Source organism: Oryx dammah, unplaced genomic scaffold (genome assembly GCF_014754425.2).
Source record: "Oryx dammah isolate SB20612 unplaced genomic scaffold, SCBI_Odam_1.1 HiC_scaffold_29, whole genome shotgun sequence".
Classification (NCBI taxonomy): Eukaryota; Metazoa; Chordata; class Mammalia; order Artiodactyla; family Bovidae; genus Oryx; species Oryx dammah.
Genome location: NW_024070213.1, coordinates 115401252 through 115541015, shown reverse-complemented (window position 1 = coordinate 115541015; position 139764 = coordinate 115401252). Strand labels below are relative to the sequence as shown.

The following is a 139764-nucleotide window of genomic DNA, read 5'->3' as shown; positions in this document are numbered from 1 at the left end:
TTTTAAATGCCTACAGTGTGCCAGGCACTATGATAGTCACTGGGCATACAAAAATAAATAAGAAACAGCCTCTGATGTCAGGAGGCTTATGGGATAGTGAGTAGACAAGCTCCTGAACATTTAATTATGGTGCCTTCAGTTCAGTTCCGTTCAGTCACTCAGTCGTGTCCAACTCTTTGCCACCCCATGAATCACAGCACACCAGGCCTCCCTGTCCATCAACAACTCCCAGAGTTCATTCAAACTCATGTCCATCGAGTCAGTGATGCCATCCAGCCATCTCATCCTCTGTTGTCCCCTTCTCCTGCCCCCAATCCTGCCCAGCATCAGAGTCTTTTCCAAAGAGTCAGTTCTTCACATCAGGTGGCCAAAGTATTGGAGTTTCAGCTTCAACATCAGTCCTTCCAATGAACACCCAGGACTGGTCTCCTTCAGGATGGACTGGTTGGATCTCCTTGCAGTCCAAGGGACTCGCAAGAGTCTTCTCCAACACCACAGTTCAAAAGCATAAATTCTTCGGCACTCAGCTTTCTTCACAGTCCAACTCTCACATCCATACATAACCACTGGAAAAACTATAGCCTTGACTAGGTGGACCTTTGTTGGCAAAGTAATGTCTCTGCTTTTGAATATGCTATCTAGGTTGGTCATAACTTTTCTTCTAAGGAGTAAGCGTCTTTTAATTTCATGGTTGCAATCACCATCTACAGTGATTTTGGAGCCCCCCAAAATAAAGTCTGACACTGTTTCCACTGTGTCCCGATCTACTTGCCATGAAGTGATGGGACCAGAGGCCATGATCTTTGTTTTCTGAATGTTGAGCTTTAAGCCTACTTTTTCACTCTCCTCTTTCACTTTCATCAAGAGGCTTTTTAGTTCCTCTTCACTTTCTACCATAAGGGTGGTGTCATCTGCATATCTGAGGTTATTGATATTTTTCCCGGCAATCTTGATTCCAGCTTGTGCTTCTTCCAGCCTAGCGTTTCTCATGATGTACTCCGCATATAAGTTAAATAAGCAGGGTGACAATATACAGCCTTGATGTACTCCTTTTCCTATTTGGAACCAGTTCCAGCCCAGTTTTTCTCATGATGTACTCCACATAGAAGTTAAATAAGCAGGGTGACAATATACAGCCTTGATGTACTCCTTTTCCTATTTGGAACCAGTTCCAGCCCAGTGTTTCTCATGATGTACTCTGCATATAAGTTAAGTAAGCAGGGTGACAATATACAGCCTTGACATACTCCTTTTCCTATTTAGTCTGTTGTTCCATGTCCAGTTCTAACTGTTGTTTCCTGACCTGCATATAGGTTTCTTAAGAGGCAGGTCAAGTGGTCTGGTATTCCCATCTCTTTCAAAATTTTCCACAGTTTATTGTAATCCACACAGTCAAAGGCTTTGGCATGGTCAATAAAGCAGAAATAGATGTTTTTCTGGAACTCTCTTGCTTTTTCCATGATCCAGCGGATGCTGGCAATTTGATCTCTGGTTCCTCTGCCTTTTCTAAAACCAGCTTGAACATCTGGAAGTTCACGGATCATGTATTGCTAAAGCCTGGCTTGGAGAATTGTGAGCATTACTTTACTAGCGTGTGAGGTGAGTGCAATTGTGCGGTAGTTTGAGCATTCTTTGGCATTACCTTTCTTTGGGATTGGAATGAAAACTGACTTTTCCAGTCCTGTGGCAACTGCTGAGTTTTCCAAATTTGCTAGCATATTGAGTGCAGCACTTTCACAGCATCATCTTTCAGGATTTGAAACAGCTCAACTGGAATTCCATCACCTCCACTAGCTTTTTCATAGCAATACTTTCTAAGGCCCACTTGACTTCACATTCCAGGGTGTCTGGCTCTAGATGACTGATCACATCATCGTGATTATCTGGGTCATGAATAATACAGTTCTTCTGTGTATTCTTGCCACCTCTTCTTAATATCTTCTGCTTCTGTTAGGTCCATACCTTATATAACCACAAAATTAAGAATGCAAACAGAGCACCGCGGGAGCACGGAGAGGAGGTACTGGATCCATTCCTTGATTCTTGATCCCCCTTCCTACACCTTAAAGCTGGTAGTGGTGGGTCATATCACTCCGATCTTGTTTTCCTCATCACATCTCCTTTTCTGCTTCCTGTTTCCACTTCTAAGAATTGTTGTGGTTACAGTTTTAAGAATTTAAGAAGTTTTTAAGAATTGTGTTTACAGGGCTCCCCTGGTGGCTCAGACAGTAAAGAATCCACCTGCAATGCGGGACACCTGGGTTTGATTCCTGGGTTGGGAAGATGCCCTGGAGAAGGGCAGGCAACCCACTCCAGTATTCTTGCCGAGGAAATCCCATGGACAGAGGAGCCTACGGTCTGTTCGGTCACAAAGAGGTGGACACAACTGAGTAACTGAGTGACTAAGCACAGCACAGTGGTTACACGGGGCCTCCCTGGATAATTCAGAATAATCTCATTATTTTAAGGTCAGATGTTCAGCAACCTTAGTTCCATCTGCAACTTTAATTCCCTTGTCATGTAACCTAAGATATTCACAGGATCCAGAAATTAGGATATAGACATCTTGGAGGTTGGGAACAGGGAGAGGTTGGACATTATTCTGCCTTCCACAACAGCCTATGAATCAATGAGGAAATCTCACAAGGAAAAAAAAAATTTATATTTATATATATTATTATATATTTATTATATATATATAAATATATATATTTAATATATATATTTATATATATATTTAATGCAGCTTCCCTGGTAGCTCAGCTGGTAAAGAATCTGCCTGCAATGTGGAAGATGTGGGTTCAATCCCTGAGTTGGGAAGATCCCCTGGAGGAGGGCATGGCAACCCACCCCAGTATTCTTGCCTGGAGAATCCCATGGACAGAGGAGCCTGGCAGGCTACAGTCCATGAGGTCGCAAAAGAGACAGACACACCTGAGCGACTAAGCACAGCACAGCATATATTTTAACAGAGTGAAAGTGAAAATATATGGTGTTAAAATTTGTGAATGTGGCTATAATAAATACTTAGAAAAGAATAAAGAGATTTTTCTGGTGGTCCAGTGGTTAAGAATCCACCTTGCAGTACAGGGAACGTGAGTTCAATCCCTGGTCAGGGAGCTAGTAAGTTCCCACATGCCTTGGGACAAGAAAACTCGAGCTCCTCAACTAGAGAAGTCCATATACCGCAAAGAAGACCTAGCACAACCAAAATTCTGAAAAAGAAAGAAAATAAATAAATAAAGATCTTAAATCAGTAATCTAAGCTTCTACCGTAAGAAACTGGAGAAAAATGAGCAAATTAAGCAGAAGGCAGGAAATAACAAAGATTAGAATTCAGTAAAATTAAGAAGTGAAAAATGTGAGAAAATAAATGAAATCAAGACTGATTCTTAGAAAGATAAATAAATAATTAATATATTTCTTGCCAGACTGACCAAGAAAAAAAAAAAAAAACAGATATACAATAACCAGTATCAGGAATAAAAGAAGAGAGATCACTATGTATCCATTAACACTAAAAAGATATTAAGGAGATACTGTGGACAATTTACATTAAAGCCAGAGGTAGCCTGAGGAGAGTTTGCAACAGTAGTAAAAGAGGATGGGAAGAAGCTGAATCCAGAAAAGCAAAGAAACTGACAGGTAGCCCCAGATGAACTTGATGCCTATGATTTTGTATTAATGCACAAAGTCTAGGTGGCTCAGAAAATTTTCCTAGAAGTTGAAGGTTGGTGTTCTATGATGACGCAGTGGAAATACTGAGTTGGCCAAAAAGTTCTTTCATGTTTTTTGTAAGATGTCATGGAAGACTCGAACGAACTTCTTTGCCAACCCCAAATAAGGATATAAGAGAACCAAGAATGCTGGTCAGAGAGAATCTAGATGCTCAAAGAGAAGTCCAAACATAATGGAGGAGTCTGGGGATATGAGGGACCTAGAAGTAGGGGGATGAAGAGACCAAGACCAGGCTAACAGAGAGACGGCCTAGGGGATGAGGGTGAGTTTTTCTCCAGTACAGCTTCTCTTCCCTCCTCAGCAGTTGTTCTTTGCCCTCTCTCATGGAATTCTACCCTTCACCCACATGATTGGAATTTAATCTAAAAGATTTAAGAGAGAGACCTCTATGCAAATGGAGGTTGGGGTTGGCAGCAGACAGAGGTTCAAGGAGTTAGAGGTTTGTGCAAATGCAAAAAATATATATATTGAAAAGGAAGGCCTGAGAGAGTTGGTCTTTGGGAGATTTGGTCAAGTTTTCTTTGTATCTCTCACGTTCCAGACATTAATCTGGTCACAAAAGATAATGGAGAGCAAGGCAGACAGGTATTTACTACCATAGAGCTTACAGCTTAAGTACTGATAGGTAAATGGGCAATTGTGATATTCAATGATACACACTAGGAAGCATTTAGAAATGGTATGGAGGAATGATAAAATTTTAAATGAGACCATACAAAGCAGGAATGAATGGCCAAGAGGAGAAAACACTCAAACAAGTAGTACTGAGTGCTATAATCCTCAGTATACATCTGTACTACTTACAAACTCCCTATTAGACAGTCCAAAGCAATCAAAAAGCTCTCCAAATTCAACAACACAAATCTCCCATAAGAACTCTCAGCCAAATTATTTCACCAGGACAAAACAATTTCTCTAAAAGGCTTTTCTATCTCTACACTGATTTATTTCTCAAGATAGAATAGTCATTCAGGCCTAGTTCAAGTGGACAAATCTCTAGAATTTCCAGTTCCATTTAACTACTGATATTTAGTTTTAAAAAGTGAGACTGACTCAAACTGCTACCATTCTAACTGAACCTTTTCAGTTAGATACCTTCGTACACATTGCTAGAACATAGTTCTATTGCCAAGTATGTTGAACATGAATTTCCATTTGATACAATGTCATGCTCTGTTTGGAGAAGGCAATGGCACCCCACTCCAGTACTCTTGCCTGGAAAATCCCACGGACAGAGAAGCCTGGTGGGCTGCAGTCCATAGGGTCGATAAGAGTTGGACATGACTGAGCGACTTCACTTTCACGTTTCATTTTCATGCGTTGGAGAAGGAAATGGCAACCCACTCCAGTGTTCTTGCCTGGAGAATCCCAGGGACGGGGGAGCTGGTGGGCTGCCGTCTATGGGGTCGCACACAGTCGGACACGACTGAAGCAACTTAGCAGCAGCAGCAGCAGCATGCTCTGTTTATTTCAAAATACATGTAGAATTTATAAATGGAAAAATAAAAAGCACATTACTTTTAAATTGTTTGGCTTCTTTGTTTGCTCTCCCTTTTTCACTACTGAGATTATATATTTTTACTATAAATTGATAAGTTCTGAGAATCTGCAAGTTTTGGTTTAAATTCCTTCTTTGACAGGAATATGTAAAATTTCTTGACACTTTTACTCACCTTTGGCATCTGAGGGATAAATGGCTTAGAAACTGTTTCTTCTCCCTCCCCTAGCCCGTATGTCCCTTGGAATTTTCTTGTTTTCTACAACTCAGGAGAAAATTGAGTTCAAAAATCAGTCTTGACAGTACTCGGCCAAGCTGGTAAATCTCACTGAGCTGCTAGTGCCCTCTTGTGCCCAGAGCTTACAATTATAGCTCAGTTTCTGTTTGCTAGGAAGAGGCATGTGAATTGCTGCTTCACATGCGTAACTATGGCCTCTAAAAGCTAGAAAGAACCGTAGAGAAATGAGATGAGGACCTACTGGAAGCTAGAGGCACATGGGCTGCACAGGAGAGAGTGGATGCAAGAGCAAGGAACAGACTCTCACTAAAAGAAGAAGAAAGTGTGAATGCCGAGTTGGCCACTACACCTTATGGTAGTTTTCTGTGTTGCCTGCCACACATACAAGTGCTATGAAGGCAAAAATGCTTGCCTGGCATTCAACAAAGGTTGTTTAATGACTGAGCAAGGAGAGAAACAAAAGTGTTTAATTCACAGAAATTTCGAGGTAGATGATAGCTATTTTTCTTTGTATGATTAATTATTCTTTGTTGTTTTTGTTTAGTCGCTAAGTCCTGTCCGACTCTTTGTGAACCTATGGACTGTAGCCTGCCAGGCCCCTCTGTCCATGGGATTTCCCAGGCAAGAATACTAGAGTGAGTTGCCATTTCCTTCTCCAGAGGATCTTCCTGACCCAGGCATTGAACTGGTATCTCCTGCATGGTAGGTAGATTCTTTACTGCTGAGCCATCAGGTAAGCCCTGATTATTCTTAACAGATTCTTAAAATGAAAAAAATTTTGGCAGTTTTATTTAACAGATCCCCATACGTCCAAGAGCATTTCCCAACCTCAATATTTTATAGGCTTAGCTTTTTCTATTCACTTGTTTTAATTAGTAAATATGAATTAAGCACTACATGCCAGGATCTGGAGATAAAAAATGTGATAAACACAATTCTAGCCCCTAGAGGAGAGGACATCAGACGGTTATATTGAAAATCCCTATCTTGCTGCCACGCTCCAAATTTCAGCTCCCTCAGCTCTGGCAGCTGCAGGAATAATATCTCTACTTTGTTTCCTCCATTTCCTTTATTTTCTAATTGTATTCCTGTTTTCTCTCCACTTTATCTCCTCATACGCAACTTATTCTTTGTCAAATGATTGCACAATAAACTCAGATTTTTTGCACTTGTAGAAATTCAGCTATACAGAAACATGCATCTATACCAGAATTTCTATCATCGGTTATAAAGGTATGTTTGAATTCCCTTTTTGTCCCTAAGGAGAAACCCCATTAGAATAAGAATGTAGTCCCTGTAACACTTCCTTAAAGGAAAATATGTTCATGGAGGATTATAAATACCTTGGGTATATAAGATGATTCTACATGAAGAAATGGAGCTGAGAAAACACTTAAATGATTATTTTAAAGACAATAGATAATAGTGGCAACATTGGAAAGAGTTTTCTGAACTCTTGAGTTTCTCTCTTTTCTTTTTCTTTCTTTTCTTTTTTTTTTTTGGCCACAGGGCATTTGGGAACTCGGTTTGCTGACCAGGGATTGAAGCCTTGCCCCCTGCACTGGAAGCACACAGTCTTAACCACTGGATCACTAGGGAAGTCCCGAGTTTCTCATCCTTTTACTGCTTGTTCAGCAATGCTGTGTTTGCCTCAATAATATTAATACACCCAGCGTTCATGTATGTGCTTGTGCTCAGTTGCGTCCGACTGTTTGTGACCCCGAGGACTGTAGCCCACCGGGCTCCTCCGTCCATGGAATTTTCTGGGCAAGGGTACTGGAGTGGGTTGCCATTTCCTGCTCCAGAGGACCTTCCAGACCCAGGGATTGAGCCTGCCCCTCCTACACTGGCAGGTGGATTCTCTATGACGAGCGCCACCTAGGAAGTCCCTGATACACCCAGGAGATTTCTAATTATGACAGGCCACAAAAGTGTATAGACTTTATTAGGCTAAAGCAGGGTTGCTCGACCTTTGGCATTATTATAATTATCCGGCCAATTAACCTTGGCAGGATCATTCTTCACTGGGACAGGCAAGGGGAGCTGTGCTGTGCGTTTGAGAAGGTTTAGTCTCATTTCTGGCCTCTTCTCACTAAATACCAGTAGTGAAAATATCACCAGATGTTGCCAATGTCCCCTGGAGAGCATAATTACCTCTGGTTGAGAACTGCTGAACTACGTCCACCATTTTTAGTTCGTTCCTGAGCATTACAAGTTTAATTCAACCCCTACCATTCTACTGAAACTGTTAAACCAAGATCTCTAATTGCTACCTTGGAGCTAGTGACTGAGAGAGCACACATACACACACGCACAGAAACCAGTAGACATTTGCAGGTCCTTATTTAACTTGAATTCTCCAAAGCATTTAAAGATTCTTTCTTTCTTAAGACATTCTCTTCTCCTTAACATTGATTCCTAGTTTGCCTTTTACTCGTTTGGCTATCCCTTGAGGCTCCTCTTTGTTGTTGTTCAGTTGCTGAGTAATGTCCGACTCTTTGCGACCCCATGGACTGTAGCCCGCCAGGCTCTTCTGTCCATGGGATTCTCCGGGCAAGAATATTGGAGTGGGCTGCTATTTCCTTCTCCAGGGGATCTTTCTGACCCAGGGTTCAAACCTGTGTCTCCTGAACTGCAGGCTGATTTTTTACCACTGAGCCACCTGGGAAGCCCTTTGCCCACCCCTTAAAAGTCAATACTTTCAGGACTTTCCCAGTGGTCCAGTGGTTCAGAATCTTCCTGCCAATGCAGGGGACATGGGTTCAACCCCTCGTCCAGGAAGATTCCACGTGCAACTAAGCCCTATGTGCCACACCTGCTTAAGTCTGTGTGCCGCGAAGCTCATGCTCTGTACCATGAGAAGCCACTGCAATGAGAGGCCTGAGTACCGAAACTAGAGAGTAACCTCCATTCGTTGCAACTAGAGACAGCTCGTGCGCAGCAATGAAGACCCAGTGCAGCCAAAAATAAGTCTGATTTCAGGGTTTGGTCCTAGGCCCTGGGGCTGCTGATTTTCACACACTCCCCCTGCAGGATCTCAATCATTCCGGTGGTCAATTTCCCTGTTTGTATTGATGACTCTCTCATCCTTGCCTCAGGCCCAGATCTCTCTCCTATGCTAGCAGGTAGGGGTATTTCTATTTGGGAACTTCTCAAGCCTTCAAAATAAAAATGCCCCAAACCAAAATATGACATTTTTTTCTTCTAGTATGTTCCTTATTTCAGTGAAAGGCATCACCATTTTCCAATTGCCTAAGCCAGAAATACAAGACTTCAATTGCTTCTTGTCTCTCTCACTTTGCTTAACCTTGTCTCCTAAAATCAGTGCTGTATAAACTTTAGTATGAATAAGAATCACAAGGAGGATTTGTTAAAACTCAGATTCCCCCAGAAATTCTGATTTAATGGGGGTTGGGGGTGGGAGTGAGCAATGGTTTAGCATGCTCTGGGCTTCCCTGATACCTCAGTTGGTAAAGAATCGGCCTGCAATGCAGGAGAGCTGGATTTGATCCCTGGGTTGGGAAGATCCCCTGGAGAAGGGATAGGCTACCCACTCCAGTACTCTTGGGCTTCCCTTGTGGCTTAGCTGGTAAAGAATTTGCCTGCAATGCAGGAGAGCTGGATTTGATCCCTGGGTTGGGAAGATCCCCTGGAGAAGGGATAGGCTACGCATTCCAGTATTCTTGGGCTTCCCTTGGGGCTCAGCTGGTAAAGAATTCGCCTGAAATGCAAGAGAGCTGGATTTGATGCCTGGTTTGGGAAGATCCCCTGGAGAAGGGAAAGGCTACCCACTCCAGTATTCTGGCCTGGAGGATTCCATGGACTGTACAGTCCATGGGGTCGCAAAAGTGGGGACTGAAAATCTGAGAATCTGCGTTTCTAACAGCCTTCCAGATGACCCTGATGGTCTGTAGACTACATTTTGTATCACATTGTCCTAAAGAACTTCTCACTGTTTTTTATGATAAAGCCCCAGATTTTTAGCATGAAGGTCCAGGTTCTATATGATTTTATTTAGTTCTTTACATTCCTTTCTCACCATGCTCATCTGATTCCTGGTACTTGTTTAATGGCATGCTGTGTCTTGAAATCTGAATATGTATTTCATTCCTTCGCTGATTCTTACTCCTCTCTCAGTATTCAGATTACTCATTTATTCTACAGAGAGTAGTACAAAGTTTTTGCCCACAAACAAGAAATTTTATTTTTCTAAAATTGAACTTGTTTGACTTCTAGATAATAGAAATGGAATATCACTATTAGTAATCTTAGTCAATTCAGAATGTCCTTCACATTCTGCCTGCGTTGCCTGGGTTGTATCAGTATTTGAGGGGACCTATTTTTACCAAATTCATTGATTGGGCCAATACTGGGGACCTAGCCCAGATTGAGACCCATTGTCTCAGCTTTTTTCCACTCAGATTTGTAGTCAGATTTCACTGTGGCTCAGGTCATGAACTCATTATTGCCAAATTCAGATTTAAATTGAAGAAGTAGGGAAAGCCACTAGGCTATTAAGGTATGGCCTAAATCAAATCCCTTACAATTATACCGGGATTGACAAATAGATTCAAGTGACAAATAGATTCAAAGAATTAGATCTGATAGAGTGCCTGAAGAACTATGGATGGAGATTCGTAACACTGTACAGGAGGTGGATCAAAACCATCCCCAAGAAAAAGAAATGCAAAAAGGTAAAAGGGTTGTCTGAGAAGGCTTTACAAATACCTGAGAAGAGAAGCTAAAGGCAAAGAAGAAAAGGAAAGATGTACCCATCTGAATGCAGAGTTCCAAAGAATAGCAAGGAGAGATAAGAAAGCATTCCTAAGTGATAAGTTCAAAGAAATAGAGGAAAATAATAAAATGGGAAAGATTAGAGATGTCTTCAAGAAAATTAGAGATACCAAGGGAACTTTCCATGCAAAGATGGGCACAATAAAGAACAGAAACGGTATGGACCTAACAGAAGAAGAAGATATTAAGAAGATGTGGTAAGAATACACAGAAGAACTATACAAAAAGATCTGAATAACCCAGATAACCACAATGGTTTGATCACTCACCTAGAGCCAGACATCCTGGAGTGCAAAGTCAAGGGGCCTTAGGAAGCATCACTATATTCTAGGGGGCGGGGGAAAAAAAAAAAAAAAGGAAGCATCACTATGAACAAAGCTAGTGGAGGTGATGAAATTTCAGCTGAGTTATTTCAAATCCTAAAAGATGATGCTGTGTAAGTGCTGCACTCAATATGCCAGCAAATTTGGAAAACTCAGCAGTGGCCACAGGACTGGAAAAGGTCAGTTTTCTTTCCAATCCCAAAGAAAGGTAACACCAAAGAATGCTCAAACTACCACAGTTGTACTCATCTCACACACTAGTAAAGTAATGCTCAAAATTCTCCAAGCCAGGCTTCAGTGATACGTGAACCGTGAACTTCCTGATGTTCAAGCTGGTTTTAGAAAAGGCAGAGGAACCAGAGCTCAAATTGCCAACATCTGTTGGATCATGGAAAAAGCAAGAGAATTCCAGAAAAACATCTACTTCTGCTTCATTGACTACATTAAAGTCTTTGGCTGTGTGAATCACAGCAAAGTGTGAAAAATTCTTAGAGATGGGAATATCAGACCACCCAACCTGCCTCCTGTGAAACTTCTATGCATGTCAAGAAGCAACAGTTAGAATCGGACATGGAGCAACAGACGGTTCCAAATAGGGAAAGGTGTGTCAAGGCTGTATATTGTCATCCTGTTTATTTAACTTATTTGCAGGGTACATCATGTGAAGTTCTAGGCTGGATGAAGCACAAGCTGGAACCAAGATTGCAGGGAGATATATATCAATAACCTCAGATACGCAGATGACACCACCCTTATGGCAGAAAGCGAAGAGGAACTGAAGAGCCTCTGGATGAAAGTGAAAGAGGAGAGTGAAAAAGCTGGCTTAAAGCTCAACATTCAGAAAACGAAGATCATGACATCCATCACTTCATTGCAAATTGTTGGGGAAACAATGGAAACAGTGACAGACTTTATTTTCTTGGGCTCCAAAATCAAAGCAGATGGTGACTGCAGCCATGAAATTAAGCACTTGCTCCTTGGAAGAAAATCTTTGACAAACCTGGACAGCATGTTCAAAAGCAGAAACATTACTTTGTCAACAAAGGTCCATATAGTCAAAGCTATGGTTTTTCCAGTAGTCATGTGAGAGTTGGACCATAAAGAAGGCTGAGTGCCAAAGAATTGATGCTTTTGAACTGTGGTAGAGAAGACTCTTGAGAGTCCCTTGGACTGCCAGGAGATCCAACCAGTCCATCCTAAAGATCAGTCCTGAATATTCATTGGAAGGACTGATGCTGAAGCTGATACTCTGATACTTTGGCTAACTTATGCAAAGAACTGACTCATTTGAAAAGACCCTGATGCTGGGTAAGATTGAAGGTGGGAGAAGGGGACGACAGAGGATGAGATGGTTGGATGGCATCACCGACTCAATGGACATGAGTTTGAGCAAGTTCCAGGAGTTGGTGCTGGACAGGGAGGCCTGGTGTGCTGTAGTCCATGGGGTTGCAAAGAGTTGGACTCGACTGAGTGACTGAACAACAACAAGCCCAAGCTTACAGCCACTGTCTTGGCTTCTTTTTCTGCTCGGGTTTGCATAGCCAACAAAGAAACTGATGCTGAAATACAGAAAGTCTGTGCATAGCAACAAAGACCCAGTCTAGCCAAAATAAAAAAACTGATGCTGAGACTGGAGCAGCAGAAGCTTTATGCTATTGCCAAAGAATGGAGAAGCAGGAACTTAGTTTGCAAATCAACTTCTCAACCCAATGTGGGCAGAGATACCATCTGTACAGGAGAGTCGAGGTAAAAGGGAGTGTATTGGAAAGAGAGGGAGGAATATTCATGACTTATCCGAGAACACAGGTGCGGTTGGAATCTGGAACTGGTGCAACACTCCTTTTCAGTCTTTGTTTGGACTTTTCTGGTTGTTATGACAATTGTCAACTGTCATGGTGCTGGTGGGTGTGTCATTTAGCGTGCTATTACAGTGAGTGTATAATGAAGATCAAAGTCTACCAGAAGTCAAATCTTCTGTCATTGGTTGCAACCAATCCTTGTTTTTCTTTTTGTAGGCTCCTCCTGAAATTTAGGTAAGAGTAATTGGTTTCCATTCAAGGGAGGGGCAGGGTATGGTTCTGGGGCAACAGCTTCGGTAACACTATGAACTCTGGAGATGCTGGGCATCAGGGTCTCAGTTATCATCAGCCAGACATGCAGCCATTTGTCATCCGTCCACATTCTCATAGCCACTTGGCCCTCAAGTGCTGCTGTGTCCTTGTCTTAGCCACAGGGTATCTTCAATAGGGTGACCAACCACTCCAGTTGGTCCAGGAATAAGGGGTTTCCCAGGATGTGGGACTCTTGGTGCTTAAATCAGGAGAATCTGGGGCAAACTGGGATGACCAATCACCCTGTCTCCAAGTCCAGTTCTTTGTCAATTTTTCTCTGTAGCTCATAGAAACATTTGAAGACACTCTTAACACTGGCATTAAGGAAACTGTAAGTCTATTTCAGGCTTTCTGTCTAGACACTGGATACAACCACCTCTATTCTACAGGTCCTGGTCCATCCTAGACACAGGTGAACTTTAAAAAGCTTGTTACCTTCTTGGCTTTTTTTAGGAAGGGAGAAATTTGTTTCCTTTGCTCTTGGATTTCCCAAAACTCTTTGGGATGCTATCCTTATGAATATATTGAGCCACAAATACTAATCATACCACAGTGGATTATATAAATTAGGTATTTGTCTTCTTCAAAAAGAAGTCCAGAGATAGGAAATTCAAGATCAGAATGCTTATTCAAGACTCTTTCTACTTACTGCTCTGCAATTTTTAGTATATGATTTTGAGTCTCATAGGTGTAGTATAACTATTATAACTCAAAGACTATTAATTCAAGTGTTTCTCTTTTATATCTATAGTAGAGGAAGGCAAGACAGAAGGGGTTGGGATATTTGAGAAACATCGGTATCTGCCACAGGAATACTCACCAATGTCTAACTCCCTTGCTTTTCCTCTAATTGTCCTTGACTAATAATTACTAATCAAGCCATTACTCTGGGCTTCCCTGGTAGCTCAGCTAGTAAAGAATCCACCTGTAATGCAGGAGACCCTGGTTTGATTCCTTGGTTAGGGAGATCTCCTGGAGAAGGGGTAGGCTATCCTCTCCAATATTCCTGGCTTTCCCTGGTGACTCAGGTAGTAAAGAATCTGCCTGCAGTGTGGGAGACCTGGGTTCAGTCCCTGGGTTGGGAAGATCCCGTGGAGGAGGACATGGCAACCCATTCTAGTATTCTTTTTTTTCCCCATTCCAGTACTCTTGCCTGGACAATCCCCATGGACAGAGGAGTTGGTGGGCTGGAATCCATGGGGTTGCAAATAGTTGGACACAACTGAGCAACAAACGCAAGCAGTTACTCTAATTGCTTATATATTCTACTAAAAAAAAATCTCTTTAAATAACAGTGGCTTGGTCTTCTGAAAATCAAAATCTAAAAATGAAAATCAGAGTTCCCTGGTGATACGGTAGATAAGAATCCACCCATAATGCAGGGCATACATGCCTATGCTTTACAAGAGAGGCCACTACAATGAGAAGCCCTCACACCACAAAGAGTAGACCCCACCCACTGCAACTAGAGAAAGCCTGCATGCAGCACTGAAAACTCAACACAGCCAAAAATAATCAAATAAGTAAGTGATTTTTAAAATTAAAATCTTTGTTGTACTATGTTCTGCTGTCTCTATCTTTCCTTGGTACATAGGATGCCTCATGGCTCATGGAAATACTAGGGGGAAATTCCCACAGATTAAAGTATCACAATTTTATCCTACCTCAATTCATGCAGCGAATGTTTATTGAGTGACTGTTATGTTCTGGGCACAGTGCTAGGCCCTAGAGACTCAGTGGTGTGCCAATCATCAAGGTATCTGTTCTCATGGAGCTTATAAACATGGATACAAATAAACGTTAGGAGTGTGACAAAAGTACTGAAGCTGAGCAGTGTGGTCCTCTTGGGTGCAGATCCTTTCTGTGTCCCCTGTTTCTTGTTTGCAGGAAAAAAGGCTTCAGCCTCCTAGACCTTCTTTGAGTTCCAAAGCAGATTCAAACAGTTACTGATGAGAGAAGTGAGGGAACGCAGAAGAAAAACGCAGCAGTCAATCAAAAAAAAAAAAAAAAAATGCCGGATGGTCAGGGTCCTGGTTCCTCATATATATTACACACACACACACACACACACACACGCTGCTAAGTCGCTTCAGTCGTGTCTGACTCTGTGTGACCCCGTAGACGGCAGCCCACCAGGTTCCCCCGTCCCTGGGATTCTCCAGGCAAGAACACTGGAGTGGGTTGCCATTTCCTTCTCCAATGCATGAAAGTGAAACGTGAAAGTGAAGTCGCTCAGTCCTGTCCGACTCTTAGCAACCCCATGGACCGTAGCCTACCAGGCTCTGCCGTCCATGGAATTTTCCAGGCAAGAGTACTGGAGTGGGGTGCCATACATGTAGATAATATCTTTGAGTTCTTTTGCCAGAACTAAGGGCCTCCCAGGTGGCGCTACTGGTAAAGAACCAGGAACTAAGGCTCCCACCCAGGTGGAGGAGGGCAACTTTCGGCTCAGGACAAGATTCCTGGAGTAGTGCCCTGTTACCTCGTCAACCAATCAGAAGAAAGTCACACATCCTGCAGCCCTTACTCCAAATTTGCCTATAAACACTTCCCTGAAAACCACTGGGGAGTTTGGGGGTTTTTGACCATGAGTCAACCATTCTCCTCGCTCAGCCCTGCAATAAATCTTTCTCTGCTCCAAACGAGAACCTGGAGGCAGATGAGGACTAGGCCTGCAAGATCAGAATGGAAGCACTTGAGACCCTCCTACCATAATGATAGGAAGAGAAGATGGTATGAGATGAAGGTGGAAAGTCAGGCAACATCCTGATCACGTGGGGACTTTATAGGTCATGGTAAAGAATCTGAGTCTGTTTATTTTTAAGTTTTATTTTTCAGTCAAGGGCGGTTTTTGTTTATTTTTGTGTTCGTATTTTTGCTGCACTGGGTCTCTGCTGCTGCACGTGGGCTCTCTCCAGTTGCGGCGAGCGGGGCTACTCTCCAGTTGCAGTATGAGGACTTCTCATCGCAGTGGCTCCTCTTGTGGAGCACAGGCTCTAGGGGGACGGGATGTGCTAGTCGTAGCACGTGCGCTCTCGAGCACAGACTGCAGTGCGGCACACAGGTTTAGTTGCACGGGCCTGTGGAGTCTCCCCAGACCAGGCACTGAACCCTTGTCCCCTGATCTGGCAGGTGGACTCTTCCTCACTGTGCCCTTAGGGAAGTCTCAGTTTACTGTTTAAATTACTCCGGCAGCTATTTGAAGAATATATTGCAGTGGGTAACAGGGCAAAAAGCAGTGGCAGGGAGGGGCTTCCTTGGTGGCTCAGTGCTAAAGAAACTACCTGCCAATGCAGGAGCTATGGGTTCGATCCCTGGGTTGGGAAGATCCCCTGGAGAAGGAAATGTCAACCCACTCCAGTATTCCTGCTTGGGAAATCTCATGGACAGAGGAGGCTGGCATGCTACAGTCCATGAGGTCGAACACACTAAACAACAACAACCAGAAGCAGGGAGACGTGTTAGAGGGCTATTGTAGTAGTCACACACACACACAAAGAGTTGATTATCGGTTTCACCAGGATGGTAGAGATGCAGAATTGATGAATGCAAGATCTGTTTCACACAGGGAGCCCAGCCACATGCTCTAAGATGACCTAGAGGGGTGGGGTAGGGAGGAAGGCTCTAGAGGGAGCCTATATATATATAGGCTGATTCACGTTGTTGCATGGCAGAAACCAATACAACATTATAAAGAAATTATCCTCCAATTAAAAAAAAAAGAAGCAAAAAATCTGTTTTTCGAGGTATAGTGGATGGATGTGAAGATTAAGAGAAAACAGAAAGATATTAGCTAGCTTTCAGCTGTAGTAAATAAAATTATTTACCAAGACAGGAAAAACCAGGGAAGAAACAACTTTTGGAGAGAAATTGAGGGATCTATTTTAAACATATGGTGTTTGAGATGTCTATTTGACATCTGAGTGACGATGTTAAATGGGAGTTGCCTATATACATGGCAAGCGCACGAGGGAGTGATCAGGAGTGATAGATGTACATGAAGAGTAATGAATATGCAGCAGATATTTCAAGCCCAAGGACTGGGTGAGGTCACTAGAGAGAGAGTTTTATTGACGAGAACTGAGTCTGGAAGCCCACTAACACTTGGAGACTGGCACAGAGACTCAGACACACTGAAGCGACAGAGCGTGCACCCACGTGTAGGTGGAGAAGCAAGCAAAAGGATGGAAAAGATGCCGCTAATAAGGTAGGGGGAAACTGGAAGACTGTGATAACCTGGAAGACACCGGGGGCACAAATGCCACAAAAAAGAGAGTGGCCAGCTGAGTCAAAGTTCTGAGATACTGAGAAAACAGAGGATAAAGGGTGTGCCCATTTGATCTGACTTATCTGTGGAACAGCTGGGTTAGTTGATGTTCCTATGGTTCCATAGCTCCATGTACTTGTCCTATAGAGCACTTACCAAAGTTTACTGTAACTGTTTCAGTTATCTGTGGTTCCCATTAGGCTGTAAACTCCATGAGGGCAGAAGTCATGTCTTACTGGATTACATTTGTAGCACAAAATCTGATAATGTCCAAACAAGGTAACATTTCCAGGCACACGGTACGGTATTCAAACCTGATATCTTCGAAGGGCCATGACCAACCTGCCCCAATTTACATCTATATTTCCCTACTCTGTGCTCAAAATTGTGCCAAACTGACTTATTGCAATCTGTGAACATTCCTTAAACCTCACTGTAAGCTAAAACTGGCAAATTATTTTAATTTTAGACAAATTATTTCACAATAAAGTTTTCATTGTTTTTCAGTGATGAATACAAACTACTGTGTTTAGATTCCAAGATGATTAAGCTATTAAATGATATGGGATCCATATTATTTGAACAGTGGTTGAAACGATTGGCTATACTGAAAAGAGAAGGCTTAAAGGAAGATCATACAGCTTTCTTCACATGTATTAATATAAGATGTTTCACAGAGAATAGATACATGTTGTGTAGGTTGAATGAGGAACAATTTATTGTAGGCAGTGAGAGGTAAATTTCAATTCAATATTAAAAATTCAGAATGTACAATGGAATCAGTCCCTTGAAAATGAAGTCTCTTCCAAATTCTGGAACAACTCATGAATATCCAAAGACTCTGAGAGCAGGAATGTGGAGAGAAGTAGAGAATACATCCTTAGAGGCAAGGATGAGGATATTTTATAAAAACATAAGGTTTCTTTATTGGCTGATTCTAAATAAATTGAAGCAGTATTATCTTTCTCCAATCCATTTTTCAAATTATAGCCAGAGAGATCCTTTAAACATCAAATCTGATTATATCAACCTCTTTAATTAAAACCCTTCATTTGCTGAAAGGTCCTTTCAGTATTGATTCTTGGCGTCCGTACTAGTCTCATCTGAAGTTCTCTGCATTCTTATCTTACTTGGTTTTCATCTCTATCTCAAGGCTGTAGGTCATGCTATTCTTTCTGCTTGCAGAGCTCACCTCCCTTAACACAGATTACACCTTTCCAATGGTAGCAGCTTTCCCTGGTAGGCTAAACCAGTTGGGTCCCCATTATCTGTGGTGTGCTCAGTCGTGTCCAACTCTTTGCAGCCCACCAGGTTGCTCTGCCCATGGAATTTTCCAGGCAAGAATACTGGAGTGGGGTGCCAGTTCATACTCCAGGGTATCTTCCCCACCCAGGGATCTAACCGGCATTTCTAGCCTCTCCCGCACTGGCAGGCAGTTTCTTTACCACTAGCGCCACCTGGAAACCCCCTGGGTCCCCATATACATTTGCAAATACTCACAACTGCTTTATAAAGATTAAACCATTCAATTGAATAATGACTGTTTCTGCTTTTCCTGCTAAACAGTAAGTTCTTAATGACAAGGCATTGTATCTTATTCAACACAGTCCCTGGCATATGGGCGGCACCTTCAAATATTTATATTGAATCAATGAATGGATTATTTGGTTTGAAGTGGAAGATGAGTCTCAGGAAAAAGAATGTTTGATGACATCAGGTTTCTGGTTGCAAACTTTTAGAAACACTGGTATGGTATCTCGGAAGAACTTATTTCATGAAAGAAAGGGGAGGCACAGGAGGAAATCATCAAATCAGACAGGTTTGTCAAGGCGGAGTCAACATGGAATGTCAGTTTCATGGAGGAAAAAGCTTCATGAAAGACAGGAAAAAATGGGAAACCAAGGCATAATGGCCTAAGAAGTATCATTTATTCATTCCTTCCCAAATATTTATAGAATACTAGTAATGTGTCTGGCACCTGGGGTCAAAAACTCAAGGGTGGGCAAGTTTCACACAGTTCTTGCCTTTAAGAAGTCTATAGCCTAATAAGACAAATACTGAACATAGTAATTTCCACGAAGTATGGTAAGCTGAGCTAGAAAAGATACACCGCGGGGGAGAGAGATGAAATGACAGGGGAAAAGATGGCTGGTCCGGGAAACCTTCTGGTTTAAGGTGAGACACTGAAATTTAAGGAGGAGTCCACAGGTGGTCTGGGGAACTGAAAGAAATTCAATAGTTAGGATTTGGGATCCCGCAGAGAAAGACTGTCAAGATACTGAGGGGGCACCTTGGCAAAATCGTTTTACCGGGACCTCCGGAAGGGTGAGGTCATTAGCCTCGTGAACATCCCTGGGCAAGAACGAGAATAGTGTGTACTTGAACATTTCCCCTGAGCTGGGCTCGCCTCAAATTCCTCATTCCTCACTGCACGCAGGCTCCCGCGAACTGTAGGGAGGTGGCGGCTCGCAGACAGCCGGCGGCCCGCAGACAGCCGAGCTCCGCCGGAGCTGACCCGCGGGGTCCTGCTCGGGCCCGCAGGCCCCGCCCACGCCCAGGCGCGCTCCGGGGCCCGCCCCCGCCGCGGCCGTCACGTGACCCGACGTGTGACGTAGGAGGAAGGAGACGCCATTAGAGGGAGGCGGAGAGCGGGCGCTCCTCGCCTCTCCCCAGGTTCCTGACGTGGTGCCCGGGGCCCTTCACTATCGGACTTTCCCCTCGGCGCTTGCAGGCCTCGCCCGGAGGCGGCAGTGGGGACGGCGCCCGGGGCGGGGGGCGCCGAGGCGGAGTGGCTGCGCGGGCCGCGGCTGTGAAGGTGCCGCGGCGGCTGTGGGGACCTCGGCGCGGCGCTCGGGCTCGGGCGGCGGGGACGCGACGGGATGGCTGCGGCCGGCGGCGGCGGGGCGGCGGCGGGCCGAGCCTACTCGTTCAAGGCGGTGCTGCTGGGGGAAGGCTGCGTGGGGAAGACGTCGCTGGTGCTGCGCTACTGCGAGAACAAGTTCAACGACAAGCACATCACCACCCTGCAGGTGCGGGCCGCGGGCGCGGGGGCGGCGTTCCGGGGGCCCTGCGCCGCCGCGCCGCGGGAGGCTTCGCCACCGCGTCCTTGCGTCGGGGCGCCCAGGTCCCAGGCCTGTCCCCTCCGCCTGCGCATTGCCTTTGCGGTCTCGCCCTGGCAACACGCGTCGTCGGGGCAGCCCGGAGACGGGACAGGCCCTCGGGAGAGAAGTGGAAGGGCCCTGAAAAGTCCCCGGGGTCCCCAGAGTGGCTGCGCATGTGGTGGGGTCCCCCTCGGGGGGCTAGTTTTTCCTCTCTGACTCGCTTCCGCTTGAGCCCTAGGTGCCTTCACCCTGCAGTCAGTCAACCGAGCGTCAGCCCTTTTTCTTTCTTTCGGAATTAGGAACTTAGCTGGCCGGTTTGATTTTGCGAACTAGGTGATGGTGTAACTTAAGCACTTACTGATGACTAAGTGTTTGGGCAACTTCCATTTTGTCCTGTCTTCGAACAAGGTGCCGATTAGCAAGACTCTTCGCTCTGGAGGGATTTGAGGGTTACGCAGTTCCATTGCAGCCTGCGTGGGTCTGACTTGTAGGTCACTTACATTCACCGATGCGGGTCGACCCATATTCACATGGAAACGTCATATGAATACTGGGCAACAGTTGGTCCTCAAGCTAACAGCTTTACTGCTGCTATTTATTTTCTTTACTTGTAAATGTAGGGCCAGCTTTCATTTGCAGATACATCATTGTTAGTCAGAAAAGTGTTAAAATATAATCTTTAATCGGGCGTGAAATCAGTTTGCACGTGTTAGAACAAAAATACCCAATGAGTCCGCCCTGATCAGTTTCATCAGAGGCAGTCAAGTCTAGTGGACTGATTGTCTTCACCTCTCTTCGTTTAACTAGCTATGTGATTTAGGGCAAGTGAATTAACCTATCTGTGCCCGTGTTTTTCTAGATCTGCTGAAATGGCCATAATAATAGTGTATAGTTCATACGGTTGTCAGGACAAATATACATAAACACGTGGGACCTGGCCCAGTGTAAGCTCGCCATCTTTATTATTACTACCCCACAATAGATCTTAATTAGTGATTGTGTAGTGTGTAAGTCCATGGACACTATTTGATAGAATGCAGTTTTCTAATTACTGTGACTTTAGATGTTTGATGCTATTATTAAACTACTGAGTCTACAATTTACAAAGATGCTCTGATCCCATGTTCTATTTTTACTCCTCTGTTTTTACTTCTTTATAAAGCATACGATCTGAAAAAGTGAATGTCAGGAACCTGGGTGGGTTTTTGTTTTTTTTTCCTTGCATTTTTGTACAAGGTCACTTAACACAATTTTAATAATTATGGTTGAGTGTTACTAGAGAGATAAAGGAAATTTGTAGGGTAAATACCTGTGATCAGTTGGAAATTTAAAAATTTACTAAGGTAAAGTAATAATAATAGCTAACATTTAGTGAGTTCTTACTGTGCTGAGTATTATACTTTTCTTCTATTCTTATAACAGCCTGTGAGGTGGATAGTTTTATTAGCCTCATTTTACAGATGCTGAAACAGGCATGATTAAGTTGAGTAACTTGTTGGTCGTCATATTGCTACCAAGTCTTGGTTCTCAAGCTGAAATTTGAATCCAGTTTAGATTTAAATTTTTGGAGCACTGTTTCTGGATGTTGGTAAACCACCCCTTAGTGATTTCTTTTGTGCTACAGATCTTAGAGAAAAGAGAAGACCATTTTAATTGAGCTCTTAATTTTTTAAAAAGATAATTTAGCCCTTCAGCCTAAAAATTACACTTACATTATACATTCCAAAAATATCCTCAACTTTTAAAATATCTGAGAGGAAACTTCTACAATCTACTTAGATCTCTAGTATCAAAAGCATAGCATATAACTCTATCACAAACATTATCTGGATTATGTTCTAGAATTGAGGCTTTTGCTGTGTACCAACATGGAAACAGCATTATATACAGCCTCCTTCTCTCGGATATCAGTTCATCTTTTTAAACACTCTTTTCAGAGAAATTTTATTTCAGTGAGACCCAGAGAGATTCTTGTATGCCTTTCATTCCAAATGGAAAGGCACTGATGCATCATAAGATGTGAGAGAGAGAATTCCCCTTTTTACTTAGCAAAAGGAATGACCTACTCCTTATCTTCGTAAAATACTTTGTGTTTTGCTTGCAAAGTACACTGTCAAACATTCCTGTTTTAAAGACTGAAAGGAACCTAAGATAGTTCATGGTTTACTATTTCAGTCTTTCGTTTAATATTTCAGTCAAGTGATTTTCTACTTCAGTCTGAACAGCTTGGAAGTGAGATGAACTGATACAGAAGGTGGAAAACAATGTACCCTGAGATAGCGTGTTTCATTTTTGGACAGATTAAAAGTGTGTTTCATTTTTGGACAGATTACTTTCCTGTTCGTTTTTGTGCGTCTAGAGACAAAATCTGTTTCCCTGCTCTCTGAATCTTAGTCATACATGGCATCCCTTCTGATAGTTGAAGATGGCTATACATCACCTTGAGTTTTGTCTTCTCTTGGTAAACAGTTCTGGTTCCTTTTACTAGATCTCCTCTAAGTCATATCATTATTTTGACATCTCTTCTGGATACTTGGTATTTAATCATTGCCTTCTTTTCTTAAAATTTGATAGCTTAAGCTGTAGAAATGACTCTTAGTGTGGTTTGAACTGTGCAAAGAAGTGTAGGCTATCACCTCCCCTGTGGAGAATCCTTTTCTAACTCTGAAGTTGAAAAGATCCTATGAGTTTTGGGGCTGCCACACTGGTTAATATTGGGCCTGCTGTCTTAGTTTTGTTTGTTGAAAGGAAGGAAGAGAGATGCAGGGAGAGAGTGACGAAGGAAGACTACATACCTCAAATTCATTTTACTTTCATTGTGTAGTTCCCTTCCTCGCCAACCTCCAATGTATTTGACCCATTAAATAGGGTTTAAACTTTGATAGGTTTGCTCCAGTGCTTAATGCCTGTTAATATACTTTTGAATTTTGATTCTGTAGCTCAAGAAACATTGATGGAGCTACTGTGGGTTAGGCACTAGATTGGGTCCTGGCCCTGCCCATAAAAATAAGGCATGATCTCTACGGCTGTAATTAGGCACCCATTTTAACTTTTCACCTGAAGATTTGGTAAGACTGTCTTCAGTGTTCTCATCACTCATTAATAGACTGAAAGAAAAGGGCAAGCCGGGGCCAAGCACAAAGCCCTTCACAAGTCTCTATAATCTAGTGACACAGGGCCAGAGGTGGGTTTCTCTTTAGACTTGCCTTCTAGTTCAGTCGCTCAGTCGTGTCCAACTCTGAGCGTTTGCGACCCCATGAATCACAGCATGCCAGGCCTCCGTGTCCATCACCAACTCCTGGAGTTCACCCAAACTCATGTCCATCGAGTCGGTTGCCATCCAGCCATCTCACCCTCTGTTGTCCCCTTCTCCTCCTGCCCCCAATCCCTCCCAGCATCAAGGTCTTTTCCAAGGAGTCAACTCTTCGTATGAGGTGGCCAAAGTATTGGAGTTTCAGCTTCAGCATCATTCCTTCCAAAGAACACCCAGGACTGATTTCCTTTAGGATGGACTGATTGGATCTCCTTGCAGTCCAAGGGACTCGCAAGAGTCTTCTCCAGCACCACAGTTGAAAAGCATCAATTCTTCGGTGCTGAGCTTTCTTCACAGTCCAACTCTCACATCCATACATGACCACTGGAAAAACCATAGCCTTGACTAGATGGACCTTTGTTGGCAAAGTAATGTCTCTGCTTTTAAGGGTGGGGCTTTTCCCAGACCAAACACAGGCCACAGCCTTCTTTCCTTGTGACTGCGCAACAGTCTAATGGAGTGTTAATACATACTAATGATGATGGAAACAGAAAACAAGACTGACTGCTATGGGCTACTGCCTAGTGGACATGAAACTTTCAATGAAAATGGCTATTCCAGCATTACAACTCTTTTTTTTTTTGCCCTTGCTACATCAGTCTTACTTGTAGGGGATATCATGAGATACTTTGTCAAATGCTTGCAGAAGACAAGATGCATTTTTTTTTTTCTGCAGTAGGAGACTATCTGATGTGGTAAAAAGGGACAGGACTTTGAAGTTAGTTTGAAGTTTTGGCTTCTACCTTTTAGCTATCATGATTTTGGCAGGGTATTCTCATGTTTGTAAGCTAGGTCTTTATCCATGAAATTGTAGAATCTCAACGATAAGATTTTTATATGGGTTAGAGAACCACAGTATGTGAACCTCCTGGCACAGTGTTGAATGAATGTTAGCTGTTGAGTGAGTTGTGTGTGTGTGCTCGGTCGTTCAGTCATGTCTGACTCTTTATGACCCCATGGGCTGTGGCACACAAGGGTCTTCTGCCCATGGAATTTTTAAGGCAAGAATACTGGAGTGGGTTGCCACTTTCCTTCTCTAGGGGATCTTCGCCACCCATGGATTGAACTTGTGTCTGTTGCAGCTCCTTCACTGGGACGCAGATTCTTTACCACTGGCAACACCTGGGGATGAGTAAATGGCGCTTAACTTCTGTGGGTTTCTTTCAGGGTGATGCAGACAGAAAGGCGACGCAGACAGAAAGGTGAGGCAGACAGAAAGGCGACGCAGACAGAAAGGTGATGGGATTAATTTGACATGAGTTATTTTGAGAACTCATGCAGTCTGAGGGACTGCTCGCTTTTATATTTTTATACATAGATACATATTTGTTCATTATCCATTCTGGAGTTTGTCTAGGCTTGACATTTCTGGAAGGTCACTTTTTTTATTTTTAAAAATTGTAACATTTGCTGTGCTTCGGTGTTTTTAGTACTGTTCCTTTTTTGCAGACCTCCTCCTCAGTTCAGTCGCTCAGTTGTGTATGACTCTTTGCGACCCCATGAATTGCAGCACGCCAGGCCTCCCTGTCCATCACCAACTTCCAGAGTTTACTCAAACTCATGTCCATCGAGTCAGTGATGCCATCCAGCCATCTCACCCTCTGTCGTCCTCTTTTCCTCCTGCCCCCAATCCCTCCCAGCAACAGGGTCTTTTCCAATGAGTCACTTCTTCACATGAGGAGGCCAAAGTATTGGAGTTTCAGCTTCAACATCAGTCCTTCCAATAAACACCCAGGACTGATCTCCTTTAGGATGGACTGGTTGGATCTCCTTGCAGTCCAAGGGACTCTCAAGAGTCTTCTCCAGCACCACAGTTCAAAAGCATCAGTTCTTCGGTGCTCAGCTTTCTTCACAGTCCAACTCTCACATCCATACATGACCACTGGAAAAACCACAGCCTTGACTAGGAGGACTTTTGTTGGCAAAGTAATATCTCTGCTTTTGAATATGCTATCTAGGTTGCTCATAACTTTCCTTCCAAGGAGTAAGCATCTTTTAATTTCATGGCTGCAGTCACCATCTGCGGTGATTTTGGAGCCCCCCAAAAATAAAGTGTGACACTGTTTCCCCATCTATTTGCCATGAAGTGATGGGACCAGATGTCATGATCTTCGTTTTCTGAATGTTGAGCTGTAAACCAACTTTTTCACTCTCCTCTTTCACTTTCATAAAGAGGCTTTTTAGTTCCTCTTCATTTTCTGCCATAAGGGGGGTGTCATCTGCATATCTGAGGTTATTGATATTTCTCCTGGCAATCTTGATTCCAGTTTGTGCTTCCAGCCCAGCGTTTCTCATGATGTATTCTGCATAGAAGTTAAATAAGCAGGGTGACAATATACAGCCTTGACGTACTCCCTTACCTATTTGGAACCAGTCTGTTGTTCCATGTCCAGGTCTAACTGTTGCTTCCTGACCTGCATATAGGTTTCTCAGGAGGCAGGTCAGGTAGTCTGGTATTCCCATCTCTTGAAGAATTTTCCAGTTTATTGTGATCCACACAAAGGCTTTGGCATAGAGGTCAAAGACCTCCTCCTAGGTTACTGATAATTATGAAGTAATGTTGTAGGTGAGCTCTCCGAGGACTCAAGATCCTTTAGCTGGCTTACCAAGAAAGCTTGAGCTTATATAAAGTCCCCAAGCTTCCTTCTGTGATTTCTTCATTGTTTTGGGCTGTGTTAAACTTGACACAGACAAGAAAGACAGTTGGGGTGAGGGACTTACTGCTTTGTCTCTGGAATTTAATTGTTGAACCTAAGCAGTTAAATTCAAGAATTGTTATTTCATACCTGTTCCATGTCATTGTGCCAGCTGGGGAAAGTAAAGATGAGAAAGATATTTTGACCATCTGTTAACTTTCTTCTTTCTTCTTAAATGGTTGTGTGATTTTGGTTGTCTTTGTTTCTCTCTGTACTTGTGCTCTTGGGTAGTCACTTCCTTTTCTTCAGCTGAAACTCTCTTTCTCCCTTATTGTAAGACTGCACTCTGACTTAAATGCCTTTTACCACTAGTCTCGTCTGTAAAAAGTAACATTTTTCATAAGCAGAACCATCCATCATCTTTCCTTGTAGAACTCTAACTGGAATTCCACCTGTCTGCCTCCTGAAGTCTAGGGAGGTGCCTGCCATTTGATTAGCAAAGCAGTGCTGTAAGTGAGAAAACGAACATGTAGGTTAGATTTCTGAGGTCCTGTGTATAGTGATAGTGTACTGTTTTTTTCTTAAGCTCAGTCAGCTACTTTTTAAAAAATTATTCATACACCTTAACCTCCACCTTAACCTCTGAATGCAACACTTGGCGTTCAGATTCTAGCAGTTAGCTTTATACTCAGCTAGGAATCTTAATTTCCTTGTTTATAAGATTAATGTTTCAAATGTCTGAAAGACCTTCTAAGGTAGTACTGGAAACCACTTAGAAGGTTCAGCCAATTTGTTTACAATATCTTTATAAAATACCATAGTAGAAATCTTTCCTTTTTCCCCTCAGTATTTTACTAGATATATGTGGGCTATGGAAGGGTGGATGATTTTTTTTTTTTAAGAAGAGTTTTTCTGAATTATTGCTTTGAATGTCTAACATATAGCTATTCTATATCTAACTTTTATTTTCTGCTGGTATGTTTTGAGCTAATCCTTAGAAGTGACTTTTTGACTCTTCAAAGTATTTACTTGGACTCTAAACTGATTATAATATCTCTTTATAGAAGCTAAAGATAAATGAGATATTCAAGCACCCAGCTTAGTTTTCTTTCTTTCTTTAAATTAAAAATATTTGATATATAGCATTTTATAAACTTAAGTTGTATATCATGTTGATTTGTTACCTTTATATGCTGTAACATGATTTTGACCTTGTAGAAATTCATCTTGTTTTTCTGGTAGCTCATTTTTATTGCCTTGCTACAGAGGACTCATTTTATGAGTTATCTGACTGAACCCTTTCATGTCCCTGGCTTCAGTTGAAAGTAGTCAGTGGATTCGCCCCGCCCCTCCCAGCCCCACTTACATAATCTTAGTCCCTGGTCTTAACCCCTGGAGGACCGGGGCAATGAAAGCACCAAGTCTTAACCCCTGGACTGCTAGGGAACTCCCAATAGATACTTTAAATCCTTAAGCTGGAAACAGTGTTTGTAACTGTAGCGAAAATAATGTAACTGGAAAGTCTATAAAATTTAGATAAAGACAGTTGAGTATTTGTCTACAGTTGTTACTGTACTGCACTAGGTATTTTGTTTTGCCAAAATAACAAGTGGTTTGGCCAACAACAAACATTAAAACTTCTATGAATCCAGTTATGGAAAGAGTTTCAATTGGCAAATGCAATTTATTCTTATTATATCTCACCTATAAGCATTTTTTAAAAATACAGATTAAAAAAATACCCACCGTGACTTCAAATAAAATGCTGGGTAAATAAGCATCAGTTGCGAATGACAGATGTCTAATAAGATTGATAAGTCTCTAATGCACCGAAAATGTGGAAGATGAAATCTTTGGAATTAGAAGAAATAGTGATGCTGTAACTCAGGGTTTTCAGGAGGTGCACTGGTGAAGAATCCACCTGCCAGTGCAGAAAGTGCAAGAGAGGTGGGTTTGATTTCGGGGTCTGGAAGAGCCCCTGGAGTAGGAAATGACAGCCTGCTCCAGTATTCTTGTTGGTGATAATTCTATAGACAGAGGACCCTGGCAGGCTGCAGTCCACAGGGTCGCAGAGTCGGACATGACCGAGCAGCTGAGCTCGCTGAATGCACGCACACACACAAACACATACACCTCAGGGTTTGCAGGATTAAAGTGAGAAATACACCATTGCTTTGATTCTCATTGTTTGTGGCTACCCTGAGAATATTTTGGGAGATGAGTTGGTGTCTAAGAGCACTTAGTCCGAGTGGAGGAAAGCCAGGTTAAGAACGTGATTGTGTTCTAGAATAGGCAGCTTTGTGCAGTGGGAAAAGCACCGTGGAGTCAGACAGCCTTCCGCCCACTGCGGTACCTGACTGAGTTGTCTGACCTTGGGTGAGTCACTGTATTTCTTTAAGTCTCGGATTCACACCTGTAAAATAGGGCTAATTGCCTACTTCACAGGGTTGTTATTAATACAAAGATAAAATGAGAAAGACGAAGCGTGGTGGCACATGGTATGTTATTTTTTTTTTCCTTCCCATATTCCTCGAAACCTTTGAATTGACATTGTTTATGCCACTCTCCCCTTCTCTTTCTCAATAGGGTTCTTTCACTGAGATGTTGCCAGGGCTTTATCCCTTAGGAAAGTGTGTGAAAAAAAAATTTTTTTTGGATATTCTGATAAATGCATATAAACAGTTTTCTTGAGTGTTGAGTGGGTTCATGGCTTTTATCTGATTCTGAAAGCAGTCCATGATTATACCTCCCTCCCATTTTTACTACCATGTAACAGAATTAAGAACCTCTGCCCCAGAGTATTACATGACCACGAATGGTATCTCAGTAGCTTGGCAAAATTAAGTATGCCTCATAGAGGTAGTTGCGGGGGGCGGGGGGAAGAGGTTTCAACCTTCTGATCATTTGCTGCTCTCTTGATGTCATGTAAAATCTTTCAGCTTTATTCTCACCTACCTATAATTGTTTTTAAAACAGAAGATGTTTGTTCTTTAAGAAAATATCTATGAAATATTAAGAATTTAGGATTTATATAAAATGAGATGATTTGTATTACAGAAGGACTCTTTCCATAGAGAGGGATTTAAGTTTTTTTGTTACGAAGGCAGAAAGAAAAGATTTAGCGAGTACCGTATTATAATGTGCTTTCCTGGTGCATCACATATTTGAGTTAAAATAATTTGGTTTATAAGGAAACTTTTCGAAACATATCTTTTACATAAATTGAGTTCTACCAGGCAGAGTGTAAATGAATTCATCTACAGTAACAACATTTGCAAGTCTGCTGTGGGCAGCACTGCGCTTCCCCCTGCCCCTCTGTTAGAGAAGTGTTCGTTCACCTCCCAGTCTGAGAGGCACCACAGCACAGTATGAGTCATGTCTGGAGCCAGACCGCCTAGACTGCAAATCCTACTCTGTCGCTTGTGACCTCGAACAAGATACTTAACATTCCTTTGTCTCTGTTTCCACTTTTATAATATTTGGATAATAACTATATCTAATCACAGAGTTTTACGAGAAGTGAATTAATATTGAAAAGTATTTAAAACACTGCCCATTTCATTGTAAGCACTGTGAAAGTGTTAAATAAATAAAAATATGTAATCTAGTTAAGAGAATACTTATACCCATGAAAAGATAACTTTTATGAGGTGGTATGTGCTGTATATTGTAAGATTAGGTTCCCTAAAGTTCTGCTGCATGGAGAAATCCAGTGTGGGCTGTATGGGTGGTATGAGACAGTTTAAAAATTCAAAGAAGATTATAGGTCTATGAACTGGTCTTGGAGAGATGCGATTAAGATAGAAAATAAAGAATAGGCCCAAGTTAGAGAGGAATTTTATGAACAAACAGGATTGGAGGAAATATATAGTATAGACTCTGAATACTGGAAGCTTTCTAGGAAGATAGGTGTGGACAAATGGTGGAGGTCCTTGGATACAAAGATAAGGGTTTGAGATTTTTATTTCTGTAATAGGGCTCCCTGACTTTCATAAAGGAGAAGCTTATGAATGACTTTGTAAAAAGTGCATTGCACAGTACTTGGTGAAAGATAAGCATTCACTAACTGTTAGCTGGTATTAGCAGTAGCACTAGAAATGACTGTGTAGTGTCTCACCATATTGATGGGGTACATTTGTATATTTTTTAAAGAATTGCCTAGTGATGGACACTTAGGTTATTTCTTTCCATTTTCTTTCTTTTTTAAAGAATCAATGCTCTGATGAGCACTCTTTCCATAAAATTGTTCTATACATACATGGTTCCTTAGGAGAGACTTAGCACTGTCTCTCAACTCACTGTGGTAAGTGATGGTAAGTTTCAGAAGGAATGGTAGAAAGGAAATGATGGAGCTTTCCCAGCTATAATTCACTCCCCACTGTGGAGAAATCCCCACAAAACTCTTGACAAAAGGCTTTTATGGTATTAGCTGCCAGCAGGATATAGTTCAAGTATACTAATGTAAAGTGATAACTATTAGAGAACTCAGCTGTGGATGTGGTAAGGGCTTTTTGTTTTTGTTTGTTTGCTTGTTTTTATTTTTAATAAAATATTCGGGGTTTGAGGAAGATAATGTGACATGTAGACTAGAGAACCAGAGTGTGAGGTGAGACCAAAGGTATTTATATTATGACTTAATATGAGACTGGTGGTCATAGAACTCCAGAGGGAATATGAAGACAAGACTTGATCAGTTTTTTGGATTATGGGATGACAGGGAAGGAAGACTATTCAATGATGATATTCCTGAGATGCTAAACCTCAGTGACTTGGAGAGTGTGATCAAAATACTAATGTTACAATGGAAAGCCAATTTTGGAGGGAAGATCAGTTTAACTTTAAATATGTTCAAAAGAAGAGAGAGGGGCATTTAAGTTTACTTCAAACATTTGTATAGGAGTCAGATTTTGAGTTTCTTTATATAACATTGATAGTGAAATAGGGCAGATGGTTGAGTTCTAATAAATTACACAACTGATAAGTGGCAAAGCTGAGATTCAAATCCAAAGTTCTGCTTCAAAGTTGATATTCTTAACCCTTAAGCTATGAGTGGGAAATATTCCTTCATTCATATTTATTGTATATAACATGTATTTGGTCTTCTCATTTTCTAAGTTATTTCCTTTGTTGTTTTGCCATTGAATTAAATATTATGCCCTTTTCTATATAACCTCTGTTTTATTTAATAAAATGAAGGTAGACATTCCTGGATTTGACCTCTGCTGTTTGTGATTCCTTTGTATCTGGATTCCTTAGTTAATCATTCAATCTAGTGGCCTTTTCTTAGTTTTTAGTTTTCCTTAGTATATATACAGTAGAAAGTCCTTCCTGAAATCTAGGTTCTTTCTCCTTCAGTAATATCAAGAATTCACCATCCTAGCCTTTTTATCTGTTTTACTTTCCATCTCTGCACTTTCTTTTGTATTGATACACTTAAATGTGATAATCTCTGCATAGCTTTGAACTTGGCTCTTTGTTCCTTTTTTAAACATGTCAACCGACTCAGGTTTCTGATTATATTCCCTCTTCAGTTAGTCTTGATTTTATCCTCTTCTTTTCTATCTTCATGCATTTAATTCAGGCCCTTTATGCCTTTCTTTCCAGCTTTAAAATAGCCTCCTGTCTTCCAAGTCTAGTCCTGTCTTTCTTCCTATCATAGTCATTCTCTTAAAAATACAGATTTTATATGTTCTCACTGCTTAAAAACCCTTCATTGATTGTTCATTGTTAACAGTATTATTTCCTAACATTTACTTCTTTGGATGAGTTAGGTGTTTCTTTAGGGAAAAAGAACTCAAATGAATTTGGGAAATACTTGTATAAATACAATTAGCCAGTCTTTTGGCGGACTCTTTAGTGTGCACTGTGAACACACAAAGGGGATACAGAGCAATACACTGCTGCTGCTGCTGCTGCTGAGTCTCTTTAGTCGTGTCCAACTCTGTGCGACCCCATAGACGGCAGCCCACCAGGCTCCGCTGTCCTTGGGATTCTCCAGGCAAGAACACTGGAGTGGGTTTGCCATTTCCTTCTCCAATGCATAAAAGTGAAAGTGAAGTCGCTCAGTCCTGTCTGACTCTTTGCAAGCCCATGGACTGCAGCCTACCAGGCTCCTCCGCCCATGGGGTTTTCCAGGCAAGATCACTGGAGTGGGGGTGCCATCACCTTCTCTGAGCAATACTCAGCCGTCCACAAATATACCTGACTGTATACGTTAAAAAGAAAAAGCAAAAACCTTGTCTAGAGTCTTGCTGCTGCTGCTGCTAAGTCACTTCAGTTGTGTTCGACTCTGTGTGACCCCATAGACGGCAGCCCACCAGGCTCCCCTGTCCCTGGGATTCTCCAGGCAAGAACACTGGAGTGGGTTGCCATTTCCTTCTCCAATGCATAAAAGTGAAAGTGAAATCACTCAGTCGTGTGCGACTCTTAGCGACCCCATGGATGGCAGCCCACCAGGCTCCTCCATCCATGGGATTTTCCAGGCAAGAGTACTGGAGTGGGGTGCCAGTCTTGAAGCAGCTTTTATTGCGACCCACAAGGTTAAGTCCATACCTTTAGAGTTGCAGGTTTTTTTGATTCAACCTTTTCCTAACTTTAGAGCTTCATCTCTGGCATACACCAGACCAACTTGGAGTTTCCTGTGGCATGGGGAGTTACATGTTTCAGGCTTCAGTGGTTTCACCTGTCTGTCAGGAAAAACCCTTACTACTCATAAAGAGGAGCTCATTACTTTCTTTCTGAAGCCTTCTGTGACTTATCCAGGCAAGCTTTACACTCCTTTCTCAGCATTTTCTTTATAGTGTACTTAGCAAGACCCTCCACTTTAACCATTATCTTTACATTTTAATATTTGCAGTGGAACTATAAGCTCTTTGAAAGCTGGAACTGTTTTCTTTCATTTCTGTGATAGTACCTGGTATAGTTATTAGCTTTAGTTTAAATAATTGAATTGCAAAATAATGGCAGAAAATTTTCCAGTAGTAATGGTACTCATACGGCTAAGTAAACACCAGTAAATATTTCTTTTATCTCATCTTAGTAGTCTTAGACTCTTTCTATAATGAGTAGGTTAGGTGGCATCAAATTAAATGCTAAGAAAATGTTTTAATGAGGGGAAAAAAACTAAGAAAACATTTAATTACCAGCTCTTGGGTACTTTTTATAACTTGTGTTCATAAAACATCTTTTTCTTAGAATAAAAATAATGTTCTGTTTTCAGTGGAAACAATGTTTAGTTATTAATAAAAACTCAATGATTACTTTTTCTCCCAGATAACTTGTTTCATATGATGTGATTCATTCATCTATATTTTTTAGGATAAGTTTTATGTGAAACATCATTTAATGTATATCTCTCTTTTTTTAGGCATCATTCTTAACAAAGAAGTTAAATATTGGTGGGAAGAGAGTAAATCTTGCTATATGGGTAAGTTAACGTTTTCAGCTGTATGAGTGAAGGCCTTTACCTGTTCTTCATACTCTAATAACTAATTGGCTTAAGAAATAAGAATTTGAATTTCTGGATTTTTATTGTTTTAGTTAACTCAGGGTTAGCCAAAATCTTTTTTTTTTAATTAAACATCTTTTTCCCCTAAAATCTGGCTAAGAATTTTATCTTGAATACACTTGTTATACATGAATAGTGCTGTCATAACTTTTCAACTGGAGAAGGTGAACTCAAGGGATTCCATTTCAGAGAAAGAGGTGGACAGGCTGTCTTGCCTTTATCCCCCCGTCTCCATGTCCTAACCTTCCAAGGGAGTGGCTGGTGGAGACCAGGGCAAGGACAGTGCACTAAGGCATCACCGCCAGGTGGCCCTGGTGCGCGTTCTTTCTCCTTGTCTCCTCTCTCTGTGGAGATCTTAAATTCAGGGCCAAGCCTGTTCTAGGTTATAAAGCCATTGTGGTCATTCCAGCCCTTTGGCAACTGAACTGGCTTTTTAGCAAGGGTGGGAAAGATTGCTGAGGAGGAGGGTTGGGGAGAGGAGAAGTAACCTTTACAAAACAGTAAAACATTAAATATTAATTATAACCTTACTTAAAAATTTTTATAGCTTGTTTATTTTAACAGTGTTTTGGGGTTATCTATAACTTTATACCCTAGTTTTTAATTAATCAGAAGCTCACTGTAGTTTAAATAATAGATATATTTTTTCTTCTGGTCTAACAAACGTTTGTTGCTTTATTTAGGATACAGCAGGTCAAGAGAGATTCCACGCATTGGGTCCAATTTACTACAGAGATTCAAATGGAGCTATTTTAGTTTATGATATAACAGATGAAGATTCTTTCCAGAAGGTATCTTGCTTACTTATGGGTGAATGACTTAATAGAGCAATAGTGATTGGTCAGGTCTGCATTAACATGTCTGTGATCAGCCTTGGCTTTAAAAGTATACTGCTGCTACTGCTAAGTCACTTCAGTCATGTCTGACTCTGTGCGACCCCATAGACGGCAGCCCACCAGGCTCCCTCGTCCCTGGGATTCTCCAGGCAAGAACACTGGAGTGGGTTGCCATTTCCTTCTCCAATACATGAAACTGAAAGTGAAAATCAAGTTGCTCAGTCGTCTCCGACTCTTAGCGACCTCATGGACTGCAGCCTACCAGGCTCCTCTGTCCATGGGATTTTCTAGTTTGTGCATAAATGATGACCAGTCATATTTTTTAATGGCATATTTAATTCATATTAACAATATGGGTATCATCTGTTAATAGTTTATTATATGGCTTTCTCAGATATTAGGAAAGGGAAATAATCTGAAGTAAAGCTTCAGAAAAATATAGACGCCTTTTTTTTCTCCTTATTAAAGAAAAATCACAAACTTTTTTTTCTGTACACACTGGGCACCTGAAAATTTGGTATGGCTGCACGGGTGGGTTCCATAATTATGGGGAGGTAAAAGGAACTAAATCAAGTTTAAGGTCTTTTCTCCTCACTAGGTATCCTGGAGTATTCAATACAGAGTTTAAAAGGAAAATCTACACAGTGTTTATTTTAGAGCACTTCCATTTTTATAAAGTTTTTGGGACCAAAAACGAGTGACCATTAAACTTACCTCTGAATTCTCATCACAGTTAGTATTGTGACAGTTTACTTACTTGATCTTTTGAAAGCCTTGCTGGGAATAAGAAAGGATATGTAACTCAAGGGGGTAATTCCAAGACGAAGCTTTTCTTGCCTTGAGTTACAGGTTTGTACTTCTTGAAATTACTTGCCCTTTTTGTTTTTTTGTTTTTATTTATTTCCTAGCATTTAATGGACGAAGCAGATATATAAGTTAGCCTTTGGATTATTAATGCCATGTTGAAAAAGTTAGGTCAAGGAGTAGAAAAATGAAAACAGGTAGCTTTCAGATTTAATGATATTTTACAATGTTTTATCTTTGGGATGCTGTTTGTTATCCCTTCTATCCCTTCTTGCCTTTTTTGCATGAAAAGAAATGGTTTAAGTATTTTATTGATTAAAAGAAAGTGGAGTCATTTAGGTTGAAAAGTGACCAGTTATCTATCTTGCTGCATAACAAAACACCCCAAATTTGATGGCTTAAAACAGCAACGTATTATTTCTCGTGGTTTTGAGGGTTGCCTGAGCTTCCCTGACAGTTGGTAAAGAATGTGCCTGCAATGCAGGAGACCCTGGTTCAATTCCTGGGTCGGGAAAATCCCCTGGAGAAGAGATAGGCTACCCACTCCAGTATTCTTGGGCTTCCCTTGTGACTCAGTTGGTAAGGAATCTACCTGCAATGCAGGAGACCTGGGTTCGATCCCTGGGTTGGTAAGATCCCCTGGAGAAGGGAAAGGCTACCCACTCCAGTATTCTGGCCTGAAGAATTCCACGGACTGTGTAGTCCATGGGGTTGCAAAGAGTCGGACAGGACTGAGTGATTTTTACTCTCTTTCTTTTCTGGACAAATCCTCTGCTCCATGTGGTGTCAGTGGAGTCACTCAGACAGCTGCATGAGCTGGGGGTTGGCTGGGGGGGGACCTGGATCCAAGAGGGCCTGGTTTTCCTCCGTGTGCCTTCTCAGTCCATTTGGTGTCTTGTTCTCCAGTACTCTGTCCACATGCTCTCATTATTCTGTATTCCAGCCAAACCTTATATGACAACCAGATCCCAAGAGAGAGCTGCCAGACCTTCCTAAGGCTTTAGTCTGGAATTGGCATGGCATTAGTGCTGCCACCTTCTCTTGGTCAAAGCAAGAGACTAGGTTAGAACAGAGTCAGAGAGAGAAGAAATAGACTCTTGGCAGAGAATTTCTGACCCTCTTTAACTCATCACAGAGTGTATGGGTTAATGAATAGAATACCTGTGGAGGCGAATCTGACCGCAGATGAATAACAATTAAAAGGAATATTGGTTAGATTCAGGGATTCCCTTGCAGTCGAGTGGTTACCCGTGGGTGCTAGCGATCTCTAGAGGCGCCCTTGGTTGTCACACCTGGCAGTGGCGCCGAGTCTGGTGGGTGGGAGGCCAGGGGCACCGCCCGGAGGCCAGGGGCACCGCCCGACAGCAGTCACTGCACAGGACGGGCCCCCCCCGCAGAGGGCTGCTGAGGCCCAAATACCAGAGACGCCGAGGGTGAAGAAACCTACCTCACACCAAAGAATAAAACTTATTTTCCTCTTTTTCTACTCCTGTACGTTTTGTTTTTCCTTTAAATGTGTGTCACAGAAGCTCCCGTGCCCTCTCTTTTGGAACCAACTGGGGTATAAAAGACTTAATTAAGCTCGTGTATGTGTGTGTTTTTTAGGTTTTTTTTTTTGGTCGCATCATGTGGCATGTGGGATCTTAGTTTCCTGACCAGGGATTGAACCCTGGCCCTGAGAGTAAAGCACTGAATTCTAGCCACTGGACCACTAGGGAATTCCCAAGCCCATATTTTCTTCAATCCAGTGTGATTCTATACAAGCATCTATTATCAGATGCTAGAGTTGACATACTTTTGCTCTGGTGAACAGCTTTGCTTAGATTTGTGGACGATTTATGAAAGATTGTAATTAGAGGTGCTTCTCTTTATACTTATATGTAGATGGAGAGAGAAATTGTTCTATTGGATATGTGTGTGTGTGTGTGTGTGTGTGTGTGTGATTTGCAATATAAATGATCCTATATAGTCACTCTAATCACACTAGGACCACAGCCTTGTCTAATTCAATGAAACCAAGCCATGCCCGCGGGGCAACCCAAGACGGGCAGGTCATGGTGGAGAGGTCTGACAGAATATGGTCCATTGGAGAAGGGAATGGCAAACCACTTCAGTATTCTTGCCTTGAGAACCCCATGAACAGTATGAAAAGGCAAAATGATAGGATACTGAAAGAGGAACTGCCCAGGTCAGTAGGTGCCCAGTAGGCTACTGGAGGTCAGTGGAGGAATAAATCCAGAAAGAATGAAAGGGATGGAGCCAAAGCAAAAACAATACCCAGCTGTGGACTCATTGGAAAAGACTCTGATGCTGGGAGGGATTGGGGGCAGGAGAAGAAGGGGACAACTGAGGATAAGATGGCTGGATGGCATCGCTGACTCGATGGACGCAAGTCTGAGTGAACTCTGGGAGTTGGTGATGGACAGGGAGGCCTGGCGTGCTGCGATTCATGGGGTCGCAAAGAGTCGGACACGACTGAGCGACTGAACTGAACTGAACTGATAGTGAATCATTCCTAATAACTAAATATGTGGACCATTAGACAGAATTTTGAGGTATTTTCACAGCATTGTATTTTGGGGTATTGTAATTGTAGTCATTGTAACAGGATTTGTTTTAATATTTACGCTTGTATACACAGGTTAAAAACTGGGTGAAAGAATTACGGAAAATGTTGGGAAATGAAATCTGTTTATGTATAGTAGGTAAGTGTCATTAATTTTTTAAAATGTCCTTTGTTTCTTTAATACTTTATTAAAAAATAGTAAGTAAATAATTTTCATTTTAAAGTTACATGAGAAAAGAATGGTATTTTAGTATTTAATATTTTAGAGTAATTTAGAATTTGGAAGGGATCTTTCAGGAGATTCAAACATCTGTAATTCAAGGAATGCCCTTGGGGAGCAGCTGGGAAACCTTGAACATGTAGGGCTTTGAGTCTCCCAGCCTTGCTTCAACTTGACCTTTAGTTTTTCATCATCAGATTATTTTAGAAAATAAAAGAGTTTGGCAACTACAGTATAATTAAAATCAGTGACTTAAGCTGTGTTTTTGTCATTTTGTTGTTGTTCAGTCGCTAAGCAACTTTACAACCCCATGGACTGCAGCACGCCAGTCTCTTCTGCTCCACTGTCTCCCAGAGTTTGCTCAAATTCATGTCCATTAAATGGGTGATGCTATCTAATTGTCTCATTCTCTGCCACTCCCTTCTTTTGCCTTCAGTCTTTCCCAGCATCAGGAGCTTTGCCAGTGAGTCGGCTTTTCACTCAGTTGGCCAAAGTATTGGAGTGTCAGCTTCAGCATCAGTCCTTCCAATGAATATTCAGGGTTGATTTCTTTCAGGATTGACTAGTTTGATCTTGCTATCCAAGGGACTCTCAAAAGTCTTGAAGAGCACAAGTCAAAAGCATCAATTGTTCAGCAATCTGCCTTCTTTATGTTCCAACTCACATCCATACCTGACTACTGGAAAAACCATAGCTTTGACTACATAGATCTTTGTCAGCAAATTGATGTCACTAGTTTTTAATACACTGTCTAGGTTTGTCTTTGCTTACCTTCCAAGGAACAAGTGTCTTTTTATTTTGTGGTGGCAGTCACTATCCACAGTGATTTTGGAGCCCAGCAAAAGAAAATCTGTCAGTGTTTCCACTTTTCCCCCATCTATTTGCCATGAAGTGATGGGGCCAGATGCTATGATCTTAGTTTTTTGAATGTTGAGTTTTAAACCAACTTTTTCACTCTTTTACACCCCAATCAAGAGGTTCTTTAGGTCCTCTTCACTTTGCCATTAGAGGGGTATCATCTGCATATCTAAGGTTGTTGATATTTCCCCCCAGCAATCTTGATTCCAGCTTGTGCTTCATTCAGCCTGGCATTTTGCATGATTTACTCTGCATATAAGTTAAAAGCAGGGTGACAGAATACAGCCTTGTCATACTCCTTTTCCAATTTGGAACCAGTCTACTGTTCCATGTCCAGCACTGTTGCTTCTTGACCTGCAGACAGGTTTCTCAGGAGACGGGTAAGGTGGTCTGGTAGTCCCATCTCTAAGAATTTTCCACAGTTTCTTGTGATCCACCCAGTCAAAAGCTTTAGCATAGTCAGTGAAGCAGATGTTTTTCTGGAACTTCTTGCTTTCTCCATCATTCAACAAATGTTGGCAGTTTGCTCTGGCTTCCTCTGCCTCTTCGAAACCCACCTTGCACACCTGGAAATTATCGGTTCATGTACTATTGAAGCCTGTCTTGAAGGATTTTGAGCATTACCTTACTAGCATGTGAAATGAGTGCAGTTGTGCAGTAGACATTCTTTGGCATTGCCTTTCTTTGGGATTGGAATGAAAACTGACCTTTTCCAGTCCTGTGGCCACTGCTGGATTTTCCAGATTTACAGACATACTGAGTGCAGCAGTTTAACAGCATCATCTATTAGGGTTTTAAATAGCTAAGCTGGAATTCCGTCACCTCCACTAGCTTTGCTCATAGTCATGCTTCTGAAAGCCCACTTGACTTAACACTCCAGGATGTCCAGTTCTAGTTATCTGGGTCATTAAGACCTTTTTGTACCGTTTTTGTGTGTATTCTTGCCACCTCTTCTTAGTCTCTTCTGCTTCTGTTAGGTCTTTACCATTTATGTCCTTTATCGTGCCCATTCTTTTATGAGATGTTTCCTTGATAGCTCCAGTTTTCTTGAAGCAATCTCTAGTCTTTCCTATTCTATTGTTTTCCTCTATTTCTTTGCATTGTTCATTTAAGAAGAGCTTCTTATCTCTTTGCTATTCTGTGGAACTCTGGGTTTATCTTTGGGTTTATCTTTCCCTTTCTTCCTTGCCTTTTGCTTCTTTTCTTTCCTCAGCTATTTGTAAATCCTCCTCAGACAACCGGTTTGCCTTCTTGCATTTCTTTTTCTTTGGGATGATTTTGGTTACTGGTTCCTGTACAGTGTTAGAAACCTACATCCATAGTTCTTCAGACATTCTGTCTACCAGATCTAATCCCTTGAATCTATTCTTGTTACATTTAACTATACATATTTTTGAGTCAAGGACTCCAAAGGTAACTTTTGACTCCAAAGATGAAAGTAGACCATGATTCACTAGAGTGGAGGAATATTCTTAATGGGTGAAGTAAAAGAACTCTAGAACTCCCTCTGTGGACTTCTGGCATTACTTTTTGGTTCTTTTTTTCTTTAGATTATTATCTCTAAGATTGCATATGCTTTTTAGCAGTCATGTCAGCTTAATTTGTCTTTGACATAGATTATAACAAAAATCAGAATTCCATTTTTATAAGTATTGCTCTTCTGTTAGGCTTTTCCTGTCTTCCTGCATAACTGTTATATAAACCTAAGTGTAAGAATTTCAACTTGCCATCTGTTTCTGAATGTTTATGTTTGACATATTTATAATCTACTAGCTTTTTCGTGTGTAAATTAGATAACCTTCTCGGTCCTTATCTAAACCACTGATAATATTTAAATCAGGAATAGAGAACTCCATACTTTGCTAGTAGAGACTTTTCCCTCTAGTTCTGGTTAATCCATTGATCAGCACTCTTGGCTGTGGTTGCTCTATTTAATAGAATATGTTGCTAATAGTCTGTTCTCAACATTTGTATGTTTGTTAAACATGTATTTATTAATACCTACTTACCACTTATTGAGTGCCAGGCACTGTTCTAAGAACTACACCCGTATTATTTCATTTAAGCCTCCTGACAGCACTGCAAGGAGGTATTGCTGCCATTGCCATTTTACACGTGAGCAAATGGACCTAGAGAGCGTGACACTTCCCAGCCTACGTAGCACTCAGAGACAGGCCTGGGGTTTTAATCAGGCCTGTCTGCTGCTTCAGGCCCATATCCTTAACCAGCAGTACGTATTACTTGCTGCCACGTACCATGCTTTGAGAGTAGTACAGTGAATAAGTTAAAAAATAGATATGGTCCTTGTCGTCCCGGAGTTTATCATGTAGGGTGAGAGAGGAAAAACAAGCTCTTATTGTATATTATGGTAAAAGCTGTGAAGAGGTAAGGGAGGGTGCTAGGATAACGCAAAAGGAAACCTAACTAAGTTGGGGGGTGCGGTGGGTAAAGGATTTCCTAAGCCAGTCAGGATTGTGGTAAGACATATTAATTATCATGGGCTTTAAGTCTCTCATAACTGTATTGATTTTTCACTTGATCATTCACTGATGGATATGGCTGATTTTAATAACTACTCTCCATTGCATGTGTACTGTTTACTAGGCCTTTTACATTATATCTTATTTTCACATTAACCTTGGAAAGTTTATTAGCTACATTTGTACAAAGTGAAACTAAGAGGGGTGAAGTAATATGCCCCAAATCGTATAGTTTTGAAATGAGCCAGAAGTTAAAGCAAATTTTATCAGATTTAAGTTTCCACTATGACACATTCCATCCAGTTTAAGCAAAATAAAATTCTCTTTATTGCTATTAGCCATCTGCTCTTAGCAATGGGTATATCCCTTCCATGTTCGTTATTAAAATAGGTATTTTAAAAGAAGAAAAAGTTTTTAGTGTTCTTAGCAGGATAGCCTTTTCCTCTCCAGTGGCTTCAGCCCTCAGAAAGTATATAGTACTTTCAAGTAGGTGCTTATTTTGGTGGTTATTCTTGTTTTCAGGTGTTTTAAGCCTATTGGAAAGTTCCCAATGTGGCCACAGAGTAGTAACAGAAGTGAAGTGAAGTCGCTTAGTCGTGTCCAACTCTTTGCGACCCCTCGGACTGTAGACTGTCAGGTTCCTCCAACCATGGGATTCTCCAGGCAAGAATACTGGAGTGGGTTGCCATTTCCTTCTCTAGGGGATCTTCCTGACCCAGGGATCGAACCTGGGTCTCCAGCACTGCAAACAGACTCTTTATCATCTGAGCTATCAGGGAAATAAGCCTCAAAACTGCCAACTTTAGCTCTCTTGCCTTCAAAAGAACATAGGAGCTACAAAGGTCTTGAACTTTGGGAAGGTATCAGTCACTGCAAGGCAGTCTTGTGACTTAGCCTGTGCTGTTAATCCATCATGAGCACTTAACTGTTCAAAGAAACAGTAGTTATTTAGTAGAAGGATTTTTTTGTTTAAAATATTAATTGTGTTATTAAAATAGTTAGCAATTTTAATAGTAACCGATTTTAGGGAATTCCCTGGTGGCCCAGTGTTTAGGACTTGGCGCTTTGCCTGCTGTGGCCCAGGTTCAGTCTCTGGCTGGGTAACCAAGACACTTCAAGCCACGGTGGCAAGGCATAAAATTTAAAAAGAAAATAACCGGCTTTATTAAAGTTGGTTAAGTCAAATGTTGTTAAATAATAAAGCAGTATCTCAGTTTTCCCCAAATATTCATTTGAGGCAATAAGGTGATTGTCTACTTTCCCTATCCTCATTTTTAAAAAGTAGATGTTAGTAATTCTGGCAGATTTTGAAAAAAAAGACATTTAAGCTCTATCAAACCAACTCAGAGGGTTTTCATTAATTTCAACAAAAGTCTCCTTTTTCTATAGGAGACTGTTTACCTTTTTCAGTTCAGTTCAGTTCAGTCGCTCAGTCGTGTCCGACTCTTTGCGACCCCATGAATCGCAGCACGCCAGGCCTCCCTGTCCATCACCAACTCCCGGAGTTCACTCAAACTCACATCCATCTAAGTCAGTGATGCCATCCAGCCATCTTATCCTCTGTCGTCCCCTTCTCCTCCTGCCCCCAATCCCTCCCAGCATCAGAGTCTTTTCCAGTGTGTCCACTCTTCGCATGAGGTGGCCAAAGTACTGGAGTTTCAGCTTTAGCACCATTCCTTCCAAAGAAATCCCAGGACTGATCTCCTTTAGAATGGACTGGTTGGATCTCCTTGTAGTCAATGGGACTCTCAAGAGTCTTCTCCAACACCACAGTTCAAAAGCATCAATTCTCTGGCGCTCAGCTTTCTTCACAGTCCAACTCTCATCCATACATGACCACAGGAAAAACCATAGCCTTGACTAGACGGACCTTTATTGGCCAAGTAATGTCTCTGCTTTTGAACATGCTATCTAGGTTGGTCATAACTTTCCTTCCGTGGAGTAAGCCTCTTTTAATTTCATGGCTGCAATCACCATCTGCAGTGATTTTAGAGCCCCCCAAAATAAAGTCTGACACTGTTTCCACTGTTTCCCCATCTATTTGCCATGAAGTGATGGGATGCCATGATCTTCGTTTTCTGAATGTTGAACTTTAAGCCAACTTTACCTTTTTACTGTGGCAGAATCTTGTTCCTGTTTGTTGGAACCATCTGCCACTAGGTGGTGCCTTTTGCATTCTTCATGGCATAGAACAACTTATTCTGCTGGTGACTGTTGGATATATTGACTGTAATATTTAGCAGATTAAAAATTTTATTGACAGAATAATGTGGGAGATCAGAACTAATATGTGTTTTCTTGCTTAGATAGACTTAGACTGATAACTGTTCAAAGAAGGAAGAGTTCAGTACTAAATTTGTTAGGACCTTCTGAGCTTTAGCATATGTGCTTCCCTCTCAGCCTTAGGCTACCGTGTCAGATGTTGCTTGAGGCTGCACATAATTAGGGGCTCAGATTATTTGAGGTCTTCTATATACAAAACCTCTGGGCCTGTACCTCTCAGTTCTAAGCATTGCATCTTTCATTGGGAGCTTAGTTCAGTGCTTTATCTGAAATTGTCTTCTTGATGCTCTAAAGTTCCAAGAAAAAAAATGACCGTATTTACAGGATTTCCGTTTTTACCTCTGCTGCGAAGTCACTTCAGTCATGTCTGACTCTGTGTGACCCCACAGAGGGCAGCCCACCGGGTTCCCCCATCCCTGGGATTCTCCAGGCAAGAACACTGGAGTAAGTTGCCATTTCCTTCTCCAGTGAATGAAAGTGAAAAGTGAAAGTGAAGTTGCTCAGTCGTGTCTGACCCTCAGCGACCCCATGGTCTGCAGCCTTCCAGGCTCCTCTGTCCATGGGATTTTCCAGGCAGGAGTACTAGAGTGGGGTGCCATTGCCTTCTCCGATTTTTTTACCTCTATAGGTCATAATAGAAGAAATGAAAGTATTTCTTTAACGTGTCATTTCTTAGTGTATTTCTCCCTTTCCTGTCTGTTACTTCCCTTGCCTTTAGCACTCAGTCCAGCCTTCTTACCATCATCTCTAGCCTGTATATAATAAGGAATCTGCATTTTGAAGTTTCTTCACTTTTATTCTGGTTGCTTTGTAGCATAGTTTGAGTTTGGTTCCATTGCTTAAGGAAAGTCAAACTTATTTTCAGTAATTTAAAATCTGCATGATGTTCATATACTAAGTTCTCTGATGGTTTTAAAACAAACAGTACAGTTTCTTCCCTTGCACTGATGAAGTACTTCAAAAGCCATACATTTTAATGCTTTCTTTAATCAGTTCATATCATCCAGAAAACCAAAGTATTCTTAGGATCCAAAAGGCTAGCCTAATATATTTTCATGAGCAATAAGGTGGCCTTATTTAATTACTGAGCATCTCTGAGTTGATTGGGGACCACTTAGACTTGGGGCTTCCCTGGTGGCTCAGAGGTTAAAGCGTCTGCCTGCAATGCAGGAGATCTGGGTTCGATCCCTGGGTCGGGAAGATTTCCTGGAGAAGGAAATGGCAACCGACTCCAGTATTCTTGCCTGGAGAATCCCATAGACGGAGGAGCCTGGTGGGCTACAGTCCACGGGGTCGCAAAAAGTCATACACGACTGAGCGACTTCACTTAGACTTGGATAAAAATCACAGATTTTTTTTCTTAGAGTTCCCTAGTAAATCCTAATCCCATTTATACTCTAAATCAAAAAGAATGCTCATCTCCTCGGGCGAGGTCTTTTCTCTCTGAGGCCGCAGCTTCAGGAGGGATATGCATTGAGCCATCTGAGGGAGGTTGAGGCATTCACCTTGTCAAGATCAACCCTCATATCATAGGAGTTCACTTGATAGTTTCAAGACACTGAGAAGTCTGGTGGGGATTTGCATTATTTTTTTAGGGAATTAAAATAGAATTTGTATGTTTAGAATTAGCTTAATTTCATTATAAAAATGAATCAATGTTAAACACTGGCATTTACTTTTCCAATTAGGTAATAAAGTAGACTTGGAGAAGGAGAGACATGTTTCCATTCAAGAAGCAGAATCGTAAGTGTTTTCTTTCTCTTCCTTCTATCAGTCACTCTCTGTAAGAAGTCTTCATCCTTGCACAGTGTTCTTTACCATTTAGTTATTACTCAAACCTTTTCATATAGATTGAGCTATTGGATTCAATGAAGTGTGTTTACATTGGCAGTTTCTAGACTTTTTGTGACATTTAAAGATATTTCACTTTCAGTTCTTTTTCTGGTTTCAGGAAAAAGTATAAAAGTGATGCAAAAGGAAACTTCTATGGCCAAATAGCGAGTCACAAAAACTAAAATATTTGGGTTTCAAATTAATTTATAAAAATTTCAAGTCTTGCAATATACTCTTATTTAAAAGTTGGTTCAATATATAGAGATATTAACCAGTATATAATTTTAATTTCACTAAACCTGGGTTAATTGGTAATAAGTCACCAAAAGTGCTACTGTAAAAAAAGTTGAAATAGCAGTTGTGTCAAAAACTTGAAATATTTTTTTACAGCAATTACTGATGTTACTTTTCTTTTTAAGGTATGCAGAATCTGTGGGAGCAAAACATTATCACACTTCAGCCAAACAGAACAAAGGAATTGAGGAACTCTTTCTTGACCTTTGTAAAAGTAGGTGTATGGATGTGTTGTGTTTGCTAAACATATGTTAAAATAAATGCAATACCATTAAAAATAAAAATGGAAGGGGAATATACAGAATAAAAGATTTAAGAGATGTAACAACATGTTGCAGTGGATGGACCTTATTTGTATCCTAATTTGACAAACTAGTGAAGAAGAACATTTATGAAACGATTGGGACTATATGAACACTCACTGGATATTGATGATCTTAAGAAATATTGTGAATTTTGTTAGGCATGATTATGGTGTTGTGATTATGCCTAAAAATAATTTTTATTTTTTTAAAGTTTTTATCTTTAGAAATCATAATTTATGAATGAAATTTATATGTCTGACACATAAATTTGATTTAAAAATAATAGTAGTGATGATTGCCAAGTATGGATGAAAGTGTGTGATGGACATATAGATTTTTATTATGTTTTTCTTTTATATATGTTTGTGCTTTTTCATATTCAAAAAAGAGAGAGAAAGGAAAATGTTTATCACATATACAACCTGAAAGTCATTTCTCATATCACCAATAGAACACATACTATACTTAGGAAAACCCTAGTCTGTAGAATAATGGGTTGAGATGATTTTGTCAAATTACATTCCTTGAACTCACAGACTGTTTTGAGAACATGATGAAATGATGGTTTTCTCTCTAGAAAAATGTACATATACACAAACTTTGGAGTAAATATTAGTTTTATGTAAACCTGAAGATCATTCGTAGTTCACCTGGGAGAGTAATTCTCTAAATGTAGTCCCCTAATTAGCAGCATTAGCATCATTTGAGAATGTGTTAGAAGTGCAAATTCTTGGGCTTTACCCCAAACCTACTGAATCGAAATTCTAGGAGGTGGTTCTCCAAACGTGTGTTTTAATCATTCCTCCTGATTCTGATTTATACTAAAATATGAGAACCACTGCTGTACATATCAGTCACTAGGAGATCTTGTTAAAATTGTAATTTGATAAAGCTGGTCTCATGTAGGCCTGAACTTCTGTTTTCTAACAGACACCCAAGGATTAATGACACTTGTCCTCAGACCATACTTTGAGTACTGAGGTTCTAGATCAGTGGCTTGTAAATGTTATATATGACATCTTTATATAAAAAGATTGAATATTCTCCATATGTTATTTTAAAATTATAGAACATATACAAGTGCTTATGTATTTTGTATATTGTAAAACATATTAAAAAAACAGAAATTTTGAAAGGTTGGGGGAAACTGTTTTCTAATTTCATCTCAATGAATTGTCCCATATACCGCAATTTGGAAACCATTTTTCAAGATTGGTCTCTGAACCCAAGTTTAGAACCCTTATTCTGTTCTAAGGACTCTCTTTTCTTTGCTCATCTTTTCAGATATGTATTTTGCAACTATTTATTCCTAGTCTGTGTCTTGTATTCTCATTTTTCTTAACTGTTTCTCAAAGAGCAAAAGATCTAAATTTTAATGAGGTCTGATTTATCAGTTTTTCTTTATGAGTCATTTTTTTGTGTGTCTTCCATGAGAAATCTTTGCTAACTCAAAGTCAAAGATTTTCTTCTACAGAGATTTCCTCCTATTTTTTCCTTTTTTTTAGAATTCGTTAGTTTATTTTTGGCCATGCTGGGTCTTCACTGCTGTATGGGCTTTTCTTCAGTTGCGGAGAGCAGAGGCCACTCTCCATATGGGCTCTGCGGGCTTCCCACGGCAGTGGCTCCCTGCGTTGTGGAGCACCGGCTCAGGGCCCCGCAGGCTTCAGTAGCTGTGGCTGCCAGGCTTTATGGAGCACAGGCTCGGTAGTTGTGCTGCGTGGGCTTAGTTGCTCTGAGTCATGCGGGATCCTCCTGGATCGAGGATTGATCTCCTGCATTGGGATCTACTTCTTTACCAGTGAGCCACCAGGGAAGCCCCTCCTGCTGTGTTTTCTTCTAGACATTTTGTTTTACATTTAGATCTGAAATTAATTTCTTATTAATGTTCACATATGGTGGGAGATACAGATTGAACTTTCATTTTTTACATGTAAATGTCCAGTTCTAGTACTGTTTCTTGAAAAGATGATTCTGTTTTCACTCAGTAAACTTGGCACATGTGTTAAAAATCAAGTGACCATATGTATGGGAGTCCGTTTCTGGACCTGTTTTGTTGACTCTATTTCTTCTTTCACCAGTATCTCATTGTCATCATTAGAGCAACTTTCTATTGTATCTTTAAACCAGATAGTGTGAGTCCTCCAGCTTTCTTCTTCCTCCTTCATCCTAAACTCTTTGGTTCTTTCAAATGTTGTTTGCTTAAAAGCTTTACATTACTTGAAGAATAATCTTGTACCGTAAACATTGCTTGTTCTTGGAACAATTTGACCTTCTTTGACATATTTTGAAGGTGGGAAGAGGGGACGACAGAGGATGAGATGGTTGGATGGCATCACCAACTCAGTGGAAGTGAGTTTCAGTAAACTGAGGGAGTTGGTGATGGACAGGGAGGCCTGGTGTGCTGCAGTCCATGGGGTTGCAAAGAGTCAGACATGAGTAGGTAACTGAACTGAACTGAGCTGACATATTTCTAAGTATACTTGGAAAATCTTAAGGATGGCCCTTGTATACAGTCATTTGTTCAGATCAAAAACTTGTTTTCTCTGGTGATGTCACTGTGGCTGTGATGCAGCTGGACAAATACCCTTGCTATTACTTAGTTTCCTTGTTGGTTGAAAGTCCGCTATCATGATAGTAAGCGGAAATTAGAGAAATAGAAACTCAGGTTGTGGTCCTAAACGATGTCTGCTTTCTCCCTCTCTTAGGAATGATAGAAACTGCACAAATGGATGAGAGGGCAAAAGGCAATGGCTCCAGTCAGCCGGGAGCTGCAAGGCGAGGTGTACAGATTATTGATGATGAACCTCAAGCCCAGAGCGTTGGCGGAGGGTGCTGTTCTTCTGGATAACTGTTCACCCCTAAGAAAGTAAAAAAAACAAACTGTGGATCATTGCCCTCAACATGAAGACTGCCATATTCCAAGTCACATTATTTTACCGATGGAGTTACAGAATTAACAGTATTTTAAATTACGTTTATAACTGCAGAGACCTTAAGTGCTAAACCTAGTGGAGTTTGTGACCAGAGAATTGGCATTTTCTACAAATGTTAACAAAGCAATTACCAATGGCCTTTTTACATATTTTTTTCTTTAATAAGAAATAATATGCATGTAGAAAAGACCTACTTAAAGGCTTCATTTATATTCTTTTAAATCAAATCTTTATTTAATAACTTATATATGTTGTTGGAATGGTATACATTTTTGCAGTCCTTTGTATTTTGTGGTAGTTTGAATTGTATCCCTTCTAAATGGCAAAATGTCTTTTGTTTTCTTCTTTTTTTTTTTTAATTAGCAGATACCTGAAGTACTATTTTTGCAGGGTTTGCACAGGCCCCTAACTGTCTACTACACTTTGATATAATCTATATACATCCTGTATGCTGAGCTGGTAAAATACAATGTAAATTACATATTAAATATTTTATCTGCTTTTACAAGTGCAAGGTGCAAAAATATATACAATAGTCTCATTGATGACTGTAAAGTGAATTAACATTTGGTGATAATGCCTAAGCTTTTTGACTCTGATATAAAGATCATAGCTCCCCTACACTTCTGTCTTAACTTGAAAGTGGCGTGTTTAAATTTTCTCATATACTTTACTTGAATTATTGCTGTTGTCATGTTTTTTGCCTCTAAATCCATCTGATGATTGAGCAACAGCATTTGCCTTTGGGTTTTGGGTTGTTTTGTTCTTTTGTGGGTTTGTTTTTTGGGAGGCAGGGATAAAAGAGATGACTTCTGCCATTTTTGCTTTAGAGTGGTTACCTTAGAAGTATTTGGGTGGAGCATGCTGAGTTTCACTTCTGCAAAGCTTTAGTTTTCTCTTATGCTTTATATGAAATGGATTCACTGGTATGAGAAGAGAGGAAGAAGTCCCAGATAGTAGCCACTCACCAAGACTCTTTTATACAGCAGCATGTTAGTGGTAGTTTCTGCTCCGGAGGCAGCAGTTCTAGATCTTTCCTAAGCAAATTGTATTTGGTCATTGCTTGCCAGAGATGAACACAGAAAGTTTTGTTTCATTTTGTAAGCGCTATCCTTCTGAGTTTCTTTGAAGGGAAACATTTCATGTAACGTAGTTATAGCAAACACTGGAAAGATTTATAAAATTATATTCTTGTATACTTTGTAAATGAGTCTCACTAGGTTTTTTTTTTTTTCCTTAAGCATAAGACTAAACTTAAATTTGTTAATTTTAATAGAATCAGGCACAGGAAGAACACAAATTGTGTAAATTAACATAAATTGTTCTTGTTCTAATATATATATTTTTCCATTTCTGTCATGCTTGGAAAACTAGTAAATGATATGTCTAAGATAAAATGGAATGGTCCCTGGATTTACTTCTTATAAGAAGCAGTAGTATACAATAAAGTTGTTAGCTTGAACAGTTAAGAGAATATAAAGAAGTTATAGTTACAAAAAAAGTAACTTTCCCAAATGGGTTAAAGTTGAATGAATTACCATCTTGATGTTATGATATTGCAATTTTAACTTAGTATTAAGTATTCTATAAGTCAGCATTTTTACCCTCTTTAATTACTGTCTCTGTCAAACTCAACACACTGCTTCTCTGTTGTGTGTGTTTAGGGAGGGTGGGGTGGAAAGAGTTGCCTAGAAGATAAGCTAAAATTGTCTTCTTTTATGGGATGATCGTACTCTTTGTAGTTTCTTGGTTTCCTGGGGGGAGGCAGGGGGGATTCTGAGTACAGATACTGGAACAAATAATTTTTGCCTTCCTGGTTCTTTTTTCTATAGCGAAAGCCTTGTTGTAGACGGGAAATAAGCTCCTCTCCATTTGGAGTGAAGTATGTTTTTAAAACTAATTAGAGATGAAATTGAGGTTTATTTTAAAAAGTAAAATCAAAAGTCATAATGGAGAGCTGGACTCTGATTTTTGGCCCTATGTTAATGATATAAAGTCCAGAGAGAAACCTCTTCTCCAGAGTTGCCGGATAATTAATTATTGGTGAGGTGCAGCCACTCTCTCTGTTTCTTTCTTTACTCTTCCTTGGTTTCTGTGTCTCTTCCTTAACATCAAGCATTTCATTTTTTTTTTCACCTGTAATTTAATTCAGTAGCAACAATAGATAATATGGTATACCTGACTTTGCTCCAAAGCTCAAAAGTTTTAGGTAGGAATAGAGTGAAAGAGTAGTGAAAGAGGACAGATCAGTTACAATGTGTATTCAAAGGGAAGATTAAAAAAATGATAAACCAAGGCTAAGAAAGTTTTTCTGGTACTTACTTTACCTCCCTAATACATCTTTTGTGTTCCTGTCCTTATAATTGTGCTACTAGGAAGAAGACACAAATTATCATGTTGTGTATTAAAAGTAGTAGGTAGGTAGAACCAATGTATTTTTCAACTAATAAGTGTATATTCTTGGTATGTATAAATTAAAAGTTGGTTTAAGATAGTCATTAAAAAGGTATCCAAATATTTAAAGTATACAATCATAGTTTCTGTAATGACAATGAGTATTCTGCTAGTTTTGAATTGTGATTATAGAGGAAGATTATTGTTTCTAAAAATACATATTTCACAATTTGGGGGTAAACAGTAATCTGAAAAGAAGCATCACATTATCATATGAAATATCTGAATTTCTTTGGTTCTGGGGATATCTTCTGAAAATAGCCTAAAGCTATGGCTGTAATGGAGAAGGCAATGGCAACCCACTCCAGCACTCTTGCCTGGAAAATCCCATGGATGGAGGAGCCTGGTAGGCTGCGGTCCATGGGGTCGCTAAGAGTCGGACACAACTGAGTGACTTCTCTTTCTTTTTTCACTTTCATGCATTGGAGAAAGCAATGGCAACCCACTCCAGCGCTCTTGTCTGGAGAATCCCAGGGACGGCAGAGCCTGGTGGGCTGCCGTCTATGAGTTCACACAGAGTGGGACACAACTGAAGCGACAGCACCATGGCTGTAATAGCTAAATTAAAATCTTTAAAAAAATAGTAGCTTGTATAGTATTAATAATTAATTTTTATTTGGCATTAAAATAAAAGCAGAATATTTCATTTTTAGATTTTCAGTGAGAAAAGAAATAGAGAAGGAAGGTAGTAAGAAGTAGAATGAAAATCAGGTAGATAGGAAATTCTACAACCTGACAGTTTTAAAAATCATTTAAAAAATTACAGTACTTTTAACAAATAGTTTCTAAAGTAAATTATGCATTGTGCCAAATATTTAGAACATCAAAAATGAGTTGTTATACTGTTTATTTCTTTTAACCCATAATTTGCAATTTTCTGTATTACAGATGCTACCAGGGGTCTAGATCATTGATCTTATATTAACTTCAGATGATGCAACTTACATTCTAGAAGGGTTTGATCCTGCCTTTGACTTTTGAAATTTACCTTTTGACTTCTGTTTGCCATTATAGTTTTTTAAAGTAGATACTTTAAAAGTGTCTAAAAGTATCTATATGTTTAAAAGATATATGTTTTTAAAGTAGACACAGTGTGACTTAATTTGTGACCATTTAAAATGTTCATATTGTCTAGAAAATGGGGTAAATAGTAATGAGCAGCAAGAACCTTACAATAATTTCTAAAGATACAGAAACTAAATAGATCCTTAAGTGTTCTTTTCTAAATTATAAATTGCATTACCTAGATTTTAATAATTAAAAGCTGGGATTCATTAAACGTGTACATTTACTTGATTTCTTAATAGTCATTGATTCTAGTAAGCTGCTGTTCTATAATTTTTTGTCAGCTAAAACAGAATATATTTGGTGGTGTGGGCTAAAATTCATGCTACACATATGTCTGACTTTGATAGCTTTTCCCTTTTCAAGGAAACTATAATTTTCAGCAAACTTTACTACATGTAAGTATTTTAGTATTAATCACATATAATGAAAAAATATAGAAATACTCTTAAAGGTTTGCGATTTTAAGCAAAAATGCTTTGCTTCTAAACAAATACCACTTTGGCAGATCTTTAGCACTGCTTGGGCTATCTTGGATTTATATATAATCTCTCTTCTAAGGAAGCTGAGTGTGCTTTTTGGGTGTTAACCTTTCTACTGCAGTATTTTTTCTGCAGTAAATAATGAACATGGCATAGTACATGGCACACCCAGAAAGAATCTATTCTTAAAGCATCTTGTCTTCAAAATAATGCACGTATTTCCAAGTGCATTGGATTAAAGCCAAAGGATGAGGCCACCTACTTAAGTGATCTTCATTGTCATGATATCAGTTCTCTATGAGTTTGGTACTTCCTGGCGACTGAATCATTTCTTCATTATCAAATACTCAAGAAAAAGCTTATGTGATTTCCTTAAATTTGATCTTGTGTGGAGCAATGAGAGAAAGGTGTTGGGTAGCAGGGGTAAAGGATGATGGTGATGAAAAACAGACAACAGTGGTATTTGGTAAACTATACCTTCAGTGGTGGGTTTCTCTGGTGGCTCAGTGGTAAAGAATCCGCCTGCCAGTGCAGGAGATGCGGATTTGATTTCTGGGTCAGGAAGATCCCCTTGAGAAGGAAATGGCAACCCACTCCAGTATTCTTGCCTGGGAAATGGAATGGACAGGAGCCTAGCCTGCTGCAGTCCATGAGCTCACAAAGAGTCGGACACGACTTGGTGACTAAACAACTCAAGAATCTTTAGTGGTAGCAAGCTATTTTAAGGAAACCATTGTATGAAGTACTTCCTAGAAGTATAAAAGTTCCTCGTTTTGTATTTAATTACATATGACTATATTCTAGGAAAAAAATAAAAAATACAGATATTGTAGAAGTGCCACTGGGGTACCCTCTGCAAAATGGTAACTGTTGCTCTAGAGTGTATACTCTTCAATCACCTTTACTTTATGCATTTATATACATATATGTTTACCTGTAGAAATACATAATTTTATGCATTTAAAATTTTTACATAAGCATATGGTTTGCAACTTGCTTTTTTTCCTACCAAAATGTCTAGATTTTATGTCAATATATACAGATTTTCATTTTCTTCCAAATCTCTTTGGGTGTGTTTTTCCTTTTTATATAACTTCTGACTCTCCATAAAACCTTCTGCAGGGACTTCCCTGGCAGTCCGATGAGTAGGATTCCTCACTCTCAATGCAGGGGGCACGTGTTAGGTCACTGGTGTAGTCAGGGAACTGGGATCCCACATGCTACATGGCCTAAAAGAAAACAAATCTTCCCCAGAGGAATCTGGCCAATTAGGTGGATTTCATTAGAATCATAGAATTTAAATGCAAGGCAGGACTTAACTTAGAATCCCAGTCTTTTTTAAGCATGTGAATCAAGAAATTAGACATCTGCCTACAATTCATTTGAAGTATTTTACTTTTGGCCTACTGTTGACTGATTAATATATAAAATTCAGGAGTTAACTTTAGCAGATTTTTTCTTTATTCAGAATAAGTTTTTATTTGAGGAAAGAAGGAAGAAAGGGAAGGTATAGTTGATAGGAAAAAGAGGACAAACTAAAACGAGTCTTTATACAGCTTTGAGCATTACATAACACAAGACTTCATGCTACCAAAAATTGAAAACTTGGTTAATTTGTGCCATTAATACAGAATGAAAAATGAAAATCTTTCTTCAGGTCTCCCCCTCCCCCTCCATCCCTCTTTAGAGGTAACTGTTGTAAACAACTTGGTATGTGTCTGTATCTAATACATAAATGTTTTAGTTTATCTTTGGCCTTTAGAAATGTTCAGTTCCCTGAAAGCAGTTTCTTGTTGAGTTGCTAAGTCGTGTCTGACTCTATGACCCCATAAACTGCAGCACATCAGGCTTCGCTGCCCTTCACTGTCTCCCAGAGTTCACTGAAACTCCTGTCCATTGACTCAGTGATGCCATCCAACCATCTTATTCTCTGTCACCCCCTTCTACAGTCCATGGGGTCCCGAAGAGTTGGACACGACTGAAAGTGTTAGTTGCTGAGTCGAAAGCAATTTCTACCCTATGTCAAATTCTGCCCTTATTCAATTGATCAACTTTGCAAGAACAAATCAGAATCATACCTTTTAAAAGAAAGTTAAATCAGTGATGACAGTTCTTGAAATAGAAGTTAAGTGCCTGACTCTTAAGATGTATATTTCCTTTAGGAGTAACTAGCATTCTGGGAAGAAGGCAATGGCACCCCACTCCAGTACTCTTGCCTGGAAAATTCCATGGACGGAGGAGCCTGGTAGGCTGCAATCCATGGGGTCGTGAAGAGTCGAACACAACTGAGCGACTTCACTTTTCACTTTCATGCACTGGAGAAGGAAATGGCAACCCACTCCAGTGTTCTTGCCTGGAGAATCCCAGGGACAGTGGAGCCTGGTGGGCTGCCGTCTATGGGGTCGCACAGAGTCGGACACGACTGAAGCAACTTAGCAGCAGTAGCAGCAGCAGCATTCTGGGGAAGTCCATAAAATTACTGGTTTTGCCCCCTATGGAAATAGAGCTGGGAAGAAGGGGTGAGGGAGTCCAAAGTCCTTGATAACAGTGTAACTTTTGGTATATTTTCCTGCTTGGGAAGCATTGTAATATCCCCAACAATTACTTCATGAGTATTTCTCTGCACTGTCAAGGTTATAGCTAAGCATGTGTGCTGAGACATAAATATGTGTGCTCCAGAAGAACAGATTTATTCATATTTGACTTTGAGTGAAAACAATTCAGACAGCAAGTTAAGCACAAGTTTACATGGTTTTGTTAATTGTTTCTATATGGTATTTTTAAAAATTTAAAACATGTTCTCTGTTCATCATGACTATCAATTTCATTCATTCATTGAGTGCTCAGAGCATGCACAGGGGAACCAGACTGACTTTATAGTTAGAGCTTGGAGATGGGGAACTGATTACCAGTGCCCACAGTTCAGTTCAGTTCAGTTGCTCAGTCATGTCCAACTCTTTTGCAACCCCATGAATTGCATCACGCTAGGCCTCCCTGTCCATCACCAACTCCCGGAGTTCACTCAGACTCATGTCCATCGAGTCAGTGATGCCGTCCAGCCATCTCATCCTCTGTTGTCCCCTTTTCTTCCTGCCCCCAGTCCCTCCCAGCATCAGAGACTTCCAACGAGTCAACTCTTCGCATGAGGTGGCCAAAGTACCGGAGTTTCAGCTTTAGCATCATTCCTTCCAAAGAACAGTCAGGACTGATCCCCTTGGTCTAGGATATAAATGATTTATTTGTGGATATGAGGTCAACCAAGCACATGTTAACATTCTGTTTGATTACATAGATAGGTACTGGTCAAACTTGTGAGGTGCAGTAATTAGCATGACTAGGTGGTAAGTGAATTTGCCGTAAAACTGAACAGAATTTTGGGTCTTGCAAACTACATTTTCTAGCCAGATTAAAATAGAATAAGTTTTCTAGCCTTAAGTGGCAATTAAGTCCTCAAGTTCTTATTACTTTTCCAAATTTTGTGGTCGCACTGAAGAAACATGTCTTTTGCTTGTTTACACAGCTTTTTTCTTTAATCTTGAAAAAAATGTATTTAAAAAAGCAATTGTTTTCTTTGCCTTTTGACAGATGTTCCCTTGTCAGATAGTAATCCAGGTTGCAGTCCGTTCCCGAGTGATAGTAAACCCCTTTGGGGAGGGTAGCGTGCTGTGACGTGTATTCTTTCTTCTGGCTGTGCTGGGTCTTCACTGATGCGCATGGTACTGTAGTTGTGCACAGGCTGCTCATCGCAGGGGCTACTCTTGGTGTGGAGCGCGGGCTCTAGGGGGCATGGAGTGCAGCAGTTGTGGCTCAGGCTCTGAAGTGCTGGCTCAGTAGCTGTGGCACACACGCTTAGTTCTGTGGCGTGTGGGATCACCCTGGGCCAGGGATCAAACCTGTGTCCCCTACGATGGCTGGCAGATTCTTGACCACCAGGGAACTCCATAACATCTATTTCTAAAGTCACTTTCCAATTTAGGAGTATGGGTTGCCTTTTTCCTTCCCGAAAATGAAGATACCGGACAAAAAGACAGCTTAACAAATACCAGGATTTCTTAATACTCTTTCCAGTGCCTTTTAAGAATATTTTTGATATTGTGGTATGTTATTAAAGTTATCTATGTCTCTTCTTGATCCTCTTGGGGAGAAAATCATTGACATTTGTTTTTAAGAAAAACTATTCCATGAACCAGTTATCAAGAAGTAACTTCTTTTCATCTGCATTAATTCATCTACACTAGTTCACAGAACGTAAATGCTTTTAATAATGTAGTGACAGCTCTTCAAAACATAAGAAGCCTGTAAAGGAAAAATTGTATCGTAAGAACAAGAGGCTTTGAGACTTCTGGCTGTCTCCTGGGTAACAAAGTTATTCCTCTTATCCAAATACTATGCAATATAAGTTCCTTGCTCCCCATTTTGAGGATACTGTGTTGGTAATACCTATGTTTGGTATTATGAAACCTGAAAACGTACTTTCGCTGAAGAAATGGCATTTAGTATTTCCTCTCTGTCAAAGGTCAGCAGTAGTGGCACAAGAAATTTATTAAGGATATAATCCAGGATGAACTTGATTGAAGATTGCCAGGTATAGCATTCTTCATTTACTGAGAACTTAATCTTTAGTATGTTGTAGCCTTGAGGTTGCCATGTGACAGTTCTAGTTCCTCAGCATTTGATTCACTGCTTTGCCAGAACTACAGCTGTGCCTCTTCCAAAAAAAATTTTTTTAAATTATTAACTGTATATAGAACTATTTACAAAATAATCAACATACATGAGCCGTTCTCATCTATGAAAGGTTTAACAAAATATGATTCTAATATATGGGGGCGGGAAGGGGAAATTATCTTAAATACAGAACTAAGAGCTAAAGTTCAAGAGTTGTGTTGATCAAGAGCTTCATTCAATCTGGTAAGTGATTTGTCTTTTTCTGTGAACAGTCAATCTAGGAATATAGGTGAGTTTCATTAGAGAAATAAAATTTGGCAAGATTTGTGATTCAGAGTATTAAAAGCCAAGAATGCAAAAATAGCCACTTGAAAACACCATCAAAGAATCAGAATACTTGTGGCAGTGCTGAAAAAGGAAGTAAAGGAAGGAGCTCTAAGTTAAGCTCTGCTTTTTTTCTTTTTAAAGAAAAAAAAGCTTGCATTTGATAATGATAGAGACATTTGAGTTATGTCCCTTACCTAATAATAACTTCTACTAACAATATTTAAAGTCAATTTTAATATTGTTAGGGAAGACTGAGATAAGTTCTGTGACCTTTAGTTACTAAGATTAACTAATACCTTAGTCAGCTCTTCCCTGCCCCCCAATTACAGTCTTTCTCCATGATAATTAAATTACACAGAAGCTTCCAGCTACTTGGCATTTCTGCAATGAATCCTCAATTTTTCATATGCCTCAAGTTCTGCTAATGCTGTCCTTGAATTTCCTGACCATCTTTGCTCTGTTTTTGTGGTGGTGGTGGTGGTGGTGGTGGTGGTGGTGGTGGTGGTGTTGGCAGGGTCTTTTTGAAGCTGATTATGGCACTACCTGTTATCTTTGGAAACACTTGAACTATAGAACTTTAACCATGTCTCACCATTTTTGCCCTAATATTAAAAACTGGGTGGAAGTTAGTATCCCCAAATTCTTAATTTCTAATAGAAAAAGATTTTTTAAAATGTTTTTATCTCCTTCAGTATTTCAAGGTGATTTAGGTGGTGGTGTTTCCTGGTTACTTTGCAGTTAAAAATGTACATGCCAGTTACTTATAATTAATTCAGTACATTTTAATGGGATATTCAAAGCAATCATTACACTTACTATATTAACTGAATTTTTATGCTATTTTATTGTACATACCAAGAAATACTAAAAGGAAAGTTTGCATGTACCTGATAGCACCCCCCACACACACACCCCAACTGAGAATTAAACAGTGAATGGACAGGAAAAGAGGCAGAAGGTAAAATAAATGAGTCATAATCACAGGTTGTCATTTATACTGATTAGCCTTGTAGATGGACATTTATCTACAGGCATACCTTGTTTTAATGAGCTTTTGCTTTATTGCACAAAGAAGTTTTTTGTTTTTTCACAAACTGGAGGTTCCTGGTGACCCTGTATTGAGGAAGTCTATCAGCATCATTTTTCTAAGAGCATTTGCTTGCTTTGTGTGTCTCACATTTTGGTAATTCATATTTCAAGCTTTTTCAGTAGTAGTATATTTGTTACAATGATTTGAGATCAGTGATTTATGTTACTATTGGCAATTTTTGGTGTATTTTTAAGTTGTTATGTACCTTTATTTTTTAGACATAATGCTATTGCTCACTTAATAGACTGCAGTATGGAGTAAAAAGTTTTATATGCACTGGGAAGCCAAAAAATTTGTATGACTCACTTTATTGCCATATTTGCTTTATTTTGATGGTCTGGAATGGGACCTGCAATATCTCTGAGGTATGCCTGTATTTACCTAAATAAGGAATAATGAAAACTAATTGCACTTATATTATTTGAAGGTTGTGGTCGGGATTCATATCTTGATCTTATGAATGCATTGGTTAGATCTCTAAATTTCAGTTGCCTGCCTTTAATGGTCTTTGATAGTAATCTTCGAATACTAGCACATTTGAAATTTTATGCCTCAGTTTTTAGGAGTTGGGAGTGTGAAATATATACAGTCAGTATAAGATCTAAGGGATATTAGTCTACTATAAAATACAAGGAAGAATCGATTATTGAAGAAGTGTAAGAACCTCATCATGAGGTTTGAGAAGAGCCTTAGAGTTAAGCTGAGGGATGGTATCTTATGACCCTGTGAGGAAAATCTACAAATATTTATTCATTTTGGCTGGGCAGTGTTTTTTTGGTTTGTTTCTTTTATTTTTAAAGTTTATTTATTGAAGTATAGTTGATTTACAGTGTATAGTAAAGTGATTCAGTTATATATATACACACTTGTATTTAATCTTATCTTTCTTTCCTGGATGTGTATTTTTATCTATAGGTATGAAAACAGGCATTTGAGCTACTTAAAATGTTAAACGTACGGAAACTGCTTTGTATATTTTTTGGTTGGGCAGTTTTCAGAGCTGCTTTTTGGGGAGTTGGGGAGTTCCCTAGTGCCTAGTGGTTAGGATTCTGGGCTTTCACTGCTGTGCCCAGGTTCAGTCCCTGGTGGAGGAACTGAGATCCCACAAGTCATGTGGCGTGCCCTCCCACCGCCCCCAAAAAGCTGCTTTTTGTCTATACTTTCTTGAATTTTCATCTTATTTCACTGTATCACACAATTATTGCTACTTTATTTCACCTAATGAAAATTTTAATTTGGAAGTTAGAATTTTTAACCACATTTGAAAATGGTCTGGGGAAGGAACATTTACTTTATCTTGTGAAATTCTGATTTTGTGTAGTATTTTTAAGGACACATGACTGATTGATTCTTCTGATCTCCAGGTAACTGGTGTACTTTGGAAATATTTTAATAAGATCTCTAACTATAAAGTAAGAAGACTGATTTTCTTGTATATGGAATTGAATCTTCTGTTTTGTGCTTGTAAATGTCTTTGGTTTAGATCTGTGTGATGTTGAGCTTTCGTGGCCATTTCCCCCGTCATGTTATACCTAATGTCTATAGTTGTTACATGAAATCATACATACCTTTAAGAAAACTATTATGGACGATGAATGAATATTATCAAGGATGTTTAAGTAAAACTGAGACTAAAGTTTTTACTTTTTGCCTCCAATTTCATATGTAAATCCAAGAAAACTTATAAGCTGAAAGGCCTACTTTATTGTGAAATATATATGTGACACTTTATTTAAAAAGTTATTGTAGTAGGAGAAAGGAATTAGATGCCATGAATGGATAGAACTGATAAATTTCTCTTTAGAAGGAAATCAGTTTTGGTTTCATTTGTGAGTGAGACCTGGAAGAAGAGAGATGAGTGAATCACTGAGACAGATTCAGAATTTAGCAGGCACTTCATGTTTTTGCTTTCATAATAAAGAGTCAGCCATAAACCGTTCTATGCAGAGAATTTTACTGGTGCTCTGAAAGGTGTATAAAATGCAGTACTATAATTCATGTCCTCAAGGAACTTAAAAATCTAGGGGAAAATTATGTAACAGATGTGAGGGGATTCAGAGATATTAAAAATGGAGGAGGAGGTAAATTTATAGAAGATAGTAGAAGGCTTCAGAGAGTCAACTGAAAGGAGTATCCTAAAACTAATAAAGTCACTGGGTATAAAATTAGTCACAGAAAGTAAAAGCTTTCATTTAAACAAATAATAGGCAGTTCAAAGATACAATTGAAGAAAAGTCCCCTTTTAAATGCCTAAGAATAAACAGTATGCAAGACTACAAAAAGAAAACCATGTTTTTTCTAAAAAGAAAGTTCGAGCACATGAAAAAGCATATCATATTCTTGGATAGGAAGACTTAACATCATTCATGCCAGGTCTTTGTAAATTGTTCTATAATCTTAATGCAACTCCCAAAAAACTGTCAGGATTTTCTAAAACTAGAAAGCTCATTCCAGACTTCCCATGAAAAAGAAGCAAGACTACCCAAGAAGACTCTGAGAAAGCAATGAGGACAGACTAGTCTTACAGAATTTTAAACTAGAGAGCACTAGTAATTAGAAGAATTTGGCACTGGTATATGGCTACTCAGACGTTTAGAACAGAATAGAAGGGTAAGAAACAGACCCAGATAAGGTAGTTTAGCACAAGGCAAAGACGACATTTCGTTTCAGTGAGGGAGAATACGGTTTAACTCATTAAAGATACTAGGACATCTGATAGCTGTTTGGAGGATAAATAGTTGGATTCACATCTCATATTATACTAAAATAAAACCCAGTTTTAAATGTAAAACTGAAATGTTTAAAGTACCTGAAGAAATCATGGGGAAAATTTTAAAAGATTTTAGTGTGGTGAAGGCTTTTCTAAATTTGATATAAAATCCAGAAACAATAAAAAAGATAGACTTTTCACTATAAATTTATAACTGATAAATCATACACTATATAAAATAAATGCTTCATGGCAGAACCCACTGTAAAGAAAAATGACAAATATACAAAAAAATCTGCAAATCATGTCATGCTTTGCTTAATATATAAAGAACTCCTATAATTCAATAAGAAAACATTCACCAGTCCAAAAGAAAAAAGATCCAAACTGTAAACAGAGTTTTCACAGAAAGGGATATGAACGACTTAAACTGGAAAAAAAAAGTTCAGCTTCACTATTAAGAGAAATACAAAATAAAACTATATCAAGAAATATTTTTTAACCTATTTGAACAAGAAAGACTTTTTAATGTTTATAAAACACTTTTATATCCTAGATATCATTGGTCAGAATTGAGGAACAAGTATTTTTGATGGTAGAGGTATAAATAGAAACAACCACTGAGGATGCTGTGCTATGCCTTCTTGGATATATTCACTCAACTACCAGTTTGCCCACCTAGTCAGAGAAGTTGAGAGATACATTTCCTAGATTTTTTTTTTTTTTGGTGTGTAGCTAGGGTTCTGGAAGCTAATTAGGTTTTCTCAGTTAAATGTTCTCTGCATGATTTGAAAAGAGAAATGAGGCAAAGGCCATCTCCTGGAGGTCTTTGAATGTTGCAAAATTATGTATGATCACAGAGATAGTAGCTCCCCTGGTGAATTTGTTTTGTATCAAGGTGGGATTAATCCTGGGAAACTCAATCTAGATTCCCAGACCTTGCTCCTTCAGCCCTTCCACTGAATTTGTAAGCACCAAATTCCCTGTAACAAGTGCCTTCCTGTTTTAAGTATCTAGAATGGTTTCTGTTTGCTGCATTGAAAACTGACTGATCAATTTGGTAATAGCAATCAGAATTGTAAGGGCATTTCCTTTTGACTTAGTTTAGGAATATATCCTGGAGAAGGCAGTGGCACCCCACTCCAGTGCTCTTGCCTGGAAAATCCCATGGATGGAGGAGCCTGGTAGGCCGCAGTCCATGGGGTCGCTAAGAGTCGGACACGACTGAGCGACTTCCCTTTGACTTTTCACTTTCATGCATTGGAGAAGGAAATGGCAACCCACCCCAGTATTCTTGCCTGGAGAGTCCCAGGGATGGGGGAGCCTGGTGGGCTGCCATCTATGGGGTTGCGCAGAGTCGGACACGACTGATGCGACTTAGCAGCAGCAGCAGCAGCAGCAGCAGCAGGAATGTATCCTATAGATATGCTTGTATGAAGGAAATGAGTTTGTTCAAGGTTTTCCAATGCATTATTTATAAATCGTCATCAATGGGGGAATTGTAAAATCAATTATAGTTATCGTATATATAGTTTGGGGTAGCTAGCTATAAAAAAGAATTACAAAGCTTTATGTGTTTAAAAGAAACAATCAACAGGGCATCAGTTCAGTTCAGTCACTCAGCTGTGTCTGACTTTTGCAACCCCATGGACTGCAGCACGCCAGGCCTCCCTGTCCATCACCAACTCCCGGAGTTCACTCAAACTCATGTCCATTCAGTTGGTGATGCCATCCAACCATCTCATCCTCTGTCCTCCCCTTCTCCTCCCGCCTTCAATCTTTCCCAGCATCAGGGTCTTTTCAAATGAGTTAGCTCTTCGCATCAGGTGGCCAAAGTATCAGAGTTTCAGCTTCAGCATCAGTCCTTCCAATGCATATTCAGGACTGATTTCCTTTAGGATTGACTGGTTGGATCTCCTTGCAGTCCAAGGGACTCTCAAGAGTCTTCTCCAACACCACAGTTCAAAAGCATCAGTTCTTTGGTGCTCAGCTTTCTTTATCATACAACTCTCACATCCATACATGACCACTGGAAAAACCATAGCTTTGACTAGATGGACCTTTGTTGGCAAAGTAATATCTCTGCTTTTTAATATGCTGTCTAGGTTGGTCATAACCTTCCTTCCAAGGGGTAAGCGTCTTTCAATTTCATGGCTGCAGTCACCATCTGCAGTGATTTTGGAGCCCCCAAAAATAAAGTCTGTCACTGTTTCCACTGTGTCCCCATCTATTTCCCATGAAGTGATGGGACCAGAGGCCATGATCTTCGTTTTCTGAATGTTGAGTTTTAAGCCAACTTTTTCACTCTCCTCTTTCACTTTCATCAAGAGGCTCTTTAGTTCTTCACTTTCTCCCATAAGGGTGGTGTCATCTGAGGTTATTGATCTTTCTCCTGGCAGTCTTGATTCCAGCTTGTGCTTCTTCCAGCCCAGCATTTCTCATGATGTAGTCTGCATATAAGTTAAATAAGCAGGGTGACAATATACAGCCTTGATGTACTCCTTTCCCTATTTGGAACCAGTCTGTTGTTCCATGCCCAGTTCTAACTGTTTCTTCCTGACCTGCATACAGATTTCTCAAGAGGCAGGTCAGGTGGTTTGATATTCCCATCTCTTGAAGAATTTTCCACAGTTTGTTGTGATCCACACAGTCAAAAGCTTTGGCATAAAGCAGAAGTAAGCATTTGTCTGGAACACTTTTGCTTTTTTGATGAGCCAACGGATGTTGGCAATTTGATCTCTGGATCCTCTGCCTTTACTAAATCCAGCTTGAACATCTGGAAGTTCACGTACTGTTGAAGCCTGGCTTGGACAATTTTGGGCATTACTTTACTAGAGTGTGAGATGGGTGCAATTGTGCGGTAGTTTGAGCAATCTTTGGCATTGCCTTTCTTCGGGATTGGAATGAAAACTGATGTTTTTCAGTCCTGTGGCCACTGTTGAGTTTTCCAAATTTGCTGGCATATTGAGTGCAGCACTTTCACAGCATCATCTTTCAGGATTTGAAATAGCTCAACTGAAATTCCATCACCTCCACTAGCTTTGTTCGTAGTGATGCTTCCTAAGGCCCACTTGACTTCGCATTCCAGGATGCTTGGCTCTAGGTGAGTGATCACACCATCGTGATTATCTGGGTCATGAAGATCTTTTTTGTATAGTTCTTCTGTGTATTCTTGCCACCTCTTCTTAATATCATCTGCTTCTGTTAGGTCCATAACATGCCCATCTTTGCATGAAGTGTTCCCTTGGTATCTCTAATTTTATTGAAGAGGTTAACAGGGTATATTATTTGAAAAAAAAAAAAAAAAGCCAGGGGGCAGAATTGTGTAAACTGTTTTTAAAAATTAGCTTTGTTGAAGTATAATAGACACAATATACATATTTGAAGTGGGCAATTTGACACATTTGACCTAGAAACCATGATCACATTGGTAATGAATGTACCCATCGCCCCCACCAAAGTTCCCTTATGCATCTTTGTAATCCTTTCCCTCACATGCTTGCTGTGCAACAGATTAGTTTGAATTTTCTAGAATTTTATATAAATGGAATCAAACAGTGTGTATACTTTTGAGTGTGGCTTCTTTCCCTCTGCATAATTATTTTAAGACTCATCCATGTTGTTGTGTTTATTCCTTTTTTGTTGTTGTTAAGTAATATCCCTTTGTACACACGTACAACTTTTTGTTTATTCATTCATTTGTGGATGGACGTTTGGATTGTTCTCCATTTGTAGTTATTAAAGCTTCTATAAACATTAGTGTACAAATCTTTGTAAACATAGATGTTTTTATTACTCTTGGGAAATTACCTTGGGGTAAAATGGCTAGGTTATTTGGTAGGTGTATATTTAACTTTTCAAGAAACTGTCAAAGTGGTTTCCAAAGTAATTTTACATTCCTACCACCAGTATGAGAATTTCAGTTCCTCCACATCCTTGCCACCACTTGATGTATGGTCAATTTTTAAAATATACCTTTTAATAGGTAATGACAAATGCTGTTGAATGTTTTTCATATGCTTATTTGACTTCTGTATATCTTCTTGGTTATATGTCTGTTCAAATCTCTTGCCCATATTTTATTTAGTTAGTTCTGAGAGTTCTTTATGTATTCTGGATACAAGTCATTTATCAGACACATGATTTGCAAACTCTTCCTCCTGGTTTGACTTGTCTTTTCATTATCTTTCAAAGAACAGAAGTTTTAAACTCTTCCCTGGATTGTGCTTTGGTGTAGTTCCTAAGAACTCTTTGCTTAGTTATGGTCACAAAGATTTTTCTCCAATATATTCTTCATAAGTTTTATAATTTTAGGTTTTACATTTAGGTCTGTGATTCCTTTGGAGTTATTTTTTGAATATGGTTCAAGGTAAATAAGTTTTTTGTTGGTTCACTGCATTACCATTTGTTGACAAGACTGTTATTATTTATACCTTTGTTGAAAATCAGTTGTCCACCTAATGGGTGGTTCTACTTCTGAACATTGATTTGTCTGTCTTAATGCCAATACCACACTGTACTGATTATTGTAGTTTTATAGGTGGTCTTAACATCAAGTAGTGTTAGTCTCCAACTTTCTTCTTTTACAAAATTGTTTTTGTCCATTGTAGGTTCATTCCCTTTTTATCTTTTAAAAAAATTCTTCTTTATTTTTTTTTGAGGGGGGTCATTCAGTTTCATATGAATTTTAGAATCAGCTTATTAATTTTTATAAATTATTTTTTTAATCTTGCTAGAATTCTGATTAGGATTGCAACCAATCCATAGATTGATTTGGGAAGAATTGCCATCCAGTAATGATTGAGTCTTTGAATCCATAAAGGTAGTATAGCTCTCTATTTAGGTGTTCTTTTTTCCTTAAGCAACATTTTGTAGTTTAGTGTACAGGTCTTTTACCAGAGGTATTCCTAAGTATTTCATGTTTTTGATGGTGTAAATAATATTTTAAATTTAATTCTAATTTTTCATTGCTAACGTAGAAACAAGGCTTCCCAGGTGGCTCAGTGGTAGAGAATCTGCCTGCCAAGCAGGAGATGAAGGTTCAATCCCTGGGTCAGGAAGATCCCCTAGAGGAGGAAATGGCAACCCACCCCAGTGTTCTTGCCTGGGAAATCCCATGGACAGAGGAGCCTGGCAGGCTACAGTCCTTGGTGGGTCGCAAAGAATCAGACATGACTTAGCGACTAAACAACAACAGCAGCAATATATAGAAATATTTGGTATTTCTGTATTGAACTTGCATCCTACAACTTTGCTGAGCCCACTTATTAGTTGTAATAACTTCTTTGTAGATTACATAGGATTTTTTTATATAGGTATTATATCTTTGGTGAATGAAGACAATGAGATTTCTTTCTTTCTGATTTGGATGTTTTTACTTCTTTTTCTTGTCTTCTTGCACTGGCTATGTTGAATAGAAATGGTTAGAAATGATATATTTGTCTTGTTCCTGATCCTTTTGTTGTTGAGAAAGAAAAAAGGGTAACTATACATATCTGCCTGTATAAACCTAGAATATCTCCAAAAAGTTACATTAAAAATTGATAATATTGGTTGCTTCTGAGGAGAAAAGCTGAATTGGATGGGGAAAGAGATGAAAAGCAAACTTCTTTTATAGTTTTTTGTTTTGTTTTGTTCTTTTTTTACTTTATTTTTGAGAAACAAACTTCTGACTGGACACTTTTTGGTATATTTTAATGTAGGAGCCATTAGATACAAATCTTAATTTATGATGGAGTTATGATAAACCCTTCAAGAGTTGAAAATATCATAAGTCAAAAACATGCATTTAAAATTCCTCACCCACCATCATAGCTTAGCCTAGCCTATCTTAAATATGTTTGGAACACTTACATTAGCCTACAGTTGGGCAAAATCCTCTAATATAAAGTCTATTTTATAGCAGTGCTGAGTAGTTCATGTGATTTATTGAATACTGTACTGAAAGTGAAAAACAGAATGATTGGGTACAGAATGGTGGTTGTAAGCTTATCAGTTATTTCCCCTTGTGAGTGTGCGCTGACTGGTAGCTGTGGCTCATCCACTGCCCCAAAGAGAGTCACATATGGCTAGTCTGGGAAAAGATCACAGTGCACAATTAGTATGGTTTCTACTGAACGTGTATTGCTTTTGCACTATCATAAGGTCAAAAAATCATAAGTTGAACCATCCTAAGTTGGGGACTGTGTGTATATTGCCTATTCCAGAAAATAAGAAAACTTAGTTGTATAAACAGAGCATTTGCTAAAATATTGAATATTTTTGTAAAGAAGCACCAAGAATGGGACACAAGAGAACACAAAGTTAAAAATTAGCAAATGTTTGCTGAAATATTTAAGAATCTTTAAGGAATACTTGGAAGTAGGTAGCCTTTGCAGTAAACTTTGAAAGAGGAGAGACATGAATTGAGAGTGAAGTAGATATTCTGAGAGGAAGATATGTGTAAAGGCATGAAAATGGTAAATGGCAAACTTTAGCAAGCAAATTAATTTGACTGGGGCATTGGGCCTGGGTAGGGAAATGAGAAGAAAAAGTTAGATAAAGGAGGACTTTGCAGAAGAATTAAGACTAACATAAATGCAATTTCATATGGTTCACTCCAATACCCACCCAATCCAAGGCACATATTTGCCTTCAGTGATCTTAACTGGTTGACAGATACCTTGAGTGAATGCCTGCTCTTCACTAGATCCAGTACGAGGTGTTGCATGTGTATTTAGCTGTGAACCAAATGGACATGTTGACTTTTCTGGTGGAGGTTTTAGTCTAGTGGGCACCTCTGGGCTTCAACAAAACGAGCAACCCCATGTTCCCCTTTGTTTCAAAGTTCTGGCCACAGATTCAGTCTGACACTGTTAAAAACCCTAACCCTTTGCCCACTCCTAAATATAACCATTTTGATAAAGATTCAAACCATTACTCAAACCCCTTGACCTTCAGCCTTCCTCCCCTTTCACACTTATCAGTACAGGATAGGAATGGAAACCAAAGACTCTGAAGCCAAATGTCTGAGTTTGAAATTTCACTTTACATTTCCCTTTGTGATTTGAGCAGTTAACTTTCTGTTCCCCAGCTTCCTCAATTATAAAATAATGATAGTAACAGTATGTACCTTGTAAGGTTGCTGAGAATATTAAATGAATTATTACATATAAAGTGCTTAGAATATCTATCTACATTTAAGTTTTAAATAAATATTAGAAATTATACTATTACTAGTAGAAGATCTTGCTTGTATCATTTCACCCAAGCCTAATACTTCTCACAAACTGTGTCCCACCTTCATAGATGGTTTCATTTTTTCCATAGCATATTGAACATTCTGGCCCTTTTCCTAGAATTACAAACATGCGCAAGAGCTGCCCACCTAAAATCCATCCATAATTGTGAGCATCTCTTCTCTCCTGGTTTGTAATCAAATTTACTGAAAGTTCACATTGGCACCTCTTTTCTGTTCCTTAACCTATTGCAATCTTGTACCTGACCCCATCACTCCACAAAATTGCTTTTGCTAAGATCAAGCACAACTGTTTTATCTACCTGCCAATACAGGAGATGTACACTCAGTCCCCAGGTCGGGAAGATCCCCTGAAGAAGGAAATGACAATCCACTCCAGTATTCTGGCCTGGGAAATTCCATGAACAGAGGAGCCTGGCGGGCTACAGTCTGTGGAATCACAAAAGAGTTGGATACAACTGAGTAATTAAAACAATTCCCTCTAACATAGTATGATTTTTACTTATTTATTTTGTTTTTATCTGTTTTCCTTGGTTAGATTGTAAATTCAGGAAGGACAGGGATTTTGTCTGCTTTGTTTACTGCTACATATCCAGCACCTAGAATAATGCCAGAATATCATAGGTATTCACTAAATATGTTTTGAATGAATGAACACTGAATTGTGGTGATCTATTAATGTCTTCTACATTAGATCAGGAGCTACTTTGAATACTGGAACTGTTTTTTTTTTTTTTTTTAAGCTCTTTATTAGCCCTATTGGCTTAGCAACTGACCCATAGGTAACAGTGAGTATAACGAATGTACTGGAGTCATCATGGTACCAATACTTTTGGTAAATGCTTCTGGATGATACTCCAGGGCCTAAAAAAGTAATTTTAAATTCTGCAACCCTAGAGCTCCAATGACCTAATACTAGGATTTTGTAACCAATGGAGATTTAAGTTGCCTAAAGAAACTATTTAACTTACATGCAGAGTACATCATGCAAAATGCCAGGCTGGATGAATCACAAGCTGGAATCAAGATTGCAGGGAGAAATATCATCAACCTCAGATATACACACATGATACCACTGTAATGGCAGAAAGTGAAGAGAAACTAAAGAGCCTCTTGATGAGGGTGAAAGAGAAGAGTGAAAAATCTGGCTTAAAACTCAACATTCAGAAAACTAAGATCATGACATCCAGTTCCATCACTTCATGGCACATAGATGGGGAAAAAGTAAAGCAGTAAAAGATTTTATTTTTTTAAGTTCCAGTATCTCTACAGATGGTGACTGCAGTCATGAAATTTAAAAATGTTTGCTCATTGGAAGGAAAGCGATGACAAACCTAGACAGGGTATTAAAAAGTAGAGACATCACTTTGCTGACAAAGGTCCCTATTGTCAAAGCTATGGTTTTTCCAGTAGTCATGTACAGATGGGAGAGTGGGTCCATAAAGAAGGCTGAGTGCTGAATTGATGCTTTCAAGTTGTGGTGTTGGAGAAGACTCTTGAGAGTCCCTTGGACAGCAAGGAGATCAAACCAGTCAATCCTAAAGGGAATCAACCTGACTATTCATTGGCAGGACTGATGCTGACGCTCTGGTACTTTGACCACCTGATACAAAGAGCTGACTCATTGGAAAAGACCATGATGCTGGGAAAGATTGAAGGCAGGAGGAGAAGGGTGAGACAGAGGATGAGATAGTTAGATAACAATGACTCAATGGACATGAATTTGAGGAAACTCTCAGTGGAGGATAGAGGAGCCTGGCGTGCTACAGTCCATGGGGTTGCAAAGAGCGAACACAACTTAGCGACTGAACAACAAAAACAAACTACGTTCTTCAGCAGCCTCCAGAGAAAGAGGACTGATGGGAGATTAGCTATTTATCTGTGCTCATCCATTTATTATGAGGCCTCGTGATTACGGAGGCCAACAAGATCCACAATCTGCCATCTGGAAGCTGGAGACCCAGGAAAGCCAGCGATGTAATTCAGTATGAGTCTGAAGGCTTGAGAACCAGGAGAGCTGATTAAATACCAGATTCGGGACAGAGGATGAGATGCGAAGTTAAAGCGCTAAGACTGGAGAAAAGAGGAATTCTTCCTTCCTCCACCATGTGGTCTATCCAGGCCACTAATGGCTTGGATGCCCAACTGCAGTGGGGGAGGGCCATCTATTAGTAGTTTACTGAGTCCATCACAGCAAATGCTAATCTCATCCAGAAACACTCACAGACACACTCGGAAACAGTGTTTTATCCAGGCAACTGGCACAGAAAATTAAACATCATGCTCTTTATCCCTTTAATTTGTGTTATTTATTAAGATTCCTGAACTTCCCTGGTGGCACAGTAGAAAGGAATCTGCCTGCCAATACAGGGCCCACACGTTGCTGCAAAGCAACAAAGCTTGCAAGCCACAACTACCGAAGCCCATGCACTTGGAGCGTGTGCTCCACAGTAAAATAAGCCACTGCAACGAGAAGCCCTTGCTCCACAATGATGAGGAGCCCCTCTCGCCACAACTAGAGAGTTCTTGGTTGGCAACGAAGACCCAACGCCACCAAAAATAAATTAAAAGCTTTTTGAAAATTCCTTGAAAATTGTTCTGTTGCTAAGGAAGTTTGAAAATGGTAGTTTTCAACCAAAGATAGAGGAGGGAAAGAAGTATGAGGGAAGGACAGAAGACATGGTTCTCAAGCCTAAATCCACATTCAGATCACTTGGGGGATTTCTATATTGATTTGGACCCTTCTCCCAGAAATGCTGATCAGGGCGAGGGGCTGAGCATAGACCTATTTTTTAATTCTTCAGATGCTTCTAATGTACAGTCAGGGTTGAGAACCGCTGAAATAGGTAATCTATAAGAAATGGGGCGAGGCTGCCAGGGAAGAAGAATGTCTGTTGAGAGAAGCAAAATACCCCCGATGGTTACTTAGGTTTCTCTCCAGTAACACTGGGCCGGAGGCAGTCCCTGTCACTGACGTTCTGTGCTTATGACCAGTAATTGTATCCAGACACTGGAGCAGACATAAGAGCCAGACCAAGCACTAAACAGTTTCTTTATGGGCCACTAACAGCAACTAAAAATTAGGAAAAAAATCCTTCTTCCTTGAAGTTTTCTAAAAGGTTAATTACACACCAGCTCTTTCAACCTTTAAATTATTTTCAGAGGGTGAATTAGAAAGAGGAGCATGATCCATGAGGTCATAAAGAGTCAGATACAATTGAGCGACCGAGCGCATGTATGCACACGTACACACACACAGACACACACACGAATTCCATTAGCAGATTGTGGCACTTTAGATTAATTTTTCTTATTAAATGGTATCATGTTGTTCATTTTCCCCCCAAAGAGGCCAACTTAATCTTTGTTTTGAGCTTGCATATTGAGGCAATTCCGGATAATTGTATGTAGACTGATAACCTTTATAACAGGCACAATTCAGTGCATAGGAAAATTTGTTCTTGGAATCCAATTTCAACTTCATAAAGTGGAACTTAGTGTCTTGAAAAGGGAGTATGTGAGTTTCTTGGTGTTGTATTATTCCCAAGGGAAATTTCCAATTATTCTGTGACTCAGTGTAGACTCAGGATAAATATATGCTACAGGCACCACCTGAGGCATACTCACAAATTAACCACATTTGATTTATTAGTGGGTAAGTATGCTTAATCAAAAATTATATAATTTTGGCCATGAGTATCTTGTTTTTCTTAGTATTCTCTTTATGAAAATACATGTCAATGACAGTAAAACTCTCTCTGTAAAGAAGGATAAGTTATAATCCAGTCCTTTGTAAACAGTAAGCTATTTTCATACAGTAGAAATTTTTTCCCTTCAGATTAACTGGTTCTAATGAGTAAATTTGATGAAATAGTTTACCACAAGGATTGCCTTTTACATTCCAAAACAAAAGCATTAAATGAAAGTTGACTTTAACAGAAATGGATATTGCACTAATTCTTCCTCAAGTGCCTGTATTTTTTATTTTGTAATGATTTGTATTCCCTGATGTTCTTTATATCATGCAAGTGTGAAGCGGGGTTAAATGTATTTGCTGTTGGCAATTTAGCATTAATTGTAATACGCTGTAATCCAAATTACAACCTGTCATTTCCAGTCAAATTGTGAAGCTCTGTAATTGTATTTTAGAATTCCACTGCCATTGATTATAGCCACCTCATTTGTGTTTTAATATACCATGACGAATTTGTGAATGGAAATACAATCTTGTAACAAGGCAGGAAACAAGCATTGTTCTTCCTATTATAGCAGCAAAAAAAATGATTTCTTAACAAATGAAAAGAGAAGGAGATGTTAAGAAGTAGAGGATTCAATTAAGGATGAAAAAGACAAAAATGACTTTAATTTTCTAGCAGTGCATAAAAATAAGTGAGCCATGGATTTTTAGAAAACACTTTTATACCAAACTGTTCAAAAATAGTCTTTAAATTAACCTTATTTGTAGAATCTACTCATACTAATACGGATGCTCTCGTTTATTAATATGAATTGCCATACAGCATTCCACAGACATTCCCTGATGATCATTCAGGTTGTTTAGAGGTTTTTACCACTATAAATAATGCTGCAGTAAACATTCTTGTATATGACTCTTCATATACTTGGAGGATTCGCCAGGAAACATACTTAGGAGTGGGGTTTCTGGGCTGCAGAGTATGCGTAGCCTCTGTTTTACTTTGTGTGTGTGTGTGTGTGTATGTGTGTGGTAACAACACAACATGAGATCAACCCTCTTGATAAATTTTGAAGTACCTATTATTATTGATTATAAGTACAGTGTTGTATAACCACCTCTAGAGTTTATTTCTCTTACTTGACCGAAAATTTTATGCCCACTGATTAATAATTCCCTGTTTATCCCCACCCCACCAGTCCTTGAAAACCATCATTCCACTCTTTGTTTCTATGCATTTGAATATTTCTGATACTCATATAAGTAGAATTGTGCAGGATTTGTTTTTCTGTGATGGCTTATTTCACTTAGAATAATGTTTTCAAGGTTCATCCATGCTGTCACATATTTCAGATTTACTTCTTTTTTAAGGTTGAATTGTATTCACTGTATGTATATGCAACATTTTTTTTTTTTTTGGCTTATCTATCAGTGGACATTTAGGTTGTTTCCATATCTTCAGTTCAGTTCAGTTCAGTCGCTCAGTTGTGTCTGACTCTGCGACCCCATGAATTGCAGCATGCTAGGCCTCCCTGTCCATCACCAACTCCCTGAGTTCACTCAAACTCACATCCATCAAGTCGATGATGCCATCCAGCCATCTCATCCTCTGTCGTCCTCTTCTGCTCCTGCCCCCGATCCCTCCCAGCATCAGAGTCTTTTCCAATGTGTCAACTCTCCGCATGAGGTGGCCAAAGTACTGGAGTTTCAGCTTTAGCATCATTCCTTCCAAAGAACACCCAGGACTGATCTCCTTTAGAATGGACTGGTTGGATCTCTTTGCAGTCCAAGGGACTCTCAAGAGTCTTCTCCAACACCACAGTTCAAAAGCATCAATTCTTTGGGGCTCAGCTTTCTTTATAGTCCAACTCTTGCATCCATACATGACCACAGGAAAAACCATAGCCTTGACTAGATGGACCTTTGTTAGCAAAGCAATGTCTCTGGTTTTGAATATGCTATCTAGGTTGGTCATAACTTTTCTTCCAAGGAGTAAGCGTCTTTTAATTTCATGGCTGCAGTCACCATCTGCAGTGATTTTGGAGCCCAGAAAAATAAAGTCTGACACTGTTTCCACTGTTTCCCCATCTATTTCCCATGAGCCACCTATAAATTCAATGCACTCCCTTTCAAAATCCCAATAGCATTTTTCACAGAAATAGAAAAAAAATCCTAAAATGTTTATGTAACCACAAGAGAACCCAAATAGAGAAATTCTGAGAAAGCAGAACAAAGCCAGAACCTTTACACTTCCTGATTACAAACTATAGTCTATGGCCATACCATCCTGAATATTCCTGATCTCATCTGATTGCAAACTACAATACAAAACTATAGACAGAAAGACAGTGCAGAATTGGCATAAAAACTGACATGTAGACAAACGGAATAGAATCAGAGAGCCCAGAAATAAACCCACACATACACAGTCAACTAGTATTTGACAAGTGAGCCAGGAATACTCAATGGGAAAATGATAGTCTATTTAATAAATGATATTGGGAAAACAGGCTAATTATATGCAAAAGCATGAAACTGAGCCCCTACTTTATACCACTCACAGAAATTAGCTTGACATTGATTAAATCTGTAAAGACAAGACCTGAAACTATAAAACTAGTAGAAGAAGACAGGGAAAATTCTCCTTGTTATTGTTCTTGGCAAGAAGTTTTTTGGTATGGCTCCAAGAGCACAAGCAACAAAAGCAAGAATAAACAAGTGGAACTACATCAAACTAAAAAGCTTCTGCATAGCAAAGGAAACAATGAACACAATTCCCAACCTATGGCATAGGATACAATATTTGTAAGTTATTTATTTCATAGAAGGTAATACCTGAAACTCCAGTACTTTGGCCACCTCATGCAAAGAGTTGACTCATTGGAAAAGACTCTGATGCTGGGAGGGATTGGGGGCAGGAGGAGAAGAGGATGACAGAGGATAAGATGGCTGGATGGCATCACGGACTCGATGGACGTGAGTCTGAGTGAACTCTGAGAGTTGGTGATGGACAGGGAGGCCTCGGGTGCTGCGATTCATGGGGTTGCAAAGAGTCGGATGCGACTGATCTGAACTGAATACCCAATATAGCAATACATGAACCGTGAATTTCCAGATGTTCAGGCTGGTTTTAGAAAAGGCAGAGGAACCAAAGATTAAATTGCCAGCATCCGCTGAATCATGGAAAAAGCAAGAGAGTTCCAGAAAAACATCTATTTCTGCTTTATTGACTATGCCAAAGCCTTTGACTGTGGATCACAATAAACTGTGGAAAATTCTTCAAGAGATGGGAACACCAGACCACCTGACCTGCCTCTTGAGAAACCTGTATGCAGGTCAGGAGGCAACAGTTAGAACTAGACATGGAACAACAGACTGGTTCCAAACAGGAAAAGGACTATGTCAAGGCTGTATATTGTGACCCTGCTTATTTAACTTATATGCAGAGACCATCATGAGAAATGCTGGGCTGGAAGAAGCACAAGCTGGAATCAAGATTGCCAGGAGAAATATCAATAACCTCAGATATGCAGATGACACCCCCCTTATGGCAGAAAGTGAAGAGGAACTAAAGAGCCTCTTGATGAAAGTGAAAGAGGAGAGTGAAAAAGTTGGCTTAAAGCTCAACATTCAGAAAACGAAGATCATGGCATCTGGTCCCATCACTTCATGGCAAATAGATGGGGAAACAGTGGAAACAGTGTCAAACTTTATTTTTTGGGGCTCCAAAATCACTGCAGATGGTGATTGCAGCCGTGAAATTAAAAGACGCTCACTCCTTGGAAGGAAAGTTATGACCAACCTAGACAGCATATTAAAAAGCAAAGACATTACTTTGCCAACAAAGGTTGTCTAGTCAAAGCTATTGTTTTTCCGGTAGTCATGTTTGGGTGTGAGAGTTGGACACAACTTTCAGTGAAGAAAGCTGAGCACCGAAGAATTGATGCTTTTGAACTGTGGTGTTGGAGAAGACTCTTGAGAGTCCCTTGGATCCAACCAGTGCATCCTAAAGGAAATCAGTCTTGAATATTCATTGGAAGGACTGATTCTGAAGCTGAAGCTGCAATACTTTGGCCACCTGGGGGAAGGGCTGATTCATTTGAAAAGATCCTGATGCTAGGAAAGATTGAAGGTGGGAGGAGAAGCGGATGACAGAGGATGAGATGGTTGAATGACATCACCGACTCAATGGACATGAGTTTGAGTAAACTCCGGGAGTTGGCGATGGACAGGGAAGCCTGGCGTGCTGCAGTCCGTGGGGTCACAAAGAGTTGGACACGACTGAGTGACTGAACTGAACTGACAGCAAGGAATCCAGTTTCAATACAGAACAAGAACTTTCTAACAATGAGGGGAAAAAAATAAACTGGTTTTTAAAATTGTAGACAATACAAATTGCTCAAAGTAGAAAGTGATATTCCTCTGATGCTCTCAGGAGTTTGGTGTTTGGTTTAGAATCTGCACAGCAGACACTTAGGGCTTTTTGTCTGTTCTCGTTCATGCCTGAACAGGTAAGGAAACCAAATAGTTCACTTAAGTAGTGGGCTCTGAAGCATTCTTAAATTCCAGTAACAGGATTAGCGGACAGGACTCCTGAGTCTATCAGCTAATGAAATCATGTGCCGTGTATACTGTATGTCTTTTCTTCATGTTAATATGGACTCAATTATGCATGCACATGCTGTTTGTAGGGAATGTTTGCAATAATGCCTTTCCAGCTTTTGTAGAGAAATACATCCCCCAAACTGTGGATGGAGTAGTAGACTGTAGCAACTGTTATTTTCAAGAGTTCAATTTATGCAAATATCTGAATGTGCTAGTTTTGTTTTCCATTAGCTTCATCAGAGTACAAAAGATAAATGCTGTAGATTCATACCAATATAGTTTAAATGATTATTACATTGATATTCCTTTTTCTCTCCAAATAGCTTATAAATTTTCTGTTTTCCTCCTCCAATTATAGTTTTTTTTTTAAAAAAACAAAACATTTAAAAACACAAATCTCCATGGCACATTAAAGGAGAGAAAAATGTAAGTGGGTAAGCAATGAAGCTGAGAAGGAAACATTTAATATTGGGAAATACGGGCCCTGATAGGAGAAAACAAGAATACTTCCTCAGGCTTCAACAATAATTCCATTTCTCAGTAGTTAGCAATGTTATTCTTCTGAAATAAATGGAAACATTTTATGAATAATCAGCAATTTGGGATGCTATTTTTTTAATATTTGCCTAACAGGGGTCTTTCATTTCTAAGCATCATAACATCAGAAAAAAATATTGTATGTACAGGCTGCCACTGAGAAAAAATTGACACTCAAAAACTCCTTATATATAACCATGCCTCAGGTTTGAAGTTTTTGTTTATTAGTTTTTCAGTTGTTCTTTATTGCTTTTCTAGCTTACTTTTACAATTCTATTAGTAGAGGTTCTTTTGTCTATTACCACTCTGATGAAGAATTGTGGAGAAGCCTTCCAGGAGAAAGATTGAAACCTTGGTTGATTCTTAAAGAATAAGGAGCCATTTCCTATTGGAAATGTATAGGTTTGGGAATGGAAAGCAAGGGCTGCCAGGCTGAAGAGGGCACATCGGCAAAGGAAGAAATAGCATAGTGTTCAGAGAACCTAAGTAGTTGGGGTCATTAGAGTATCAAGTTCTGCAGGGGATGATGGAAAATAGGCTGAAGGGTCAAGGAGGGGTCCTGAATTTCATTCCATCAATGTTGATGGAAAATTGGTGGATGATTTATGAGATTAATGACATTGTGACTTAAGATGGGGGGAAGGAAAGATTAAGATTACTGAGCCTCATTGTAGGAAAAGGATTAGAAGGGAAAATATTTTAGGCAGGGAGTAGTTGCTGCACTTATTCATGGGGGTGAAGACAGTGTCCTCAGGTAATGATAGAGCTATTACTTTTCAATTGTGTCAAGGGTTAAACAAAATTTTAAATCCCAACTGTACATATGGTGTGACAGACATACAGGCTGTCTACCCAATAACTGGTTTTCCCTTTTTCTTTGCTGCTTTCTAGTATTGAGAACCGTATGCTCAGGACCATACTACATTTCCAGAGCCATACTAATTTAGAAATAAGATGCAATTCTGGCCTATGATTTTACAGAAAACCTCCTGAGGTCTTTTCATTAGCCTTAAAAAAGGAACCCAGGAAAGAAACGTTCTCCTGGTCTTTGCATGTTTTTATAGAAGGATGTGATTAATGGGGCTGCTGTAGTCATTTTGAGATTCAGTGGACAGTTTTAGGACCAAGTACCAACATTCTGGAAATGAAGAGGGAGAAATACAGCACGAGGCTGGGTCTTTGATGACCTAGTTGAAGTGATGAATTAATCAACCCTGACTATCTTTTGAATTTTTGCTTTGTGAGACAAAACAAAATCCACTTATAATACATTTTTATGAGAATTTAAAAAAAATTTATTGGAATATAGTTGATTTACAATGTTGTGTTAGTTTCAGGTATACCATGGATATATCTACTCATTTTTAGCTGCTTTTCCTGTATAGGCCATTACAGAGTATTGAATAGACACACACCACTATATGTAAAATAGAGGCTTCCCAGGTCGCTCTAGTGGTAAAAAACCCGCCTGCCAATGCAGGAGATGTAAGAGGCAGGGTTCAGTCCCTGGGTCAGGAAGACCCCCTGGAGGAGCAAATGGCAACCCACTGCAGTATTCTTGCCTGCAGGATCCTCATGGCCAGAGGAGCGTGACGGCTACAGTCCATAGGGTCGCAGAGCCGGACACGACTGAGTGACTTAGCACAGTGCACAACTAACAAGGCCCTGACTGTGTAGCACAGGAATTGTCACAATTTTGACACAAGGTAGCATAAAGTAATATGATACAGCATAATTTTTCAGCGTGACTTTCAAACATTTCGGTCTGGAATCTTTCACTTTTGCCCTCACCTACCTCTCAGCTTCACCAGTCCTACACCCCACGTGCCTCTGGAGCTGCAGCCTCTGCACCCAGCTTCCTGCTGGCATAGGCGGTAGGGCACCTGCCCTTGTGCAGCGTCACCCCTTCCACCTCTGGGCCCATCACCTCTCCTCCCAAAGTACTCTGCCTCTGCAGTTACCCTGTCTGCTCCCAGCATAAGGTTCTCCCAGGCAGTGGTCCTTCTTTTCGGCAGACAGGCCTGCTCAGGAGTCTCCCATCCTGGCTCCATGGGCCTCTGACCTTCCAGCCCCTTCTCAGAGTTCCTTCTCCACACACCCTCTCATGACCTTTGTCTGCCCTTGGTGTCTCCAACTACTCACCAGGTACTTTCTGTCTGACCCATCCTGATCTACCTTCCCCCCGCCTTTTTTATATATATTTGGGTTGTTTGCTACTTGCGGCCAAACTTGGTTATCCTAATACACATTTAAAAATATATAACTGGATTTCAAATATCTAATATACATAAAAACTTTGGAAATTTGCCAAAAAAAAAAAAAGGTATGGGCAATTTCCATATACTTTTCACCCACTTTTTCCCAAGGATAATATTTTGTATAACTTAGTACAATACCAAAACCAGGCAATTGACTTTGATACAATCCACAGAATTTGCTCAGATTTCACCAGTTTTACATGCACCTATTTGTCTATGTATGTGAACACTAAGTATAGTATGCAATTTTATCATGTCGTTTCATGTAACTATCACTCTGATCAAGATATAGATCTGTTCCATCACCACAAAGCTTCCTTCCCTTTATAGCTACTCCCATCCTTTCCCCCTTCCTCCCTAATCCCTAACCCCTGGAAATAATAATCTGTTTTTTAATATCCATAATTTTGCTATCTCAAGAACATTATATAAATGGAGTCATGTAGCATTAACCATTGTGGAACTGATTTTTTTTTTCATTCAGCATAATTCTCTTCATCCATTCAAGTTGTTGCATGTATCAGTTTTGTTGCTCTTCAGCAACTGAGTCCTGTCCAACTCTTTGCAATGCCATAGACAGCAGCATGCCAGGCTCTCTTGTCCTTCACTGTCTCCCAGAGAGAGTTCGCTCAAATTCTTGTTCATTGAGTTGGTGATGCTATCTCACCATCTCAGCCTCTGCTGGCCCCTTATCCTTTTGCCTTCAGTCTTTGCCAGCATCAGGGTCTTTTCCAGTGGGTCAGCTCTTCTTATCAGGTGGTCAAAGTATTGCAGCTTCAGCATCAGTTTTCCCAACAAATGTTCAGGGTAGATTTCTTTTGGGGTTGACTGGTTTGCTCACCTTGGAGTCCATAGTCCATAGTCTATAGGGACTTGTGCATAGTTTTCATTTCCCTGGGATAAATGACCAAGAGAACAATTGCTGGATCATATGGTAAGTGCATTTTATAAGAAATTGACAAGTATTTTCCAGAGTGATTGTCTCACTTTATATTCTCACAAGCAATGTATTAGTGATCCAGTTTCTCCATATCCTTAACAGGTTTGGTGTTACCCATATTTTTTATTTTAGCCATTCTAATAAGTAGGTAGTGATACTTCATCAGGGCTTTATTTTGCGTTTCCCGAATGACTAATGAAGTTGAACATCTTTTAGGTGCTCATTTTGCCATCTTTATGTCTTCAGTGAAATGTGTGTTGATGTGTGTGATAGGAAGAACCATTTCCTCCCAAACATACTATGCCACTATCTCCAGAACCTTAAGAAAATGTTGCATAGCAAAGTTCCTTTGCTGATGTGATTAAAGGTAGGGACTTTGAGATGGGGAGAGTGGCAGGAATTATCTAGGTGGACTTAGTCTAGTCTCATGAGTCCTTACCTGGAGAACCTTTCGGGTGGAAACATGAATAAGACAAAATAATTTACTCTGTTGTCCTACATCTTCCCATGCTTTTACTAGCAAGTTCTAATATATATTTATTCTTGTCCTTTTCATGCAACATGATATTTTTCCCTAACTGTGCAAGTTTTTACAATCTTCTTTTGATTCTCATTGTCCTGAAATGTTACAATTATGTCCCTTGCTGTTAGTCTTTCTGTTACACTATGCTGGGTGCTTAGTGTGCTGATTCAGTTTGAAAATATACATCTGACATTTCTGAGAAATTTTTTGAATTATTTTGTTAAGTAATTTCCTTTCCTCCATATTTTCTGCTTGCTGTCATTTATTTGTATTTAAGATATCCTGTCTACTCCACTAATTTTCTTAACTTTTTCCTCTTCATAGCTTTCTCTTTTTGTTCTATTTTTCTGGGACATTTCTTCAGACTATCTTTCAATCCATTTATGGGCTTTTGAATTTATGTTAGCATATTTTTAATTTCTAAAATCTTATTTTGGTTCCTTAAATATTCCTTTACATGGCTTTTTATTCTTGTTTCATGGATACAAAGTCTTCTCTCATCTCTTAAAGGAATTTATTAGAATAAAAACATTTTCTTCTGAGCATTGCCTATTTGTCTTGAATTGCTTGTTTGTTGGTTTGTTCATTTTGGTCTCTGCCTTTCTGCTTAAAGATCTTCAAATGTGGAGTGATCCATAGTTACCTGTTCATATTTAAGAGACTGGAACCAAAAGCTGATTGGAAGTTTTAGGTATAAAGGTGGGGCCTGTTGATTTTTGTTTTTCATGGTAGAATGATGTGGTTGGGTCATTTCAGTGGAGATTCCCAACTGTCAATACTTACAGGTCTGATTTCTTCAGCTGGCCAATTTATCCCAAGCAAACCGCAGAAATCTCTTGCCAGTCACCGAAGTCTATGCTTTCTTCATTGCACCACCCTGTGTGCATGCGTGCATACTACTGTGTGTGTGTGTGCTCAGTTACTCAGTCGTGTCTGACTCTTTGTGATCTGTGGTCTGTAGCCTGCCAAGGTCCTCTGTCCATGGGATTTTCAAGGCAAGAATACTGGAATGGGGCTGCCATTTCCTCATCCAAAGGATCTTCCTGACCCAGGGATCTAACCTACTTCTCCTGTATCGGCAGGCAGATTCTTTACCCCTGAGCCACCTGGGAAGCCCACTACCTTGTATAGTTAAGCACTAAAACAAACTTTTTAGTCTGACTGTTATAACAATTCAGGCAAGGTAGGGATAAATGAATGGTGACAACATTGGGGAGATCGTAATACATGATGTGAGACATGGACTAACCCATGAAAGACAAACAGGTCAGTCAAACTGAGGTGTGTGAAAATCAAACTGAAAAGTTAATTAAATTCTGTAGTTTAGAGGGGAGTGATCACTTTCAGATGATAAGTGTAGCACAGCTGACTAAGACACATATCTTTAAGGAAGTTTCTAGATAGCCATAAAGTAGCTCATGACTTTGGCAAACCATTAATCTCTAAGAGCCTCAAATTCTTTAACTGAAAAACCTGGGAGATTCTCTCTAAAGTTCCACCCAGGTCCAAAGATTCTTTAAGGTGCTTCTTAAGATTTTTTTGCATTATAAGATTATTTTGAGTGATAAGTTATAATTAGTGAATGGCTATGTAGTTTATGAGAGTGAACTTAGAAACTATAAAATTCCTCAATTCCACAAAGACAGTAATTATTTTAAGTCATAGGAAACACTGACTTTATTTACATTAAATTTATGAATATGAATGCTACTTTTTAAAAAGCTGTACTCTTGTTATACATGAATTTATTATGTTTTTTTCCTTCTGCTGTACTAAACTCCTACAAATGAAACAAATTACATTGAAATTCTGACATTCTTTCTTCCTCTTTGCATACAGACAGAGGATAATCATTGAAAATGGTCTCTTTCCTCTTGAATGTAAAGTTTCAGTTCAGTTCAGTCACTCAGTTGTGTCTGACTCTTTGTGACCCCATGGACTACAAGATGCCATGCTTCCCTGTCCATCACCAACTCCCGGAGTTTACTTAACTCATGTCCATCTAGTTGGTGATGACATCCAACCATCTCATCCTCTGTCATCCCCTTCTCCTTCCACCTTCAATCTTTCCCAGCAGCAGGGTCTTTTCAAAAGAGTCAGCTTTTCTCATCAGGTAGTTAAAGTATGGGAGTTTCAGCTTCAGCATCAGACCTTCCAATGAATATTCAGGACTGATTTCTTTAGGATGGACTGGTTGGATATCCTTGCTGTTCAAGGGACTCTCAAGAGTGTTCTCCAACACCACAGTTCAAAAGCATCAATTCTTTGGCACTCAGCTTTCTTTATAGTCCAACTCTCATATCCAAACATGACTATTGGAAATATCATAGCTTTGACTACACAGACCTTTGTTGGCAAAGTAATGTCTCTGCTTTCGAATATGCTATCTAGGTTGGTCATAACTTTCCTTCCAAGGAGCAAGTGTCTTTTAATTTCATGGCTGCAGTCACCATCTGCAGTGCTTCTGGAGCCCCCCCAAATAAAGTTTGTTACTGTTTCCATTGTTTCCCCATCTATTTGCCATGAAGTGATGGGACCAGATGCCATGATCTTCGTTTTCTGAATGTTGAGCTGTAAACCAACTTTTTCACTCTCCTCTTTCACTTTCATTAAGAGGCTTTTTAGTTCCTCTTCACTTTCTGCCATAAGGGTGGTGTCATCTGCATATCTGAGGTTATTGATATTTCTCCCAGCAATCTTGATTCCAGCTTGTGTTTCTTCCAGTCCAGCGTTTCTCATGATGTACTCTGCATATAAGTTAAATAAGCAGGGTAACAATATACAGCCTTGACGTACTCCTTTCCCTATTTGGAACCAGTCTGTTGTTCCATGTCCAGTTCTAACTGTTGCTTCCTGACCTGCATATAGGTTTCTCAAGAGGCAGGTCAGGTGGTCTGGTGTTCCCATCTCTTAAAGAATTTTCCATAGTTTGTTGTGATCCAAACAGTCAAAAGCTTTGGCATAGTCAATAATGTAGAAGTAAATGTTTTTCTGGAACTCTTTTGCCTTTTCAATGAGCCAATGGATGCTGGCAATTTGATCTTTGGTTCCTCTGCCTTTACTAAATCCAGCTTGAACATCTGAAAGTTCATGGTTCACGTACTGAAGCATGGCTTGGAGAACTCTGAGCATTACTTTACTAGCGTGTGAGATGAGTGCAATTGTGTGGTAGTTTGAGCATTTTTTGGCATTGCCTTTTTTTGGGATTGGAATGAAAACTGACCTTTTCCAGTCCTGTGGCCACTGCTGAGTTTTCCAGATTTTCTGGCATATTGAGTGCAGCACTTTCACAGCATCACCTTTTAGGGTTTGAAATAGCTCAACTGGAATTCCATCACCTCCACTAGCTTTGTTTGTAGTGATGCTTCCTAAGGCCTACTTGACTTCACGTTCCTGAATGTCTGGCTCTAGGTTGGTGATCACACCATTGTGATTATCTGGGTTATGAAGATCTTTCTTGTATAGTTCTGTGCATTCTTGCCACCTCTTCTTAGTATCTTCTGCTTCCATTAGGTCCATACTATTTCTGTCCTTTATTGTGCCCATCTTTGCATGAAATGTTCCCTTGGTATCTCTAATTTTCTTGAAGAGATCTCTAGACTTTCCCTTTCTATTGTTTTCCTCTATTTCTTTGCATTGATCACCGAGGAAGGCTTTCTTTTCTCTCCTTGCTATTCTTTGGAACTCTGCATTCAAATGGGTGTATCTTTCATTTTCTCCTTTGCCTTTCACTTCTCTTTTCACAGCTATTTGTAAGACCTCCTCAGACTACCATTTTGCCTTTCTGGATTTCTTTTTCTTGGGGATGGTCTTGATCCCTGCCTCCTGTACAGTGTCCTGAACCTCCGCCCATAGTTCTTCAGTCACTCTGTCTATCAGATTTAATCCCTTGAATCTATTTGTCACTTTCACTGTATAATCATATGAGATTTGATTTAGGACATACCTGAATGGTCTAGTGGTTTTCCCTACTTTCTTCAATCTGAATTTGGCAACAAGGAGTTCACGATCTGAGCCACAGTCAGCTCCTGGTCTTGTTTTTGCTAACTGTATAGAGCTTCTCCATCTTTGACTGCAAAGAATATAATCAATCTGATTTCAGTATTGACCATCTGGTGATGTCCATGTGTAGAGTCTTCTCTTGTGTTTTGGGGAGAGGGTGTTTGCTATGACCAGTGTGTTCTCTTGCTAAATTCTAGTACCCTTTGCCTTGCTTCATTCTGTACTCCAAGGCCAAATTTGCCTGATACTCCAGGTATTTCTTGATTTCCTATTTTTGCATTCCAGTCCCCTATAATGAAAAGGACATCTTTTTGGGTGTTAGAATGTAAAGTATAGACGTGCCATTTCTAAATGGGGAATTAGTTGATATTAATTTGTTAAAACTTTATTTAATATCTTCCATGGGTCAGGCATTTGTGCCAGGTGCAGTGGTAACACATATAAAAAGCATTGTACCTGCTTTTCAGTAATTCATAGCCTAGTAAGGGAAGGAAGGTAGTTCATTAAACCACAAAGCATTTTCCAGCATGATACCATTAAAGTGCAGAAATGGAACCTCTTTAGTTGATCTCTGCTTGTGTGCTTAGCAGTCACTCTTTTTTTTTTTTTTTGAATGGTTCATGGATTTTTCTCTGAGAATTATTCTTCTGCTATTTACGTGTACTTTGACTGGAGCTGTGGGTATGAATACAAATGATGAGATGGGGTAAGATGAAGACAAAAGCAAGAGAATGAATGAAGATGCCAGAATAGTTGTTCAAAGAGAGACCTGAACTGCAGGAGTGGTATTGGGAATAGGAAGGAGTGACATGATGGGGATGTTTCCCAGAAGACGAACCAAAAAGGCATACCATGATAGCAATACTTTCCTGGAGAAACTGGATTCTGACTGCATCTCTACTTCAGTAAATGGTAGTAATTTTCAAAGAAGAAAAGCAAAATTTAAGTTTTATTTAAGACCATGTTTCTCAAATTTTAGTATATACACAAATCCCCTGGGGATGTGTTAAAATGCAGATTTTTATTCGGTATGTCTGTGGTGGGACGTAGGAGTCTGCATTTCTAACAAGCTCCCAGGATCTGATGGTATTGCTTGTCTGCAGGCTACACTTTGAGTAGTAAAGATTTAGGATTTTTTAAGGTGTGAGTGGGCCATTCAACTTAAAAGTTCCAGTAGGCAGTATATCTAGGCTCTAGATTTTAGAAAAGGGAGAGAGACTGGGGCTTGAGATATTTGGGAATCATCAACATTTAGGAGGTGATGATATCAGAACATCAAGATAATAATACAGAATTAGCTTTTGGAAAAAAAGAAGGAAGTCCAGGCATAATCCAAGGAAGTCCAAGGTACATCGTAATTTAAGGAGCAGTCGGAGGATGAGGCTTAAGAACATGAAGTAGCAGATGAACCCAATTTTCAATGAAAAGCCTTTAATTCCCAAGTTTGTTATATAAATATCAATAATAGCTACGTTTATTGAGTACTGGATTCCGAGTACTGTACTAAGGGCTTCAATTTTCTCCAAAACACAGGGCATAAGAGATGTCATTAAAATTTTTCTCTAACCACACCCAATTACTCCAAGCTGCTGCTGCTGCTGCTGCTGCTGCTGGTAAGTCACTTCAGTCATGTCCAATTCTGTGCGACCCCATAGACAGCAGCCCACGGGCTCCCTTGTCCCTGGGATTCTCCAGGCAAGAACACTGGAGTGGGTTGCCATTTCCTTCTCCAATGCATGAAGGTGAAAAGTTAAAGTGAAGTCACTCAGTCGCGTCCGACCCTTAGCGACTCCATGGACTGCAGCCCACCAGGCTCCTCCGTCCATGGGATTTTCCAGGCAAGAGTACTGGAGTGGGGTGCCATCGCCTTCTCCATACTCCAGGCTGATGGAAAACTTAATCTGTGTCTTGATTAGGGCTCAACATCACACCTAGGATTGCATGAAGTTTCCAGCACTCTTAGAGAAGGCGCTCAAGTCTTGACTCAATGTTGGTTACTGCTAATATGCTTCTTTCCCCAGCTTGTTCATACTTTGTGGGGGAGCTGTTTTGCCAACTGAATACCAAGCTTGGGCATGGGATCTTGGGCATGGGTGGTATCTCTGACGCAGTCCTCCTTGTAGTAGGCCTGCATTCATTCCCATCTAAGGTCTTGCGACCTCCTTCACCCATTAAGTTTACAATATTCAACTCCAGTACTCTTGCCTGGAGAATCCCAGGGATGGAGGAGCCTGGTAGGCTACCGTCTACGGGGTCGTACAGAGTCGGACATGACTGATGTGACTTAGCAGCAGCAGCATTCCCAGAAGTAGTAACCCCCCTCCTCTGTTATTCCCATTGATTACCACTCACTCAACCAACCTCGAAAGCCTCTAACCTCTCTCCAGTGCAGGAAGAGAGACGTACCTCAATGCGCACAGGTATTTTGCAAACAAAGGGAACTTCAGTCCAGGGGCAAGGGAAGTGCCGCATTGTGTGCCAGAGCGATTAGGAGTAGAATCCTATCATTCTCTGACATTTTTCTCCAACACTGAGAACAAAACAAATTATTATCCTAATATCTCAACAAATCATCTCACCACATATGCACTGTCCCGTGAGATCTTTACAGCCACTCCATAAGTAATTCTCATTTTCCACCCTGAAGCTTCAGTTCAGTTCAGTTCAGTCGCTCAGGCGTGTCCGACTCTTTGCGACCCCATGAATTGCAGCACGCCAGGCCTCCCTGTCCATCACCAACTCCGGGAGTTCACTCAAACTCACGACCATCGAGTCGGTGATGCCATACAGCCATCTCATCCTCTGTCGTCCCCTTTTCCTCCTGCCCCTCCCAGCATCAGAGTCTTTTCCAACGAGTCAGCTCTTCACATGAGTTGGCCAAAGTACTGGAGTTTCAGCTTTAGCATCATTCCTTCCAAAGAACACCCAGGACTGATCTCCTTTAGAATGGACTGGTTGGATCTCCTTGCAGTCCAAGGGACTCTCAAGAGTCTTCTCCAACAGCACAGTTCAAAAGCATCAATTCTTCGGCCCTCAGCTTTCTTCACAGTCCAACTCTCACATCCGTACATGACCACTGGAAAAACCATAGCCTAGACTAGATGGACCTTTGTTGGCAAAGTAATGTCTCTGCTTTTTAATATGCTATCTAGGTTGGTCATAACTTTCCTTCCAAGAAGTAAGCCTCTTTTAATTTCATGGCTGCAGTTACCATCTGCAGTGATTTTGGAGCCCCCCAAAATAAAGTCTGACGCTGTTTCCACTGTTTCCCCATCTATTTCCCATGAAGTGATGGGACCAGATGCCATGATCTTTGTTTTCTGAATGTTGAGCTTTAAGCCAATTTTTTCACTCTCCTCTTTCACTTTCAAGAGGCTTTTCAGTTCCTCTTCACTTTCTGCCATAAGGGTGGTGTCATCTGCATATCTGAGGTTATTGATATTTCTCCCAGCAATCTTGATTCCAGCTTGTGCTTCTTCCAGTACAGCGTTTCTCATGATGTACTCTGCATATATGTTAAATAATGAGTTTAAAAACTTCTTTCCAGTCAACTGTGTAGGAGTGAGGAGATACTGTGCGCTGCACTCTGGAGCAACGAGGGCGTGGTATTATCGCAGTTCCTATCAAAATACCTTGTTCTTGGTCATTTGTGAGTGGCAGTCACCAGACTCAACGTCAGAAACTACACGAAGGCGAAAAGTCTCTGTGTGTGCGCCTCGGATGGAGGGCTGGATTCCGTTAACTTCACTACAGCCCTATTTCAATTTTACAAATGAGACTTTGAGGCTGAAGGTGGAAGTGACTTGCCTATGGCCACAAAGCCATAGGTTTGTTGGGTCCCAGTATGGTGTACTTTCCATCATACGAAGCTGAAGAGGCCTGCGAACAGCTCACAGCCTCGCTCCCAGACAAACTCCAAAATATGACCACTTCAACTTCTATACTCGCCAAGGAAAATTAAACCGGTACTTGTACCAGAGACTCCACCCAAGTAGCCGCCGAGCCGCCTACTCAGCGCGCATGCGTCAGGCTGCTCCTCCCGCCCCGCCCCGCTTCACTCCTCCGCCTTCCCGCCTCTCCCCGCCCCTTTCCCGCCCGGATGTCAGTCTAGCTTTGCCGGATGTTGTTGTGAGTCCGGGAGACACGTGAGGCACTGCTACGTCATCACAGGCACGCGCAGGAAACATGGCGGCGGCGGGTGCTGTGAGCGGGAAGGTAGGTAACGGCCCTGGAGGGACACTCCAGTTTTTCTCCGGGTAGGGCTGCTTGTGCTGCTAGGAGGCCGGCGGAGGAGGGATGCGAGGGCCTTTCTGAATCGGGAACAGCGTGTAGAGGATGCAGGAGAAGATGCCTAGTTGTCAGCTGTTTTCTTGAGAATGCCGGTTCAGCCCGGGAATTAAGAGACCCGGCTCCTACTCCAAGACTAGCTAGGCCGTGGCGCTGTTTGGTCCGCTCTGCCCCAGGGCGAGAGGCTTTTACCTGTCTTGCCTTTTCTAAGAGACAGGTTGTTGCCCTATGGCGTTCTTTTTCTGGCTCGATTTTCTCTGACTGTCGTTCTTTCTGTCACTTTTCGGACTCCAGGGATTTTTCTGTCTTCCTTTGAGGGGTCACTCTGACTCGCCTCCGCTTTCCTCTGCTTCACTCTGGTGAGGCATCTTTGGCCTCTTCGGGAGGAACTGAAAACAGGTGCTTTGCAGCTGTGCACTTAGAAGAGCGCATTGGATCCATTTTACCAGATTTCGTGTTGATTGGTGATGGTGAGCAGTAGGGATGTTTCCTCTCAGGGAGCTGGAGATTTACAACATCCCACGCTTGCCCAGGAAGGCGTTAGTTACGGTATTTATTTCGGAAGCAAAGCTGTGATGTTCCCGTGGGAGACTCTGTGGTGCTGTTTTACGGAGTTGGTCACTGACCGCCTCGTTTTTCGTTAGGAGTTAGGATTAGGTGCGGAGGATATTTCATTGCATTCTGCCTATTCGTGTTCCAAGGCAGCGTCATAATGCCTGTTAGTACTACCGTGGCATACTACTGGCAACATTTCCAGTTGCGGGAGTATTTCGTAAACACTTGGGTGGGGTAATGACTCATCTCATACCAAGGACTATTTACTTTCCGCGGAGAGCTTCGTCTGTTCCTTGATTTCACTCATTTGCTTTACGCTGCTCTCTGCACACCATTTTGAATTGCGTGACAGCGTTTGTGTTTTAGTGTATGAACTACTAGTCAGAAAAACACACTACTTTTACCCCGAATTGTGACCTTGCGAAATTGAGCAAGCATGACTTCTTTGTCCTTCAAGGTCTTTATCTCCAGAGTGGATGTGGTGGTAGTCATTATTTCTTGCATTGGAGTTAGGATTATATGAAATGATAGAAGCATTAAAAAAGTACGTCCTTCTGCATACTGAATATTTTAAATGATGTGTTGGTCATCGTTTTCGAGTTTTCTCGGTCTTTGGTTGTCTTGTCTGTTTCTGTCTTTAGGATGGGTGCTGATCTTCTCTTTGACTCATTACATACAGTAAGATTTTCTATCTGGACTGATCCAATCTAGGACTTTCCAAGAAGGGATCCTTTTTATTTGAACTACACTTTGCTCTTTCAGGTGTGGATTGAGTTTGATAGAACCTTTGCGATGATGAAGCGGAGTTGTGAAGTAGGACTTTTTTCACCCTTTCCTTCCAGGCACTCACTACATTTCATAATTTGACTGCGTCTTTTACTTAACGCTACTTTATCACCGCATTTATTCTCACACATTGCAAACTTACACCCATTCTCATCACTGCACCTAAATTTTTTTTTTCATGCCAAAGGCTGCCCATCTTTCAAATAATTCTGTTGTGACCAGTGAACAGCTTATTCCTCCCTCTTCAAGTTCAGATCCAGTTAATGGCGTCATCATTTACTTGGTTGCATGTAAAACAAACTTGGAGATGTCCATTTCTGTAACAGCATTTAATCACTAAGATGGTAGGACTAATCAGATCCTACCAGTTTTACCTTAAAGAGATTTCTTAAATTTGCTGCATCCTCTTCATTCAGACATTTAGCCTAGAGTTCTCTGCAGGTTTTTCTTCTTTTCTACAGTTTCTTTGCCCAGTCTCCTCTCTACACAAGCACTAGAGTTATTTTCTAATGCCCGAGGCTGATTGTCTCTTGTTTTTAAAAAAACAAACAAAAGTCTTCATTTTGTTATTGTCACCATTAAAATAATACTCAAGGCTGGTTAACATGGCATTAAAAATCTGTGTTGACTTTCTGGTTTTATCTTATACTTTTCTACTTCTCAGTCTTGTTTCTTTGGGAAAAGGGGGATAGGAAAGAAAACACACACATGTATTTGTGAAAGAGTGTGTATATGTGTGTCTCTGTATTGATTTATTCCCCACCCCCACCCCAAAGGTTCAGCTAAGACCTGTCTAATTAGAAACCTAGGGCAGTGAATGTTAACCAAGACTTTTAGGAATCACTTGTGGTACTTTTAAAACTATGGATGGTGGGTCGGTCGCAGCCCAATTCTATTGATTAGAACCTTGTGGTGTTGATATCTAGGATGTAGAGTAACTTTCCTACTGAGTCTACTTGCTTGAAAGTTTGATTCTAGGAAGTCACATGGTGAGGAAGTTAATCTCTGTCATATGAAGAAGCAGTGTAAGATAACAGCTAAGAGCCTGGACTCTGGAGAGCCAAGCCAGTTTCAAAAACTAACTTCACACTTACTAGTGATGTCAGCCAAATTACTTAATGTCTCTTTGTTTCACCTTATCTGTAATACAGGGATGATAATAGTGTGTACTTCATGGGATTTTTAGGGTAGATAAGGAAATGTGTTAGAACAAGGCCTGGCATGTCGTGTTCAGATTCTGTGTAGGTGGTGGTCATCATCTTGATTTCCCTGCAAGTCAGTGGTTAAGTATGGTAGAATTGTGAAGGTTTAGAATATGGTTTTTGGTATGAGTGTGAACTTCGTTTTTGAATTTCAGTTCAGTCGCTCAGTTGTGTCCGACTCTGTGACCCCCTGGACTGCAGCACACCTGGCTTCCCTGTCCATCACCAACTCTTGGGGCTGGCTCAAACTCATGTCCATCAAGTCCGTGATGCCATCCAACCATCTCATCCTCTGTCGTACCTGTCTCCTCCTGCCTTCAATCTTGCCCAGCATCAGGGGCTTTCAAATGAGTCAGTTCTTTGCATCAGGTGGCCAGAATATTGGAGTTTCAGCTTCAACATCAGTCCTTCCAATGAATATTAAGGACTGATCTCCTTTAGGATGGACTGGTTGGATCTCCTTGCTGTCCAAGGGACTCTCAAGAGTCTTCTCCAACACCACAGGTGAAAAGCATCAATTCTTCAGTGCTCAGCTTTCTTTATAGTCCAACTCTCACATCCATACATGACTACTGGAAGAACCATGGATTTGACTAGATGGACTTTTGTTTGTAAAGTAATGTCTCTGATTTTCAATATGCTGTCTAGATTGGTCATTACTTTTCTTCCAAGGAGCAAGCATCTTAATTTCATGGCTGCAGTCATCATCTGCAGTGATTTTGGAGCCCAGAGAAATAAAATCAGCCACTGTTTCCCCATCTATTTTCCATGAAGTGATGGGACCAGATGCCATGATATAAGTTTTTTGAATGTAGAGTGTTATAATTCTCAGTGTTTTTTTAGAATTTGAAAAATACCTTGTTTTAGAAGTCACATGGAGTTCTCTGGGGGTCGAATGGTTAGAACTCTGTGCTTCCTCTGCTGGGGAACTAGGATGCTGCATGGTGTGGCCAACCCCTTCCAAAGTCATGTGGTTATGGTGAATGAGAAACCATCACGGTAGAGCAGTGGTGAAGGAGACGGAGCCTGACTGCTGGAGTCCAGAACTGGGCTCCACTGCTGTGTAGCTCTGTTACTTTGGGCAAATGTCTGAACATTCTGTGCACCAGTTTTCTCATTTGAGAAATGGGAGCTAATGATTTAATGGGAGCTAATAATGTAGGATGGGAGCTAATGATTATTTTCCATCATGAGATTGTGGAGAGGATTAAATAAGTTAATATTTGCAAGGCATTTAGAATAGTATCTGGTATCAGATAAGTGCTTACTAAATGTTAACTGCTGTTATTATTATTGTTAAGAAAGATCTTTCAGACTGTCTTAAAGTTGTAAGGTTATTGTTTGGAAATAGATGAATATTTGTTTTTTGCTGCCATTTTATACAAAGAGATTAAAGCTGCCCCCAAATACTAAAACACTATAGTTATGTAAAATAAATTGGAGGGAGAAAAGGCAAAAGGAAAGTAAAGAATTGACATATCACTATATAAGCTTAAGGTGCACAGCCTGATGGTTTGATTTATATGTATTGTGAGATGATTACCACAGTAGGTTCAGCTAACTCTTCTCATATAGATCCTTCTATATGAGGATAGATCTTCTCATGTAGATTGTGTTGTGAATTTTTAGGGGAGAAATAGGGCCATTACCTGCAAAAGCTGTCCTGCTTTAGGATAATTAGTGGAATAAGTTGACTTATCACAAAGGAGGCAGGAGAAAAGAGATCATTAGAAGTATGTTTTGGCCTTTATACCCAGTGCCTATGAGGGTTGCAGTTTTCCTTTTATTCATTTATAGAATATTTATTAAACACCTGATTTTTTCCAGGGACTAGTCTAGGCATTCGGGATACATTAGATAGTCCTTACCTTGGAAATTACAGATTTTAGTTCTTCAGAAGGAAAATATTCACTAAAATCCATCCCCTTATCTTGTTTAAATAAATTCAGTGAGTTTCAGGTTTTTGAACTGGTGCTGTTAATAGTGATGTTTGTTTTCTTGAGGCTTGTAGACTAGACTCATCCTCATGAGGGCAAGGTCTGAAATGTTTCATCTGTATCTGGCCATAGATGCTGTCACATAGTATGTACTCACTGAGGAGGAAAGAGCAAGAAAATAGGCGGGGGGGGGGAAATGAAGGGGGATTAGAGGAAGAGTGATGGATGGGTTCATTGAAAGTGCTCTTGTTTTGGAGTTGAAAAGTCCTGTGTTAGTATATTTGCATTTCTCTCTAGGCCTGTGGTTTTTTTACTGTGATTGTGTCAGAATTTGATTCTGTTGAAAATAGCTTGGAACAATTGGGAAATCACCTGTTATTTTTTTTCTGAGTTTTTTTTTTTAATGGTTTTCTTAGGAAGAATTTATTTTGTAGCTTAAATTTGGCCCTTCCCAGTTCCTTTTAGATACGTTTCTGGTCCTGTGAAATCCTGTGCTTAAGAAAGGTTGACGTTCTTATTATCTGGTAGGTTTTCCTGGAGCATTTTCTTAGAGTGGATGTGTGTGAGTTGCTCAGTCATGTCTGACTCTTTGTGACCCCACAAACTATAGCCTGCCAGGCTTCTCTGTCCATGGCATTCCCCAGGCAAGAATATTGGAGTGATTGCCATTTCCTTCTCCAGAGAACTTCCCAAGCCAGGGGTCCAACCCTGGTCTCCTGCATTGCAGGCAGATTCTTTCCTGTTTGAGCAACAAGCAAGTCCTTTTCTTAGACTAGATCTTATTACATGGTAGTGTCTTCCTGGTGTAGGATACAATGAATATGTCTTCCTTATTTTTCTGGCATTTTTTAACAAACATTTGAGTACCTTCTGTGTGCTGAGTTCTTTATTCTTGACACAGCACAGTAGTTTGCCATTTTAAGAAGTCATTTCAATTTGTGATTTAATAAAAACATGACTTTGGGAAAGAATTTAAATATTGTTTGCTTTGATGGGTTTTAGTTGCTGAGACTAAATGAAAGGAGGGAATCCTTTTGAAATTTGTTCACTGTTTCTTGCAGCACAGTCTGTGGTGTGTCTGTAGTCATTGGCGTAAGAGAAGTTCTTCATTTAATCCTCGTTATACCTCCTGTACTGCCTTCCTGTCTGACGTTGGTTGGCACACCAATGTTCTTAAGAAGCATTAGTAGTTCTGCCTGCCCTTTATTGAGAGTTGTGCCATCCTCAGTGTCTCTCTGTCTTCACTCTCAGAAGTTGTGTGGTTTGTGACTCTTAGAACCACCTGGCATTTCTTTGAGTTACACAGTCATTACTAACATGCCCCAAATAAAACTCATTGTTTACATTCTTTCTTCTGTATTCTCTCTCTCGGTGAATAACCACATACACTCAGTTTTGTCCTCGAGTCTTCTCCCTTCACCTCCCACGTCTAATCAGTCGTGAAGTCCTGTCGTTTTGACCTTGTGATTACCATTCTCAGCGCTCTTCCTCATCCCGCTGCCACTGCCTTGGCTCAAGCCATCGTGAATTGCTGCCTCTGTGGATGATTGCAGCTGTTCTTGTTTGGCTCTGCAGCTGGTGTGTTGGTTTTGAAAAGGCAGGTCTGCTATGGCATTCCATGGCATTCTGCTAGAACTTTCTAATGACTTTTAGTGGTAAATAATTATCTCAGGGTAAACTCCAAACTCCCAAATTCCTGAGCGTGGTTTAAAACGATTGTAGTCACCGGGGGTTTCCAGATGGCTCAGATGGTAAACAGTCTGCCCACAGTGCGGAGACCCGGGCTCGATCCCTGGGTTGGGAAGACCCCCTGGAGAAGGGAGTGGCAACCCACTCCAGTATTCTTGTCTGGAGAATCCCATGGACAGAGGATCCCAGTGGGCTACAGTCTGTAGGGTTGCAAAGAGTTGGACACGACTGAGCATCTAACACACATCCTCTGATCTGGTTCCTGCTTTTGTGTCGAAACTGTTAGTCACTGCTTGCCGATCCGGGTTGCAGCCGTTAATGAAGCTACTCTCTGCATAGAACACGAACCCTCTGCCAAGAACATACACCCTCTTTGAGGTAACATTGCCGTTCTTCAGGTCTTGGGCTGTATGTCACGCTCGTTAGTCTTTCTGGTTTCTCGTCCTGCCTGACCCCTTTCCTGGAGGGTGAAAGTGTTGGTTGCTCAGTCATGTGCGACTCTCTGCCACCCCATGTACTGTAGCCCGCCAGGCTGCTCTGTCTATGGAATTCTCCAGGCGAGAATACTAGAGTGGGTAGTCATCCCCTTTAGGGTCTGCTTTGGCAACTGTTTACATATTTATTAAATCATACATTGCTTTTATCTGTTTACCTGTCCTAAGCCCCAGTTAGATTGCTATGAAGGCAGTGACTGAATCTCACTTATTTTTACCCAGAAGCTTGCCCTGTGCCTGGCACAGTGCAGGCATTCACTATATAACTATTGAAGAAATAACTGTAATTGACATCTCATACAAGATCCTTTGTACGCTTCTGTCACATTTTTCTATGATCGTTGACTTATATGACATGACTTATGATGTATGTTTTTCCACCAGCACTTTTTATCTCCAAATCTAGTTGGTGCTAAGTAAATGTGAATGAGTAAAGAAGCTTAAATCAGGTTAGGTGGAATGCAGAAGATTGGATGTGTTTGAATAGGCTCTACTTGTGTGTCCTTTTGAAGGACTTAGTAGAAGTTGTTTGCAGAGAGAAGGTATAAAAGGGTGTTCTGGGTAGAAGGAACAGAATGCACACAACGCGCAAAGGCACAAGGCTTTGAGGAACAGGGAAGTTCAGAGGGGCCCAAGGCACGAAGTATTGCGGAATGACAGATGTTGTGGAGTTGTAGAAGTAAAGGGTAGAGTCAGAAGAATTTTCAACTCAGGTGTGGTATGGTGAGACGTACATTTTATAAAGGTCATTTTTGTCAGTTGTTACACACTATACAGTTTACACGGATTATTGGAAGGTGACTAGATTGGGCAGGAGTGATCAGAATATTATTTTAGTAACCCAGGCTAAAAATGATGAAGGGTCAGTGTCAGAGGGGAAGGTTTGAGGGGTTTTAGGAGGTAGCATGGGGATGGTGAAAGAGGCATTTAGGTACTGGGTGGAGGGGTTGTCTTACAGTTGGGAATATCAGAGGTGCAGATTTAGGATAAAACATACTGAGTGTAAGATGTCTGTGGGTTGTTCAAGTGGAGACATCAAGTGGGTGCTTACATATTGCTCATTAGAGTTTCTGGGCTTATTCTGGCATTTCCTGCAGATAACATCTCTAATCAAAACGTTAAATGACTTATATTCGGAATAGTTTTAAACTGAATTTTGTAACTTTCTTGTTGTTAAATTCAGCTTAAAAATTCACAGTTGCTTAAGTTCAGAATGTATGTTGTGTATAGTAGGTGTTGAATTTCCAGTTTTGGACAGAGATTTAGGGCAAGGATTTTATCCTTAAACCTAAGAGTAAATTTCAAATATTAGTTGAATGTTTTATCTTTAGTTTTTGAAAATAAAGACTATAATAATACAGATAAAAATCCAATTCCAGTAAGGAACAAAATGAACAATTATCTGCCATTGTAGTGTGCAACTTTATTCTAATTTCTGCTAAATTAAGAGGTCAGTAAGTTTATTGTAAATAATTTGCTGTGGTTCCCAGAGTACTTTTAATGAGTTGTATGGGACATGGTTTCTTTGGTAAAGGAAAAAAAAATCTGCAGTTTCTGTCGCAGTCTGTCATTGGAAGTTTTATAAATATAATTAACTAGTTAGGCATCTTAGCAAATATTTAAGACCATTTTATTCCAAATAGAATTTTTCTCCTTTTTTAGTACCTTTACACATTCCTTTTTTTTCCCCCCTCCCAAGAGGGTGGGAAGCAGTTAGAATGCTCTAGTTTGTGTAAAGATTTTACCCTTTTTATAAAATTTACCAGGTACATACAGGCAAGGAACTTTTGTCTTGTTTATTTTTTCTGCTCTCCATGGTGTCTGGCACATAATAAGTGCCCAATAAGAGTTTGTTAAATTAAGTTTAGATAATTGATTTATTACCACCAAGTGGCAAGTCTTTGAATGTGCTTGATACTTTTTGCTCCCTATGGACACTTAATCCCCAAAGAAAAATAGATAGGGTGTGATTTTTAAAAAATTTTTGCAGCAGGATCAACTTTTTTTTTTTCCAGTAGGATACTTCTACCATGTGTTCACTTTTATATAGGGTTTTGCAGTGTAAAATAGACTTTCCTGTAAGTTGTTTTTTATACAGCTTGATTGAGGTACTAATTGGCAAACAGTAAGTAGCACATAGTGTGTATAATTTGATAACTTTTTAATACACTGTAGACCCATCAATAAAATAAAAATAGTGACATATCTTCCACTCAAAAGTTTCCTCTTGACATATTGTAATCTGTCACTACCATCATCCTGTCCACAGTCAACCACTGAGCTGCTTTTTGTGACTAGATTAGTTTGCATTTTCTGCAGTTTTATATAAATGGAATTATATGGCATGTACTCTATTTTTGGCCTTTCTTTATTCAGCATAATTATTTTGAGGTTCATTCATGTTGTTGCATGTATCTTTAGTTAGTAATTCCTTTTTATTGCCAAGTAGTATCCTGTCATATAGGTATATGGGTATATGTATGTTATGTTTATTCATTGATCTATTGATGGACATTTTTTTTTTCACTTTTGGCTTTACAAATAAAGTTTCTGTGAACATTGATGTATAAGTCTTTGTATGGCTATATGCTTTGTATTTTGTCAGGCAAATACCTAGGTGTAGAATAGCTGGATCATAATGTTAGTTGCGGGCTTCCCCGATAGCTCAGCAGGCAAAGAATCCACCTGCAGTGCAGGAGACACGGGAGTCACAAGTTTGATCCTTGGTTCAGTAAGATTCCCTGGAGGAGTAAATGGTGACCCACTCCAGTACTCTTGCCTGGAGAATCCCATGGACAGAGGAGCCTTGTGGGCTACAGTCCATGTGGTCACAGAGAGTCAGGCTAAGCACGTGGCACAATGTCAATTGGATATTTAGGATTTTAAGAAACTGGCAAACTATTTTCCAAACCATTTTACATTCCCACTGGTGATGTATAAAGGTTCTAGTTGCTCCACATCTTTGTTAACATTTGGCATGTTAGTTTTAAAAATTATAGTCATTTTAATAGATGGTTTCAGTTTGCAGTTCCCTAATGGCTTAGCAACTAAAAACAGCAACAAGAATGACTTATGATGTTGAGCATTTTTTTCATGTGATTTTATGTCATCCCTATATTTTGTTTGGTGAAGTGTCTGTTTAAACCTTTTGCCCTTTTTCTAATTTTAAAATTTTTTCTTCATTTTCTTGTTACTGAATTTTGAGAGTTATTTTTATGTTCTGGATATGTCCTTTATTGCACATACAACATGACTTGCATGTATTTTCTCCACCTGAGCTGTGACTTTTCATTTGCTTAATGTCTTTTGAAGAGAAGTTTTCAATTTGATGATTTACCAGTCTTTTATGCTTTTGGCATCATTTCTAAATTTTTTGTTGTTGTTGAACCCAGGGCCACATAAATTTTCTCCTTAAAGCTTTGTAGTTTTAAGTTTTACATCTAAGCCTTGTCCTGTTTGATTTGGGTATATGGTGTGATGTATGGGTTGAAGTTTTATTTTTTTGTACATGGGTATCCATTTATTTGAGCACCGTTAAAAAGACTATAAATTTAATTTTCTTAATTTGTACTGTACTACTCAGGGCAGATTATCTTTTTCATCTTGTGAGCATTGGTGGCTGTCTCTTAGATTTGTTTTGTCAAATTCATTAGTATAAATTGTTCATAAATATTCTTAGTATCTTTTTTACTTGTGTACATCTGTAGTGATGTTAAAGTTCTAATTCCTAATATTGGTAGTTTGTGTTGTTTGTTTTTTCCTCAGTTTGGCTAGAGTTTTAACCAGTTTTATTTAATATTCGAATGAGTATTCAAATGAGTATTGATGGGTGGAATGTTTTCTAAGCATAAATTAGGTCCAGTTGGTTGATGGTGTTATCAAGTCTTCTATATTATTACTGATTTTCTTTCCATCATTTAATCAGTTATTGAGAAGGGTTTGAAATTTTACAGTAATTGTGGACTTGTTTATTTCTTCTTGCAGTCCTGTCACTATGGTTCATGGTTTTTGAAAGTCTTACTGGTGCGTAAACATTTAGGATTGTTAGATCATCTTGAACCATTGACCACTTTATCATTAGGAAATTATCTTTCTAACCAGTAATATTTCTTTTGCCCTGAAGTTTATTTTTATCTGATATTAATATAGCCATTCTAGTTTTTTTCTAATTAGTGTTAGTATATCTTTTCACCTTTTTCTTTTTAACCTATTTGTATCTTTATACTTAAAATGCTTTTCTTGCAGATACCATAAACTTGGGCTTACTTTTCAATCTGATACTCTTTTTAGTTGGAGTCTTTAGGTAATTTGTATTTAATGAAGTATGGTTAAATTTGTCTTATCATCTTGCTAGTTTTTATTGTGCCATCTCTTCTTTGTTCCATTTTCTTTTTCTGCCTTTTTTGTGACTAATCAAGTAGTTTTCATTATTCTAAGTTTTATTTCCTTTGTTGACAATTAACTATTAACTCTTATTTTAGTGATTGCTTTAAGGCCTATAGTATGCATCTTTAGCTTATGACATTTACCTTCAGGAGTTATACTGCTTCACATAAGGTGTAAGAACCTAGAACAATATACTCTCATTTTTCTTCTCCCGACTTTTGTGCTATTTTTCTTATTTTACTTTTGCATATAGTGCAGACTCCACAAAAACATACATTCATTTCTTTTTAAGATATTGTATTTGTTTTCGGCCGTGCTGGGTCTCTGTGGCTGACCGTGGACTCCTCTAGCAGTGATGCCCGGACCTGTCCTTGCGGTGGCATTTCTTGTTGTGGAGCATGGCCTCGGGGCTGCACGGGCTGCAGCACCTGGGGCTTGAGGGCTCTAGAGCGCAGGCTCAGTAGTTGCAGTGCACAGGGTTAGTCACCCCACAGTTAACGGAATCTTCTCAGACCAGGGATCAAACCTCTGTTCCCTGCATCGGCAGACGGATTCTTAACCACTGGACTATCAGGGAAGTCCACGTGTAGATGAAAGGGAAGTGAAAGTGGCTCAGTAGTGTCCGACTCTTTGTGACCCCGTGGACTGACTGTACAGTCCATGGAATTCTCCAGGCCGGAATACTGGAGTGGGTAGCCTTTCCCTTCTCCAGGGGATCTTCCCAACCCAGGGATCAAACCCAGGTCTCCCAAATTGCAGGAGGATTCTTGACCAGCTGAGCCCCTAGGGAAGCCCCCACATGTATTGATTTCTTTCTTTATTTAGGCTTTAAACAAAGTGAAAGTGGAGTCAGTCGCTCAGTCGTGTCCGACTCTTGGCGACCCGGTGGACTGTAGCCCACCAGGCTCCTCCATCCATGGGATTCTCCAGGCAAGAATACTGGAGTGGGTTGCCATTTCCTTCTCCAGAGGATCTTCCAGACTCAGGGATGGAACCCAGGTCTCGCACCTTGCAGGCAGGCGCTTTAACCTCTGAGCCACCAGGGAAGCCTTGAAACAAAGGGATTTGATTAACAAATATGTATATATCTATCTGCATAATTACCATTTTTGGTGGCTGTCATTTCTGTATGGATCCAGATTTCCTTCTAGTGTAATCTGTTCTTCCTGAAAAACTTATTTAAACATTTGTAATGTAGGTCTGTTAGTGATGAAGTTTTTAAGCTTTTATATATCTGAAAAAGTCTCTCTCTCTTTTAAACTGTTTTTGTTTTTTTAATTTAGTTATGGCTGCGCTGGGTCTTTGTTGCACTGGCTCTTCCTCCAAGGAGGAAGGAGGAAATTTTGGGAGGTGATGGATATGTTTGTGGCTTGATGGTGATAGTCTCATGGGTATATGCTTATACACAACTTACCAAGATGTATGTGTTAAATATGTATAGCTTCTTTTATGTCAATTATTCCTCAATAAAGTGATTTTTTAAAAAAGCATTGCTTCATTGTTTTTGATCTCCATTGTTTCTTAAAAGGAATCTTCTATAATCATTATGCTTAATTTTTTTTTTCCCTCTGGCTGACTAAGATTTTCTGTGTGTTACTGATTTTGCATAATTTGATTGGTGGTGTTTTAGTCGCTAAGTTGTTTCCAACTGTTGCGATCCTGTGGGCTGTAGCCTGTCAGGCTCCTCTGTCCATGGGATTCTCCAGGCAAGAATACTGGAGTGGGTTGCCATTTCCTTCTCAAGAGGATCTTCCCAACCCAGGAATCGAACTCAGGTCTCCTGCATTGAAGGCAGATGATTTACCAACTGAGCTATGAGGGAAGCTCATAATACATTGTAATTTGATTAATATAGTGTAATTTGATTACAGTGTGCCTTTAAATGATTTTCTTTGATTCTTGCTTTCATTTTGGAGTTCATTGGTATTTATATCTATGGGTTTACAGTCTTAGTCAAATTTGAATAAACATTTGCAATTATTTTATCAAAAGATTTTTTGTTGTTGTTTCTTTTCTCATTCAACTCTTTCAGGTACATGAGATACATATACTAGATCAGTTGAAATTTCCCTCCAGCTCATTGATGCTTTGTTCACTTTTTTTCTCAGCCCCCTCCCCTTTTGTGTTTTGTTTTATAAAGTTATCGCTATAACTTCAAGTTCATTATACTTCTAAAGTATTTAATCTGTCATTATCCCATTAAGTGTATTTTTTATCTCAGACATTGTATTTTTCATCTCTAGAAGTTCAGTTTGGATCTCTTATATTTTTGATGTCTTAGCAAGTTGTAACTTGTTTCTAGTGTCCTGAACAATAGAGAACAATAGAGAATTCAGTTATAATAATGTTTTAATGTCTTTCCCTGTTTTATTAATCGTGTCATATTTAATTGGTTGATTTTCCCCCTTGTTGTGAGTCGTATCTTTCTGATTGTTTTTTTGGTACCAGATGCCAAAATCTATCTGGTAGTTTTTTTTTTTTTTAAAGCCAAATGTTAATACTGAGATATATATATATATTTATATATATATATTTTTTAATTCTGTAAAATATTCTTGAGTTTTATCCTAGAAGACAGTTACTTGTGTGGAAACAATTTGATACCTTTGGGACTTGCTTTTAAACCTTGTTAGATGTGATGGGCACAGTTTTTGTTTTTGTTGAAGTATAGTTATTTACAGTGTTGTGTGTGTTTGCAGTGTATAGCAAAGGGATTCATTGATACATATATTTTCACATGGTGTTTTCCATTATGGTTTATTGAAGTGTATTGACTGTGTCTCCCTGTGCTGTAAGTAGGGCCTTGTTTTTGTCAGCACAGCGTTTCATGTAGGGCCAACAGTGCCCACTGCTGAGGCAGGACTGTTCTGAGCATCTGCCTGGTGCCCTGTGATTTGTTAGGTTTCCTGCACTGATGAGGGGCTTCCCCGGGGTCTCAGACGGTAAATAATCTGCCTGCAATGCAGAAGACCTGGGTTCGATGCCGGGGTTGGGAAGATCCCCTGGAGAAGGAAATGGCAACCTGCTCCAGTATTCGTGCATGGAGAATTTCATGGACAGAGGAGCTGGTGGGCTACAGTCCATGGGCTACAAAGAGTTAATGCCAGAACAGGGTTCACACATGCTAAGCCTTAAATTGATTGTCTTTTCCTTTATGTACTCTTTGGACAAATAAAACTTGTCCAAGCAGACCGGAGTCTCAATCCCAGAATAATGGAAATTGTTGTTTTTGTTCAGTTGCCAGGTTATGTCCGACTCTTTGTGACCCATGGATGCCAGGCTTCTCTGTCCTTCATTATCTCTTGGAGTTTGCTCAAATTCATGTCCATTGATTGAGTCAGTGATGCTACCTAACCATCTCATCCTCTGCCACCCTCTTCTCCTTTTGCCTTCTATGTTTCCCAGCATCAGGGTCCTTTCCAGTGAGTCAGCTCTTCTCATCAGGTGGCCACAATAGAGTAATAGAAGAACTTTGATCAGATCACTTCTGGGACTTTCCTGGTGGTCCAGTGTTTGGTCTCTGTGCTTCCACTGTGGGCGACATGGGTGTGGTCCCTGGTCACGGAACTGGGATCCTGCATGCTGCATGACCAAAAAAAAAAAAATTACTTCCTTGCATTTTTTTTTCCCTCAGTGGCAAAGTGGGAGTGATAACGTATCTAATAGAATTGTGAGGGTCAAATGTGATAATGTAGAAATACTTTGTAAAGTAATGAATAGTAAAAATATTACATGGCCAATAATAGCATTTGAACCTTTCCTTTTATTTTACATTAGAATTTATTAATAAAACCAGAGTAAGGAAATTGGAAGCATGTTTTACTAAAAGTATTGTATATTACCTTAGATGAAAATCGTAATTGTTCCCGGTTACAAAATAATTTTTCATATCAAACAAGCTTAGAGATAGCTTTTCAAGTATTAATCATTACTATTGGTAAATGGAGGAAGCAGAATGTCCTGTGGCAGGCTCATCCTCCTCAGGAATCAGTTCATTGTGAGTTTAATGAGGAAATATCATCTTCATGCTATTGTCAGAGGATCAAATTCTTTTTTTGGCCTCACTCCACAACTTGCAGATCTCAATTCCCCAAATAGAATCACTGCAACAGTGACTGCAGCCATGAAATCTGAAGATGATTGCTTCTTGGCAGAAAAACTGACAAACCTAGACAATGTATTCAAAAGCAGAGATATTACTCTGCTGACAAAGGTCCGTATAATCATGACTGTGGTCTTCCCAGTGGTCATGTATGGTTTGCTGGACTGTAAAGGCAGAACACCAAAGAATTGATGCCTTCGGACTGTGGTGCTGGAAATGACCCCTGAAAGTCCCTTGGATGGCAAGGAGATCAAACCAGTCAATCTTAAGGGAAATCAGTTCTGAAAACTTGTTGGAAGGACCAATGCTGAAGCTGGAATTTCAGGATTTTGATCATCTGATGCGAATAGCCGGCTCATTGGAAAAGTCCCTGAGACTGGGAAAGATTGAGGACAGAAGAAGAGGGTGTCAGAGGATGAGATGGCTGGATGGCATCACCAGTGCAATGGACATAAACTTGGGCAAACTTCGTTAGATGGTGAGGGACAGGGAGTCCTGGTGTGCTGCAGTCCGTGGGTTTGCAAAGAATCCGATACAACAGGGTGGCTGAACAACAACAACAACAAATGCTATTCTGAATAGTGTGATTGTATTGATAAAAGGTCTACATAAATAGAAAGTAGACTGTATTCCAAACTTACGTCAAAATTACTTAGGTCTGGGAGTGACTATTTTATTTTCTTTTTACTTATTTTCATAAAAGTAATTTTTGATGGTTTGAAATGGGTCCCAGAAATAGAATCTTACTATATCAGATAATGCTTTTAGCAAATAAGATTTCACTTTCTAAACATTTCAATTTACCTAGGAGTTAACTTAAGCCTCCCCTGTGTTCCTGTAGGACATTGTACTGGGACCGTGTGTTGTGTGCTTAGTCACTTAGTCACGTCCGACTCTTTGCGACCCCATGGACTGTAGCCAACCAGCCTCCTGTCCATGGGGATTCTCCAGGCAAGAGTACTGGAGTGGGTTGCCCTGCCCTCCTCCAGGTCATCTTCCCAACCCAGGGATCAGACCCAGGTCTCCTGCATTGTGGGTGGATTCTTGACCATCTGAGGCACCAGGGAAGCCTGTCATAGTCTTATGCTTACCTTTTTCTATGCTTTTACATACAGAGGCACTCAGAAAGTGTTTATGAGCTAAACTAGTTCTGATCATCCCAAGAAGGCCTCAGTTATTACTTTTTAATAGTCCCATGTTATTCCCTGAATTTCTAGGCCATTGTGCTACAAAAGCACACCAAAATAAACTTACAGTAAAAACATATGCTGTTAGAGAAATAGTTAGAAATCACTAGTTTCCCATTATATTTCATGTTCTTATTTTTAATATTTTCAGGTTGAACCCAATACTTCGCTTAATGTTTGTTAAAAATATATGTTATGTGAAATTTGCATATAGTGTCACATAACAATTAGCCTGACATCTTTGTCTAAGGAGAAGATCAAGGTAGTGATTACATATCACCAGACTTGCATGTGTAACAAAGCAAATTCCTTTCTAGTTTATGTTTGAAGTGTTTTTAAGTCTCAGTAATATTTTTAAGATAATTCACTTTTATATGAAATAATAAAAAACTTGGTTCAGGCATTATAGAAAAACATCTCAAATATTTTAAGACAAATGTTGAAATAGTACTGCATAAAAATGGTTTGATTAATCTTATTTTTGCTGTTTCAGATTATATATGAACAGGAAGGGGTCTATATTCACTCATCTTTGGGAAAGACCAGTGACCAGGACAGCTTGATTTCAGGAATATTACGTGTTTTAGAAAAGGTATGTTTCTAGTAAATGACTTTATTTAACAATTGTTTAAATACATTTTTTAAAATAATTGTTTGAATTAATAATAATTGGGACATTATCAGCAAGTTTGAATTTCACATATAAAATTATATAATTGAACAGTGGTTGTAAATTTAACATGAAAGTGATGTTAGAAATAAAATTCTTCAGATAAGTCAGTAAAATGGCATGGAATATTTTAAAATTTACTATGTAAAAGTTACAGTAATATAATTTTTTATAATGAAAATCGGAATTTAGAAATCTTCATATTGTTTTTTGTCAAATAGTGATTGTTTACATATGATATGCGTATTAAGGTGCTAATAAATTTAAGAGGTTAAAAATTCATTTTGGGGGCTTCCCTGGTAGTCCAGTAGTTAAGAAACTGAGCTTCCACTGCGGAGGGCATGGGTTCAGTCCCTGGTCAGGGAACTAAGGTCCTGCATGCCTTGTGGTACAGCCCCCCCCCCCCCCAAAAAATTTCACTTTTGGTTCAGGGAATTAACTGTAGGTGACTGAAAAATAAGATATTGCTGAAGAGTAAATATGGTTAATAATTTCTTTTTCTAGGATGCTGAAGTAATAGTGGACTGGAGACCACTGGATGATGCGTTAGACTCTTCTAGTATTCTCTATGCTGGAAAGGTATTTAAGGAAGAAATATATGACTAAAGGAATGACATTTTTAAATAAAGCTTTATTAAGATATAATTCATATACCATAAAGTTCACTCTTTTAAAGGACATAATTCACTTTCTTTAGTATATTTACAGAATTGCATAACCATCACCAATAACCAACTTCAAAACATTTCTATTCCAAAAAAGCAGTCACCTCTCATTCCCACTTAACTCTAGTACTCTTCACTCATTAATTTCCTGTCTGTCTCTGAGGATTTGCTTATTGTGGACATTTTATCTGAATGGAATCATATAATACGTAGTTTTTTGTGACTGACTGCTTTCATGTAGCATAATGTTTTCAAGGTTCATCCATGCTCTAGCACCTATCTGTGCTTTCCTTTTTTCCTTTTTGCTAAACAATACTGCGTTTATCGATGTGTGCCATATTTTGTTTATTCATTCATCAGTTGATGAACATTTGGGTTGTTTCCATCTTCAGGCTAAAATAAATAATGCTACTGTGCATGATCAGGTTCAAATTTCTGTGTGGACATATTTTCCTTGAAAACCTATGAACGGGATAGTTGGATTAATTTATGTTTTCCGTGTCAAACGTGTTGAGTTCTCGCTATGGAAGGTAGAGGTTTAGCTCTGTCTTATCTCTTAACTCACCTTGAAACTATGGCTCAGTTGTCCACATTTCTTCTCAAAGTATTAATCATATAGACGATCTAATTTTACCTTCTGAGAGACATTTCTTGCAGAATTTTCTTCCAAGTTCCTTCTGAACTGGCTGCTCTTTTGGTTTGCTGTGCTGTAATTACCCTGGGGGTTCCTTTTCCCTCTCTCTCATATTTTTAATCCCTGTTTCCTGTCTCCTGTGCTGTCTTCTCTTTTGGTTTACTCTCTAGTTTTGGTGCACCTCCAGTGCTTCCTGAGAAAAAGCATGTATGAGACCAAAAACATCTCTATTTTCAGACTTTTTTTTAATCCCTGTATGAACATTTGGGTTGAGCTATCAATTCTGAATTAATGACTGGCTGGCGTAGAATTATAATTTGAAAATTACCCCCGTATTTTTGGAAGTTACTATCTTTACATTTCACTTAATTCCTTTATTGATGTTAAGTCTAATGTATTTGAATCCTGATCCTTGCTATATTTTTTCCCTTGAGAAGTTTTTAGAATTACCTTTTTGTTTCTAGTATTGTAGATGTCATGGAAATGTGCCCTTGTGGTCCTTTTTATCCTCTGTGTGGGTGCTTGATAGGCCTTTTTAATGTGAAAACTTGCATTTTTTAGTTTTTAGAAAATGTTCTTGAATTGTTTTAGTGGTGGTTTCTTCTTCCTGTTCATTTTCTACTTTCATTCTTTCTGGAACCCTTTACATGTTTTATATCGGTCCTGTAGTATTTTAATACTTTACTATTTTCTAATTCTTTGTATATGTGTATGTTATGTTCTAGGAAATTTCTTTAGTCTTATGTTTCAGTTCGTCTGGAACCATTTTCATCTTTGCTGTTTTTTAAACTTTGAATGCATCTTGTTCAGTTCAGTTCAGTCGCTCAGTCGTGTCCAGCTCTTTGTGACCCCATGAATCGCAGCACGCCAGGCCTCCCTGTCCATCACCAACTCCCAGAGTTCACTCAGACTCACGTCCATCGAGTCCGTGATACTATCCAGCCAACTCATCCTCGGTCGTCCGCTTCTCCTCCTGCCCCCAATCCCTCCCAGCATCAGAGTCTTTTCCAATGAGTCAGCTCTTCGCATGCGGTGGCCAAAGTATTGGAGTTTCAGCTTCAGCATCAGTCCTTCCAATGAACACAGACTGATCTCCTTTAGGATGGACTGGTTGGATCTGCTTGCAGTCCAAGGGACTCTCAAGAGTCTTCTCCAACACCACAGTTCAAAAGTGTCAATTCTTCGGTGCTCAGCTTTCTTTGTCCCCTTTCCCCCCTTTAAAAGAAAAATTGTATCTTGTTCTTCATGGATGTTATTCATCCATGATTCCCTTGTTTCTGAGGAATTTAAGGATAATTTTTTAGATGTTTTCATTTCTGTATATAGTCCACTTTCTCTAATTCACTATCTTTTCCCCTGTTTCATTTAGACTTTTATCATTTATGTAGCCACTTGCCTTTGTTTGGTGATCTTTGTATTGTGGTGCTAATAAACAGCACATACGAAAAACTGATCATACTCTCAATGTATGGATAGGTTTGTTGATAGCTGGGACTCAGGGTGACTTGGCTAGGCTGTTTCCTTGGGGAATCCCTAATGTTGAAACCTGGGTCTTTTTTCTTGGGCTGGTCATTTGTCAGGGAAGAGTCTACAGGTTTCTTCCTGAAGAGGGAAAACTGGATTCTACTGTTCTGGAACTGAGTGGAGGAAGAGAGCTGGGAGTCTTGCTACTCACTGGATGAATTTTTGATTCATTGTCCTGTTTTCAGTGTATTATCTCTTTGCTCAGTGTCCCTGGTTACTTGTAATCCAGAGAGAATCTGTTTTACCTTTTCCAGTGAATAAACCTCCAGCCTCTGGACTTTTGTTAGTAGTCCTTTTTTCAGCTTGACCTTTATCCTACTTTCCAGAAGTACTAATTCACCAGGTCCAAGCCTTCGGGTAGGGTTGGATTCTGTAAATGCTGCTTAGCTTTCCTCTTTATTAGTAGTGATGGTGGTAAAGGTTGCATTTTTTAAATTGGGCAAACAAGGAGGACTCCCTGAGAAGGGACATTTGTGGAAGGACTCTGAGGAAAAAGCACTCCACTTTATAATTTCATTCATTGAGTTTTTTTCCACCCTATTCTTCAGTCTGTTTCTATTTTTTATAATGTATTCCTGTTCCTATAAAATCTTTTTTCCATTTTTGAAAAGAATTACGCTAGTAATCCACATTGTAAAAATTCAAATAATAGAAAGTTGAAACCCTCCTTGACTAGAACCCCATCCCTCATCTGTCCCTGTTTACTGTGTATCTTTCCAGACTTTTGTCAGTACACGTTTCCCACCTTATCTATGTAGCTGTCTATAACCATTCATTCCTCCATCCTCCCTGGTTTTCTCTAGTGTGTTTCTTATTGTGTGTGTTCCATGCAGTTGTTACACTGCATACATTGTTTCAGGGTTTCCTTTTATTTACTTTTACATATTGAACATAAATATACATGAACAGATGTCAGTCTTTAAACTTCTGTGTAGCATTTTATTGGCTACCCCTAGTTTATTTACTTACTCTTTTATTGATGGATAATAAGATATTTTCAGCTTTTCGCTTTACAAGCAATATTATGATGAGAATTCTTATATCTGCCTCTTTGTATACATGTGTATTTCTTAATGTAGATAAAGTTATTGTGAAATATGCATATTTTAAATTTTAATAAATATGACTCAGTTTTCATTTCAGTCCGCACTTACTATCCCTGTTATCAACAGCGTGAGATAGCATTTCCTCAGACTGTCTTCTGTGTTTTTATTTTTTAATTGAAGGGGGCATAAAAGCTGAAATTCGTCTTGCTTCTCTTTGTTTCTGAAGTTGGACTTTTTCTTTGTCACTTCATGTTTCTTCTTTGATTTGCTTGTTCATGCCATTTCCTTTTCTCTTTTGATATTTGCTGATTTCTAAGTACATTGGTAGGGGTTATTTTTATATTCTGGATGTTTTCCTGTCATCTTCTATGTATTTTAGAAAGATTTCACAAGTTTTGCTTATTGTTAACTTGTGTGTAGTATCTTTTGTTGACTAGAAGTTAAATTTTTTGATTTAGTCAAATTATTAATGTTGCATTTTATACTTTTTTTTTAGGTTTTTGGTTGTTTTTTTGTTTTAGTCTCTTTTAAAACAAAGTTCTTTAGGACTAAACATGTAGATATGTTATCTGTAGCTTTTAGGTAATTTTGATAAGAGAAATATAGCAACCAGTGATGATGACTTCAATAAGTGGCTGCTGTTGGCTGTTTTCCTCAAATAACCAGAAGTCTGAAGGTTTGGAGTTCTTTGCCATGTTTTTCTTGCTTTTTCTCTATGGTTGTAAGGTGGCTGTTACATTTTTACCAACATAGCTGCATTGAAAGCAGGCAGTAGGGGCAAAGGGATAAGGCTTTTATTAGGAAAATCAAAGCATTCCCAAGGCCTACTGTTGACTTAGCTTATATTTCACTGATAATTCTATTTTCAGGAGAGTTGGACACGCTTTTCTTTTTTTGTTAACTTGAACAAGGGAGAAAGGATAGGAAATAGTGTTCAGTTTTCCCACCAGTGATGTTTGCCACAACCTACAAACTTAATTTATATAGAAGCTGATAAGACATTATCGATTGAAATTCTAGTCTTAGTCTCTAAATATTTTATATGTTATAATTATTTTAGGACTCCAGCTCAGTTGTAGAATGGACCCAGGCCCCAAAAGAAAGAGCTCATCGAGTAGCGGAACATCTGAACAGTTATGAAGCAGAGTGGGACATGGTTAATACAGTGTCATTTAAAAAGAAACCACATACTAATGGAGGTATGACTTCCATCTTTTGAAATCTTAAACTGATTTGCTACAGTATAAACAAAAGTGCAAAGAAAATGGTTTCATGCTTCTTAGAGGAAGGATGATTTGGTGCTTTAATATGTATAACTCTTATGTTTTTATTCCTTTATCATCTTTTTATTGCCTTGGTTGTGACTTCATAAAGTATTTGTTCTGTTTGAGTTATTAATGGCATAAAATAGAAACACTTTAAAAATTGCTTTGGTTGTCTCATGTACATATTTCATAATCCTGTAGAATTTTTTAAAAGTCATGTTATTTCATCCTAAAGCACCAGGGGGAGATGGAGGATACCACTACACCATATCAATAGTTCTAATTTCAGTGTTTACTGGGATCATCACAGCTCATTGCAGTCTCCCCTTTATATATATGTTCAGTGACTATTCTCCTTTATATATAAATTTATGTTTGCTGTGTGGTGATTGTCTACATGTAGATAACAAGAAAGAGCCAAGCCAGCAGTCCAGTAGAACACATACATATACTATCCCAGATACAAGCTCGCTAGCCTGTCTGTGATGTGGCCAGCTTACTGGCGGTCTCTAAAAAATACTAAACACTAAATTAAAGTTACATTTTTTTTGTTTTGATTTCTTTGTATTTTATAACTAATAGGATATTTGATCTTTTAATGATTTTGGTCTGAATTTAGGATTTATTGGCATTTTACCATAGTCAAAAAGGCTAGCCAAGGTTTATAAGAATATTATTGCTATGTTTAATATATGTATTGCTATGTTAATATAAGTAAAATTGATTTTCATGTATGGCCTGGGGAATCATTCTCACATACAGTAGTTACACTTTGTAGTGTATCATTTCTTGGGAACGGTAGCAATTAAGAAATAAATAGTAAATCACAAGCTTTTTTTTAAACAATCAGCTCATGCATATATTAGGCAAACAAAAAATAGCAATTCACATAAACCAACCCTGAAGGTTTAATCTAGAGAAGTTAAAAATCCCTCACATGCTAAATCTACTAAAATCCTGTGGTTTTCTTTTCATAACATTTTTACATTGTTCTGATAAGAACCTTCCCTGTAGAATAGGAATGCCAAAAAAAAAGCATATGTCCATGGTGGTTTAGTCACTAAGGTGGGTCCTCCTCTCGTGACCTCATGGACTGTAGCCCGCCAGGCTCCTCTGTCCGTGGGATTCTTCAGACAAGACTACTGGAGTGGGTTCCCATGCCCTCCTCCAGCGGAATCCTCCCAACCCGGGGATCGAACCCCGCCTCTGGCATCTCCTGCAGTGGCAGGCGGGTTCCCTACCACTAACGCCACCTGGGAAGCCTGTGAGCTAGGGCTAGCTTTCTCATACAGAAATACAGTAGTCCAAATGAGCGAGTTGAAACCTCAAGAAAGAGCGAAGTTATGAAAAGAAAATCACAGAATTTTAGTATATTTAGCATTTGAGAGATCTTTAACTTATCTAGATCAGACCTTCAGAACTGGTTTCTGTGAATTGCTGTTTTTTTGCTGCCTAATATTATTGCAGAATCCTTTAAAATGAAAAAGTTACAGAAATGAGCAAAATGAGTGAATTTCAGAATTTCATAAAGAAAGCATGTTTGAGAAAAATATCTGACAGTAAACATCTTTTTAGATTAATGGTTTTTAACTTTGGCTGTGCATTGAAATCACATGGGGAAGTTAAGTTTTTAAAAAAAACTACCAGTTGGGACTTCCCTGGTGGTTCAGTGGTTGGAAGACTCTGTGCTCCCACTGCAGGGCACAGGTTTGATCCCTGGTTGGGGAACTAAGGTCCTGGATCCTGCATGCTGTGCTGCATGGCAAAACCCAAAAACCAAAAAAGTACCAGTGCTTGGGTTTCATCCAGCAAATTAAATCATCCTCTGGGGATGGAGCCCAGGTATCTATTTTTCAGAAGTTCTCCTGGTGATTTTAGTGTTCAGAGTTGAGAATGTCTGTGTAACAGCGTACTGCATAGCTTAGCAAGAAACAGACATAAATACTGCTTGTGTATCTTGGCACTGTATGATGGCTTGTAAAGAGCCTTTAATTAGTAATTATTAAAAGTTAAGGACACGTTTTCTTTTTCTCTGTTCTCTCCACTACTTAAAAAATTTTATGATAGCAGTAATAAATATATTGCACAGTAAGACCCAGAGTGCAAACACATGTACATATTTAACAGAAAAAGAAGTTAATGAAGTACATGTATTCCATTTTTTCCCATTCCATCTCATCTTATCCTTGACTTAACCTCATCCAGTCATGTTTCATACAAACTGCTTCTTAAGACATTTTATAATCTTAATGTTTCAGAATTAAAAATTAGGCCATTAAATTTTTGTTTGTTTTTGAAAAGCAGTTTTTCAAATAAAATTTTTAATTTTATTATTATAACCTTCATATTTTTAAACTTTTTTTGTGTGATTTACAGAGGAAAAGTTGGGGCAAACATTAAAAAAATTGACTATTGGAAACTTTTTTAAAGTTTATATTTCTTAGGAAATATACTGCTAAGTCTTTGTTTTTATATTTTAGATCAAATATTTTGAAAATACATCTTTCCAGAACAACAGACTGCCGTGATGTTCTGGAAACCTATTCAAGTAAAATGTCATGACCTTCATGTTAAGTCTGTTTAAGACAAATGGAAACTTACTATTTTATTCACTTTTCTGCTGTTGTAGCCAGTTTTCCCATGTCAGTGTGTTGGAGGTATTTTTTACATGTATTTGGTAACATGGTAGGTTCATCAGAACTAATTAGTTTTATTTACCTTTCTCTAAGGGGAAAGAAGGAAATTTTGGGTTAACTCTTGGGTTCTGTTAGTTTTCTTCTGTTACAATTTCTAGTTCTGGCTAGCTTGTGTTGGTAGACCAGATTGCACATTACTTTTCTGTTGACTTGGTATTAGGTTGTTATTCTATTTAACACAACTTTGAATACCTACTATGTGCTAGTCACTTTTCTAAGCACTGGGCATATAGCTGTGAACAGAATTAAGTTCTTGTTTTCAGGAAACTTACACTCTAGTAAAGGGACTTCTAGAATTGACTTGTAATGTTTCTTTCATCGTTTATCAGAGCTTTAAGTGAGAAAATGTGTGAGGCATTTTCTGTTGTATTTAGTATATAATGTGTTTCTCTTCCATTAACAAGAGAAAATCTGTATAAAATTTTTACTTTGGGAGTATGCACAAACTTCTGATAGTTCGTATAGTCTGCATATATTATTTAATATTCTTCATATGATATTCTTGCATTACTTTGGATTAAATACTTTTTGTGTAATTTAAGAACGTAATTTAAAAATTGTATCTAGTTTCTCACTGTTGTTTTGCTTTGAAAATATTTTTGTCTTTGTAGATAATCTAGTAGTATGAATCCTTTATAGGTAGTCCAGATACATTCATATGTAGGTGACGCACGTTGGAATTCTAGGATTGTTCTCACTTTGCTGTTCGTTTGTAATGATGTTATGAGCGCTGTAATATAAATTCCAGTGAAACATGATGTGTGGTAAAGTAGGCACATAGTACTAAATCTGTTATCAGCCTTGGATATGAGTTCACCATCTGAACAGGAAGTCAGCAGGTCACTGCGTAGATAAGTTACTTTAGCGTTTCTGGACTTTCAGTGATACTTGTTAAAGGTATCACTTGATCACATGTCCGTGAAAGAGTGATGGTGTCTGCATTCCCTGCGAGTAGAGGTTTCTGTAAGGTGTAGATTCCTCTGTGTCAGTTTAGGAGATCTTGTTGGAGGTGACGGAGCTGTAATGTTCCTGACTGTATAAGAAGGTGACATACATTCAGGTCAGTACCGACTGATCTACCCTTTGAGTAATTTAAGTTCTGTAAGCAAATATTATCTATGTGGTTTATCTTTGTGGAATTGATAGTGTTGGGACAGAATTAGTGACAGTTTTCAATAACAGGATAGTATGACACTTCTTACGAAATTACATTCAAGAAAGGGTTTTTTAAGATTTCAGAAGCTTTCCTGCTTAAGATCTGAGTTAAAATGTTAAACTGACATTTTTAGATAAGAAATTAATTATAAGTATTGGATAGCATTTTTTCCTTTGTTCTTTACATTTTTATTTAAATGGATAATCTTTAAATTGCTTGTTACTGATTATGATAATTATTCACAAACCTAGGATTTTAAGCCTCTCTAAAGAGCCCAAATACTAGGAAATGCTTTATTTTACATAGCTATAGTTTGATTTGAACTGAGGTCTTAATTTTAGTAAAAGGTTGATTTTAGCAGTGATATTGAATGTATTCATTCTTTTTGAAGCATTCACAACTTGATTACCTTTTCATCCTCAATTTCCCACTGTTTTGTGGGTTTTTGCAAATGTTAGTCTGTGTATTCACTCCAGTGTTACTTTTTATTATTGGCATACCTTTACCTTCACTCAGTGTAGTCTGCTAAAAATAATTGCAAAAGGATGAGAGGAATAAAGGTTGGTTTTTGTTTTAAATGCACTGTTGAAGTGCATCATTTGATTTGCTTTTGAGGGAAGTAGAGAGGATGAATATTTATTATTTGCTGTATGCTTGACACCATAGTAGTTAGTTGACAAGTATTATCTTTTTAATTCTTAGAATAACACTGAGAGGTAAGTATAATTATCTCCATTATACAGATGAAGAAACTAAGGCTCAGAGAGATTCAATTATTTGCTCCAGATCATTCAGTTAGTAAGATGGTGGTGCAGTTTGAATGCAGCCTACCTGCTTCTAAAGCCACTGTCATTTTGGGGCAAAGCTGATATTTTAAATAAGGATAGCATTTTTTTTGAATTTGTATGCAGTAAGATAATTATTTTAAAGGCTGTTTTTTAAAGAAAATGTTTGTTGCCATTTCTAATACAGGTGGAAGCCATGGTAATAGGAATGCTGCAGTCATTCCCTAGGTTCAGCAAATTTCTGTTAGGCAGTTGTGAAGAGTGTTGTCAGTACCTTTTAAAAAGGTGAACAAAAATATTTTGCCCCACTTTCTTGTTTTTAAGATGCTCCAAGTCATAGAAATGGGAAAAGCAAATGGTCATTCCTGTTCAGTTTGACAGACCTGAAATCAATCAAGCAAAACAAAGAGGGTATGGGCTGGTCATATTTGGTATTCTGTCTAAAGGATGACGTCGTTCTCCCTGCTCTGCACTTTCATCAAGGAGACAGCAAACTACTGATTGACTCTCTTGAAAAATATGTGGCATTATGTGAGTAAGTATCAAATTATTTTCTACTTACTGAAACTGGATCGTTGTGTTGGTCCCAAGGCAAACTGTTTTCACCCGTTGGGTATCAGTGACCCATGTGCATATTAGGGGACAAGCAGCTTTGTTCTTTCTGGAATGCTGACTATTTTGGATGAATGAATAACGTTTTGCCAGTTTAGTTAAATTTCGGTCTGCAGTGTATCACCTTATTACTGCTTTAAAGAAAAAAATGGTCCAGTATTTTTAATACACATTTAAATGAATGATGATACATCAATAATTAATGGGTTATATATTTACCAATTTACCTTTTACGTAGTTTCTCTTTAAGAATTTCGTTTGTAATGTTACAGATCTAAGTCAGGCAAATTTAAGGCCTTTATAAAATTATTCTAAATGTGGAAGTTAGGGTGTTCTCACTTTCCAAAAATCTTGTGTCTTAAATTTATTTATATAGGTGTGTTTGTGCGCACATAGTTTTTCTTGCTTTCACTCTCCACAAATACATTTTTGATATCTACTATGTTCTGAGCACTGTGCTGGTTGTTTGATATTTAGAAGTGAACAAAACAGGCATGTTCTGGATATCTGTGAGTTTATGGTATATAGCAGGTGGCTGATCAGTAAATAAACTCAAGAACTAAGATGGAGGAAGTACAAGGAAGGAGGAGTGGTACTTCAGATGGGGAACTGGGTAGGTACCGGGGAAGGCTTTGTGGAGGAGGTGAGGTTTAGGTTGGAGCCTGACAAATGAGTGAACATTAGCACGAAAGGAAGGGAGACACTTAGAGCAGAGGGAAGAACAGACATGCTGTAAGCATGGAGCAGGGCAGTTCAGGATCACAGGTCTGCATAGTGGGAGAAGGGAGGACACCAGATTGAAAGATGAGGTCAGAGAGCTGAGTGAAGGCCACAGAGTGAAGGATCTTGTCAGTCATGTTAGCAGGTTGTTCCAGTCATCTGGAGGAGTTAATGGTGGCATGGACTAGGAGAGCGACAGGAAAGAAGTGTTGGAGGAACATTTAGTGCTAGAATTTGCTATTGATTGGATATGTGGAGGTGAAAGAAGGGAGAAGATGAGATTTTTAGTTTGGGAAGCTGTAAGGATGATTGTTAACTTTATTAATATTAATGCCCTCACTTTAATAGAGAAACATCATGCCTAAATGTAGATTATATAAAGCTAGGAGTGATCCAGAAGCTGAGAGATACTGTTTTCGGCATAGAGTTCTCCCTTGCATGTTGACCACCTCTGGCTGGCCCTGGGCATGCTGATGAGTGAGTACCTCTAACCATGAGAAAGTCAAATCTGGTTGGTGGAATGTGGTCTTGGATCTTGGAACTGAGAACTTGTGAATAGACTACCACGCATGAGGTTAAGTGGATTTCAGAAGGAGCATGGTCATAACTAGGGCAGAAGGCTTGGCTCTTTGGGGGTTTTAGCATCATAGCAAGCTCCTTTTGCTCACTCTTGGGACGTAACTGTTAAGAGTGAGGTGAGCTGAGACTGTTGGTTGATGCATACTCCCTACAGTGAAGTGGTAGTCCCTCCCTATCCTAGTGAGATCGTATTTTGGAGAACTAGGCTTAGTTTTAAACATTGCATTTAAATATATTAGACTAACTCTACTACTTGGAAAAGATGACTAGTATAATGAGAGGGATCAAAATGATATCATGAGAAACACTAGAAGGATGTGGGGATTTAACTTAAAGAAGAAGAGTTCAATGCTGTACCATTAAATAAAACCCAAGCTTCTTACTATGCTCAGTGACCTGCCCTGTCTTCGCTCTGTTTATTTCTTAAACCTCATTTCATGCTATTCTCTTCTATATTCTAGTCACATGGTTTTCTCTCAGTTCCTGAAATGCCTTAAACTCTTTCTTCTCTTAAGTCCTGTATGTATGTGTTTCTTTTGCTTAGATTCTTCTTCTCTCTGTCTTATCTCTGAGGTCTCAGTTTAATGTCACTTCTTCAGAGGAGCTTTTTTGGATCTTAGTCTCCTGTTTAATGTAGGTTCCCACTCCCATGCCTTTTTGCTTTCTCATTCCTTTGTTTGTTTCCTTCGTGGCCCTTAACAGAATGAAATAATTTTGTCTGATTACTTCTGTTATATTCTACTCTAGATATAAGCCCTTAAAGGGAGGGATTGTATCTATCTTGTTTACATTTTCTCCTGAGTTCCTAACCAGAGTGCCTGACATGTAGTGTTTGTGTAGTAAATCTTAGTTGCATGAATAAATGGCATGGTACTTACCAGTTCTACGAATAATTTTGAAAGCATTGTTAAATAACTGGATTCCAAAGATAAACAGATAAATTAGAAGGGAATAGCTCCAGAAATAGAAATTAGAAGAAAATAGCTCAAGAGATTGAGTTTTCTGTCCTGGATGAGTTCAAGGATAGACTCAACAATCACTTAGGTGCTTAAGAGAGAATGCTGCTGCTAAGTCACTTCAGTCGTGTCCAACTCTGTGTGACCCCATGGGCGGCAGCCCACCAGGCTCCGCCGTCCCTGGGATTCTCTAGGCAGGAACACTGGAGTGGGTTGCCATTTCCTTCTCCAATGCATGAAAGTGAAAAGTGAAAGGGAAGTCCCTCAGTCGTGTCCGACTCTTCGAGACCCCATGGACTGCAGCCTATCAGGCTCCTCTGTCCATGGGATTTTCCAGGCAAGAGTACTGGAGTGGGGTGCCATCGCCTTCTCCGTAAAAGAGAATATGTACCTTAGATATGTGTTCTTGGTGTTTTAATGAAGGTGGTAAGTGAAACTATGTTTCCTTCTCTGTAAACAAGAGAGAAGTAAATATAAGAATCAGACAGATGGTGATAAAAATATCATTATTGGTGAGGCTTGGATATGTAGCCTCATAATAATTCAGCCCAAATCATTGTTGAATTCATCCAGCTACCACTTTTGGGCAATCACAATTCTCCCTAGTGAGGGCAGACCACTTAGGGCATGAATGAGAGCAGGCTAGAAGCCACCTTCTCCCTTGGCAGGCGGATCCAAGAAGTAAAGAGAGCCTGGAAGGGGCTATGCCACATGTGTGCCTTTCTCTTTTCTGGCCTCAGCAGTCAGATATGTCTTTACTAGATGAGTGTGCATCCACCTGGAAACAAGAAGCCATGGGAATGGTGTTCCCCTCTTTTTTTCATTCAACAGGTTTTTTTTTTTTTTTTTTTTTTTTTTTTACTGAGGACCCACCATGTCCTAGACATCATACTAAGTGGTGGAAAGGAGCACTTAGTCAAAAGAGATATGGTCTCTGTCTTCATAGAGTTTGTACTATTTGCAAGACAGACAAACATTGCTTATACAAATAAATGTAAAGTTTCAGCTGTTAAAGTGCTATGAATTAGAAATTTAGCACAATGAAATATAGCATATAATAGGATAATATGTAAGTTTGTGTGTGTGTGTGTTACTAGTAATCAAAGCTCTGAGAGAGAATGAGATTAATTAAGGAGAGGATAAAGTGGGACAGAATGTGAGCTTAAGTGATTAATTATAGCCTTTAATGACCTGGTCAAAGGGAAGACCCTAGCAGAGGAGTCTGACTCCCTATGCTTTATTTTCTCTCTTCCCACCAGGGTTTATCACATTTGTGGTCAACCAAGGATGTGACTGTTTCTAGGGGAGGAGGTAGCAGTGTAAAGTGAGTCCTTTAAAAGCTACATCCCTAATACCAGCCACTTCTCTATTGTGTATTCTCCTGTGACACTGGCGGCCAGTTTATTCTTTGCCCCTGGATAGCCTGAAATGTACATCAAAAATTTTATCCCCAAGGTCCCTCTGTACCCCAGGCAGAAAATAAGCACCCCCTAATCTCTTTCCCATCATAAATTGTGCCCAATTACATTGTGTCATGTAGGTTACCAGAGATGGTATGCCAAGTCTAGGTGGTAGGATATTAGAAATTCCAGACAAACAGTCACCAGTATAAAAATGTCACAAATTTGTATAAGCTATCTCTTATTATCAGATTCTTAGGGAGATACTAAAGGTTCTTGTTTTTTATGTTCATAATTTAAGATCCAAATAAATGGAATTTCCAACTAAGTCCAAAGAAATGAAAATTCCCAACTATCCCCTATTTTTTGCTTTATTAGGTTTCATTTCCTGTCTCTGGAGCAGTTATCCTAAGCAAAATGGTGTTTTCAGAGTCATGTTCCTATGGTCACAAATTGTTGTAGAGACCAGAAGAAGGAGAGTAGGTCAGGAAAAGCTTGGTTTCAGCAGCTTTACCGAGATCCTGGCCGCTGTGTTCCCAGGTCATCCTTCTTGTCTTCTGAGTTCAAAACATCAGTCGAGGTAGAATCAGACTACGTTATCCTTTTTCTCTGATTAACCTAAATTAAGGAATGTGGCCTATATCTTTGGCCGTGATGTCTTCCTAATACTCCCTGTAATGAATTAACGGCCCTAACCATACAGGTGAAAGGAAATTGCAAATTTGCTAGTGAGATAAAGGCTGGGGCAGCTATGCACATTGCCTTCTTTCAGTTTTATCAAGTGGATCAGTCAGCACACAATAGGCCAGCTTCTTCAGACTTAACTAGCTTCTCAACTAGGTTTCTTAACTACTGGGATAAACAAATTGTCCTATTCGTTGATGTTCTTTACTGTTTGACTTACCAGCATTTAAAACATTGTATTTAGTGGGATCAAAGAATGAGCCATAGAAACATTTTTGTTATTTTTCTGGAACCAAGTTGGTTGCTAGGATGTCAGTGAAGGTTATTGGTTCTGTTAAAATTATTTTATATATTGGGCCGTTTAAAAATTAATACATAAATATCCAAGCAGTGAAATATTTCCTTAAAAAGCCAAATTGGTTGTATCATAACACCAGCCATTTACGAGATTAGGTTCTTGACCCTTACATATTCTCTTTGTGAGATACATTTGTGTGTGTGTGTATTCATACAGACATATGTACACATTTGTTTAGTTGCTGTTGTGTCTGACTCTTTTGTGACTCCATGGACTGTAGCCCATCAGTCTCCTCTATTCATGGGATTTCTCAGGGAAGAATACTGTCGTGGGTTGCCATTTCCTTCTCCAGGGGATCTTCCTCACCCAAGGATGAACTGCGCCTTCTGCATTAGCAGGCATATTCTTTACCACTGAGCCCTCAGAGAAGCCTATATATAAATTATATAAATAGGATTAAACTATACTGTTTTGCTGTAAATATTCTGTACCTTTTTATTAACCTTTTCTGCTTTGTATCTTTTGCAATATTATTATTTATTTAGCTTTCCATATTGATCTTAGTAGCAATATAAAATAGTTACTGTTTCATCTCAGTGTGCAAACATTTTTCAGCTGTTGTAATTTCTGAATTCTCAAGTCTTTGAGAGAGGCTCACTCCAAAATACTTCGGAATTTTCAGTAATTATACATCTATAGTTATGATGTTAGACAGTGGTTTTCTTTAAGCCCTTTAGTAGGATCTTATAGAATTGCTGATGTTAGCATCATTAAAAGTTCTATCTTACTGCTGCAGTGAGGTTTTGAAAGTCTTGAATAACGTTGTTATGAGTGAGCAACTTCCAAGAATCTATAATACCCCAGAATATGTAAATATAATAATTAATCTCCCCAGATTCAATCAATATGGTAATATGGCAGGTGGAAATGTGACAGTATTTTGGAATGCCAGGCCTCCTTCTGGTGAGCTCTGCAGTCGCTTAACAGCATATCACTGTCCTCTTACTGATGTGCTTGAAAAAAATGCTTTGTTGATTTCTTTAGGGGCAAACAAGTATAATGTGACTTCCTCTAGCTCCTCACCACAGAGCATTACTTATTAAAAAAATAAAAGAAATTCTTCCTTTTATAAAAGTATGTGGTTGGTTGTTGGTTGAGCAGTCATTTCTTCTTCGCATCTCCGGTCTTGTGACCATAGTTTTATATCTGGAGCCAAATAGTTGGCTGGGCACAGATAACTGAAGGTTGCATATGTATTCCCCTTCAACATGCATAAGCCAGTGTTTTGACTTTCATGATCACTTAATTTGTAGTTAAAGAAAAAAATTGATTTAAACTATTTTTAGAGACAAATAACCATAGCGCCAGCACCACTGTGTTAGGAAAAAATACATTCCTGTAGTAATTATTTTCTTTTTCTGATGCTACATTTACAAGTTGACCTATCACTTAGAAATGCCTTGTGAGAATTCGTAGGTCTTCATGTTAAGCATGAGCCACCCCTCAGGAGATATTCAGAAAAGTGATTAATGAAAATCGAACATTTAAAAGTGGTTTTTTTCCCTACTTCGAATGACTCAACCTTAACTCTTTTAAAAAGCCAAGGGGCTTATTAAGCTGTTACTGTCTCTGAGGCGTGAGTTCTGACCAAGAGTAAAATCTGTTTTGGATTTCATGTCCCCCCATCATTGCTGTTGCATCCTCTTACGGAAGAATTGAGAAGAGATAACTGACACTGAGGTTCTTATCTCAAGTTTTTATAATAAACTAGAAGTAGATAGCAGCAAAACAATGCATTTAACTTTTGGTTTTAAACACAAAAGTTGTGGATTTATTACAGCTGGCTTACTAACTTATGAAACTTTTGAATAGAAAAAAGACTGGCTAATTCATTTGTTTACTTCAAATTAGGTCTCTTTTTGGAAAGCATTTTGTTTATTCTGTAGTTACTAGGAAATGTGAAGAAAAACTTGTGTCCAGAGGTTAATGAGCAAGAACTAAAAATATACTGTTATGTGAACTGTACATTAATCCATGTGTGTTATGATGATTTGCATAATTAATGATCTTTAACAGATAATCTTTTGTATCTTGTATTTTTAACGTCTTATATTGAAATACTCCCAAGCTGTGAAGTGTCCATTTCAAAATATGACGTTTTCCTATAGTGTATATATTACATATACCAATGAATCCTGAAGTGTGCTTCACCTTTCTTTATAAGAGAAAATATATTCTTATAATAAGGGAAGATATATTTGTAAGGATTTTCTATTATATTCTAAACAAGAGTTTGGGTTTGGGTTTGGGTTTATTATAATTTAGTTCTCTTGGAATAAAATAGAAATACACTTCATCCTTTTTTATTTGTTAATTTAGTAGTTTCATGTAGTTTTGGAACTCACTTAAGATAGTTACTAAATACTTGCTAATACTTTTTTGATGGGAAACTGTCCTGGAACTGGACATTTAAGGTTTTGTTGTTGTTGTTAAGGAACAATAACTATGCATTAGTAATTATTCAGGTATCACTGATACAGTGTGCTACTGTTTTCTACAAAGCCCTTTATTTTTTTATTACAGATCTCCACAGGACAAAAGAACACTTCTTGTGAATTGTCAGAATAAGAGTCTTTCACAGTCTTTTGAAAATCTTCTTGATGAACCAGCATATGGTATAATACAGGTATGTTTCTTAAGTCTCAGTTCAGTTCAGTTCACTCGCTCAGTCATGTCCAACTCTTTGCAACCCCATGAATCGTAGCATGCCAGACCTCCCTGTCCATCACCAATTCCCCGAGTTTACCCAAACTCATATCTACCGAGTCGGTGATGGCATCCAGCCATCTCATCCTCTGTCTATTTTGTATTAATCTGTTAGTCTGACCCCATTATTTTATATACATGCTACCTCTTACTTTCTTAGAGATTATACAGAATGAGGCACATGTCTGTTTGTGTGCAAACTTTATGGAACTATTCTCTGTAATTTTATAGAGACAGTGTGTATCATACTATAGAGATGTATCATACTGTAGAGATAGTATGTATCATCTGGTTTAATTTTTATTTTACATTTAAGTAGGTTCATTTGAGGTCAGGTTAGTCTAATTCCTCTTCAGGTATTTGAGTATATCCTTGAATTTGGCTAAAAAACACAGGCAGAACTAAAGATAATTTTTCACTCAGATTTCTATGTAAACTTAATGGCATTTTTGTTGACTCATTTGTTTATTCATTTATTCATTCAGCAAATGTTTGAGTGCTTACTTTGTCCTAGATGTTCTTTTCTTGGTTCTGATGATAAAGTGGGGATTTTTTAGGAAGGAGGACAGGAGAGCTCTTGAACGATGATTAAAATAAAAACTGAGGAACAGTTTTTCTTATTATGAAAAATAATCATTTTAAAGATAGACCTTTAAGAAGTAGCTGTTTTTGCTAAATATGAATAAGCAGCAGTTTGGGATTTAGAAATAACTTTAGCAGTAGAAAAACGTTTTTTTTACTGTTTTCTAGGACAGCACTGTCCAGAACAAATTACTGTCACTGGCATAAGTTACCCGTATATAAATTATGTCAGCTAATATTTAAATATTGTGAGTGTTTAAACTTAGCTGTCAGATATTTTGTATTACATTAGTGTGGTAGTGCACACTTTAAGAAGTATTTTTCTTTTGTGAAGGCAGGACTGCTAGACAGAAGAAAGCTGTTGTGGGCCATTCATCAGTGGAAAGTAAGCACTGCATATATTTCTGGTGTATGCAGATTGAATGAAGCCTGCAAATCATTTGTTTATCTGCAATTCAATCAGTAGCGTTAGCTTGTCATTTAATACACTATTTTAACCAAATGAAAAAATTGGCTTAGAAAATTTAAATTTTTCTTCCCAGAAAGAAAGAAAATTTTAAAATAATCTTAGAATACTGTTTTAGTTCTGATTTCCCTCCCTCTTTTAAAAAAACTTTGCCCTTATGCTAATCTTATCATGAGATATTTTTATTGTTTATTTGAATTAATTGTGCCAATATTTTTTTTCTTACTACATAGAAAATTAAAAAGGATCCTTATACAGCAACTATGGTAGGATTTTCCAAAGTCACAAACTACATTTTTGATAGTTTAAGAGGCAGTGATTCTTCCGTACATCAGCGACCACCTTCAGAGATGGCAGATTTTCTTAGTGATGCTATTCCAGGTTTAAAGATAAATCAACAAGAAGAACCAGGATTTGAAGTCATCACAAAGGTGAGTGGAGTTTATGTTAATATAGCTCTTGTATTTTAGCAGGAGAAATGCTTTTTAATGGTACAGAAATGCATTTCTATAGAAATACAGAAATTAAATGATAAATAGAAACTCAGTTTTGGTCATATCTGGCTTCTTTCTCACAGTCCTTTCTTATAACTTTTTGCTAACAGATAACAATTCAGGCTTGTCCTGCCACCAGATTCTTGGTTGTTTCTTCACCAACTCTACTGCTTTCCTTTTCTATTCATCAGTGTTGGATCTCTTTTCTTTGATTACTTTTTGATAATAATGAATAGGTCGTTCTTTTCATTGAGTGCATAGTGAAGTTGCTCAGTTGTGTCTGACTCTCTCTGACCCCGTGGACTGTAGCCTATCGGCTCCTTCATCCATGGGATTTTCCAAGCAAGAATACTGGAGTGGGTTGCCATTTCCTTCTCCAGGGGATCTTTCCAACGTAGGGATTGAACACAGGTCTCCTGTGTTGTAGGCAGACACTTTACCATCTGAGCCACCAGGAAAGTCCACTGAGTGCATAGGAGTGAGTAAATAGTAAGCCTTGTATGTTGCCCGTAGTTCTGTTCCAGATTTGTGTTTCCCAGGTACTCTACACAGGCAGCTAATCAGGACACTACTCTTGGGCTTTCATTTTTATGTGAATATTTTTGTTTTAAGTAAGATGAATTTTGGCTTTGAATTGTGTCAGATCTTTACATTTGCTCCACAAGACTTCTGAATTTGTTACAATTCTAGGCTCCACACAGAACATTATGAAATATCTAAATTATAGTACTTAATGGAGAAGGAAATGGCAACCCACTCCAGTACTCTTGTGTGGAGAATCTCATGGACAGAGGAGCCTGGTGGGCTACAATCTATGGGGTTGCAAAGACTTGGATACGACTAAGCAACTAACACACACACACTCTTAAAGAACTTATCTTACAAATGGCATTTAAAAATTACCAACATTTAATTGAATAAAAAACTGTATAAAATGCAACCTGAAGCTAATGAATCAGGAATCAATTCTGAGAGTACCAATTTTAGTTTGGAAGAAAAGTTAATTTCAGAATATGAATGGAATAGTACTCTCTTTTTTAAATAATATAGCGTACCATTTAGTTTGAAGGGTCTGTTTTAGAATTTATATGTTGAATGTTGTATACTTAGGTAATTGAAACCCAAAGTAGCAAATGTTTTTCTGTTTCTGAATTTATCACTCAGTTATTTGTGTGTTTAGTAGGAGGGAAAAATGTATGTAGTGTTATTGCAGTTTCTAAACTAAAGGTTGGAAACTAAGGGAAAATATTAGAAATGTTAGAACTTACGTGTGAGTAATAGTATTTTAGTTTTAGTTGCTATATACTTTGATTTCATTTCACTTGTTAAAGGTGTACTTTTTGCTTATCTTATTTTAGATTGATTTGGGTGAAAGACCTGTTGTTCAAAGGAGAGAGCCAGTATCATTGGAAGAATGGACTAAGAACGTTGATTCTGAAGGAAGAATTCTAAATGTAGATAATATGAAGCAGATGATATTTAGAGGGGTAATTACTTCAGTATTTTAAATTGTTGGTATTTGAGTTTTCTTTTTTCTTTGAAATGTTGGGGAGATGAACTCCATTTTGATGAATGCTATCTTCAAATTCCTGTAGGACAGAGTGAGGTGCTTGTGATGTCCTTGAGGGTTGGGTTGGAGGGATATACTGTTAAGCCTGTGAAAAGGCACTCTTTCTTACTTGGAAGCTCTGTGGGTGGTATGAAGGAGGTGGTGTGTTTCTCTGTGGTAGTTGCCTTTTCCAGGAACATTCGGGTTTAGGAAGTCTAATCAGTTCCACTGTCAGCTATTTAGTCTTCTGTATACTCTTCATTGTTTATGTTTTCTGGCAGCTGCTTACATCTTCAGAATCTCAAAGTCAAAAACAAGGTGGTATTCACTGAATTGAGCTATTTTCATATATATATGTACCTTGGAGATATTGTGGGTTTGGTTCTAGACTGCTGCAGTAAAGTGAATATTGTAGATAAGCAAGTCACTCAAATTTTTTGATTTCTCAATGCATATAAAAATTACACTTGTGCTGTGTACTGTATTTAGTTGATTGATTGTTCAGCAGTGTCATGTCTAAGGAAAAATGTACATATTTTAATTAAAAAATACAAAACAAAAAGATTTAATAACAATAACATCAGAGATCACTGATCACAAATCACCATAACAAATAATAATGAAACAACTTGAAATATTGCAAGAACTACCAAATTGCAACTTAGAGACATGAAATGACAAACGCTGTTAAAAAATTATTGCAAAGATAGATTTGTTTGACACAGGCTTGTCACAGATTTTTAATGGAATTTAAAAATGCAATATTTGAGAAATGCAGTGAAACAAAGTGCAGTAAAATGAGATATGTCTGAATAAAACTATCTCTTAATCATTAGTTTTTCTGTTTATATGAAAGTTTTGTAAGATAAAATATTGCATTCATTTTTTACAAGTGTGTTTAATATGCATATTTTCTTCAGGGACTTAGTCATGCATTGAGAAAACAAGCATGGAAATTTCTTCTGGGTTATTTTCCTTGGGACAGTACCAAAGAGGAAAGAACTCAATTACAAAAACAAAAGACGTAAGTAATGGTCTTTTGTATGCTTACTAAAGAAACCCAAGTAACTTAACCATATAAAGTGTAATATACTGGGATATGGGAGTATGTTCTTATTTTCATTTTTTTAATTTAAACATTATGAGTGCAGTGCTGCTGCTGCTGCTAAGTCGATTCAGTCGTGTCCGACTCTGGGTGACCCCATAGACAGCAGCCCACCAGGCTCCCCCGTCCTTGGGATTCTCCAGGCAAGAACACTGGAATGGGTTGCCATTTCCTTCTCCAGTGCGTGAAAGTGAAGTCTCAGAGTCATGTATGACGCTTAGCGACCCCATGGACTGCAGCCTACCAGGCTCCCCAATCCATGGGATTTTCCAGGCAAGAGTACTGGAGTGGGTTGCCATTGCCTTCTCTGTTATGAGTGCAGTAGTTAATTTCAAACCAGAAATGCTTATTAAAGAGATTTTATTGCAATTACATTGGTGAATATATTGAAAGATGGTTAAAAAAATTCTAGTTCCTTTGTATCTACATTAAAAAAATACTTAAAGATTTTTAAATATATCTTATTTATCTTGATTCATTTTTATAGTTTGTTATGAAATTATAAAAATGGTTCATAAGAGTATTTGCTATTTAGGTTAATTACCTTTAAATTATTTTCCTGGTGCTCTTATAAACTGGTTTTTGGTTCTTTTTGGGGGGAAGTGTGTTTCTGTTTTTAAGCAATTAGTTAGACTTAAAAAGAACACAGACCAACTGTCCAGTTTTACTTATACCCAGTTCGTCAGTCTAACCTTTAATTTAAAGCTCATTTTCAGTCATGTATATATTCAAACTCACAGTCCTTTCTCATCTCAATATGTTTGCCAGAACTTCTTAGACATTTTCACATCAACAAATTTCTGCAGTAAACTGGTTGGAAAATGGTGCTTTTATGTTACATTAAAGAAAAAAGAAATTTTTTTTTTCTTAGGTTTATATTGGGTTGGCCAAAAAGTTATATTGGGTTGGCCAAACAAACTTTTTGGCCAACCGAATATTTGTCATTATTCAGAAACTCTAGTGGTTATAAAGTATTTAATGACCGGAATAAGTTTAGGTCTGATTTAAGGATTTAAATAATGTTTCCTTAAAATCTCATGTAAACTATTCATGTAGTTTAAACAAAGCTTATGACATAAGGTTATTTTATTTTTCCTTTGTTTTTACTAATTTATCATAACTTTAAACATTTCACTGTCATTTGTAAATTTATATCTCACTAGCATGGCAACCCAGTCCAGTACTTTTGCCTGGCAAATCCCATGGACGGAGGAGCCTGGTAGGCTGTAGTCCATGGGGTCACTAGGAGTCGGACACGACTGAGGGACTTCACTTTCACTTTTCACTTTTATGCATTGAAGAAGGAAATGGCAGCCCACTCCAGTGTTCTTGCCTGGAGAATCCCAGGGACGGGGGAGCCTGGTGGGCTGGCGTCTATGGGGTCGCACAGAGTCAGACACGACTGAAGCAACTTAGCAGCAGCAGCAGCAGCATCATAAATGCTTTAATACATTAAAAAATTTTTTTAGGTGTTCAAGTAACTTTTTTTTGGTGTAAAATTGTTTTTTATAGTGATGAATACTTCAGAATGAAACTGCAGTGGAAATCTGTCAGCGAGGAACAAGAGAAAAGAAATTCGAGGTTAAGAGATTATAGAAGTCTTATCGGTAATTTTTTCTTAATTTTGGAAATGTTTGAAAGGGTTGCATGGAAGTTTTGATGAGATTTAAGAAATGAAGGTATATAGTAAGAGTTAGGGCCCAAATAAAAAATCAGAGGCTTGTGGCAAAGACTCTTGCCATGAAAATACCTCAAACCTCCTAGGACAGCCTTCGGAGTAGAGTATGATTTAGGTGCTCTTTTTAGCTGCAAGCCTCTTTCTGGCTCTCTAGCCCTCTGAGGAAACTAACATTGTTGTGAATTTGGGCCATATAATAAGGTCATAAAGCTGTGTCTCAGAGAGACAAGATGGAGTAGAGGATGCAAAACTTAACTTTCCCCCTAAACACATCAAAAATCTACACGTGGGACAATTTTCACTGAAAATTATCTGAAGACTGGCGAAGAGACTCCTGCACAGTCAAAGCTGAGAGAAAGATATACATGATATTGAATAGGAAAGGAAGACAAGTGACGAGGTTGGGACTTGTGTCGCTGGGAGAGGACTCGGGAAATTACATGGGTAGAGGTCCTCCTTGGGGAATGAGTGGGTTGAGCCACATACTGGGTACCACAGTCATGGGGTCCAGCACATGAAATGAGCCCCCTTGGCTGGTTGGAGGGCGAGTGGGCCTAACAGGAGGCCTGTAGGAAGCCTGAACTCTGCTCTTGAGGAGAGTGCACATACTTACCCGAGGCAGAGTAGAGAGGGTGAATCGAAAGCTGCGGGAGTAGCTGGTGGGCTTCCCATAACCACCCTTGCACGTCCTGGCTTGAGCTAAACAGACACTCTGTAGTCCTGCTTGGGAGACAGGCTGTGAGATACAGAAGCAACTCAGGCCTGAAGCAGCATATGAGCAGGGTGGGGGCACCCATTACAGGCAGAATATGAGAAGCAGTCTGGATCAGTGACCTTTGCAGGACCCATAGCCCATGCCCCAACACTTGGAGTGCCCACACTAGCCCATCTTGTTCTAGCACTGTTCCCACTGGCAGAGGTGTATAGGGTGCACACTTAGAGGGAAGAGGACCCGCTCAGACTGACCCCTGGGACACATGAGAAGATGCTCCAGGAATGAGTCCTGACCGTGTCCCTGAAAGGGAGATGACAGCAGAGGGTCAGACTGCCAGCTCATACCCGGCTCTGGCCCTAGCCCCTCCATCTTGAGCCACACCTCCTACCAAGGTGATAGCTACCATCATGCTCTCAGGGAAGACATGAGCTGTGTTCAGGATGAATCCAGCTTTCCCTCCAAAGCCATGGGCACATGCTGACTGTATAGGGATTTCCCCACGTAATGACACCCATAAGCTGTTCCTCTATGAAATTAGGTAAAAGTTAAACAAAACAAGAAGACAGAGGAATTTGTTTCAATTGAAAGAGTAGGAGAAAACCTCTGAAAAAACAGCTAATGAAACAGAAATAAGCAGTTTACCAGATAAAAAAGTCAAAGCGTTTTTATGAGTAATAACATAGAAAATAGAAAAAAGAACTGAAAAATACAGACTGAAATGAAAAACACACTATAAGGAATTAATAGTAGACTGTATGATACAGAGCACATAAATGGTCTGGAAGATAGACTGATGGAAATCGTCTAACCAGAACAGCAAAAAGAAAAATGAACAGTGTAAGGGACCACTGGGACAACATGAACTATACCAACATTTGCATTATGGGAGTCCCAGAAGGAGGGGGGGGGGGTGTTGAAAAATGTATGACATTTTCCACAAAACTAGAACAGATAATCCTAAAATTAATAATGTAACTGCAGAAGACCCCCAAAATGCAAAAGTAATCTTGAGACAAAAAAAAAAAAGCTGGAGGTATTATGCTTTCTTGACTTCAGACTATACTACAAAGCTACAGTTACGGAAACAGCATGGTACTGAAACAAAAACATACATAGGTCCCAATGGGACAGAATAGAGAGTCCAGAAACAAACTCACATACTATGGTTATTTAATCTACAACAAAGGAGGAAAGAATATATAATGCAGAAAAAATAACCTCTTCATTAAATGGTGCTGGGAAAACAGAGAGCTGTGTATAAAACAGATTAGAACATTTCCTCACACTGAATATAAAATTGTAAACTAAAAATGGATTAAATACCTAAATGTGAGGTGTGAAACCATAAAATTCCTAGCAGAGAACATAGGCAGAATACTCTTTGATGTAAATCATAGCATTGTTTTTTTTGGATTTGTCTCCTAAGGCAAAGGAAACTAAAGCAAAAGTAACCAAATAGAACTAATAAAATCGTAAAAGCTATTTCATGGCAAAATAAACCATTGACAAAATGAAAGACAGCCTGCTTGCTGGATGGGAGAAAATATTTGTAAATGATAGGACCTTTAAGTGGTTAGCACCCAAAAATACATAAATGGCTCAAAAAAGCAATTAAAAAATGGACAGCAGACCTGAATAGATACTTTCCAACGAAGACATCTAGATGGCCAACAGCCACATGAGAAGATGCTCAACAGTGCTAACCAGTAGAGAAATCAAATCAAAACCACAGGTACTACCTAATATTGACAGAAGGCTGTCATTTAGAAAGACAACAGATAACTAGTGTTGGTGATATGATTAAAAAGGAATCCTTGTACACTCTTGATGGGAAATGTAAGTTGGTGCAGCCACTATAAAAAACAGTATGGAGGGCCTTCAAAATAGTAAAAATAGTACTACAGTTCAGTCGCTCAGTCGTGTCCGACTCTTTGCGACCCTATGGATTGTAGCACGCCAGGCCTACCTGTCCATCACCAACTCCCGGAGTTACCCAAACTCATGTCCATTGAGTTGGTGATGCCATCCAGCCATCTTATCCTCTGTCATCCCCTTCTCCTCCTGCCCCCAATCCCTCCCAGCATCAGAGTCTTTTTCCAATGAGTCAGCTCTTCACATGAGGTGGCCAAACTATTGGAGTTTCAGCTTCAGCATCAGTCCTTCCAATGAACAGCCAAGACTGATCTCCTTCAGAATGGACTGGTTGTATCCCCTTGCAGTCCAACGGACTCTCAAGAGTCTTCTACACCACAGTTCAAAAGCATCAATTCTTCGGTGCTCAGCTTTCTTCACAGTCCAACTCTCACATCCATACATGACTACTGGAAAAACCATAGCCTTGACTAGACAGACCTTTGTTGGCAAAATAATGTCTCTGCTTTTCAATATGCCATCTAGGTTGGTCATAACTTTCCTTCCAAGGAGTAAGCGTCTTTTAATTTCATGGCTGCAATCACCATCTGCAGTGATTTTGGAGCCCAAAAAGATAAAGTCAGCCACTGTTTCCACTTTTTGCCCATCTATTTGCCATGAAGTGTTGGGACCAGATGCCATGATCTTTGTTTTCTGAATGTTGAGCTTTAAGCCAACTTTTTCACTCTCCTCTTTCACTTTCATCAAGAGGCTTTTTAGTTCCTCTTCACTTTCTGCCATAAGGGGGATGAAAGCTGCATATCTGAGGTTATTGATATTTCTTTCGGCAATCTTGATTCCAGCTTGTGCTTCTTCCAGCCCAGTGTTTCTCATGATATATTCTGCATATAAGTTAAATAAGCAGGGTGACAGTATACAGCCTTGATGTAGTCCTTTTCCTGTTTGGAACCAGTCTGTTGTTCCATGTCCAGTTCTAACTGTTGCTTCCTGACCTGCATATAGGTTTCTCAAGAGCAGGTCAGGTGATTTGGTATTCCCATCTGTTGAAGAATTTTCCACAGTTTATTGTGATCCACACACTGAAAGGCTTTGGCATAGTCAATAAAGCAGAAATAGATGTTTTTCTGGAACTCTCTTGCTTTTTCGATGATCCAGCAGATGTTGGCAATCTGATCTCTGGATCCTCTGCCTTTTCTAAAACCAGCTTGAACATCTGGAAGGTCACGGTTCACGTGTTGCTGAGCCCTGGCTTGGAGAATTTTGAGCGTTACGTTACTAGCGTGTGAGATGAATGCAATTGTTCAATAGTTTGAGCATTCTTTGGCATTGCCTTTCTTTGGGATTGGAATGAAAACTGACCTTACTCATAAAAAAAGAATGAAATTCTCTCATTTGCAACGGTGTGGCTGGACCTAGAGAGTATTATGTATGGTGAAATAAGAGAGAGGTGAAAGATGAATAATCTCCTTGCGGTGTGCGGGAGAGAGATGAAAGATGAATAATCTATTACCAGTTATATATGAAATATTAAAAAAATACAGTGAACCAAATATATATGAGAAAACAGAAACAGAATAATAGATGTAGAAAACAAACTCGTGGTTATCAGTGGGAAGCGGGATGGGCCAAGGTAGGGGTAGGGTGATAAGAGATACACACTACTATGTATAAGATAGTTACGCAAAGGGATATATTGTACAGTACAGAGAAAGGTAGCTGTTATTCTGTAGTAACTTTAAATGGAGTGTAATATATAAAAATATTATCACTGTGTTACATACCTGAAACTAATATAATACTGTAAGTCAATTATAGTTTAAAAAAAGAGAAATCATAATGGAAAATATATTAAAATGTGTGTTTAATATTCTTGGTTGTCTCTTCCAATAGGAATATGAGTGCAGCCAGTATAAGTACTAATATATTTCGAGTTCCAAAACATCAATTAAAGAAATGTTTAACTTTATTTGCTTGTTAATTTCATTAAAAAATGATCATATTCCTCCTTACAGAAATACCTTGTTTATTGTAGAAAAATTAGAAACTATAGATGAGCCTAAGAGAATGAAATAAAAATCTTTGTTTCTGTCGTTCAAAGAAAACAGCAATGGTTAAGAGGCTTTGGCTTATATCCTTCAAGACCTTCTTTAAATATACATATATTTTATTTTTTATTCAAATAAATGACTCCAGATAGTAAATCTTTATCAGTATTGAAGAACTGAATAACTTCATGTGGAAATATTTATTCTCTGAAGAAGAGATACTTGATAGAATTTTACATTAAAAGAATTAACCTTTACCAAATAGTTACGAGTTGTCTGGCTCTTATGATGAAGCCAGGTTGGTATACGTTACTGAAGGTGTGCATAGTTACTGCTGTACATGTTTACCTGACAAGTGCCGTTCATAACTTCCATTTTACAGATAAGAAAACTGAAGCATTGAGAGCATAAATGGCTTGTCCAAAGTCATATAGTTAATAAGAACAGTACCCAGTTTTAATGCTTACTGTTTCTTGCATGGCCTCTACGTAATTTTAGGATAGTTTTTGATAGTAGTGAAACCCACTTGTAAAATTCTTACATTTGGTTTTGTGTACCTGTAGCTTTATAAATAAAGATTTGAGGTATGCTTTTGACCACCATGATCATTACTATCATCCCATGAAAGAAAAATTTCTCTAAATCATAGTTAGGAATCCCAGCATAACAGACTGATTGGGCCGCTTTTGTAGACATAAAGACAAATGCTGAGATCTTTATTTGATTGAAAAAAATCTTTATTTTCCTGAAAAATAAATTAGACTGGAGGAAACCACATCCTTCCTCTGGTTAAGGCAAAAGTTTGGAGATCTTGAGGAATGGGGTTATCTGAAGTTTCCGCCTGAAGCCTCCTGCTATTTTCTGTTTCAGTAGGGAAAACGATAATGTACTGTTCCTTCCTGCTTAGAAACGTTGGGAGTGAAAGGGATCTTAGAGAAAAACGAACCCAGTGTTTTAAGCCCTTTCCTTCCGCAGGCCGTCCTTTCTTCCCTTTATCAAGCAGTAGCAGTGATGACTGATCTTCTCACTCTTTCCTGTGTCCTGTTTTCAGTTTCAATGAAATTGAAAGAAAAATTTAGATGTTTTAAATGCCTGTTATGTAATTTGAATTGAGGCAAAGTTTAGTGTAATTTTCTCATTTCTAGCAGATAATGAAATTGAAGTTCAGAAAAGGTTAGTAAATTATCTTAAGTCATCTATCTGGATCGTTCCATAGCATAGACTCTTTCATAATCAGATCTTTCAACTATACTGTGCTTTTTACAAATACAAGTATATAATGCATTCGTTTAAAAGCATTTTTTTTCCTGTTATACTTTTTCCCAAAAATATTCCTTAGGACTTTAGAAAAAATTACCAAAAGCTCTTTGTTGTTGTTAGGTATAAATTTTCTGTAGTTATTTTTTTTTAAATACATTTATTTTTGTCACACGGGTCTTCAGTGCTGCGTGTGGGCCCTCTCTAGCTGTGCAGCGTGGGGCTCTTCCTTGCTGCAGTGTGCGGGCTTCTCACGGTGGTGGCTTGTCTGGTCGCTGAGTACAGGCTCTAGCTGGACAGGCCTCAGTAGTTGCTGCTCTTGGGCTTTAGAGCGTGAACTCGGTAGATGTGGCACAGGGCTCAGCGGCTCTGCGGCATGTGGAATCCTCCTGGGCCACAGAGCGAAGCTGGATTCCTGCGAACCTGTGTTCCTGAATTGGAAAGCGGACTCATAACCACTTGACCACCAGGGAAACCCTGAATTCTCTGTATTTAAAAAAAAAAATGCAGATAAGCTGAGGGCTTGTGGATCATGCCAAGAAGGTGACTTTTATTTTAAATATGAAGAGGAACTGTTGAAGTATTTGAAGTAAAATCCTATTTATATTTTAAAGTCATTTTTTCTGCTGTATGTAAATTGGATTGAATCAAGATAAGAGTAGGAACAAGGAGACCACTTAGTAGGAATGACTCCAAAACAAGAGATGGTGGTGGTGGAGAAGTAGAGAGGTAGATTGATACAGGTTATATTTTGTGATAGAATTGGTAAGACTTTGTGAGAAATTAGGGATGGGACTATGTTTCTTGGCTTGAGAAATTGATCATTTGGTGGTGCTACTTACTGAGATGCCTGGAGTATCAGTTCAGTTCAGTCGCTCAGTTGTGTCTGACTCTGTGATCCCATGGACTGCAGCACGTCAGGCTTCCCTGTCCATCACCAACTCCCAGAGCTTACTCAAACTCATGTCCATTGAGGCAGTGATGCCATCCAACCATCTCATCCTTTGTCATCCCCTTCTCCTCCCACCTTCAGTCTTCCCCAGCATCAGGATCTTTTCCAATGAGTCACCTCTTCACATCAGGTGGCCAAAGTATTGGAGTTTCAGCTTCAACATCAGTCCTTCCAATAAACACCCAGGACTGATCTCCTTTAAGATGGACTGGTTGGATCTCCTTGCAGTCCAAGGGACTCTCAAGAGGCTTCTCCAACACCACAGTTCTTTGGCATGCAGCTTTCTTTAGAATCCAACCCTCACATCCATACATGACTACTGAAAAACCATAGCTTTGACTAGACGGACCTTTGTTGGCATGGAGTTGTTGTTGGCATGAAGTATAGTGAAATTGAATTAGATGTTACGTATATATCTTAAGGTAGGACATACAAATGGAATGTCAGGTGGCAGTAATCTGCAGTAGTCTGGGTAGGTTATATAAATTTGGTTATTATTAATGTAAATATTCATGGTAATAGATGATATCACCTAGGGAAAAAAGAGAGGCAGGAATACGAGTCTTTAGAGCATTGTTTCCTAACTTTGACTGCATGTTAGAATTACCAGGGGTCTTTTTAGAAATCATATTATTTTAGACAATCATATATTCATTTAATAAATATCCACTTAGTCCTTATTACTAGCGTGTGAGATGAGTGCAATTATGGGGTAGTTTGAGCACTCTTTGGCTTTGCCTTTATTTGGGACTGGAATGAAAACTGACCATTTCCAGTCCTGTGGCCACTGCTGACTTTTCCACATTTGCTCGCGTATTCAGTGCAGCACTTTCACAGCATCATCATTTATGATTTGAAATAGCTCAACTGAAACTCCATCACCTCCACTAGCTTTGTTTGTAGTGATGCTTCCTAAGGCCCACTTGACTTCACATTCCAGGATGTCTGGCTGTAGGTGAGTGATCACACCATCGTGATTATTTGGGTTGTGAAGATCTTTTTTGTACAGCACCTCTTCTTAATATCTTCTGCTTCTGTTAGGTCCATACAATTTCTGTCCTTTATTGAACCTATCTTTGCATGAAATGTTCCCTTGGTATCTCTAATTTTCTTGAAGTGATCTCTAGTCTTTCCCATTCTGTTGTTTTCCTCTGTTTCTTTACATTGATGCTGACGAAGGCTTTCTTATCTCTCCTTGCTATTCTTTGGAACTCTGCATTCATATGGGTATATCTTTCCTTTTCTCCTTTGCTTTTTGCTTCTCTTCTTTTCTTCCTCAGACAGCCATTTTGCCTTTTTGCATTTCTTTTCCTTGGGGATGGTTTTGATCCCTGTCTCCTGTATAGTGTCACGAACCTCTGTCTATAGTTCATCAGGCACACTGTCTATGAGATCTAGTCCCTTAAATCTATTTCTCACTTCCACTGTATAGTCATAAGGGATTTGATTTAGGTCATACCTGACCTAAATCACTTTTCTCCACTTTCTTCAATTTCAGTCTGAATTTGCCAATAAGGAGTTCATGATCTGAGCCACAGTCAGCTCCCGGTCTTGTTTTTGCTGACTGTATAGAGCTTCTCCATCTTTGACTACAAAGAATGTAATCAATCTGATTTTGGTGTTGGCCATCTGCTGATGTCCATGTGTAGAGTTAATGGCAGAAAGTGAAGAACTAAAGAGCCTCTTGATGAAAGTGAAAGAGGAGAGTGAAAAAGTTGGCTTAAAGCTCAACATTCAGAAAACGAAGATCGTGGCATCTGGTCCCATCACTTCATGGCAAATAGATGGGGAAACAGTGGCTGACTTTATGTTTTTGGGCGACAAAATCACTGCAGATGGTGATTGCAGCCATGAAATTAAAAGACGCTTACTCCTTTGGAAGGAAAGTTATGACCAACCTAGACAGAATATTAAAAAGCAGAGACTTTACTTTGCTAACAAAGGTCCGTCTAGTCAAGGCTGTGGTTTTTTCAGTGGTCATGTATGGATGTGAGAGTTGGACTGTGAAGAAAGCTGAGCGCCGAAGAATTGAAGCTTTTGACCTGTGGTGTTGGAAAAAACTCTTGAGAGTCCGTTGGACTGCAAGGAGATCCAACCAGTCCATCCTAAAGGAGATCAGTCTTGCGTGTTCATTGGAAGGACTGATGTTGAAGCTGAAATGCCAATACTTTGGCCACCTCACGTGAAGAGCTGACTCATGATGCTGGGAAGGATTGGGGCAGGAGGAGAAGTGGACGACAGAGGATGAGATGGTTGGATGGCATCACTGACTCAATGGACATGTGTTTGGGTGGACTCCAAGTGTTGGTGATGGACAGGGAGGCCTGGTATGCTGCAGTTCATGGGGTCGCAGAGTCAGACACGACTGAACTGAACTGAGTGCCTGTTACATATATGAGGCTTTCCTCTGGGCTCTGGGAATTCAGCAATGAAAAAAC

The 139764-nt window shown here is 39.2% G+C and overlaps 2 protein-coding genes and 1 long non-coding RNA gene across 6 annotated transcripts in view; all 3 read left to right on the top strand.

Annotated features, from left to right (window-relative positions):
* The first annotated feature begins 19595 nt into the window (after window positions 1-19595).
* On the top strand, window positions 19596-50335 carry RAB21 (RAB21, member RAS oncogene family). The gene is made up of 7 exons (XM_040233881.1): window positions 19596-19998; window positions 33386-33445; window positions 34210-34317; window positions 37808-37871; window positions 45262-45316; window positions 45826-45914; window positions 48711-50335. The coding sequence occupies exons 1-7, from the start codon at window positions 19849-19851 to the stop codon at window positions 48851-48853; spliced, it is 669 nt and encodes a 222-aa protein (XP_040089815.1). The 5' UTR covers window positions 19596-19848; the 3' UTR covers window positions 48854-50335.
* Window positions 50336-51964: 1629 nt separating this feature from the next.
* On the top strand, window positions 51965-75132 carry LOC120857962. The gene is made up of 3 exons (XR_005719794.1): window positions 51965-52485; window positions 69754-69763; window positions 75122-75132. It is a non-coding gene; the product is annotated as an uncharacterized LOC120857962 (long non-coding RNA).
* A 14526-nt stretch (window positions 75133-89658) lies between these two features.
* TBC1D15 (TBC1 domain family member 15) overlaps window positions 89659-139764 on the top strand; it is a 70842-nt gene continuing 20736 nt past the window's right edge. Inside the window, exons 1-12 of one of the 4 annotated variants that reach the window (XM_040233876.1) lie at window positions 89659-89745; window positions 106649-106747; window positions 107330-107404; window positions 111755-111893; window positions 116921-117131; window positions 119081-119140; window positions 124429-124531; window positions 125528-125578; window positions 125893-126090; window positions 127512-127640; window positions 128623-128726; window positions 130320-130414. In XM_040233876.1, coding sequence (XP_040089810.1) covers window positions 89716-89745; window positions 106649-106747; window positions 107330-107404; window positions 111755-111893; window positions 116921-117131; window positions 119081-119140; window positions 124429-124531; window positions 125528-125578; window positions 125893-126090; window positions 127512-127640; window positions 128623-128726; window positions 130320-130414 — 1294 coding nt within the window. In that variant the 5' untranslated portion in view covers window positions 89659-89715. The remainder of the gene's footprint in view (window positions 89746-106648; window positions 106748-107329; window positions 107405-111754; window positions 111894-116920; window positions 117132-119080; window positions 119141-124428; window positions 124532-125527; window positions 125579-125892; window positions 126091-127511; window positions 127641-128622; window positions 128727-130319; window positions 130415-139764) is intronic. The other 3 variants (XM_040233878.1, XM_040233877.1, XM_040233880.1) reach the window with 3 other exon arrangements.

Bases quoted from the DNA above. Each gene is read 5' to 3' on its own strand.
- RAB21 (XM_040233881.1), top strand. From the start codon at position 19,849: ATGGCTGCGGCCGGCGGCGGCGGGGCGGCGGCGGGCCGAGCCTACTCG. The intron at 19,999-33,385 runs GTGCGGGCCGCG...CTCTTTTTTTAG, and splicing joins AGCACATCACCACCCTGCAG to GCATCATTCTTAACAAAGAA. The intron at 45,915-48,710 runs GTAGGTGTATGG...TCCCTCTCTTAG, and splicing joins CTTTCTTGACCTTTGTAAAA to GAATGATAGAAACTGCACAA.